Raw genomic sequence first — 137,549 nt, forward strand, 5'->3', positions numbered from 1 at the left:
ACAGTCGTGAAGTAGCTATTATTCCCTTCATTTTACAGATGACTTCATGAGGAAACTGAAGTCCAGAAGAGTCACGGAGTCTGTTAATTCCGAGACCTGGGACTGGAAATCAGATCTCGTGGCCTTTCTACTCCCCAACAGCTCCTGCCATTCTGAGAGACAAGAAATCGGGAAATTTACATAAGCGACTTGAAAACTGGGGTACTATCCCGGACCTCAGCGGGACCCTGGGAGAGGGAGACAGAGGATTTAGAATCTCTGGATAACAGTCCCTGAGAGAGGAGAAGGGTATGGAGAACAGAGGAAAGGAAAAGAAGAAGGAGCCAGAGACCACTCAGAAGGTGGAGCGTTGAGTGAGCGAGGCTCCAGCATCTCTCACGTCTCCTGCTTCTTTGGGGTCACCAAGGCAGACCAGAGCCACCTCTTGCCAGAAAGGAGAGATGAGCTTCTGAGCCCTCAGTTCCGTTATATGCACAGCCTGGCCTGGGAGGCTGGCGATTAGAGCCTGTCGGGGAGGCTCCAGCAGGAGGCGCCCTCTCCCCGCAACCCCACACACAAAATTGGCAAGCCTGGGCCTGGGCTGGCCATCCCAGGGTCACTGGACTAGGATGGGGGATGGGCCTGTGACAGGAGGTGCCCTGGGTGTCCTCTTTCGGCCCCATGGAGTCCTCTCCCATCCCCCAGTCATCGGGGAACTCTTCCACTCTGGGGAGGGTCCCTCAAACCCCGGGTCCGTCTACTGCCAGTGGGGTCCCAGAGGTGGGGCTGCGGGACGTGGCCTCGGAATCTGTGGCCCTCTTCTTCATGCTCCTGCTGGACTTGATCGCTGTGGCCGGCAATGCTGCTGTGATGGCTGTTATCGCCAAGACACCCGCCCTCCGCAAATTCGTCTTCGTCTTCCACCTCTGCCTGGTGGACCTGCTGGCCGCCCTGACCCTCATGCCCCTGGCCATGCTCTCCAGCTCCGCCCTCTTTGACCATGACCTCTTCGGGGAGGTCGCCTGCCGCCTCTACTTGTTCCTGAGCATATGCTTCGTTAGCCTGGCCATTCTCTCGGTGTCGGCCATCAACGTGGAGCGCTACTATTATGTCGTCCACCCCATGCGCTACGAGGTGCGCATGACGCTGGGGCTGGTGGCCTCGGTGTTGGTGGGCGTGTGGGTGAAAGCCTTGGCCATGGCTTCTGTGCCGGTGTTGGGAAGGGTCTCCTGGGAGGAGGGAGCTCCCAGCATCCCCCCAGGCTGCTCACTCCAATGGAGCCGCAGTGCCTACTGCCAGCTTTTCGTGGTCATCTTTGCTGTCCTTTACTTCTTGTTGCCTCTGCTCCTCATCCTTGTGGTCTACTGCAGCATGTTCCGAGTAGCCCGAGTGGCTGCCATGCAGCACGGCCCGCTGCCCACGTGGATGGAGACACCCCGGCAACGCTCTGAGTCTCTCAGCAGCCGCTCCACTATGGTCACCAGCTCGGGGGCCCCCCAGACCACCCCGCACCGGACGTTCGGGGGAGGGAAGGCTGCCGTGGTCCTCCTGGCCGTGGGGGGACAGTTCCTGCTCTGCTGGTTGCCCTACTTTTCTTTCCACCTCTACGTGGCCCTGAGTGCTCAGCCCATTTCGACCGGGCAGGTGGAGAATGTGGTGACCTGGATCGGCTACTTCTGCTTCACGTCCAACCCGTTCTTTTATGGATGCCTCAACCGGCAGATCCGGGGGGAGCTCAGCAAGCAGTTTGTCTGCTTCTTCAAGCCAGCTCCAGAGGAGGAGCTGAGGCTACCTAGCCGGGAGGGCTCCATTGAGGAGAACTTTCTGCAGTTCCTTCAGGGTACAGGATGTCCCACGGAGTCCTGGGTTTCCCGACCCCTCCCCAGCCCCAAGCAGGAGACACCTGCTGTGGACTTTCGAATTCCAGGCCAGATAGCTGAAGAGACCTCTGAGTTCCTGGAGCAACAACTCACCAGCGACATCATCATGTCGGACAGCTACCTCCATCCCGCCCCCTCAACTCGACTGGAATCATGACGGGCTTCTGGCCGCTTGGAGGGAGATGGGGCTGGGGCCACTTATGACTGAAGGAACACCTTGTGGGATCACCTATTCCCGGCTAGCAGGGGCTGGGGCTGGGGCTCTCTGCACACAGCTTTTGCTTAGTGTTTTCTGGGTCAGGAACAAGGCCAACGGGATGAACGTGTGGCAAAAGCCTTGGACATGGCTATGATCCTTGACTACTGGGGGAGGGAACCTGGTGAGATGGTACTGAGAATAAAGGGTCACGAAGGTGAGATGATGCCTTTCAACCAGCAAACTTTTCATGCCTCAGGAACCAGGGAAACTCTCTAAGGGTAGGAGTTGGTGGATATAGAGAGCAGGCCAGGTTTGGAGTTACCCTGGGGATTGTTTAGGATATTTCACTTTTCAGTGTAATTGTCCAGGGCAGTAATTGCACCCAAGCAAGGTAAGAAAATGACCAGTGTCTTCTCCTTTCCTTGCTAGGTTTAACAAGAACTAAATAAAGTACAGCTAAGTATTTCCATTTGATATTTTTCTAGTTTTAGACCTGAGGTTTCCTTAAACTGAGTGGACCAGCTGGGTATATTCCTTTCCTGAGTTTGGCAAGAAGCAAGGGGAAATAGCAGGCAGGGTACAAAGAGTAGAAGGCAGGAAAGCTGACTGCAGCTCTCTCTCACACTCTGGGAATAGCCCTTCTGTTCTATTTTGCTGTCTCTCTCCCGCACATGGGAGATCAAGCTTCCGGCTTGATCTCAGCAAAGGCAAGGATACAAGGGGGGGGGGTGGATACAAAGATTGGGGGTTGGTGGCTGAAGGTGGGGTTAGGATTTGAATTGCTAAGGTGCATGGATACAGAGAGGCCAAATAATCACCTTTACCAATAACACTGTAAATCTTTTTTTTTCTTCCTAGGATTGGCCTCCCTGATCTCTCTCCTCATGGCAGTGACCCACCTCCAGCCCCCTGGACAATCGGGTACAAGAGACTAAGGTTGGGAATGGGAAGGGTGGGGTTTCCATGGTCCATTAAATGCCTCCCTACTCCCATTCATCGCTCTCAAAATTAGCTTCAGTGACAAAGACTTAAATCTCTCTCCTATCTGCAGCCCTGGGTTGGAGAGAGGGCACGGGAGTTGGGTTCAGCTGTTCACTGATTGAGACTGTAGGAACTTTTGGTTGGTATCAGTGATGGTATTTGCAAGGGAGGGGGAATAGTTGCAAACTGGACCGGACTCCCATCTGGGACTACCTGTCCATCCACTTCCCTCAGTTGAATCAAATAACATTCAAGGGTTGAGGCAGGACCAGAGGGTGCTTTGATCTGTATTTGAACAAATTCCTGGCTCATTGAACATTAAAGGGTAAGATGGGCTGGTGGGAGTGGAATAGTTTCCCCTTTGAACGGCCAATAAATACTTTTTATTATAAAAAGTTATACTGATATCAACATTTACTATTTCAGTTCAATTCAGTGCATAAGAGTTGAATACCTAGTATTCTCTGGGACCCACAGAGAGTCACTGCCTTTGAGGAGTCCATAGTCTAATTTTATCAGGTACCTTGCATTTTTACAGAGCATTATATATCTCGTAAAGCATTAAAGAATGTTTGAGAAATATATTGGAGCATATATTGGAGCTCAGTCCACTGCAGCCAGATACCTACATGGAAGCTTCCTGTGGATTGTGGAAAGTGTGAGGGCTGTACATGAAACTCTAGTTGAGGAAAAGAATTTATTAACTGAAACTAGGCAAACAGCTTTCCCCCTTTAGATCTAAGAAAATTTATAGGTTTCTGTCTTCCTACCACCAGACTTACTTTAGTCTAGAACCTGTGACACTGAGGAAATCCCTTAGTATATCTACCAAGGATAATCTTTTGTGATTGAAAAACTTGTTCTTTTCGCTCTCCTCCCTTTTAAGATAAACTCAAAAGGGAGGCCTCTCATTCGTAGATAACGGGGAGAAAACTCTTCTTCAAACATCACCGATCAGCTAGTCGGCCCTAAGCATTGCCAGCAGGTGGCAGTGTGAGTCCAGTGGAAACAGGAAAGGTGCGTGTGCATGGGGGGAGGAGGGGGTGGGGAGAGGGCGTGAGGAGAGGGGAGGACAGGAAACGCTGCCTGGCAGCCATTTTGTTAATTTATTTTGCCTTTTCCTTTGACTTTGCCCTCCAACCCCTCCTTCACATACATCAAAAAAGAAAATTTTAAGTACAAGGATATCTCTAATTCAGGCTGAAATTTCCTGACACTGTGATCTCACTGGCGTTTATTACAGAATTTGACATAGGCTGGTTCATTTGCCATTTATTTTTCCCTGAGTGGATCATGAAGGAAATAAAATTTATCTTCTATTATGCTGAGAATTCTCCCAACAGTTTCTGCCATGACCACCTTCCAGTTGTTTTCTAGTCACCAGGATCACTTGGCAAATTTTGCTATGTAATCCTTGGCTGTGAAAGCTGTTCCTGGACAAGATTTGACCTCTCTAGTGGGCTCAAGAATCAACAGGTTGAGACAACCGACTGGTCAGTTACTTTTCCTGCACCTGGGTGGTGGTGGGGTAACTCCCCAGCCTAGACGAAAACTTTCTGTTGTCAGGTCTCCCCAGGTAACATCTTACAGTGGCATGGTAGAAGAGGGGTGAATTTGGAGGCAGACATCTACTTACTCACTGTGTGAACTTGGGAAAGATGCTTTATTTCTCTGAGCCTATTTCTTCATCTGTAAAAATGGGGGTGACATTACCTACCTCACAGGGTTGTTGTGAGGATTAAAAGAGATGACCATGTGGAAGCACCTAGCCATACCTGGCAAATAGGTAGTCAATAAATATTGGTTTTTCTTCCCTTTCCTCTTGCCCTATTCCCCCATAAGTATTGATTATGGGAAAGCCATCCTTTTTATTCTAACAGTCATTTGGGAATGAGTAGGATGCTTTTCAAACTTTCAAGAACTGGCATTACTAAGTGATAGTGGATGAAGTTGTTTAAGGTGGCTCTCAAGAAAACCCTCTAACTAATGAATCATCATCATATCGACCCTTCTGTTGGGTAAACCTTATATGCTAAGGTTTAGATTCTATTAGGGAAATAATTTTTAATCCCAGAGAACGGTTTGGGGGACACAAGAGTTCTCCTCTCTAGAATGTATGGTGAGAGTATTTGTGCAGGTATTTGATAGTAAAGGTAATTTAGGGCCACTTTCACAGTAGTACCCAGGATTATGAGTGAAAAGATTATGAGTCTGGGGTTTTCAGAGAGGTTTGTTTTCAGGTGATGCTAGAGCTGAGAGACAAATCTACTAGAACTTCCCCTTTTGGGTGGTACTACAACAGGAAATTTCAGTAGGGAGATTCACAGGATGCACTGGTTTGCTTTGGGTGCGGGCCTGAGGCTAACTGATCTTGGTAGAAGTCCGAAGCCCCTAACGCAGGATCACTTATCCGCGCTAAAACTGGCTTATGATGGAGAAAGATAGCACGGAAATCTTGTGGAAAACTACACGCTTACCTTTCAGGTAATACAGTATTTAGCGATTTCAGGTGGCCCTTTGTCAACATAGTTGCTGGGCAACTCGTAGGTAACGGCACAAGGACCTGGATACACCCTGAGAGCAGGAAGCGGTGGGACAAAGGGGAGGGCAGAAGGGGATGCTAAAGACCCAGGCATGGTCGGCCTTACAGATCTCAATATGTGAAGGGTGGCCGGCCCCAGGCTCTGCTGTTTGTTTCCATCCCGTAGATCGGGCTGAGACAACCCCAGCAGAGGGTCGTACCCTTGGGAAGGGGCTTCGGGTCTCCACAGGCAGAGATCAAGGGGCTTTCTGACCAGTAAGAAATTCCCAGCAGAAATTCCTGTGCGGGCTGTGGACTCCCTTTTTGGGAACCCCCACGCCCCCATCCAAAGCCGGCTGTGTGACCTCAGGACGGCGCCACCAACTGGGGAAGCCAGTCCCTGGTTTTTCTACGTTTACCCAAATAAGGCAGCCGAAAAGGAGAAGAAGCACTAAGATCGAGCCGCGTACCAGGTGCTCGACAAGCCATCGCTACTCCGGGAACCACCGCTCGGACTCACCGGTCCTCTCCTGTACTTCCGCTTTCCGTTGCTCCTCCTCTACCCCAGCTGGAGAATTTTGAGCAGTAACCGCCGTGGGGCGTTGCCGGAAGTGTCGTAAACGCCGGATATCCGGTTCCTTCGGGCGCTCAAGGAGCTGACGGAGAGGGCCGCCGCCCAGCAGTAGACGCTGTCTCAACCCCCCGAGCCGCAGTCTCCGCGGTGTGTGAGTGAGCCCGGGCTCGGTCCCCTCTCCCGCCGCCGCCATGGGCTGCACGTTGAGCGCCGAGGACAAGGCGGCGGTGGAGCGGAGCAAGATGATCGACCGCAACTTGCGGGAGGACGGAGAGAAAGCGGCCAAAGAAGTGAAGCTGCTGCTACTCGGTGAGGGGCTGAGGGCGGGGCTGGCGGGGCTGGCTGGGTGAACGGGAGGGCCTAGACACTTGGGAGCCTTGGAGGGGGGGTGGTCAGGCCCGGCCGGCTGAAAGGACCCCGAAGGGATCTGGAGGGGCGTGACGGCCGTAGGGCGGGGTGTTGGGTTGGTGGCTTAGGCCCAGGAGGGCGTGATGAGGGGGTGGGGTTTGGGGTTGTAGGAATTGGGCTGGACGGAGGGTGTGACTCCGTGCTGGAATTGGCGTTTAGTGAAGAGAGCTTGGGAGTGTGGGGCAGGAGGACACTGAGACTGTGTTAGGAATACGGGGAATGCTCATAAAGGAAGAGCTGATATTAGGGAAGGTTTTGCAAGGGGTTGGAGTTGACAGCAAAGACGACGGGATAGTGTGTGGGGCTTGTATAATGGCTTTTGAGTTTGGAGCGTGGTGATACTTTGATAGGATGAAGTTGGGATGCTTGAATGATGAATGTATATGGAGGGGCTGGGACAGAGTGGTCACGTAAAGACCCGGCCATTTATTACCAAGTGGACATTTTGAACTGTTGGTAAGGTGGAGGAACCCTGGATTAACCAGGAACATGAAGGTGTGTTGGGGAGATAATTGACAAGTTCTCGGATTTGAAGGAAAAGAGCTTAGGTGCAGAGGCTGTTTATACTTTTCCACCTCCTTCGATCATTTTTAACTCTCTTAAGGTTTTATAACTCCTTCCCTTGTTTTTACAAAGGGGAGGTGGTTTGAGCTGAGGAAATTTAAGGACTGGCTGGTTTGAGGTTTGTGGCAAAAGATGTAGTGGACAATAGATTACATATTGGGAGTTGCTGAATAGTTGCTAGGGATGATATGCAGTGGGAATGGAGTTACCTTGGGATAAATTATGAAATTGGATACACTGTAAAAGCTGTGACAGACTTCTGGTGAGCTGTCTCTCCAAACTAAAAACATTGGCTTCAGAAAATTACTGTTTATTTTACCCGACATTCGTTTTGAGCAGCTTTTTGGTACAGTCAGGTCCATTTTACTCAGCATGATTAGTTTAAACATTTTTGAGACTGGTTTCTAGAGGCTCAGTAAATCCTATAAAGTACCCTGGCGTCAAGTCAGCTTACCAATTAGTTAAGTCACAGTTTCTTTACTATTAGTATTTTCAACGGTTCTGTTAGAGAAGAATAAGTAGGAGTAATGGTTTCTGTAAGCAACAGAACCTCTTTTTTCCTTTTTTTTTTTTTTGCAATAGAACTTTTTAAAACAATTTTTGAGAAAAAGAAGTTGCTTTAGGAGAAGTGCCAAGTTTTCATGGTGTAAAGCTCTGGAGGACAGAATGCACCACCATAACCCAAGGCTTATTTTGTACTCCAGGATGTGCTGGGTGCCCATGCTAGTCTCTTCATGTTAACATATTCAGTGGTTTGTAGGTTGCAGAAGCCCTAGGAACAGCTCTTTGGATATAGGGGGAAAATTATATATTGGAGCTTGAGCTTTTGGTTTGAATATCTGACCTTTCATGACACATGAATTCAGATGGTAATTTTAGACTGCCACTCTGTTTAACAGGTGTCATTTGTGGGTGAGCATGGTCCATGGCACATAGTAGATGCTTCTTAAATATTTACTAGTGTGAACCACCTACTGTTGGACATTGCTCCTTGGGCTCTTTCAGATGTTTAACATAAACCATAATACTCAAGGCATTAATGTTGTCTGCTATTGATTGATTGGTTATGAAACTAAAGGTGTATTTTCATCTGTTAATGTTTTGATACACATTGGCCCATCAGAGATCCCCTTAGGACATTAGCCTGTTGTAATACAGTTGTAAACCGTAAGGCTTTCTTCTAAATGGCAGGATTTGGCAGGCAGAATTTAGGCAAGCAAATGTCTGGAAAAATCTTTATTCCAGACGTTATAAATAGTGCATTTAATTAAAAACAAGATTAAACACATGATGACTTAGCGAACTTCAAAAGCAGTAAGTAAAAATCAAAGTGCTGAAACATTTGCTTTTAATTTTTATCAGTTCATTGTTTTAAGTAAGATTTTTTAATATTCTTGAGGAAGTTAAGTCAACAGATATAAGTAGTTGCAGACACAGATGCTCTTGCTTGAACAGAAGTTAAAGTTATCCCATATTTTCTGTAAGCAGAACACACTCATCACAGTTTACGAATACCTTTCTTTTTCTTTTTTTTTTTTTTTGCTGTAGAAAACCACTTGCATGTGCATCAAAGGAGATATTTACTTCATGAAATACCTGTGAAACTGTCAAACTTAGTCTAAGTTGAGATATGTTTGGTTACCTGTGTCTCTCCTGGCACATAATAGGTATTCATTAAATATTACTGTATTTTCTTTTTTGGAGGGATGTAGTTTAGTATAGTGATTAACAACATGAGCTATGAAGTCAGACTATTTCAAATTCTAATTCCCATTCACCAGCTGTAACCTTGGGAAATTTACTTACTCAATTTTGCTCTGCTCCGTTTACTCATCTTTAAAATGGAGAAAGTAGGGGCGCCTGGGTGGCACAGCGGTTAGGCGTCTGCCTTCAGCTCAGGGCGTGATCCCGGCGATCTGGGTTCGAGCCCCACATCAGGCTCTTCCGCTGTGAGCCTGCTTCTTCCTCTCCCACTCCCCCTGCTTGTGTTCCCTCTCTCGCTGGCTGTCTCTATCTCTGTCAAATAAATAAAATCTTTAAAAAAATAAAAAATAAAAAAATAAAATGGAGAAAGTAGAGGCACTGTAGGAGTGCTGTGAGGATTAATATGATAATAATGTAAAGTGGAATATAGGATTAGCTCAGTGAATGTTAGCTATTATTGTTGTTATTAAATCAAAAAGAATGTTACAGATTATAGGTACTATAGAAATTCAAATTAAGAAGCCAGGGTGGGTCGAATTAGTTAAGGAATACTTAAGTGTTACAATTTTTTATTACCTTTGATATGAATTTTCTTTAGGTCTGTTATTGGGAAGATCTTGATAACACCACAATTAATGTTTAATCACAATATTATGTAGAAAGACAAAATTATATTATGCAAAGCTTCCCAACCGAGTGCAGTGCATAGGATGGCATACAAATGTGCTGTTTGTAAATTTTTTTATAGTTTTGAAATTTCATATATTTATGTTAATTTTAATTTTTTTAAAAGATTTTAATTTATTTGACACAGAGAGAGAGAGAGCATAAGAGAGTACAAGCAGGGGGAGCTGCAGAGGGAGAGGGAGAAGCAGGCTCCCTGCCTAGCAGGAAGCCCGATGTGGGCTCAATCCCAGGACCCTGGGATCATGACGTGAGCCGAAGGCAGACACTTAACCGACTGAGCCGCCCAGGCACCTCTATAGTTTTGAAATTTTAAATCATTTTCATAACTTTTCAAAAATTTGCAACAGTTGAAATGATAATTTGAACATTTTTAGTATGATTTCTTCTTTAAACTTTGGGAACATGGCGGTTGCAAATATTTTATTAGGAAGGTTTATGCCAATTAGTATTTAATATCATCTGTATCATTTTATTTTTCATGTCATAATTTTATGATATAAAGAAAATATATATTATTTTTACCAAGCTCCTCCAACTTACTTTAGTAAATGATAACATTATCATTTTCAGTGTGTGCCATCATGTAGCAAAAGTTGGAAAGTACTGGTATAATGAATGGATAAGAGCGCTGCTTTCAGAGTCACATTGAACTGAATTCAGTTCCCACCTTCATTTACTAGTCGTGAGGCTCAGAGCACATAACTTAGCCAGTGAATCTTATTTTTCACATATATAAGGTGGGGATGATGATGCCTATTTTATGACGTGTAAGAAGATAATATATGTAAAATGCTTAGCAAACAACTATTCAGTATTGGTAACTTCTGTTATTGTGATATGTCTCTGAAAGCTTATCATTTTAGCTACTTTTTTCAAGGGTGTTTCAGACAAAAAATTTGATTTTTTTCAAATAATACATTCTTTTCAGAGGTCTTCAAGGAATTTTAATATCACTCTTGTGATATGAAAGGGAAATAAATATTTATTAAATTTATTAGAAGGAATTGAATATTATAATTTAGTTTTGCAAGTTATTGAATGATTTACTCCTGTGCTATCTTTAGATTTTTATTTCTTCGTAATTTCCCTTAGCGGATCTTGAGAAAACATTATTATACAAAATGAGATTTATGCTTTGTTCGCTAGGATTTTTGTGGTGGTGGTATGGCAAAAATTAAGTTGCATGCAGAGAATTGGAATCCTCTAATTCACTTAAACCTTATACAGTTTATTACTCACATTTAAATGTCTGTATTTACCAGCTGAATATGCTTATTATTGAAAATAAGTATTTTTGATAATTAGAGAGTTGTAATACTGAACTTTTCCTTTAACTTAGCCCTCAGTAGCTTCTTAATTTGAATTTTTATAGTACCTATAATCTGTAGCATTCATTTTGCTTTAATAATAACAATAATACTGTTATTATATTGTTTCATTAAATTCGCATAGGATGATATTCTTTATAAGATTTGCCATTTATTTGGCATAAGATTCATAAACATTACACTTCTTATGAGGACGCATCTAGTGTCTGGGCAAAAAGAACTGGCATAAAAAGTAGAAATTTACATTTCAAAGATAGGTTTGTTTTTATATGCACTTAACTGTTCTTTGTGTCTTTTGTTTAAATGTATTATTACTTGTTCAATCTGAAAATATGGTCCTTTTCAGGAATTACAATATTGTAATATTCCCTAAGTATGCTAATTCTGAAGTAGGTACAGAGATGGCCATAGAATAGGGTTTTAGTACTTAATAGATTTGACAAGGGGTTCTTGGGTGGTTCAGTCGGTTAAGCATCTGCCTTCAGCTCAGGTCATGGTCCCAGGGTCCTAGGATCAAGCCCCGTATCAGGCTCCCTGTTCGATGGGCAGCCTGCTTCTCCCTCTCCCTCTGCTGCTCCCCTTGCTTGAGCTCTCCTGTGCTCTCTCACTCTCTCTCAAATAAATAAATAAAATCTTAAAAAAAACAGATTTGACAATCATGTGACCTTTTAATCATTCTTGCAACTGTCCATGCTTTGTCTTCTTATGTTTAGTTAGTTTAGTTTAGTTTAGTTTAGTTTAGTTTAGTTTTATTGGGGAATGGGGCTTATCGGGGAAGGTGGGGAGGAAAAGATGTTTTAAGTACTCAGGAACTAGAATATTAGCAGTAAAGACCAAAAAATTAAAATATGGGTCTCGTAAGAAGTGTTTAGAGCAGTGGATACTAAATTTGTTAAGGTAACTGAAGTTTGTTTTAAAACTTGTTTTCTAGTCAACAGATTATAGTAGACTAGCACTAATAAAAGTTCTTTGAATTAGTAACTTAATTCATAAATGGGAGATCCCGTGTAGGGTAGGGTTAAGGAGCAAAGAAACTGAAAATGGAGGGATTTGTCTTGATCTCTGAACCTCATATTCTTTTTTCTGTACGATGAGGTCTGATCTCAGGGGTCTCTTGTCTGTGATGTTAATGTTATAATGAAATATTTTAGCAGGGTTTTAAGAGGGCTATTTTTGTGTTGTTATTTCTCTTATTCTTGAGTTTGACTGAAATTAGTTTAGGTAATAAAGCTGTTTAGGAAGATAGTTAAAAACCTGAAAGACATAAATTTATAAAGTGCCCATAATGTAATTGTTTTAAGAGAATATAGAGAGAAGAAACTGTTTTAGTATTTGATTTTCTCTCCAGTTTTCGTTTTAGTGTTTAGCAAGTTAGAGTTATTGTTATGCCTCTGTCTCTGCAGGCTTACCTGCTGTTACCTGCTTAGCAGTCATCTGTATCATATCGGTAATCGAAGCTGCTTGAACTGAGTAACATTGTCTTTGGAGCACTGTTTAATTGTCCCAGTCTTAATATGGCGCTCTATGTAAATGACATAACCTATTTTTCATGTCTTGATATTAGTAAGTTGTAACAAATGAATATATCAGATACAAACCAAACAGAGAAGAACCAGAAAGACCAAATTTGTTTGACTTGTACCTGGTAATCTTAGAAACAAACTTCAGGAGGGTATAGTCTTTAGTGGATTTCCTTTGATTTTCAAGTTAGACTTGGAAGATACGTAACAGTTTAAGAGATTTATTAAGGGCTAGTGGAGACATGAGTGTGTTCATTGTTCCATTACTATTTTGCAGTTATGGGCTTCTTTTTGTCACCAAGTCTTTCACAAATGGGTAAATGTTTTTAACATTCATACAAAAAGACTTTGAGGTTTTTGGATGATTGTTAGTGTTTTACATCTCAAAAAATTTTTGTTGCTTAACTTTGAAATAGGTAGTATTCTAAATTTTTTCTAGTTGCTCATGTAAATCTATAGCTGTATAGTTAGGGATGTCTCACCATGATTGTATTTATTTACTTACTTTATTTATTTTTAAAGATTTTATTCATGTATTTGTGAAAGAGTGAGAACAAGGAGGGGGAGTGGCAGGCAGAGGGAGAAGCAGGCTCCCCGCAGAGCAAGGAGCCCAGTGTGGGACTTGATCCTGGGATCCTGGAATTATGACCTGAACCCAAGGCAGACACTTAACCAACTGAGCCACCAAGGCATTCCTACACTGTTGTTTTTATTGTGCTTGTATCTCCTGCTTTTTTTTTTTTTTTAAGATTTTTATTTATTTATTCATTTATTTGACAGAGAGAGCAAGGAGTCCAAGGCAGGGCTCAATCCCAGGATCATGTCTCCAGCCCAAGGCAGATGCTTAACCAACTGAGCCACCCAGACGCCCCTCTCTCGTGCTTTTATTTATGTGGCCTGCTGTTAATCGTTATTACTTTGGTGATATGGGGACCATTTAAATCAGACTTGTTTAATTAGCAAGGTAGCTTGACTCTTGTCATCTTGTAATTTCCTGTCATAGTTGGATTTTAAAATTGAAATAGTATTCCACTGAACTCTAAGAGCTTATTATGGAAAGGGTACACTGTATTTGGATTTCTGTTTTAGTCATGTTTTGATATCCCTAGTCTTTATACTTTTTTATTAAATGGAGACTGTTGTATGGAAATGGATTTTGCCCAGGACCTTGGAAATTCTATTTTACAGATTACTGTAAATTACAGGATTGTTTTAGAGTGACATACTTTTGATAGAACATTTCCCCTCTATTTCCTGAAGTTAGAACATCAGAATTGATAACCTCAAAACAGGGTTCTGTTTGATGTAATGATATAATCACTATCATGATTTACACAGATAAAGTAGTTCTGATGTATGTGTTAGGATAATGCAGTCTTAAACTTTCCGTGGAAGTTATTTCAATGTTGAGTTACGTATTTTTGAAAATAAACATTGAATCACTTCGGTTTAATGATATAAATCTCTTTCACCATTTTTCAGCATTAATAAATCCTAACATATTTTGGTTCATTTCAGGTTGTTAAAAATTAATTTCGGGGGCGCCTGGGTGGCACAGCCGTTAAGTGTCTGCCTTCGGCTCAGGGCGTGATCCCAGCGTTCTGGGATCGAGCCCCCCATCAGGCTCCTCTGCTAGGAGCCTGCTTCTTCCTCTCCCACTCCCCCTGCTGTGTTCCCTCTCTCGCTGGCTGTCTCTCTGTCAAATAAATAAATAATCTTTAAAAAAAAATTAATTTCGTTCCTTCCTTCCTCTGCTTTTTTTTTTTTAGAGATTTTATTTATTTATTTGGGAAAGAGCATGCATGTTAGAGCACAGGGTGGGGAGGGTGGGCTGAGGGAAAAGCAGGGACGCAGGGCAGGGAAGCCAGGTGCCTGGTGGCCCGGGGCGTTGCTTGGGGCTCTATCCCAGGACCGTGACCTGAGCCTGCAGATGCTTAACTGTCTGGGCCACCCAGCCGCCCCTCTGATCTGCGTCTAAGAGAAATAGATTTCTTACCCTTTTATTTTTGTAATTATTTTAATAACTAAAATCCACATTCACGTCCTCATGAATATTTGTAGTTTTTTGAGTTTTTCTAGACTACTTACAAGTTTTTTGTGTATGTGTCTTTTGTTTTTAAAGATTTTATTTATTTATTTGACAGAGAGCACAAGCAGGCGGAACAGCAGAGGGAGATGGAGAAGCAGGCTTCTTGTTCAGCATGAGGCTTGATCCCAGGGCTCTGGGATCATGACCTGAGCTGAAGGCAGAATCTTAACCAGCCAGGCACCCTTACAAGTTTTGTTTTTTTTTTTTTAAGATTTTATTTATTTATTCAACAGAGATAGAGACAGCCAGAGAGAGAGGGAACACAAGCAGGGGGAGTGGGAGAGGAAGAAGAGGTTCATAGCAGAGGAGCCTGATGTGGGGCTCGATCCCATAATGCCAGGATCACGCCCTGAGCCCACGGCAAACACTTAACCGCTGTGCCACCCAGGCACCCCAACCCTTACAAGTTTTTTAAATAAACTTTTTATTTTGGAATAATTTCACATTAGTAGGAAAGTTGCAGAGATAAGTACGTAGAGAACCTGTATACTCTTCACCTGGTTTCCCTTAATGTTGACATCTTACATAGCTATGGTACATTTGTCAACACTGCACAGTGTTGGTGCGTGTCAGTGCACAATATTGGTGCATTAGTGTTAACTACATACTTTACTTGGATTGCAGCAGTTTTTCCATTAACGTTCTTTTTCTGCTTCAGGATCCAGTCTAGGACACCGCATTGCATTCGGTCAACGCTACTTTTTATTGAGCTTTTTGGTTTTCAGTGTCGCGCTATCCCTAAAGAGGCTCATTTATTAACTTATTTATGATTTGGTATTTCTGATCGTCTTTTATGTGCACAGGTACTTTATTAGCCTGGAGATAAATGAGAAGTAGACAAAACTCTTGAGCAGTTAAAGTTGCGGAGATACAGGAGTAAACAATGGTTAATGTGTGTGGAATGTGGTTACAGGAGTAGCTGATTTGGGGGGGAGGAGAAAGAAACATGGAAGTCTTCCCAGAGGAGGCGACGACGTCTGAAATGGACCTTGAGGGATAAATAGGGACTCTTAAGACAGAGGCCAGAGGAAAGTGCATCCAGACAGAGGGAGTAATATGTACAAAGGCTCAGAAATATGAGTGAGCGAATAGATTTGCCTGGGATAAAGGGTTGGTATAGGAGGATCGTGGGAGATAAGGCTGGAAAGGTGTGCAGGGGATTGGAAGAGTGTTGATTTGTATTTTTAGTAGCTGTATTTTATCATAGATAGAGATAAATATAGATATAATTTGGGGAATCATTTAGGGACTTGGCCTTCTCCCTCTTATTTAACAGCTTTTTTTTTTTTTTTTTTTTTGCCATTCCACTACTAATTTGTGCTGTAGCAAAAGGTTAGTAAAAGTAAATACATCTATGAACTCCAACCCCTTACAGCATTGATGAACATTTATATGGTAAGGGAAATTGAAATTGTAGGCATCCTTAGGATCTGGCAGCTCAGTTTATAATGTTTTGCTATTTGTGAATTTTTAAAATGTGGTATTTACATTTGATTAAATAGATGTATAGAAAAGTGCTGTATGCTGCCATCAGTGTTTGGGAGACTTAGGTAGGGATATGATTCTAACATTTTTAAGCGAGAAATTTTGGGATATATGGGTTTTGGTGAATGGATGTAACATTACAGTCAACTTTGGAGGACATCTCCATTACGTATAAAATTTATTGGTATGGGTTAAAACTGAGTATTTTACATTTCTATTACGAGAAAATTTTGAGGCAGAGCTAGAAAGAAATACACCTTTGCAAAAATAGTTTTCGGTCATGTCCGATGTACATACCATATAATTTAGTGTTAGCACCAAAATGGCTGTTTGTTGCCCTGCTTTTAAAGAAATAAAAGGAAACTTACTCACCAGGGGCCAAAATTAGAACATTGAGGCAGCCAGAGGATAATCCCTCTCCTTGCTCACAAATAACTGCTCTCTTAAGCGTTCTTTTTATATTCCACAAAAGTGAAAAAGAAACCCCACTCTCCCTCTTAATTGGCCAGTTGCCCAAAGAGAACACATGATCTTTAGCAACACGCAAGTTACCTTTTTCATATTCTCAAGTGATAACATTTTGAGGAGAGCTGTGTGGCTAAGTGAGCTGCTCTTTTTTTTTTTTCCCTTTAATCTAGGATTTCACGCATTTGTGTGATCTTGCAGTTTAGGATGACTTTTTCTTTATCTTCTGGTGCAGATTCCTCAGATGATCTGATTGGTTTTACTCATCTTTTTGGAGCTGGGTCACACAGGGTGTAGGCCCTCTGTCAGCCTATGACTGGTTGATTTATGTGTCAGGTATTTACTCCTGATCCAATCAAGAGAGGGGCGTGACTCAGTCATGTAGGCAATTGCCCACTGAGGAAGCTACGTAGGGATTTCTCTAGGGGTTTTGGGCAGGCATATATTCTGAAATTATGTTCAGTTTTGTTTTTTTTTTTAAGATTTTGTTTATTAGGGAGTGAGTGAGAGAGAGAGAGAAAGATAGCCAGAGAACTAGCTGGGGGAGGGGCAGAGGAAGAAGCGGACTCCTGGCTAACCACAGAGCCCACACAGAGCTCGATCCCAAGAGCCCAAGATCATGACCTGAGCTCAAGTCAGATGCCACCCAGGCGCCTCTATGTCAGTTAAGTTTTATCAAGAACTTCTTATATGTGCTTTAAGCCTTTTTGGTTGTTGGTATGTGATTGCTTCCCAGAAGAATCTTTTTCAGGGTCGCCTGGGTGGTCAGTCTGTTAAGCATCCAACTCTTGATTTTGGCTCAGGTCATGATCTCAGGGTTGTGAGATCCAGCTCCAAGTTAGGCTCCACGCTGGGCCTGGAGCCTGCTTGAGATTCTCTCTCTTCCTCTATCCTGCTCCTCCCCTCTCCCTCTCCAAGCGAAAAAAATCTTTTCCACAGAAGAGACCCATTATCTCTGTCCCAGTCACAGCATACTGCCATCTTTTACCTTTAATATATTCATTTATTTATTCATTCACTGAACAAGTATTTGAATACTGTGTTTCATGCACTCTTTTAGGTGTTGGGATATGGGATGTTCAGGGCTGATTTGTAGCAGTTTATTTCACTGAAGTGGGTGGTGGGTGCAAGGGAGCTGGGGCAAGGTTTGAGAGTTTTAGAGGGGAATAAGGAGACTAGGAGCCTTGTGAGTGATCAAGTTTATTGTCAGGTGTAGTTGTGGGGTGAGAGTTGAGGGCCTAGCGAGGAATGGGTTGGGGCTAAGTAAAGATAGCAGAGGAATGGAAATCTTCTGTTTCTGTTAACTGCCCACATTGAAAATTCCATTCATTGCAGCTGGCATTTACAAAATGGGATTAGGCAACTACTGAATCCCATAGAAACTCAAGCCATTCATCCCACAGTTACTATGTGCCTACTCTGTCCTAGATATTGGAGGGGGGATAGTAGAAACAAAAAGAAGGGACTGTTTTGTGCTTTTGAGGAGTGTGCTTTTTTGAGTTTAGGACTAAGGGGGTCCTAAACAGGTACAAACCCAAATAATTATGATAATTTGACCAAGTATTAGTGTTATGGTATTTGACGCTAAGCTGTAGGGCCAGGTCGAGCCTTTTGTCAGGGTGCCCTTGAGGAAGAAGGACACAGATGTGGAAGGGTTTTCAGGTCATACTAAAAAGAGTTTCATTACCATTTTAATCAAAAATCAAGAAAACCAATTAGCAGTTTATGAAAAAGCAAGATTAGGATCTGGAAAGATAGTCAAATAATTTTTTTTTTTTTAGAGTAGCCAGACCTGGCTAGAGATAGAGGCTGGGAAGGACAGTTTGGGACTTAAGTTTTGGAAATTAAGCTCTTGGACTCATGCTGAAAGGGAAGAATCTGTGTCAGCCATCGGAGTGGGAGTAATGTCTCCGTTGAGAGGGAATGGAGAAGGATTCAGCAAAGAGTTGAAGTTTGAGTTGAAGAAGGTTTTCAAGGATGTTCATATGTAGCAGCTTAGTGCGCTTACAGGGACAGTGGGCTGGGTAAAGCAATTATTCTGATATTTTAGGCTATGGACACTTGCTCATTTCACACGAAAAATAGATCTAACTTCACATTCCTTAACTTACTTGTATTTGTGTCCAGCAGTTCCAGGCACATACAACAGACGTGTTTGTTTAAAAAAAAAAAAAAAGAACAATTATTTTACTTTGCTCCATAATGTTTTTCCCATCTGTACTTCTGCTAACCTTTTCTTTTGCTCAATTAGGGAGCAACTGGTTTTTGTATTAAGTATGGTACTTTGAATGAAATGTCATTTTTAACTTTAATCTGAATTTTTACTCTGTTAGTTACTTACGCCTGTCAATAAAAAGAAATCAGTGGGAGCAATAGATAAGCTTATTATTGGAAGTAGCATGGACTGTGCTGCTGTGATCTTTCATTAGAGATACTCAGATTTTTTCTTAGGAATAGCAATCTAATTTGAATGTTCTGTTAATTTGAGACTGTAATTATAGAATACACTCAAGCATGCATATAGACAGTAGGCTGCCAGACATCTCTTCCTTACGTTGCTGCACTCTTTAATCTTGGTATTCTGTGTGCCCTCTTGATCGGGAGTGCGTGATTGGAGGGCATGCTGATCCCTGAACTACGGCAGCTGTTTTGAATGATTGGGTTAATAGGACGATGTGGATCCGTGGTTTGATTTGAAGCCTCTGTGTGTCAGAAGTAGAGCTTTAATCTGCTTTTAGCATCATAATAATTGTAGTCCTGGAACGTTAGAGAGCAACCATAGGGCACATCTAGGCCAAAACGCTTCATATTTTATATATAAGGAGATAGGTATTGTGAAGTTAGGTGACTTACTCAGGATCACACAGCTAGTCGTGGTAGAATTAGGACTAAAATCTGCTCTTCCATTGAATTTATTACTGCATGGTATTATTGACTAAAAAAATCTTTTTAAGTGAAGTTAGAAAAGTCAAATACATGTGCTGATCAAGCTTTTGACCTGCTGTGGGAGGAAGGCTGTCTGTTCCTGTTCTAGTCCTGTCTTCCCATGTGTCTGGTAAGGGGTGGCGGGCATGGGTGGGCTGTAGAGAGACCAAGAAGAGCGCCTTGGTTTAGCACTGGCTAGAGTGTTATCTAAAAATAGTGCCATATTGGGACCTAGCTGTGCAGGCCTCCAGAAAGAGGGCTATGTCCTAGTTATAATGTGTGCTTTTAGCAATTTCAGGATTTCTTCACAGAAACGAGTATTTAAAAAGGAAAGGAGATGTTTCAGTTGCTCCTGGAATAACCACTAGTACACATGATAGTGGTACAAAAACCTTTGAGGAGCATTCAAGGAAAAGCCATAAGGAGTGCAGACGGGTGAGAAGTGTGGGAGAGGAGGTAGTTAGACAGGAGTATGTAGGGGCTGAAAATATATTTGAGGAAGAGAGTGTTTTTGTTCCTCATGGTGGGGTGGAGAAAATGATTAATGCTTTGACATAGTTTGCTGTGGCATTTAGGTTCTGAGTTGCTGTGTTAGCCTGTGGATCCAGACTCTGTCTAGGGTTTTATCATTGTGAACTAGCTGATAAGTAGTTACATCATTTCTGCTGGGATTTTGACCGACATCAGTATCTAAAGAGTTTTTATTAAATTAAACTTTTGGGGACTTAACTTTACTTGGTGCTCTTCTAAACAGTGAAAACATTCACGGAATAATGGCTGGTTAACATTTATTGAATACGTACTACTGCCAGGTTTTGTTCTAAGCATCTCCTATTGACCCTCGTTTTACAGATAAGGAAATTCATTGTGCCTGAAGGCACAGGAGGATAAAAGCATAATGTACTTCCGTAGACTGGCTTTAAGTTTTCTTTTAATCAAAGTGAAAGAGAAAAAAGAGAAGGGTTCGGGTGACTCGTTGTTTTTGAGTATCAGCCATCTTTTGGGGCTAATTTTTATTTATTTTATTTATTAAAGATTTTATTTGAGAGAGAAGAAAGAACAAGAGCTGGGGTGGGGGGCGCAGCAGGAGAGGGAGAAGCAGACTCCCCACTGAGCAGGGAGCCCCATGCTGGGCTCGATCCTCGGACTCCAGGATCCTGACCTGAGCCAAAGATAGGCTCCCCTTAGCGTTAATTTTTAAAATCAGTGTGTATGGGGCACCTGGGTGGCTCAGTCGGTTAAGTGTCTGCTTTCGGCTCAGGTCATGATCTCAGGGTCCTGGGATCAAGTCCTGCGTTGGGCTCCTGGCTCAGCGGGGAGTCTGCTTCTCCCTCTGCCCCTTCCACCTGGCTCGCTCGCTCTCTCTTTTGCAAAAATGAATAAATAAAATCTTAAAAAAAATAAATCAGTGTGTATGTAAGTTGAATGTGTTTACTCACGATAATGATTTATTTATATTAGCAGTTCATTAGCCTATAAAAATTTTGCAAAGACATTATCACCATCTCTTGTTTTTCATACCCGTAATGTAGTATATGTTATGGGAAGAAGTAGGGAGAACACGTGATGGTGCCTGCTCTGCAGGAGCTCCTTAAAAATGAAAGTACAGTAGTAGAGTATGTACTGGTGAATTATTTTTTTATCTGACCTTGTTGGTGATCATACTTGCCTGCACACATACTTCTTAATCATTCTGTTTGATTGTTTGCTTGTTTTTTTTTTTTTTTTTTTTTTTTAGATTTTGTTTATTTATATGGGGGAGAGAGAGAGCGAGAGAGAGAGCAAGCGAGCACAGCAGGAGGAGTGGCAGAGGGATCTCCACTGAGCAGGGAGCCTGCCTTGGCATTCCATCCCAGGGTCCTGGGATCATGACTTGAGCTGAAGGCAGACGTTTAACTGACTGAGCCTTCCAGGCGCCCCTATTTGATTGTTAATAAGAAAAATTAATTCTACCCCATCATCCTCTGCAGATTGCCTGCCTTCTTTCATTGAGAAGACCATCTAACTTGGCTCTTTCTCTCCTTTCTCTCTCTCAAAAATCTCTATACCTTCCCCCTTCATCCTTTCTTCTTCTTTATATAGGATGTCCTTTAGATATATTTTGTTTTAAGGATGAGTCTTCTAAGTTGAATTGATTCCATTCTCTCCTGTTTTGGGGACCTTTCAGACTTTTTTTCTTGTATAAATCCTATCCCCTGCCCATTTCCTTCCCTCCTTCCTAGAGTCATCATCGGTTCCTCCCTGTCCAAGCCATAGGTTGTATCTTTGCAGTTCCTTCGTATCCATGCCATTCTTTGTTTCCGTAATATTACTACCCTGGTAGATTGACGATGGTCAGATGATTCTCTCCTTAAATTTGTGATGAATTTTGAAGGAAGATAGATTAAAAGATGTAAAAAAAAATTAGGAAGTTCCAGAGATCACATAGTATGTATTGGGAGAGGGAGATGAGACGTGGGAAGCAGTTTAAAACCTAAGAGCGAGATGTTATTAGAGAGGGAACTTAGTACCAAAGCATTGGAGCACAGATTGAAGTAAAAATGGAGAGTTCAGACCTAATAAGAAAGGGTTATAGAAAATATTACAGAATTATTAGTGCCTTTTGGAAATTATAAGAAAGAAGAGGGGCTTTGAGCTGGAAGTTTGAGAAAATTACAGCAGTAACATTACAGTAGGCGCAGTGTCAGGCTCAGCCATGTGAAGAGTAGAAAGGATTAATTTGAGAAATGCATAAGAAGAGAGATTTTATTACAGCTTGATGTAAGGAGAGAAGAGTAAGTGGGTTCCAGATGATTCTTAGATTTCGTACTTAGAAGAAAGGTAAGACGGTGGCACTTTTGCAGATCTGGAAGCTGAATGGGTCAAAGACTTTTGATGTAAAGCGATTTTTTTTTTTTGGTAATTCATTCTTTTTTTTCTATAAAATGCCCTGGAACACTCAATAAGATAAATCTTATATTTAGTTCTGTGGTCAATAAGAGGTGCCTTTAAGAGGTGAAACTGGATGTCTAGTAAAAGCTTGGGTGAATATATGTGGTGTGATAGTAAAGAGAAGAACAAACTGACATTTTTTCAGGGAACCTTGAAAAAATATGAGAGAGGCAGGGCAACATACTTTGAAATCAGCACCTTCATAGGATAGAACTTAATGAGATGGGTAGAAATTGATTCTGAGGATAATAGACTCATTGATTATTTCACTCAGTGCAGCGTAAATGGTAGGAATCCTGTTTTCAATATGTAAAAGAATGATGAACATTACTTCATTAATCTCTGTTTTTCCTAGTAAATTTAGTAGTCGGTGCTAACATGGGATCATCTGGAAATTCTGTGTTTTAAACTAGTGTTTAAAATATAGCTGGTATGCTTTTGTATTCTCCAGAATTGAATCAGGTTTTTTTGTTTTGTTTTGTTTTTTGGTAGCTATGTGTGGGAGAAAGCACTTTTTTAAAAGATTTATTTGAGAGAGAAAGAAAGCAGGCACACAGGCAGGCGAGTGGGTGAGGGGCAGAGGGAGAGGGAGAGAACCCTCAAGCAGACTCCTTACTGAGCACAGAGCTGGACAGGGTGCAGGGCACAGTCCCAGGACCCTGAGATCATGACCTGAGCCAAAATTAAGAGTTGGCTGCTCAAACAACTGAACCACCCAGGTGCCCCTGGAGATAGCACTTCTTTCTAACGGTATCATTAAAAAGTTCTTTGTGTGTTACATAAATATTCAGTGCTACCTCTGATTATTATTAGATGATAAGAGCAGAGATAAAGTGAAATAGAGATTCCCTTTTTGAGTCTGTAAAAATGTAGATGCCTGGGATTTTTAAATTATTTGAATTTTATTTTAACTAACAGTTTTGGTTGATAGAGTTGAGAAATATTTAGTAAAGGATCATGCTAATTAAGCATTAGTGATGTATCTGTTCAACAGTACTTACTTGCCTAGCCTATTTATGTCACGCCCAGTTCTAGGCCCTGGGAATACAGGGATGAATAAACCTTTATGGGGTTTATATTTTAGTGAGATAGGAAATGAGCAGATTTTAACGCGAAGAAGTGATATAAGTGCTTTGAAAAAATATAACCTAGAGTGAGGAGAGAGAGTATGATGGGGTGGGGACTATTTAGATAGATTAGTCAGGGCAGGAGGGTGTTTTGAGGGAAGAAGAAAATCTTGTAAAAAGTTACTCCAGGCAGAAGGAATAGTAAATGGCAAAGAGCATGAGTCAGGATCTAGCTCATTGAGAACCAGTTTGGTATGTTGGAAGAAAGGCAAGAAAACTGGTCTGACAAGAGCAGAGAGAATGAAGTGGAGAATGATAGGAATTGAGGGTGAAGCGATAGGCAGGGGCCAGAGCATGTGTTTGACCTTATTGCCCATGGATTTAATTTTGAGTGTACAGTTGACATAAGACATGGAATTAGGGGTGCCAACGCCCCCCCCACCCCACATACTGGAAAATCTTTGTGTAACTTTTTGACTCCCTGCCCAAAATTTAACTAATAGCCTACTGTTGATTGGAAGTCTTACCATAATATAGTCAGTTAGCATATATTTTGTATATGTATCATATATTGCATTCTTATAATAAAGTGAGCTAGAGAAAAGAAACTTATGAAGAAAATATTACAATACTGTACTGTATTTATCGGAAAAAAAAAAAGTCGTGTATAAGTGGACCTGTGTAGTCCAAACCTGGAGGGAGAGTTGTGACATGATTTGATTTTTTACAAAGTTCAGTGCAGCTACTGAGTGGAAAACTAGGCATAGGAAAGGCAAGGTCCCAAGCAGCAGACCATTTAGGAAGCTTCAACAGTGATCTAGGCTTGTGCTTTCCATTGTGTTCATGATGATCCATGTGGTGCAAGAAGAAACAGTTACAACCATATTTATACTTATTTTTTAAAAAATTAAGCTTTATTAATATTTGATATTGGTACTGGCATTCCATTTGTATATTAGTTACATGTGACCTACTATTTTTGGCCTGAGCAACTGCGTGAGTGCTGGTATTTACTGAGATAAGAAAACAGGGTGGAGCAGGGCTGGTTTGGGGGTAAGGATGGGGAAACAGTAACTCAATTTTGGGCATTTAAGTTTGAGATGCCTCTTAGAAATCGAATGAGATTTATCGGGTAGGTGGTTTAGATGTATGACTCTGGAGCCAAGGTTAGAGATAGCAATTTGGAAATCATTGGCCTAGAGGCAGTATACAACAACTTTGGAGCCAAACTGTGTGAATACAGATTTCAGCTTTGCCACTTACTGACTTTAATTGTGGACAGGTTAACTTAGCATCTCTCTGCTTCATTTACCTCGCCTGTAAAATGGAGATAATAAGTGTTTGCCTCACGAGGTTATTGTGAGGATTAAATGAATTAATAAAAGCGAAGTGCTTAGAACAGAACAGGCGTGCAGTATACACTAGATACTAACTATTACTATCAGTTGATGAATGGTGTTTAAGACCAGGTTATTAGATGAGATGACCTAGGGAATGAATATAGGTAGAGAAAAGGGCCCAAGGAAGGAGTGCTCAAATAGTACAACCTTTAAGATTCAGAGACAGGAGGGAGGAGACTGAGGAGTGGGGTAGGGTTCCAACCAGGAGGATGTGGGGTCTGGAAGCCTGTCCAGTGAAGAAAACATTGCAAGGGGAGAAGTCATCATTGGACAAATTCTGTTCAGGAGTAAGCAGAGTAAGATGAGGACCTGGAATTAATCAATGGGTTTGTTAAAATGGAAGTTGTTGGAGACCATGAGAAGTGGTTTCAGTTAGAGTGGTGGATATGAGTATCTGATTGGAGAGGGTTAAGGAGAGAATTGGAGGTACAGAATTGGAGAACATGAGTATAGACAACTCAGAGGGGGTTTTTCTATAAAGAGGAAGAGAGAAAATAGAGTGGTAGTTAGAGGAGTATGTGTGGAGTCAAGGAAAGGTTGGAGTGGGTGTGTGCGTTGATTTAAAATGGAAGATAATGCAGTGAGCAAGTTTGTATACTAATGAGAGTTCCCCAGTGGGAAGTAGCCAAGATGTTGAGTAGGTAAAGTTAGGTGGTTTAGGGCACAATTGGAGGGATTAGTCTTAGACACTGGCAGGGACCCTTCATCCATTGATGAAGGTAGGGAATATTAGTGGTGGGTACAGATAGATTGGTGGATTTGGTTTTTGAGTGCTTTAATTTTTCCAGTAAAAGAGAGGCAGGATCATCAGGTGAGAATCAGAAGCGGGAAGGAGTGTGTAAGGTTTGAGAGAGAGAGGAGTGGTGTGAAATAGGCATTTTGGAAGGTGGGAGAATGAATTGACTAGGGAAATGCAGGTGAACCGTCAAGGAATTCCGAGGGCTGATCGGACATGGGTGATCATTAAAGTGGTCCCGCTGACAGATGAGGGAAATGTGGTCTTGAGAGCGTATGCAGTGAAAAAGCAGTGGGGACAACGGCTCCTCTGGTTCTATTTTGAACTCTGGTCACATGGTTGAGAGGATTGCTCTTGGAACATTCCTCAGATCCATGGATATTGACAGAGAAATTAATAAAAGCAAATAGGCCAAAAAGGAATCATTTCATTTTTGCCTATGTTCAGTTTCTATATCATGATATTTCATGTAGAGGTCGAGTTCCTAGAGGTGTTTATGTTGCCATATCTCCTTGAGCATGCCTACTTTACACAAATGATATCGAGTAGGTTCTGGGCTACTTCTAGTTAATGATATTTGTTTGCTGAATTATGTTAAAGTAAAAAAACTCTAATAGGAAAGCTTAGTAGTAGCTTAGAGTTTTCCCTAGGACCTGTGGTTTCCATTAATCTAGGATTATCGCTCATGTTGATTTCATGCTTCATGTTTGATTGCAAGGGAATTCAAAGTCTGGTTTACTTTTCTTTCAGGTGCTGGAGAATCTGGTAAAAGTACCATCGTGAAACAGATGAAGTAAGTTGGAACAACATGACCTTTTGTAAAACTACATTTCCTCGTAATGCATGAAAGTCCATAGTACCATTATTTTAGGTCCGTGGTAATGATTTGTGTGTTTTCTTTTTAAAGAATCATTCATGAGGATGGCTATTCAGAGGAAGAATGTAAACAATATAAAGTAGTTGTCTACAGCAATACTATCCAGTCCATCATTGCAATCATAAGAGCCATGGGACGGCTAAAGATTGACTTTGGGGAAGCTGCCAGAGCAGTAAGTGTTTCTCATTTCTTCTTCACTTGCTTGCTTTTAGTAGATGCAGTTAACGCAAAATTTGCTTCATGTTTTAGGGAAATGAATTTAAACAACAAGGTAAAAAGTGGCAAAGTACCGTGTGCTCATTTGAGAAGTATCAGCAATGTGCTCTAGGGGTTACTAGATTACCACCACAAAGAAGAGTCAAGGAAATGGGATTGTGTTGAATATCCTGTAGGTTTCTGTGACAGCCGTTTTTTATTCACCACTTTTATAGCGTGATCTTATTTTATGGTAGTAAATGTTAGTAAATTGAGATAATCTAAAAGAGGTAGCTCTGCTTTCTTCAGTGTAAAGATAAAAGGCAAATATCAGTCTCCCAAAATACACTTGAGAAGGACAAGAACACTAAGTCAAAATTTTAGGGACAGTTTTTAGGTATTCAAAAATACTCTATCCCTGTACTACGTTGGACTAGAACCTATACAACTGGATTATACCATGTCCTAGGGTAATTCTTGCACATGTCAGATATTCAAAAGCTGTGTTGATGAATCATAATACTTAGTGCACACGAAGTTCTCGTTTGTTAATTAGGATGTTTGATACAGTGGGAGAGGGCCAAATGAAGGCAGGAGATCTTTTATACCGCCAGCTGTACTCTAAGAGAAGGCTGGGAATGTGTAGAATGATTTCCTAGAACTAAGGGAGTTGTCAGCTGTGTTCAGAGAGTCGTTCTTAGGTGCTGTGGATAGTAAAAGGGGGTGACTTGGGGAGGCTGCCTGGAAAGGCAAAGTCTATGTGTCTGTGAAGTAGCTTAGGAACTCTGAGCTGCTCTTGGTTTATCAATTAACAAGCTATTATTAATGCACGTTAATATTCAGTAAACAAGTGGGGAAATTGTTGATGGGAAAAAAGTCACAAGAGGATGGTTATAATTGGATGGTATTCGACTGGGAATCCTAGAAGTGGAATAAGGGAAGAGGAGCCGGGGTAAGGACTGTGAAATGATTGAAGAGAAGAGCAGCAGAAGAGGGGATAAGGAAATATGGAGGCATGACTTTTATGTTTTTGTAAAAACAGGTATATCACAATTAGAGACTTTATTTTTCTAAGCCTCTGGGAGGGGGAAATAGGATAACGAATGCAAGAATAAACAACACATTTCTGTCTACATCTTTCCATCCTTTCTCTACCTCCTGCCTTTCTTTCCTTCTTTTCCTTTCTTCCCTCTGCCCTCCCCTGCCCCCAGCTCTCTCCAGTGTTCTTATTTTATTCCCTGTCCTCATCCCTCTCTGTCACCTGATTCTGTGTCTCTGTCTCGTTCGCCCAATCCAATAACTGGTCGATGCTACTGTATTTAGTCCCTTCCCTCTGTTTGTTGGCTTTTTCTCCGTCTCAGTTATTTATGCCTTCTCTTCATTTCTTCCTTTTTTATTTCTCACCATGTGTTCCCCTTTATATTTCTTGATCATCCCTCCTCCTTTCTTTTCTTTCCATTGTCAGATTGGTTATTATTAATGTTTGGGTCCTCACACTACTTTGTCACCAATACAGTTGACATTTTCTGTCTTCATCCAGTTGCGCCCTGTAACAAAATACCACAGACTTAGTAGATTATAAACAACAGACATTTATTGTGCAGACTTATTGGGGCTGGAAGTCTGAGATCAGAGGGCTACCATGGTCGGGCGAGGGCCCTGTTCAGTTGTAGGCTTCTCTCTGTGTCCTCACATGGCAGAAGGAGAAGGGAGCTCTCTAGAGTCCCTTTTATAAGGGCACTAATCCCATTCATGGGGCCTCCACCCTCATGACTGTAGTACCTCCCCAAGGCTCCATCTCCTAATACTATGACATTGGGCCTTGCGATTTCAACATACGAGTTTGGGAGGGACACAAACATTCAGACCATAGCATCCCTCCTCCTTTCATTTCTTCCCTTTATCAAATGAATGTCGTTCATCTTTGGGTCCTAACACTCCTATATCACCAGATGCAGTCACCAGCTCCTTAATTCCTGTTAGGCCTCCTGAATCACCTAGCTTTCCAGCATCCACCCATCCTAATCTACAACCCTACGTAATTTTTTGAACTTTTTTTTTTTTTTTTACCCTCCATATGTAGGGGTTTCTGTTTATAATTCCTCACTTACCCTTGTCTAGTTTCTTATGGTTGGTTAGAGAGTGAATGGACAAGAACAGAGCCAGATGAGGGGTAGGTGGTTTTTTCATGTCTGCTTAAGGGTGGAGGTGCGAATTTCATTGTAAAGAGGGGCCTCCTTAAAGGCCTATTAGAGGGTTTATTGTGGAGAAGCAGAAGTAGGTCAGTGGAAGAGATTAAGTGGTAAGGGAAAAGTGCTTCCGCTTAAAACTGTTTACAAGGCAGGACAGCAGAAATATGTAGCAATAGCTCTCTCTCCATTTTAAAGTTTCTGAAATTAGAATTGTGCTATTAAAAAAGTAATGCTTATTGAGGCTTTCGAATAGCTGTATGAGTTTAGTTCAAATTTCAGAATGGACTATAAAGTCTTCACATGTTAAAGCACTATACTACATACATAGAAGGACATGCTCAATATTGGGTATGTTTGCCAATTGATGTAATTTTTCAACTTTCCTCAGTCATTTATTCCTTTATTTAAAATTTTTATCCCTGAAAGGAGAAGAGGGGAATATAGATGTTAGATGAAGTTTCTTAGAGAGGGATGGACATAAAGTATTACTAGAAAAAATGCAGGAAAGCACCTTATAAAGGAGGGCTGTTACTTGGCTGAGACCCTGACTTTGGCAGCATTAACTAGAGTGCACAATGGTTAGTTTTGTTTGTTTTGCCTACGTGAGTGCATGAGTTTTGGGAACACATGAGTCTTAGGAGTTTTGGGTTGTGATGTCACCTGTGGTTGGAAACGCTTTTTGCTTGCTAGTTCTTCTCTTTTCTTCTCTGTTCTGTTCTTTTCTTTTCTCCCTTCTTCCCTTCCCTTCTCCCTTCCCTTTTTTCCTTTCCTTCCTTGAGACCTGGGTTTATTTTTAAACTATCTGACAAGTAAGGGTGGGTAGAATAAAGCAAAATAATCAGAGTTCTCATAGCCCTTTTCTGTCCTCTTTACATTTTAGGTTTAAAAACTAGCCACTTACAAAGCTTTTTGACCATGAATTTTGATCAAATCTTTTCTTAACTTTCTTTTCCTCTTACTGTCTACCCCCCCTCTTATTTAGAGGACTGTTATTCCTTGGGGAATCTAGAAACTGAATTTTTCTCTGAGGGATTTATTTCCCTCACTAGGCTTCCAGACTTCTTAAATAACTCAGTCTCCTCTTCTTCCTGTTCCTCTGTCTGAGCAGAAGGGGAAAGAAGAGAACACTTTTTCCTTAAACTCTATTAATATTTTACTCCCTCTGACGTGTTTAGACTTTACCTCTTACATGCTAGTTTTTTCATCTCTATTTTTATTGTAGGCTTCCTTTGTAGAATGAGAATGTGTTACATGTGCCTATCTCACAGATCAGTTTTTCTGTCAAAAAATCATGAGTAGGGGTGCCTAGATGGCTCAGTCAGTTAAGCATCTGCCTTCGGCTCAGGTCATGATCCCCCAGTCCTGGGATCCGCCCTTGTCAGCTTCTCCCTCTCCCTCTGCCTGCCCCCACCCCGTGTCAAATAAATAAAATCTTTAAAAATCATGAGTAAGCCGGGTGGAGATTTGTAGTAGGCCAGTCAAAAGAGATCTTTTTAGGAGATGGTGGTATGTGGTGGGGGACTGAAATCATTCGTCAGCTCAGCTCTGCACTTCTACCTACAGTGGAGCGAGTAGGGGGAACGACTTCATTGTAAATTCTCTCACACTGCCTTGCCCGGAAAGGTCTCTCTAATACTTCTCGTAAAATAATGAAAAGTATAAGGTGCTTGTGTTTTAGAGAGATTCTTGTCAAGTCTTTAAGAAGTGGAGAATCATTTGTCTCTCTTTCTTAACTGCTTTCTTCAGGATGACGCCCGGCAATTATTTGTTTTGGCCGGCAGTGCCGAAGAAGGGGTCATGACTCCAGAACTAGCGGGAGTGATTAAACGGTTATGGCGGGACGGTGGGGTGCAAGCTTGCTTCAGCAGATCCAGGGAGTATCAGCTCAATGATTCTGCTTCATAGTAAGTAATTTAATTTTCCCATAACAGAAAATAATTTGGTGACCCTAAGGAAGTTTAGGGTCTATCCTTAACAAAACATTTAAGTAACAGACGCTCTTAGAAGTCTGTAGCATCCCTTGTAAAGATGGTTTCAGTTTAGGTTTACATAGCCCTTGGTCATTTTGTACGACTTGGAGAAAAACATTGTATATTGGAATATAAATGGGAGAATTGGCACCATGAAAAGTAGCTCCATGGTAGTTTATAATAAGTAAGTGAAAGAGGAGAGAAATCTTTTGCAGCTGGGTCCTGGATCTCTTCCAGTGCAGTTCCCTCTGCATAAGGACTTTGCATTAATTGCCAGCTAGTGAGGGAAATTAGAATTGTGATATCCCTTTGTATGCACCCAGCTCTGTGGCTGGGCTGCACTATGGATTTCTCTGGTACCAGTCACCACTAATAAATCTTTTGCCAGATTACAATAGTAGACTTTGTACCGAAAGAGAATGTTGAGTCTTGGAAGGAAGTCAAAGCATCTGTTTGTCAAAGAAATTCTCTTAAGTGTTACATAGTTTGAGAGAATTTGTAATTAATACTTGAAAGAGGCTATTACATGCTATCCTATTTTGCTTCTTTTACAACGTGTTTATTTATAAAGACCTATATTCAGAATGTACTTTTTAATGTGCCTTTTGGGAACTTGGTGAGTTCTTCGTAGTAACTATCTCTGTACTAATTGGGGCACTTTTAAGCATTAAGGTTTTCTCCAATATTCTATTTGCCTATCCTTCATTCTTGTTTAAGTTGTTATAGGAAGGAGTTAAATTATATTTGAAAAACTTAGTTATTTTTGAAATGAATACTTAACCTTAGAAACATTTCAGGATTCTTGCCCGTTTTTTAATATTTTTAGTTGCATATGTTGGTGGTTTCAGTTAATTCTCCCAATAGTCATGAAAGCTATGTTGTTGTTGTTTTTTTTTTTTATCATACATTCATTAAGCTCTGAACCCTTTACACCAGAGAACATGTGATATATAGATAGAGGTCTTTTTTTTCCCATAATGTTTGATCAAGGCTTGACTGATTCCTTAACATTAATGGTAGTACTTAGTTTTATAGAAGCTTGTTAATGATTCACTTATTCACCCGTTCTTCAGTTTTGTATCAAAAAAATCTTTAGGAATCCTGAAATTACCAAAAATTTAGTTTAGCTTTAAAAAAATTAATTTAGCTTTGAAGCAGCCTTTTAATTATTTCACTGAATACATTAAATTTCTTTGGAAGTATTTACAATTTGTTTTTGAGTTAGATTTAAAAAACACAGTTTTTCTGTTTCATGAATGAAAACAGGAAATACTCATTCTTATTGAACATAGTTCTTGTTTTAATTTTAGTAATTCAAACACCATTCTCGAATGTCCTCTATCAAATGTCAGAACATACAAATGACCCATTAACTTTAAATGACTGAGGGCTTTTGGTGTGGTTTGGTTTTTGTACTGTGCAGTACACAGTTGATTCAGTATTTAGCATCAAGTTTCAGGAATCTTTTTTTTTTCTCTCCAAGATTTTTTATTTTTTCAAGATTTTTTATTTTTAAGTAATCTTTACACCCAACATGGGGCTTGAACTCACAACCCGAGATCAGGAGTCACATGTTCTACTGACTAAGCCAGCCAGGCGCCCCAGAAGTCTTTTTATAATAAGAATAACATTTCCATATGTGTTTGCTTTTAATTGGCCTTCACAGCTTAATTTTGGTAGAATTAAAACCACTTTTGTGTAGCGGATATAGAACCTGCTTTAATTGTCCTATGCTCGATTCACACTTTTTCTCGTTATCATTTCTGTGATACCGAAGCTCTGATTTTCTTCTGCCACATAAGTGACAGGTTCAGAATCTACTTTTGACAAGGAACTAGTTTAGGCTATTGATTTGCTGTGTACATGGTTGGCTTCACCAGGTAAAAATAAATGTGTGTTTTATTTAGTTACCTAAATGATTTGGATAGAATATCCCAAACCAACTACATTCCAACTCAGCAAGATGTCCTGCGGACAAGAGTGAAGACCACAGGCATTGTGGAAACGCATTTCACCTTCAAAGACCTATACTTCAAGTAAGTCATTAACCTTTTTGCTAGATGTGCGAAAGACAAATATCTCTTAATCAGGGTAAAATTTCTCTAGGCAATATTCTTTGGTTTGAAAACCTACCATCATATTCATCAGCCGGTATTTGAATGTTTTAACTGAATGGGGGGCCCAGACCTTTCTTCTTTCTCCAAATAGCATCAAATACTTTTGTCCATTTGGAGGAATTTGAATTCAAAATTAAATTGTAAATATCAATAAAGATAATCATATGGTTATCAATTTATTTTATTTTTAATTTTATTCTTTTCAGCTGCTTTTTTGTTGGAATCGTCAAAACAGGTATTGAATGTTTGTTGTTTAGAAGGGTAACAACAATGCTAAGGATAGATACTTAGTGATGTGGCTTCGTTCTGCCATTTTGATATTAAAATAGAAATGCTTTACTCACCAGTGTCGATCCTTACTGAAGCACACGTAGGGTTAGTGGAATGGAGCTAATACTGTCATGGCTCTTGGACTGATTTGTGCACAGTATCATGTACAACTAAGTTCTTAATGTAGTATAGAATGGAAAATTGATACGGCGATAGAGGTATTTTGGGGAAATAGGACATATAAAAAGTGGTTGTTTTAGAGAGAGAAAATTCTAGTACACGAATACAAAGGACTTTCCAGTAGCATTAGTCATTCTAAAATAGGCTTCGGCTTGTCTCTGTGTTAATGGTCTTTTGTAAATATTATAACCGTCTCTTTGGTTCCTGCTTTCTGCTTTTGTGACCTTTGAGATTAGCGGTAAACTTTTCCCCCTTTAACATGATGTTTGTCCCAGCTGCCTTATTACGCTCATGTGTGGTCTGTGATACTCAACACTGTCGCACACAAATGTAACTTCTAGCTCAGAGCTTCTCCGTGTTCTTTTCTCTGAAAACAGTTGCTTCACGGGATTTGTGAAATCCACACAGAGTTTAGGTATTACTAGATACCACTTGAGGTCTTGAAATCTTAATAAACCAAAACAGGTCTGAAACATGGTGCAGGAAAATAGTCCAGCTGAATATTTGTAGAATAGAAGAGCTGCTTATCTTTAGCGCTGATGAACTGATTTAACTAGAGTAGCAAAGGCCAAATGGATTTATTACCTGTGCAACCAAAAGAATGAGATGTTTTTTTGTGTACTATAAGATTAATAATCCATTTATAATTAAGTGTGGCGAACTTTATTTAGTGTGGGAAACATTCTTGTTGATGTTGTCATGGATTGGATTTTGGTTGGGTAAATCCTGTTGGTCTTCTTATGTCCGGATCAACAGCCAGATCTAGTTAAAGTGCTGCACCCACTTCATTGTTGGTATGTAGATATCTTGTTATGAAGTCTGTCACTTCTTCCTTTTCCTCTTCTCTCTAGGCAAAACCACTATCCATTTATTCAAACATTTATTGAGCATCTACTATATGCAAGGCATTGTGTAATTGCTTACTTGCCTCTCAGTTATGAGGTAACGTCCATAAAATGTTGATCTATTAGTGAATTATATTGCGAATGTTAATATGTGCTAAAAGCCCCCCTTGGGGATGTCACAGTATTCTACTAGTTTTATGGACTTTGTAGAAGAAAACTGAGGGGTAAACTGAAATTATTGGTGGACCAGCATGTGTCTCCCCTTGAAAGACTTCTATAGTGATACAGGTGATGTCCGCTTTCCTAAAACCTGTAATATGACCCTGTATTAAAACCAGCTCGTGGTTACATTATTCTAGGTGTCATGACCAAAGGCTGAAAAAAACCCCCGCTAGATCAACTAAAAGAAAAGGCTGGGTCATAAAGAGATAAGATGACTATTCTCTTTCAAACATACATTGAGAAATTACTCATTTATGTCTTATTTTCTCAATGTCTAGGGGAAAATTCTTTGGAAATAGAGCTCAAGTCACTTTAGATCTGATATACTAAACGAGCTTGGCAAAGTTAACCTTTTAAAATTTTGTCCTCGTCATCAGACATCTACCTACATCTCTCTTCAGAGTATCTACTCATTTGTGTGCATAATTCCTCAGCCGCTGGTAGCAGCTACAACACAAAGCATGACAGGTGTTCCTCTTACTGTAGGAAGTAGATGAGGACACTGGTGACAGAAGTACAGCAGTCGAGCAGGATACCAAGTGAGCCCCCCAGAAGGGAGTGGTGGACAAAACTAATCTGGAGTGGAACATAAAGTTTATGAACAGCTGAGGCTTTGTTGTTATTAATTAGGTTCAAATAAGACGTAGCGTTGGGAAATACTGGTTATATTTTGTTTTTAGATACTGGGTTCTTAGAGCCCTACCCTGAAATATAATTTACTTTTTCCCCATAATTAATCTCCAAAATATTTTTTCCTTAAAGTCAGGAAAACATATCCCAACCATACCTCAATTTAAAAAAAAAAGAAAGTTAAAAAGTAAGGAAAACATTTTGGAAAGCAGAACGCAAGTTGGAGATTTCTGTTTTTTCATTGTTCTTTTTAACTAAAGAGGTAAAGCATTTTGAAGGGTAGAGTGGTGTTATGGCTAAGAGCCTGGGTACTGGAGTTAGAGTGCCTGGGTCCAGAGCCCCAGTCCCCATTTGTTAGTAGTGTGCCTTTAGGCATTTAACATACCTGTGCCTCAGTTTCTTCATCTGTGACTGGAGATAGTAGTACTTACGGGAGTGTTGTAAGGGTCAGATGAGTTAGTGTACTGACGGTGTTGAGGATCGTGTCTGGCACCATGGTGAACAATAAATATTAGTTAGTATTCTTGTTATTACCTTAAGTTGTAGTATTCAGCTCTTTGTCTTTCTGGTCTTTTCTCCCCCCTCCTTCCTTTAATCCATTTCAGTGCTTATTCTGCTGACTTCTGGCGCGCCTGGTACAAGCTCTGATAGAGAGGAGGTGCAACTAGTTACTAAAATGAGAGTTTTCATTATTCTTAGATTTTATTTTCTCATGTTCTCTTTTACTTTTAACCACAGAGTATTAGTTTGACTACACTTTATCTGCTCCTTGTTTGTCTTTTCTGTTATCAGTGGGGTTTTGAATATGCAATAGCGGGCGGTTCCCTAACCATTTCAGTTTAGGGAGAGGTGTATTTGTGACCTTGCTGAATTTGTGCATTCTTTCCCTTTACTCAGGATGTTTGATGTAGGTGGCCAAAGATCAGAACGAAAAAAGTGGATTCACTGTTTTGAGGGAGTGACAGCAATTATCTTCTGTGTGGCCCTCAGTGATTATGACCTTGTTCTGGCTGAGGATGAGGAAATGGTATGTCGGATCTTCTGGTAAAAAGCCTGTTTAATGCATCTGGGAAGTGGAAAATAACTCTTAGGAAGATTTTGTGTATCCATTTGCCTTGAACCAAATCTTGATTCCTTAATTTTTTTCCCTGTGAGATTAGACTTTTAAAATATTGATCCATGCCCTACTACCTCTTAAGAGAGAGGACAGCGCATTGAGTATGTGGGCGGGATTAAGTCCTCTTTTTCCCACCTCCCAGCCTCCAAGAATTACAAAAATGAGCACTGACTTAGCTTTTGTGTTATCAGTGTCTAGCTTGTTCCCATGCGTGCCATTCAGTGCTTCTAAAACTTGTTGGTCTGTTTTTTCATTAACAGTTCATCCACTTTTACTTTTTGCTATTGACACCCTTTCTTTCCCCCCTCAGAACCGAATGCACGAAAGCATGAAACTGTTTGACAGCATTTGTAACAACAAATGGTTTACAGACACTTCAATCATTCTCTTCCTCAACAAGAAAGACCTTTTTGAGGAAAAAATAAAGAGGAGTCCACTAACTATCTGTTATCCAGAATACACGGGTAAGGGGTCATGAACGACTGTGTTGGAGGTTCAGATCTTAGATCAACACTTTAGTGACATTCCTGCACCTGCCTTTTATTTTGAACAATGCGTGTACGTCTTCATGGAGAGTGTTCACTGGTAGTGGTATTAACATTAAGACCCCTTAAGCCTAAAGTGCTATTCCAGACAAAATCGAGTTCACTGTGTTTATTTTGTATTTCTGTCCTCTTCATTTTTTGAGGAAAATAGAGAAAGATAAAAATCAAAATTTGGTGTATGTATGTTCACAAAAGTACAAGGATAAGGTGCAGTTATTGCACTTAAGACACAGTAGTTGTAGAGAGAAGAACACACACACAAAGAATTTCATTATAATAGGAAATGTTCACTAACAGAAGAAGGGGTTACTGCTGTGGGTTCAGTGTCCTCTTTTTTTCTAGAGGAAATGACACTCTTGGAGTGAGGTAATGAATGAGAGGATGAATTAGAAATCACCAGGCATGGGGCGCCTGGGTGGCACAGCGGTTGGGCGTTTGCCTTCGGCTCAGGGCGTGATCCTGGCGTTGTGGGATCGAGCCCCACATCAGGCTCCTCTGCTATGAGCCTGCTTCTTCCTCTCCCACTCCCCCTGCTTGTGTTCCCTCTCTTGCTGGCTGTCTCTATCTCTGTCGAATAAATAAAATCTTAAAAAAAAAAAAAAAAAGAAATCACCAGGCAAACAGAGGATTAAAAGCATTTTAGGAAGAAGGAATAGCATATATGAAAATATGGAGGTAAAAAAGAATGACATGAGGGGTGCCTGGGTGGCTCAGTCAGTTGAGTGTCTGACTCTTGATTTCAGCTCAGCCTGAAATCTTGATCTCAGGGTCATGAGTTTCAGGCCCCGCATTTATTAAAAAAAAAAAAAATTGTATAAAAAACCCCAACAACATGATATGTTTTAGAACCTAGAAAGAATTCAGTATTGCCAGAGCTTAACGTGATGGGAAGGGATGCTTATGGAGGGTCTTGTATCCGATGCTGAGAGAGTGGGGAGCTATTGAAGGATTTTGATTGTTGTACATGGTGTAGTGAAAACTGTGCTTTAGAAAGATATGCAGTAAACGGCAATAAAGATAGGTAGTAGGGGAGTTGAATTGGTAAAGAGTCTTTTAGGATGCAAATAAAAACTTTAGGTGAAGATACGGGGATATATCCTAGAAGCATAGGGCAAGAATGCAGACATATTTTAATTAAGAACGTATATAGAACTAGGAGATAGAAAGCTGTCAAGGACCCTGGAAGCACTTCTTTTCCCATCTCTTTTTTCTCCTTCTCTGTGTGTATCTTCTTTATTCTTCTCTCTCTGCTTAACAACTTTCTCTGCTATTCAGTTAATGTGATACAGGGTGGCCCTGCCACAGTATCTCGTCTGCATTTAAAAGATCAGGTTAGGGGCACCTGGCTGGCGTAGTCAGTAGAGCATGCGACTCTTGATCTCAGTGTTGTAAGTTTGAGCCCCACATTGGATGTAGAGATTACTTAGAAATAAAATCTTAAAAAAATAAAATTAAGACCAGGCTATACTGATATTGGTTGGCCCCAGGTTCAAATTCCTAGGAGAGAGATTCTGGCCAAGGTTAAGGCAGGCAGAAATCCTTAGCCTAGTCAGTCAAGTCAGTCAGTCAAGGTCAGGGACACAAACATGAATGCCAGGGCTGCACCGCTATAACCTTTGGATCAGAGCTGGGTATTTTCAGGGAAGGAGAACTCTTGTTAGCTGGGCAGACACTGTAAAGCTTTCTGTAATAAAGTGAAAGAGTACAGCTAGGGTAAGAAAGTGGGAAGAGTACTACCAGAGTTCTGCCTTGATTGGCTGCTGGTGCTGTGACCTGAATTGATATTTAGAAATGTTGATTTCGATGCATCTCTGGAACATCCAGTTGGAGGTATCTAATAGGCAGATATATATGTGGCCTTGGAGCTTTGTGAAAGATTGGGGGTTAGATGTGTTGATTTGAGATCATGTATAAATACAACATGGAAATGGATGAGATGATGTGCTGTGATGTTATAGAATGAGGGCAGAAAAGACCGTGGATAGAATGAGAGAGTACCAGACTCTACGGGCAGGAGAGAAAGGTTTTTATTGGATACAAAGGGAAGCACCAAAGGATCAAAAACTAAGAAATTTAGAAGTGAGGGGTGGTCAGCAGTGTTGTAAGATACACACTGAAAAATGGCCTCTGGAATTCGCAGTCCAGGGGATCATGAGGGTTATTGAGAACATTGTCAGTGAGAGCAGAGCCAGGGCGGTGAGTTACTGAGTGGGAAGTAGAGAAATGAAGACAGGTGTAGCTTACTCTTGAGCAGCTTGGATTACAGGGGAAGGGATGATTTAAAAATGTTCATTGGCTTAGTGGTAAGATTTTATAGCAAAAGAGAAGTTGTAAAAAGTGGATATAATTGATGGAGCAAGATTTGTAAGCAGCTGGCATTCCATACAATGGAATATTATTCATCTATAAAAAGGAACGAAGTACTGATAACATGCTCCTACTTGTATGAACCTCATAAATGTTATGCCAAGTGAAAGAAGGTCACACTTGTGTGATTGCTTTTAAATGATACACCCCAAAATAGGCAAATCCATAGAGACAGAAAGCAGGTTACCAGGAGAAGGGGGGGGTGGTAGAATGAGGGGAATGAGGAATGATTACTTAATGGGAATAGGGTGTTTTCCTGGGTTGGTGAAAAAGTTTTGAAACTAGAGAGAGGTGGTGGTTGCATGACATTGTGAATATACTAAATGCCACTGTATTGTACACGTTAAAATGTCTTATTGTATGTTAACGTAAATTTCACCTCAACTTAAAAGAATCTTGGTAGAGGAGTTAAATTTTGAAACTGGAAGGAAGACCTCTCTAAGACCAAAGGTACAAATATGTGGGGATATAGGTAACTTCTGAGTGAGGTGGTAGGCTCAAGAGTTGAGATGTAGTTTAAGCCCCCGGCCTTTGCTTTCTCAGGGAAGTTGGAAATGTGGTCAGGATTGAGAGGGAGGTGAGTTCATAGAAAGAAGCCAGGCTTTTTTAAAGTGGAGAGAACTCTTACTTAAGTAAAAGGATTGACAGTGTTCTAACTGGGAGTCTTCCACACAGCAAAGAGCCCTCAATGTCATATCTTTTTTTTTTTGAGGGGTGGAGGACAGCCTTCCAGGCCTGTCTTCCATTGACTTCATTCTTCTTTTAAGAAGTCTCACAGTCCTCATTGCCCAAGTATCAGTTCTGTTTCTACCAGACACAATTCTCTTTTCAGTGCTCACTCTTCCTTGAATTTACAGAAGTTCTGCAGATCTCAGAAAACCTATTTCAAGCACCTACCAAGCTGTCTTCCTTTATTACTCTAAGTATTCTGTTTAAATAACGTTCTTTTGTTTCTTAAGCTTTTCTTTGTTTAGTCTTTTTTTAAAAAAACACTTCGTTGTTGGTATTTGTTGTCATGCTTAATGTAACTTCACAGATGTTATTTGTTGAAAATAGCATCTAGTTTACAGGAATAGTCTTGTGTTTTCTTTGTTGAGGTTTCCTGGTTTTGTAGTCAATTTCTAGGGCTATTCTAAAGGCTCACAGGTAGATGAGACTGTGTAGGAAGCTTGTGGTTAAGAGTGTTAATTCAAATGTTGAAAATAAGGTTGACTTTTGAGATACCCCACCTTTAAAAAATAACAGCTTTATTGAGACGTAATTTATATGTCACAAAAACACTATTTATTTATTTATTTATTTGTTTGTTTGTTTGTTTAAAAACACATTTTAAGGTGTATAATTCAGGCCCCTTTCCTTTTACATGTACTAGTTTACCTTTCATTATATTATTGCCATAAGGCTCTGAGGCTAAGCGCCTTAAAATTGATATGCTTTTGAAAAGAAGCATGATTAACTCTTTTGAATTGTTTATTTCGAGGTCACTCCAAGGAGCGTGGGCTCTCTGACCTTTTAAACAGTTGTGTTCTAACAATGTATCTTCCTGTTTTCTCTAGTTTCCTTTTATGCATTCTAGGTTTTTTAGCTGAAAAATCTAACTGAAAGGGGAAAAAGAAAAACCTAGATCTTTTTGTGTGATGATTTTGTTTTACTTAGAGTCTGCTCTCAAGAAAAATCTAATGATTATAGAAAAACCTAATGATTATAGAAATAAATCTGTCTTCTGTTCCTTTGGGTTATATTCCCTCTCTCCATAAGTAAATGGTGATGGCCTGACTTGTTGAATTCAGGCAGCCTTTATGATTCGAACTGAGAATATTGTGTGTCTGCTTCAGGTTCCAATACATATGAAGAAGCAGCTGCTTATATTCAGTGCCAGTTTGAAGATCTGAACAGAAGAAAAGATACCAAGGAGATCTATACTCACTTCACCTGTGCCACAGACACCAAGAATGTGCAGTTTGTTTTTGACGCTGTTACAGATGTCATCATTAAAAACAACTTAAAGGAATGTGGACTTTACTGAAGAGGGTTGGATGTTAATAAAAGGTAAAACTTCAGATAATTTAGTTCTAGTGCTCTCGTGACGTCTCTTGACTTTGTAAACTTTTCTAATTAAGAATGTTCTTCTTTTCTAGTTACTACAGTGTGGAGTGTTGAGCCCAGACTTCTTTTGCTGTCTCATTGGGCAGCTACGAGCATGAACGGGACCAGGGGATGGCAGCATGCAGACTCTTAGCACTCTATAGCACAATCTTCTGTATTAGGGAACTCTTCATTGACACGAGATGCTCAAGTCAGACCTTGGACTTGGAACAACTGTAAAGTATGATTCGATCATCAAGACCTCACTTGGATTTCATAATCTCAAATGTTTAGGGCCGATGTGAAGTGGAGGTGCTGCATTCCAGAACTTTACTGTGTAGCTTACTCTTTTTTTCCTTCTTAACAAACCACCGGTAGTTCATTTTTAAAGTTTTTTTTTTTTCATCAAGAGAATAACGTGACTAAATTTTATTCCTTTGTTTGCAAAAGAATCTTTATTAAAACACAATCTTAACTATGCACATGATGTGGCCAGATCATCTTGAAAATTTTCCTCTTAGTAGGAACTCTTTGTTTTTACTTTTGGTATGGTCAGAACATAGTATTTCCATAATTACTTAATTCTTTATGGCTGTTGGGGCTATGATTATAGCTTTTTTGGATGAAGTTTTTGTTACTCTCCTGTTCAAAGTACCATTCTGGTTTCTAAATGGTAATTACACTGGAGAGTTCTGTAATAAGATTCTAGCTCTCTAACTTTTGTTTAAGCTTATGGTTTAAGGTTAACCTGGTCTATGCTGATTACCAAATTACTAGGTAAATGCTGATGTAGTATGTAAAGTTAGCTTCTTGGATACAGACACACCCAGGGCAGCTGTTGATGAGAAATGCAAATTGCTAAATTCTAAACAGAAACAGTGACTTTGCTGCTACAAATCTACTAAATTGACCACTTTGGTTCTTGCTTGTTTTGTCTGAGTCATAGGCAGTTCTGTAAAAGATGCCCCTTGTTTTCCATCTTCCATGGCCTTTTCTGTTGGGAAACATCTAAAGTGTATTAACAATGCATGCTTTTACTTTGTAAATGTGGTGCCAAATCCCTGTTTGCCATTGTTTTTATTGTAGCAATGTTAATTGTAGTAATTCGTAGTCAGTACCTTCTTTTGCCGAAACTATTGCATTTTGGGACTTTTTCCACTATGTTGTGTGTACAGATTTTAGTCTGTTATAGTTGGCAGCAGTATTAAAATGGTGAGTAAAGAGTCCAGGTTTGTTCCTGTTTGTAACCAGTCCTTTCTGGAAATATTTTCTTCTGTTTCTTTTTGTCCCTGCTGAATGTGCTTTGGCCTTTGTCTGAGAATGGGTTTAGGTAGAGGGTTCCTTGAAGGGCTAGTCTTTTGATGTAACGGTATTGTTGAATCTTGGCCTGACGGAGGGTCTTATGTCCTATCTCTGTAAGTGACATGCGGTCATAATCCATTTTCCAGGTTTACATTTTGGTTTTGTGGAGAGCTTTATTCACCTCAGCCTGCAGGTCCTTTTGTATAATGTACAGCAAATGTCCTTAAATACTGAGTGGGCCTTTGGGGGAAGGCAAATGAAGAGAATGCATTTTGAGCATTCTACATCAGCAGTCTGAGCAGTGCCTTTTGGAGTCCAGTCTTTTTGGATTGGATTCTGTGTCGTCTTTTGATATAAGCTTTTACTAGTTTAAAACAAAACACAAAGGTTGGTGGTCATCAAAGCTGGTTCAGAAAGCAAACCACAGCAGTTCAGTGCCTTTTTTGGAATTTTTTTTCTTTTTGGACAGGTATAACTATGCAGATGGTATAACTGTTATTATCTAAACAGTTTTTTTTTTTTTTAGGGTTGGGAAAACTGGATCGAAAAGAAAATAATCAGCTTCAATTGGTGATTAACTTAAGCCCACATAAGTTGATAGTTCTTGTTCATTTTGCATGTCTTTTCCTTATTGTATTCTTTGATATAGGATCATCTGGAAATGAGAACTGGTGGATTATTGTTTTAACTGTAGGCTTTCTATAGTCAGGGCTAATGGGATGGTATTGTTGATAATCCAAAATAACAGATAATCTAAGTAAGTTAATTATACTTTGAAATGCACTTTGTATTTTCATTTGAATGCGTCTGTCTCATATGTTAATTTTTTAGCTTTTCTGTTAATGAAAAAGAGTAGTTTTCCACTTTTCTGCCTTTATACCATTTACCTTTGTTCTATATTTACATGAAGATCACCCCCTACCCTACCATTCCATGTAACTTATTTAAATGCACATTCCTTGAGGACACAGGGACACAATTCGAGTCAGTGGTTTTCAGATATGCCTTAAGTCAAAATCACCAGGATCCATCTGAGCGATTAACTCTTGGCTGGTGGGCTAGTGATCTATAATTTTAAAAAGGTGATTCGGATTATCGGCTTTGCAAATCACCATTGTATTTTGAAATAAAAGATCTTTTCTAATAGCAGAGCCAGAGTGTGAGGGTGAAACATCGTGTATACTAGCCTGGAGAAAAAAAAAGACTGATATTTGTAATCAAAGAAACTAAAAGTTGCCTTGTATCCTTTCTGCAGAGAATGCTGGAGGTTTGTGATGGACCACATTTCAGTATTCACATGGCCAGGTTTTGGACCATCTAAGAAACCAGCACATATAAGAAAATTAAATTTTAATGAATAAAGAAGAGTAAATAGACCCTAGAAGGGAGGACTGCAACAGTAGCTTTATTTTGTTGACAGTCACATCTTCACCTGATTAAACCTTGGGCTGTAAAAAAAAAAAAAAAAAAAAAAAAAAAGTGCCATTCATTAGGCTCTATGTAAAGAGGAAGTATTCTCCTTAATGGTCAGTCTTCCCCAACCGTATAAATTCAGACTTGCAACAGATTTCACCTCCTGGCATGAAAATTCCAAGAACTTTTTCAGTTATTCAAAGTGGATCTTGGGATGACAGTTCATCTTGGACAGTTTGAATTCTAATCTCTAGTTCAGTGTATTGTTCTATTATTATTTCCAGTGATGGATTGTTATTTTTGACAAGGTGCTGCATTCTAAGAATAGATGGACCAAATTTTAAAAACTATCTTCTTGCCTTGTTTCTTATTCTCTTACGTGTTCTATTTGTGTTTTATTACATGCACGTTATTTAAGAGTATTTAAAAATAACTGCTGGTGCTTCTGATTCATTTGCCCACCTTATTCTTTTATCCTGGCCACCATTCTCCGATTCGTGACTATGACTTTCTTTGGACATTGCTTGCCTCGCCTGACTAGTTACTTCATGTACATATACCTTTGTGTAGCCTGGTTCTGGAGCGTCCTGTTGCAGAGCTGGTTGCTGTACTGGCAGTTCCATACAAGGTAAAGTTAGTCTTTCCCTCCAGGTAAAAACCTCCCTTTGGTTGATCTTTTTCCCCTTCCAGATGTTGAAAAAACCACAGTCCTCTACTCATTTAAACATACCTAAAACAGCACTAATTTTCTTCACTCTTACTGCTTGTGAAATCCTTTATACCCTGTACTGACTTTAAGAACAAAGTTATTTCAGTACTGCCAGGTCATTTTTGTGTTCTTCTTCAGGCTTCATAGTACAAGTCAGAGATCTGGCCTGGACCAGCCACAGCTCTGCACATAGCTTTATGGCCTTCTAAGCACAAGAGCACACCAGGCTGCTTCGAGGCCTGAAATTGAAAGTTGGTCTTGCTGTCAACTGTCAGGAAGTGAAAGGTTAGGTGAGACACTGGGAACAAACTTCCTGGGTGGTCAAGATCTTTGTTCCTTTACCTTTGTTTAGTTTTTGACTCTTCCCACCCCCCCCCCCCTTTTTCTTATAACTTGTATGAGTTACTTCTGCTAGGAGAGCATACTCCAGAACAAGTCAGGACAGGACAGTTTTTTTCTGATACTATGTCAGGCTTACATACCTGGCCTGACTCAAGTCTTCTCAGGAATGAAAGATAATACGGAGGGTTATAATAGCAGTAGATACCTGAGGTGCAAGGTTAACACCTACAGATTCCCTGGCTCAACTCTACTAAATTAAGACGTTGGAGACGGGTCCTGAGAACATGTATTTTTAAATAAAGTCCTACGTGGTTCTGAAGAAGTTAACCGGGGCCAACATTTGTCAACACCTGAATAGGACCTTATGTTAAAGATCAACACAAATAGGGGTCCCTGGGTGGCTCAGTAGTTATGCATCTGACTCTTGGTTTCGGCTCAGGTTATGGTCTCAGGGTTGAGAGATCAAGCCCTGCTCAGAGTCTGCTTGAGATTCCCTCCCCCCCTTCCTCCCTCCCCCCCCAAAATAAATAAATAAATCTTTTTTTTTTTTTTTTAAAGATCAACATAGTAGACCTATAACCTTAAAGTTACTAGTAAACGACTGAGGCATTTTTTATTTGCCAATAAATAAGCACATTTTATATGTGACTTAAGAGTGTCTTTCACCAAAAAACTTAGTAAGAGAACTGCTTAGTCAAAGAACGTTCCTACACTTTTGATACAGAGTGTTTAGTTTTTATACAAAATTAAGTCAAAACAAGAAACTTGGAGTTTCCAAACATTTGCTTCATTTGTGTTACTGCATTTATTCAGTGAAAATTGAAAGAAACATCAAAGTAAAGATAAAATCCAGTGATAGAGGGCTAGCTATGTATATATATGCATATATATATGTAATAACATGAATATTCATTTACAGTTGGTGGATAAAGAGCAAAGCTAGCTAGCTCTAAACTATAGACTGGAAAGTCTTTTTGAGACAGGGCTAGGGAAGGGGTAGGAAAGGGGAATGATTGAGGAGTCAAATAGAAAAGTCTTTGTATGCTTGCTGCTAATGTTTCCCTGAAATCTAGTGGGATTCAGCAAGGTAGCAGAAATAATCCAGTACTAATAAGTAGCTGCTGGGATACACCATCTCAGTGTATTAGCATCCAGATGTAAGATCTTTGACAGGTGGAATATTAAATTCTGTAAAATGTGGTTTATCTGTCGCCTATCCTCTATTACCCCCCTTCCTGTCCCCATATTCTTTTTGGTTAGCCAAACATTTTTACCTAGAGGCTTGTTGAAATGTAAGGTTCCCAGCAGACATAACAAATCACAAGAAATTAACTGTTCTTTTTAACTCTTCATTTTTGCTCATGGAGGATAAAGGTCCCGAGACCTCTCAGAATCTTATGGAGAGAGCCGTTTGTCACACTCGGTTCTGGTCTTTTCCCTGCTTCCAAGCGGCTATGAAAGCTTTGTCTTAAATCCTCATCTGTTACCTAAAGGTAGACTAAATTATTCCTTCCAGCTATGACGTACTATGGTTGTGATCCCGTTGAAATAACATATTTAAACGTGCTTTGTAAATATTCTTTATGATACTCAAGATGATACTGTACTGCAAAACAAGGAATCTTTTAAGGCAATACCAACAGATGTGCTCATTGTAGCTGGCTGTCTTCTCAGCATCACTCTTCCCATAGTCATTTTGAACACCTGAAATGAAGTTAACTGTAAATGGCTGTAAAATTTGTCAAGCCGGGTCAAAAGAAAGGTCTTTGCTTTGTTTTGTGTTTAAATCCAGTTCTTTATTTCTGTTCATACTAGTGCTTGCTTTTTCATGGCCAAAAGGCAGAAACGTACCCTTCTGCAGTCTGCACTGTCTGTTGGACCTCACAGGAATGTCTTCATGCTTTGACCTAGCAGGAACACCAGAGGCTGTGGCACACTCGCAGTCCCTGGGCCAACACTGAAGTCCTCCTGGAATCTGTGCTCCGGGGGCTGTGCCGGGTAGAGAGGGCAGTGGGAGGTAAGAGCTCTTCGCCCTTCACCACCTTCTCCACCCAGCATGGCCGGCACACTTTGGTCTACGGCACATCTCCAATTATAGAGTGGGTTTTGAATGCTGTTATTTCTTACCTTGGGGTTGGGGCTACCCTGATTTGAACTATTTGGGGTACATGTAAGTGAATTTTTTATCAGAGTAGGAACTGTTACAAGTAAATGTGTCTTTTATATTGCTTTAAGACTGAATTTTTGTGCTTCTTTTACCCACAGAACATAAAAGCACATTTCCAGTTATATTTTATTTTTTCCACTATTTTTTATTGTGATAAACCATATATAACATAAACTTTACCATCTTAATCATTTTTAAGTACATAGTTCAGTGGTCTGAAATACGTTCACATTGTGGCACAGCCATCACCACCATCCATCTCCAGAACTTTTTTCACCTTCGCAGACTGCAGCTCTGTACCCATTAAACACCAACTCCCCATTCCACCTCCTCCCAGCCCTGGTGACCATCACTCTACTTTGTCTTTATAAATTTGACTACTGTGATACTTCATATAAGTGGAATCATACGATATTTGTCCTTTTGTGTTAATGATACTGTATTTTTGTAGAAAAAGAAAAGCAACTGTCATCAGATTCACAAGAAGTGGAACCTAATTCACATTTGGCTTACTGTCATCAGTATCCAGTGCACTACAAGGGAACTGCATTCAGATCTCTGCCCTCTAAGGATATGAACAGAAAATTAATTACAAACAAACTTAAAGCTATTTATATTTTTGTTTTATGCTAAATTCACGGTCAAATTTGAGGCTGATTTGTATTCAGTTTGGAGATGATACTGTTAAATAGCTATGATTTAGTATGGGATAATTTAAAAATAAATTTGGTTGGGAATGGGATGAGCAGAGGTAAATGAGAAAATTGACTTTGACTTTATAATATATGGTGGGCTTTCAGTAGCATATATATATAGAACACTGGCTTGGGATTCAGAAGACCCATTTTGGAGTTCTAGTTCTACTTCCCAGCAGTTTGATCTTGAGGAAGACATTGCACGTCTCTGGGCCTCAGTTTCTTATCTATAAACTGCTAGTGAACAGTCCAGTGCCTGGACTATTTTAAAATTCCTTCTAGTTTTATCATCTTAAGAATTAAGATTGCAGTTCATGAAAATAGGGTTGAACTGGTTCTGACCTACCTTGTTACAAAAAAGAATTTCTTTCTTTTTTTTTTTTTTTTTTAAAAAGATTTTTTATTTATTTATGTGACAGAGAGACAGCCAGGGAGAGAGGGAACACAGCAGGAGAGTGAGAGAGGAAGAAGCAGGCTCCCAGCGGAGGAGCCCGATGTGGGACTCGATCCCGGAAGGCCGGGATCACGCCCTGAGCCGAAGGCAGACGCTTTAACGACTGCGCTACCCAGGCGCCCCACAAAAAAGAATTTCTGATGATACATAAGATTCAGCATTATAGTGTAAATTTAAAATGAAGCCAAAACAAAAGATAAGGATAGCACAGTGAGTAGAATACCAGAAGATGGGGCCCACTGACTCTGTTTTTACGCTGGGACTAGGGGGCTGGTTCTTTATGAACATCCATAACCAAGAAGCCTAGAGTGGGCTCTTACAGTTTGGCCTATAACCGAGTCCTGCCTGGAGTCAAAGATCAAGGAAAAGGTAATGAAAGAGGCAAACCATCTGGTACAGTTTGTGGGGACGTTGGGCTACCCTAACTGAAGATGGAATCAGTGAGATACATTAGATTTGGGGCCTGAATTTCAAGATCTTAGCCATAGTGAGGATTCTTAACCTGGGGCTTCAGCCAAAGATAGAACTGTATTCCTAGTATGGTGGTTTCCTTTGTAATTCTCTGAATTTTATTTTACACATTTTTATATATTCTGAGAAGAGGTCCATAGGTTTCATCAGACTGTTAGAGGGATCCATGATAAAAAAAAAAAAAAAAAATCATAACCCCTGTATAGTGAGTTGAAACAAACAGGTTAGTGATAGTTGGAATATGCCATCTAGAATGTAGTCCCTGAACAGCTAGCTCTTGGATGCATGAAGTCTTGCCCAGGTTTTTTCTTTGGTCAAGTTTTTTAATCAGCAATAGAGTACTTTCCCTTATTTCTCTGGTAATTCTCTCAAGTTGATTTCTTCTCATGGAATCAGAAAGACTATTAAATGAATCCAATTTTAACAGCTGCAAATTTATTCTTCAGTATATTTCAAGCTCATATGGCTCTCTAGTATCAATATTGCTAGTAGCAGCCTAAGTGTGAATATGTGTTTCTGGCAAGGAGCAGATTTTCATTTTAATTGACACTTTCTTTTATATACTAAATCTTGGATGCCAAGAGCTTTCCTCACTAGTAGTTGTAAATGCTAAATCTGTACTTGACTTCACCACCTCCTGTCAAGATAAATGCAAGCTTCGTTTCCCCTCGGAGGAGTTCAGAGAAATAATTTACTTGTTGTCCTGTATGGGGAGATGTTGTTTTCAGCCAGGCATCACGTGGATTCAACTGCAGAGACTTCCGGTGCCTAAAGCAAGATCAGCTGCCTTTTTTTGTTCTGAAACATGCAGCAGTTGAAATGGAAATTTTGGCTTGCTTACTCTAAATTCTGTGATTGGGGGGCGCCTGGCTGGCTCAGTCTGTAAAGCATGCAGCTTATGATCTTGGAGTCGTGAGTTCGATCAAGCCCCACGTTGGGTGTAGAGATTGCTTAAATAAATACACTTACGAAAAAAAATTCTTGTGATCAAGAAGTGGTAGCAATAAAATCATTAATATTCTAAGTGGGAGTGTGTTGAAGTCTTCCAAGTTTATTCAGAAAGTGTCTTGTATACCTGAGGGCCCCTGGGTGGCTCAGTCAGTTAAGCGTCTGACTCTTGATCTCAGCTCAGGTTTCGATCTCAGGGTGGTGAGTTCAAGCCCCACAATGGCCTCCACGCTGGGCATGGAGCCTACTGAAAAAGTGTCTTGTATACCTGAGACCGTTACTTACAGAGATATGGCAGTTAGGGGGTTGCAGAGGGCTAATCTGCTTAATAAAGATCAATTTTGGATGTGTGCCTTAGAAACTCACATCTCTGAACTAAGGTACATAGAGTCTGTTTGTAAAGAAATGGTAGGTTTATCGAGGTCTTGTTTTTAATTGTTTTCTTTTGCAGAACGTAGGGAAGGTTTGCTGCTTTCCTTGGGAAAGGTCGTCTGAGAACTTGGTCTTGAATTTCTTAAGTGGCTGCTTTTATATAGGATTTCTTTCTTTGACTCTAACCACACAGCTTTTATGCTCCTTCCCTTCAATTTATATCTGTGATCATTAGAATAACCCTGTGAAGCAGTAGAGAAGTTATCTTTATTTTATAGATGAGTGACTCAAGGCTCAGAGAAATGAAATGTTTATACCTTGTACTAAGTTCAAGAACCAGTACTGGCACCTGGGTCTCCTGACTCCTGGCCTTGTGCTCTTTAAACTGCACTAGCTGTCCCACTCTGAAAAGAACGTATGGACACAGTCGCGATCATGTATAAGTCCATCTCTAACGGAGAATGTATTTACTCTTCATGCCATGGTATATGGATCTATGCTTTTCTGCTTAAAATTAGCCAGATTCCAAGCCTGTTTATGGAATGTGTACATAAAGAGTGATGAGAATTAGAAGAGCCCGCAGTCCTTGAGATTTTCTTTGATGATAATATCTGTAACGGCATCAAATACAAATTTGACATTCTGCGTGTCTGTAGCACAGGTCATGTGACTGTAGATTTCTTTGACATCTTTGCGCATGTTGAGGTCAAGGAACTGACTCTTGATGTAATTCCCTGCATCTTCATAAGAGTTGTTTCCTGGTTTCCCAGAAAAAATAGTGAAGAAGTGGGATAAATTAACCCTTCTTAGCTGCTCACTTACTTTTTAGGTGACTAATTTGATCCTCAAAATACGTTGGACAGCTGCAGTCGGGGGCCTATTGTTAGAGGGAGGGTCCTCTCCTTCATTGCACTCCTGTGTTATTACTTGAGTTGAACAACGAAATCGAGAGAGACGTCTGTGTCTCCACCCTTGATTTCTGGTAGGTGTCATTTGAACAGTCAGTGGCTCTCCTGCCTCTAACGTCTGTTCTGTCCAGGGACATCTGAATTTAAACCTATGACCGAATATGCAAGTTTCTCCGATTAGACATCCAAGTATCGCTTGGACATCACAAAGCTCGTAAGAGAAACTGCGTAATAAAGGGATAAGGATCATCAACCCAGCCAAGCAAAGGAGTTAAACTTAGTACTCCTTATAGACAGGTTCCTTCGTGTCTCCTTGGTACAGGAAACGAGGCAATCACCAGGCATTACCAAGAAATCATTACCATTGTCTCCAGCCCTTGACCCTTACCGTCATACTCCGGAAAACAAATGCTGAGGTGGACTTTCTTGATTTTTTCCTCAAAGAGGTCCTTCTTGTTGAGAAAGAGGACAATGGAAGTAGCCGCAAAGAACTTGTGGTTACATATGCTGTTGAAGAGGTGCAATGACTCATGCATGCGATTCTAGTAGGAGGAAACACCATCAGAGATTTCAGATCGAGCTGGTGGTATTGTCTACTTCCTGTTCTTGTTCCCTTTGGAGAGACTAGTGCTCCGAATATAAGAGGGACATTGGGGAATAGCTTATCTCCTTTTGGTGTAGTGGGATAGAGCCGAAGCCCTTCTAATCTTCATTCTGTCCTAGCTGTATGACTTGGGGCAGATTACTGAGCTTTTCTGCGTTTCCGTTTCCCTATCTCATAGGGTTATTATGGAAGTTCGATGAGATCGTGTATGTAGTGTCCCTGATAGTGGCTGGCATGTAGCTGTACAATAAATGTTATGCTGATTTTAGGCTGCCAGGGCACTGCGAGGGACTTCGATGTCCATAAGTGCTGTTGCTACACGGTTGAAGCTAGGCCTGAGTTTTCATGTGCCCGTTTGTGTCTCCAGGATGATTTTGATAGGCTTCTGTTACAGAGTCCTGGATCTCAGTTTGGGCAGGAACATAATAGGGATTATTGCCTTGGTGTCAAATGGTGAGGCCTAGAGATTTTCTCAGTGACATACCACAAGCACTTTTACCTTATTTCATCTTCTGATTGGCCCTTTGAGTGAGTGAGAAGTGGTGCTGTGTATCTGCGGAATCTAGATGTTGCCAAGTGCCCCAGACCGGTCTGTTTTCAGGGAGTGGGCCTTTAGGATTTGAAGTATGCTAGTAGCTGACTCGGGCTCAATCTTTTCATCTAATGAAGAAAGAAAAATCTTTTTGTGGCCTTCTGTCATTGCTAATACTCCTGCAGAATCCCTTAAAACCTCATAGACTTCAGGGTTAAAGATGGAAAAGATCTTGAAAAATGAATTTGTGTAGAAGGTATTCATAGAGCTCTCATGTGAACTTGAACTACTACGGAGAAGGGAGAAGAACTGGAGCAAGGGATGGGAGTGTAGGAGCTTTGTCTGATATCAATAAGCTGTGGGCCTCCATTAGCATTTTCCACGCGGTGATATCCTCTGTCTCAAACTCCAGAGGTAACTGGCCGGGCTGACACTTGGCCTGCAGAGCTCCTGTTAAACTCTGCAGGCTCAAGAAACTCACCCTCAGCTAGCCTTCCAGCTGCCAATTTCAGTGGCGTGTGAGAAACCTGGTTTGCCAGTCTCTCCTTAGTCTGTTGACAGTACACATTTAGGCTTCCAGGTGAGGTTAGTAGTCCAACCCCTCTATCATGTTGCACAAAGATACACACCATACATTGATTTTCTGCTCTATCATTTTCATCTCCTATCCTTTATTTCCATAGGCAGCCTGGGAAAGTCTTAAGTGTAACTCCTGTGCTTTGCAAACCCAGTTGTGATCCCTTGTCTCTTTAAGACTCAATTCCTCTTGTGAGCTGTGTAATGTCCAAGTGATCCTTGGATGTGTGATCTGAGACCAAGCTCACTCCCGGCAAATCTGGAGCTCTAAAGTGCTAACCTGGAACCTGTAAAAGAGGAGGTTTTTCTAGAATTGATTTGGCTGCTCGAGGACTGCCAGACTGTCTTGAAATCACCCAAGTTGAAGAATTGGTGACACAGAGCTTAGGGGAAGGGTCACAGGGGAACTATCAAAGCTCTTGGTGCAAAGGCCACTTACCACTTCGTCATCTTCCACTAGCACCATATCATAGGCACTGAGGGCTGCACAGAAGATGATGCAGGTGACTCCCTCAAAGCAGTGGATCCACTTCTTTCTCTCTGATCTTTGCCCTCCCACATCAAACATCCTGAGGGACAAAAACAGCACATGCACTTGGTGTTTACCGCAGAGAGGTGGCCACGTTGGGGCCAGTTGGCAGTGAGATGGGAAAGGGGGAGAAATAGGGTAGTCATTCAGATGGGGCTTTAGTGAAGGCCAAGAAGTATGCCCTTGCCCTTTTTTTGGTATCTGAGGTGTACTCAGGGAACCATGTGTGTATCTGCGGAGCCCCCGGGAACCGTGTACTCACCTGAAGTTCAAGTCTTTGACAGAAAACTTGGTCTCAATGATGCCGGTGGTTTTGACTCTGGATCGAAGCACGTCTTGCTCATTAGGAAGGTAGTCAGGGGCTGTAATCCGGTCTAATTGGTTCAGGTAGCTAGAGAAAAGAGCTTGGAATTGACATTAAACTTTCCCCAGCCAAGGCCAAGAAAGATAAAGGGTCTTACCCAAAGTTATACAACTAACTTGGTGATAGAACCAGGACTAGAATCCATATTGTTAAACCTTGGGTGCTTTCCTTCAAACCTCGTGTGCCCTTACAAAAGGGAGTGTGGGATGGGATGAGAGGCATGCCCAGTTGAGGCAGGGGTTCCGTCCCGTTTAAGTCAAGTCAGATGACTTTTCCTTAAGTTTTGCCTGACTGCAAGGTTTTCTAGACCCTTCAGTGAGATTTGGTGATTTAAGTGGGTGCCAAAAGTTCCAGCAAGATGCAGGAGTAGACTAAAATTAGAGACTTCAGAGACATGAAGAGATGTGAATCGGTGCATTGCGTGGGACCTTACTTATATCCTGACTCAAGTTGGGGAGCAAACATTTGAGATAACTGGGGAAACTTAAATGAGCACTGGTGTGGATATTGGACGACGTGAAGGAATTATTAAATATTTAGGTGTGATGATTATGTTACTTCTTTTTTTAAAAAAAGAGCCTTTTTTTGAGATTAATAATGAAATTTTTAGGGTGTAATGATAGACTATGTGGGACTGCCTTCAAAGTAAGTAGGAGATGGAGGTACAATGAAACCAGAGTGACTGTGAGTTGTTAACAGTTGAAGCCAGGTGATTCACTATATTATTCTGCTTTTGTATATGTTTGACAGTTATGAAAAATTTAAAGAGACAGGAGGAAGGCAGATACGAAGTGAGATGACAGAAGAAGGGAAGGAAAATGAACAAGTGCTTATGTATGCCGGGCATTCGCACATTTAAATTCTCATTTTACCTCACTTACCTTCAAGTTTCATATCCCATTTTACAGACGAAAGAAAAATTCAGAAGAGTTAAATGACTGGGTCCGAGGTCAAGAGACATTGTTGTATATTGTAAAAATCCTTCAACTTTGTGGTCAAATAAACCTGGATTCAAATCCAGCTTTTGCCATTTATCTTTATGACTTAGGGTCAGTTAATTACTTCTCTGAACCTGTTTTTCACCTATAAGTGGGACTAATACAAAGCACTCTCTATCTCGAAGGCTTACTGTGCAGATCAAATGAGACGGTGTACGTCATGCACCCGGCAGTGCCTGGGCCTTGGTGAGTCAGTGTTCTGAGGATGGCAAATGAGAACCGTGTTAGAGAACTAGGTGACAGAACAGGGATTAAATCCAGGTCAGTTTGACTGCAAAGTCCAGGCCCATCTGTGATAGATGCCATGCCGTTAGAGGTATGATTGATATGTACCTTATCATTTTGGAACCAGCTTTGCAAAGTTCGTTGTTTTTAATCCCTGAACAACTTCCTTTGGTTTGCCCTGGAAGTTTCTGTGTCCCATGCCCTGGCACCCCGACATAAGACGCTGTGTATGGGTGAAGGAGGCATTCACTTCTGGTTAGTGGCCTAAGTAGAGCCTAGGTGACATTAATGTTACCAGCTAGAAAATTCCACCCTGGAAAGGCCATGGTGAATCCAGTGCCTCTTGGGCGAGCATGTGGCAGAACTGCAGGTCTGTCTTCACGTTCATGGTTCTGAAAGGAGAGGCTATGTGTATGAATTGATGAAGAGGACAGCGGTCTGAGGGCTCCTAAACAGAGCACCTTTGTTTCAAATTCTGGGGGTCTTCAGCTGTGTAGGCTGCCCTGAGCTGGTGTAAAGCAATACAGAGTGGTGACAACTGTGGCGGCAGTGTCTATCAAAGGGTGTCACATTCAAAGCATAGTAGAACACTGCTCAAGCCTAAACAGAACAGATATCCAGGCTGAATTCAGTCCTTGGGACTCCAGCTTTCAGTGCCCAAAATTTTAGGCTGGGTGTGATCTCTCCTGGAGATCCTGGTTGCTTATGCCTCCTCCCACCCCTTCCCCAGTCGGAGTCTTACTAAGATGCCGAATCATTGAGCTGGTACTCTGCAGCTCGGTCGAAGCAGGCTTGCACCCCGCCATCCTTCCACAACTTCCTGATGACCTCCACCAGCTCGGGAGGCATGGTGCCCTCCTCAGTGGAGTCAGCCAGGTTGTTGAGCTGTCGCCCAGTATCCTGTAAGGCAGAGACCTGGCTGAGAACTGCACACGAGTAATGGCTTTCCAGGAGGCTCCTGGGAATATTGCTGAAAGTAAAAGCATTTTGCATTGCTACCAAAGCCCAAGATGGAGACAGCAGCCAGTGAAGATACTAAGAGAACACTGATTAATTTTGAGTGTGCTTTGGAGATAAGAGAGGGTGGCAATTTATCCCTTCCTGGGAAGCCTAGGGGGAAAACAGAGGTTCCAGGGGCATCCTCTGTGGTGTTTCTATTTTCCAGCCTTTGTCCAAAAGGGTACCTCCACAAAATGTGGGTCCTCTGCCACAGGGAAGTTGGAAGTTTAAAGACCAGATTGACCATGAAATAGACAACATGGGAGACAGGAAAACCATCACCTTTGTTCTTTCAGTGATTCAAATTGTGGAAAAGGCCAATCCTGGAACTGGGGATTTAGCTTACAAAAGTTCCATGGTCAGGGCAAGGCGCCCAAGAGAACAATTTAAATGGTAAAATAAGACAAAAAGGCAGAGGAAGCTGAGAGCAAATTTCTGTAATTTTAAAGGTAGGGATTGCATACTTCTCCAGAACTGAAGTAAAAAGACTGGAAGCTCAGTAGGTGGGATTTAGTTACACGAAACTCTTTTTTGACTCGTGTTTCCTCATAGCTTGTTGGCTGCTGTTAGCAGCCTTTCCTCCCACCCTTAACCACGTACCGCACAGCTTGGTTCGGCATAGTCAATACCCAGTGTGGACATGGCCCGGATGATAGCCAGGATGGACTGCAGCACGTTCCCATAGATGATGGACTTATACTCCAGGCATTCCTCCGGCGTATAGCCATCCTGATGGATGATCCTGCGAGGAGTAGACACCCAGCTCTCAGTTGGACCTCAGTAACCAGACCTAAGGGATTGGGAATCTGGAAGGACGTAAAGGGTCACAGAACCCGATCTCTATGCCTATTGCTGTCCCAAAGTGGAGAGTGAGGGGGAGAAGGGCATGCAGATGAGGGGCATTGGGAATCAGGTTCTTTATGTCCTTTACATCTGGGTTCCTTAGGCTGAGGAGCCCTTCATCCTTCATGCCTCTGTGGGCTCTGCTGCCTTCTTCACCCTACCTCAGTCCTCTGGGGCTCTGTTCCTACTCACTTCATCTGTTTGACGATAGTGCTCTTTCCTGACTCCCCAGCACCTGCAGGGAGAAATGCTTATGCTTCAGGTTTCCACCGGTTCTCCCCAACCCTCCAGTAGCTGGCCTGTGAGAAGTCCAAGCTAGGACTTGCTTGGGGAGCCTTGTTAGGGGAGAACACACACGGGTGATTGCTGCCCTCAATTTTTGCCAGCCTTGAGCTCGGGCCATTCAGTCTGGATTTAGAGCAGTATTTCTCAGCCTCTGCACTGCTGATGTTTTGGGCTGGACGATTCTTTTTTGTGGGGGGCTGTCCTATGCATTGTGCGGTGGTTAGCAGCATTCCCGGCCTCTACCCGCGAGAGGCCAGTAGCACTCTTTTCTTCCACTGTGACAACTAAAAATGTCTCTAGACATTTCCCGGTGTCTGGGGGAGGTGGAGGGAGTGGTGGCAAAATCTCATTGAGAACCACTGATAGACGCAGGGGAATTCCTTTAACACATTTCTCCTCTGCCTATTTTTACTCAGGAGAGTGATCTTGGGGCAGAATTGCAGAGAGCTGGGTCACTTCACTGAAATACCGTTTTTTCTTCATCTTGCTTTTTCCTCTATTGGCTAAAATGTCCCACTGTCCTCTCATTTGCACTCCATTCCCCCACCATATACCCTTCAACCCTCTCCCCCAGTCTGCACTGCCCTGATAATGTTAACCCCCTCCCACGTAGCCTGCGCCTGTTCCCTCTAAGCTGCTTATTCTGAATGTGGAAGAAAGCCGCTTAGGCTTAAAAGATCTCTCAGTGGCCTTGCCATCTCTTTCCCCTTCGGTAGCTTCTTGGGCTCCATGGAATCTGGCTCCAGCTTACAGCGGTATGCTCACAGATCAGCTGGGGAAGAGGAGGTGCCAGGGCCTGGGTTCTCCAGTTCCCAGGCTCCTCGTGGGCTTCAGATCATAACCCAGCCGGCTAACCTGCTGTTGCACAGATGCCGCCTACTCCCAGCTAGCTTACCTCTGTACTGCCATTGGAGGTGGTTCCCCTAAGCCAGGTGTCCCAAACTCTTCATTGTCTTGGTTCTATTGACGGCTCTGACCAATTTCTCTGATCAACAGGAGTGCTTTTCTTTTTTCAGCACAGCCCTGTGATCTGCTTAGGAGTTCATCACACTGATAAACCTCCCATCTGGCAGGGGCTCTCAAGGCAGCTACTGAACAGAAAGCCAGGAAAGGACTGCCATAGATAAAGACTCTGTTCCTCCTCCCTCAGGGCTCCCTAGTTCTAAGACTTACACAAATTCTATGCTGGAAGCAAGGAGAAGGAACCAGTTTACTTGGCAAGCGCCAGTGGGCCTATCCCTGGGACTACATGGCACTGATGATATGGTAGGACTTCTGAGTCCACTGTCCTCTCCTGAGTCCTCGACTCAGAGCTCTCTGACTGCAGATTGGGTAACTGTCTGCAAGCCCAGGGTGCACGGTGTTTGCCAAGCTGTGAGGTATTACGTTTGGTTAGATTTGGAGATAGATGGGTCTGTCCTGGCCCTTGCACTAATCCTGGTTCAGGAAGAGCAGAACAATTCCAGGGTAGCTTTGGTCCTCTGATCTCCGTGGGGTAGCTGTGCTCAATCAGCCCTAGAGCCCCGATCCCCTAGCCTGAGAGTGGCTGGGGAGAAGAAGAATGACCTGCTGTCCCTCCTCCCCATGGGGTGAGCTAGAACCCACCTACCATCCAGGATAAGCAGGAAGGAGCAGTACCTTCTCCTTCTCTGGCTCATCTTCCCATCTCGCTCACCCAGCAATAGCAGCTTGACAGTCTTGGCTTCCTTGTCAGCATCCTCCTGCAGCTTCTTTTCTAGCTCCTTGGACCTCTTGGCCAGTTCTTTGTCCTCAGCACTGACTCCACTCCCCATCTTTCTGCCGTCTCCTCCTCGTCTGCTACTTCCGGCCCTTAAGCTTCTTCTCTAGAGTTTCCTATGTGAGATGGAAGATAAGGAAAAAGTAAGTTGGGATTGAGTATCCGTTTGGTTGTAGTTCTCCTAAAAAGCTGGTCTGTAGGGGGCTGGGTGAGGGAGCAGGCTCTAGGTTCTTGTACCCTTGCCGGTCTTGGCTGAGACTCCCCACCCAGCTGGAGATGTACTTAGTCTAGGGATTGTAGCCTTTATATCTAGCAATGGGATGGGTCAAAGCCAATTAAGAGCTCAGTATGACAAAGGGCAAAGACTCGTGTTTCTGTAATTAGGAAAATGATCTACGGGATTCCGACCCAGGAGGATAGGATGCGGGTACTGAAGCTCTCTGGAATGAGCTCATGGCTGCCCCATTGTTTGGAGGGGCTGATCCCCTAAAAGTCTCTTCCTTCCTTGGATTCACTTGCATCTTAGTGCTAGAGATTAGAGGTATAAATGCAGGAAGCTCTGCCCATGCTGAGGCTCTAGATTGTAGAGTCTTGGTTTTAAGGGATTCAGGGCATCAAAGCACCCTCTCCATCATACCGGGCTGGTCCTGGCAAGGAGTTTTTGTTTAGGGTGGTGCCCTTCCTGGAAAGATTAGAAATGTTTCCTCCAGCTCCTCCAGTGGCTGCTGCACCAGGAAGCTATTAGCGTTGTTCCTTTATGTTGGCTCAGCTCTTCTTACGCGCTTCTGCTAATAGCACTTATCACTTCATACTGTACTTTGCCTTACACATGGGTTTCCCCCAGGCTGAATTCGTTCCCCTGGAGGTCAGACCAAATGTGATTCACCTTTGAATCCTTCAGACCTTGTGGTTTATCAGTGGACCCTCAGTAAAGGTTTAGTGACTGAAGGAAGGAAGGAAAAAGGGTATGTGTAGACAGAAGGGAGCTGCTTCCCCTCAACCCACTAAAGCCCCGGAGGCCCAGCTTCACTTGGTGAGCGAACTTCTGCTGGTATTTAGAGTGGGGGGGGAGGGGAGTCTGTGCTGCCTCATACAGCAGCCTGCTTCCTTGGGAAATTGGACTCTAGCCTCTGGCTTTGCATAAGTTGGGACGGCCCTCCCTCTTGCCTGCGTCCTTGCAGCCCTTTCCTGGGGAGAAATGCTAGCGTGTAGTCCGGCAGTTGCCTCTCAGACCTAGCGAAGATTCTATCCATTGGTCAAAGTTCTTTATGCCTGTTATTTCAGTTTAGTTAAATGAGTTGCTGATGGAGCCTTCTCAGAAGGAGATACTTCAAAATTTTGCCACTCAAAAGGTGGCGCAAGGCCTAGCACAGTTCACCTGGGAGCGTCTTAGAAATGTAGGGTCTCAGGCCTTAACCTAGACCTTCTGATTGAGAACGTGCGTTGTAACAGAATTGCAGGGGACTCTAACGCTGTCAGAATTCGGGAAGTGCTGCCCTAGAAAGTATTAGGGAACTGTTTTTTCCTCAAACCTGCCTAAGTATGAGGATCACCGGAGATGCGGGTTTCTGAGCGTCATCAAATCTTAGATATCACCCATTGGAAGATCACGCAGACATCTTAACGTACCCTGTATGTTTTTAAAAGGGTGTGTTTTAGAATCATTATGTTCTGGTAATGGTGCTAATTCCTGAGCCTGAGAAACTGTTTTAAGCTATATAGGTGATTATCATCATGTGGCAAGTTTGAAAAAACCTGATTTAATTGGTGTGGAATGCAGTCCAGGTATGAAGATTTCTGTATTTCCCCAGGTGATTCTAATGTGCAGGCAAGGACTTGAGGATTTAACTTGCGTTCGAAGGGTTTAACGTGCTCTTTCCTTTCAGTGTGGAAATGTGCGGCAGTGGCCTGTCCACTGGGCCGGAGAAAGTGGGAGGTAGCACCTGGGTCTCCTGCCTACTAGGTGCCCTGAGCCACCGCTGAGCATCTTCCTCCTTCCACCACCTCTCAGCTGCCATCTGAGTATCTGGCTGAGAAGCTCTGGGCCTGGAGCACAGACTCTCAGGGCCGATGGAGAAATAGGTGGCCGCCAAGGTGCCTTCCATAGTGATCATGGTTTCCCAATCAAAACTTGGCAAATGCTTCTTGACTTAAGACAGGAGAGTATCTTTGAAATTGTGACTGTCTTGGAATCTTGGCTATAAAGTGTCAGTAATTATACCTAGCCTACCCACAATATTGGTAACCTACACCCAGGCCAGAGCTGTGCTGAAACCTTTTCTGTTCAGAGCAGGGGACTGCCAGGAACTGTGCTAGACAAGTTATGTGGCTCCTATCGGTTCATTCTCACACTAACTTCAAGGTAAGTGCTCTGTCCCCGGTTTGCAGACCAGATAACTGAGGCTTGAGGGTTAAGTAACTTGTTCAAGGTCATGTAAGCGTAATAAACAGATAAATCAGGTGATCTCTCTACTACCCCCACATCAGCAGCCAGTGAAAGAACACTTGGACAAAAAAGGCAAATGCTCGAGCTTCGAACGGTAGCACTTGCATTGCGAAAGGAACCACGAACTTGTTTCACGCATGGGGAAAATGTTCGAGCTGTGCCTTTTTCAGCTACCACCTCTGCAAACTTCTGTGCTGCTTCTGCTTGTTTCCTAGTTTGCCAGGTTCCCATTCCCACTACCGGGCTGAGTAAGGGAGCTCCTGACCCTCGCCTGGCCTCGAATTGTGCCGACCCACCCTGGCGCCAGTGGCCTCCTGCCTCCCATCAGCTCCCGTGCCTTTCCTGTGGCTGTTCAAATGTGATTACCACATTTGAGTTCAGCGTCGTGGTGGACTAGGTAAAGCACGTAGGTGCTATTCCCATTTAGAAGCAGAGAAGGATGATAATAAACAAGTTCGTATCAGAATCAGAGCTCAGGAGTCCTATCACAGCCTGACAACCAGAGCATTTTGAGTGAAAAAAGACTCACCATTTCCCAACAAGTTTGGTCCTGTTTCCTGAGCTAAGGGGAGATCTCAGGATCTGTCTTACCCTCAGTGGTGGGGACTGTGGGTAAAGCCTTGTCCCGGCTGGAGTTGGGGGAATATGAATGAGGAACTGCCTTCAGGACCTTCCAGTCCAAAGGAAGAGGAGGGGTAAATTCACAGAGAAACAGTTTAATTAAAGGAACACTGTGCTGGAGAATTCAGAGCTGTTTAAAACCTAGCCTCCACGCCTGGTAGGAAAGACATTTATAAACACATTTAACTGTCAGACTGAAAAATTCTGTAGAAGAAAGGAGGGAGCGACTAAAATGAACAGACTTTGATCAGAGAAGCAGAACAACAATAGACACGGGGGTAAGGCATTTTGGGGAGAGGAAAGCGTGAGAGAAGACGTGGAGGCCTGAGGTGCAAACTGCTCAGGGAAGACTGGGAAATGGGGTATGTGCGGCCAGTTAAGGACGGCAAAGGGGCGGCATTGGGGCTAGCCAGGGAGGGCTTTGAGTGACAGGGCAGGGCGTGGCTAAGACCGTTGGAAAGCTTAAGTACAGCTGGGTACAGCTGCATGGTGCTATAAACAGTGTTGGGGGACGGGTCAGGGGTGACAGGGCTGGCTGGACGAGCTGAGAAACAAGAGCTGAGCAGCTTGGTTCGAGAAGGATCTAGGCATAGGGGGTGCTTTGGGAAAACTTCTGGCCAAGGATCTGTGTGAGGCTGCAGGCGTTCCCTCCCAAATCCAATGTCGGCAGAGTGGTCTGGCCTAGGGGGGAGGCTGACGTCACAGTGGGCTGCAGGCCAGAGGCTGAGAGAAGCGTTCTTCAGAGAATTAAGGAGCACACTTGAGTGGGGGCCTAGAGTTCAGGGAGGGCTCTTTAAGGAACCATCTGGTGAATAGGGTAGGAGGGGAGGAAGCTGTGTTTAGAGCTAGAGAAGATCCCAGAGGCTCAAAGACAACAGTAAGAAGCTGGAGGCCAAGGGGGATGACTCACTCCTTCATTTCCCAAACTGTTCTACGTAGACCGTAGACCGTGAACCCCACTGAGATTTTTGCTGGTGTTGTGTAGGTGGGGAGATCGATGCTTAGCTGTAATCACTACACACTTCCTAGCAGGGATGGCGTATCAAATGGCCTGGAAATAGGGGAAGGTTACCAGGGGAAGGGTGTGTTGCAGATGGCACTAGGGAGGAGCATTTAGGGACCAGTGAACCGGTTTGCCTGGGTGAGGTGGAGGGCAGGGATTGCCAGCTCTGGGCTGGTTAGGTAGGTAATGGGTAGGTAGGTCTGAATCAAGGGGGAATCCTAATCAGACCTAGCCCAATGCAAGATACCACCCCTTAATACTATGTCAAAATTTGCATTTTGTCACATTGTAGGTGACATTCTACATGGTTACCTGCTGCTTGATTTTTTAATTTCGAGATTTATTTTGTTACTAATTGCTGAGAGCCCAGTAGTTTCAAAAGTCCTAAGATCCCAAGACCAATTTAGTCTGGAGTTAAACTCAGGAGGGTCTTTTGGAGGTGGGGTGTAGAGCCTATTACAGATTTGTTTTTTTCTGTTCCCTTGATTATAAAAGTAATGGATATGCATTGTAGACAATTTTTTTAAATGCAGATGAGTATAAAGAAGGAAATAAAATCCCCAGTTCTACTACCCATGGATAACCATTTTGTAAATGTTTTGGTGTGTTTGTTTTCTATGCATATATGTCACATATTTAGGGCCATACTGTATGTACAGATTTTTACATTCATTTTTTTTAAACCAAACCTTACATTGTAAACATTGCCACCTCATTAAGAAGTTCTCCAAGAACAATTTTTAATGGTTGTATTTCATTGCATGCATCTGACAAAATTTAAACATCCCCCTATTGTTGGACCTTACTGTTTCCAGCCTTTCTATGTGATAAACATTGCAGTGATGAACAAAGTCGTGGATATTTTTCTGGCAGCTCCTTTTAGCAGAACAATTTCCTGAAAGTGGAATTCCAGGGTCAAGTAATATGACCTTTTTAAAGACTCTTGATTATGTATTACCAACGGCCTTCAGACAGTTTATGTCGCTGCTGGTGTCCACTAGTGGTATTTGTGTGTCCCATCTCACTACCCCCTTGCCTGCATTAGGATTTTTTTTCCCCTGAATCTCTGTTAATTTGATGGATAAACTTGGAATTCCCCTTGTTTTATTGGTTTTATTGCTCCTTTGTGAAGTGAACTGCCCCACCCCCATGTCTATGGAGGCCATTGCCCACGGTGAGGAGCAGTAGGCAGAGATCAATAGAGGTGACACGAGATACACAGGGATAATAGGGTTCAGGGTCCAGAATCCAGCTTGGGGAGAGGGCGTGGAGGCAGAGTTTGGGAAGGAATCTGGCTGTGGGGGTGGTGAGAACTGGGAGGAGCTAGACAGCATTAGTACAACTGGGTGTGGGGGACAAAGGGCTCCCACAAGGTGGAGAAATAGGAAAAAGATTAATTGCTGCTAATACACTTAAGTATGTGCAGTGAAGTCTTAGGCACCCCCCCCCCCAGGTTCCCTTTTGGTAGATTCTCTGTCACTTGGCAGTGAGGGTGCTGGCTGAGTGGGGTGTCTGCAGTCCCCCCAAAAAGCCCAACTCCACTTCTTTACAGGCTGCGAGGAGAATCATTACAGTGTGAGGTTGTCAACAGGGAACCAAGGCCAAGGACATAGCAAGGATGACACAGACATTAATTGAGTAGTAACTACAGGCCAGACACTGTTCTAAGCACTTGACTTACATTAACTCATTTATCTTAACCACCACCAAAAAAGCAGGGTCTCTTATAGTCATTTGCCAGACGAAATAGAGCACAGAGTGCAGTGACTTTCCCAACGTCAATCACAAAGTACGTGGGGGAGTATGGAATTGAACCCACACATTCTGGCTACAGAGCCTAAGCTTTTAGCCAATAAATATAGAAGTAAACGCGGGAAGAGGAGCCAGAATTGCAGGGCACACCCTGTTTATCTACGCCTGCCAGAAGAAAACGGATGACCTGAAGTGAGAATGCCGGGTAGGACTTCTCAAAGTGAATTAATCTTGAGACACTACTAGTTAATCTTTTATTGGCCACCGACTTTGTGCCAGGCATCCTGGAAAGGTGCTTAACATTTAATGCTCACAGTAACTCCCTTGAGTGCGATCACACCACCCCATTTCACGGATGAGGAAGCTGACGCACAGGACTTGCCCAAGACCCGGCCGGGCCAACTGCGGAGTGGCGGCTGCCCACGTGGCGCGGGGAAGCGGAACACGGCGGGGGCGGGGCCTGCCCGGAGGGGGCGGGGCCTCGGATCTGCCGGGGCCTTGGGCGTCAGAGGAGCTCGGTGGCGCTGGCGAGGCTTTGGTGGGGTCGTACCTGTTGCGTGACTCCCCCACAGTCCAGCTACGGTAGTCCGATCCCGAACACCCAGAGCGTGTGGAGAGAAGCTCAGACGAGTTGCGGGTCCTGCTCTCTGGGAAGCACGTGGCCTGCTCGCCTCTTGGGCAGAGAGCTGGGGGTCGGGACTCTGGGGTCTTCGAGGCCAGTGCAGCGGCCGAGGTCTGCTGGGGTCCACCTCCCGCCTCCGGGCAATTTTGAAAGACTGCCTTACTACTTCCGTCTCAGTGCCAGGGCAGGGGTCCTCGGAGCGACTTGGCCAGGGCCTGGGTCTCAGCCCTCCTCCCCTCCCTTGCGACCCCGGCTTCCCGGCCGGGCAGACCTTGGCGGGCAGCCTCCCTGGTACCCCTGCGGGCTCGGGCAGCATGACCTCAGGTGAGTGTATGTGCGCGTCTGTTGGGGGGAGGGTCTCTGGGACAGAAAAGTGCATGGCCAGGGTGACAAGGGGGTGGGGGTCTCAGCACAGCCTGCAGACCTAGGGAAGGTGGCCGTCTCCTCCTGAGGCCGGCCTAGGAGAGCAGAGCCTGAGTGCGAAAAGACAGAAAAGTCAGAAGTTGCTGGGGTCTCTTTCCTAGCCACCCCCCGCCAGAGAAGCCCCTGCCTCCTGGCTTCCTGCCTTCCTAGAAGGTGGCTTCTGCCGGCCAGTGGAATTTTCCCAAGACAGGCTCCTCCCTACTGGGCCGGAATTCTCAGTTCTACCCCCATCTTCCCAGAGCTGGACTACCCCTGGGGCTGGGAATCTGATAAGAAGAGAAAAGGGGACTCTGCCCCAGAGGGGCTGGGTTTTCACGGAGTACGCCTGCTCTGAGACAATGTGTTCTGAGCTTGGGGGAGCTCGCGCTGGATTCCCGTTTATTATTATTTTTTTCTCTCATGCCGTCTGGACCAGCCAGCCTGGACTTTGACTCCTGTGCCCCAGAGCCCTGGCCAGGGGCAAGGGCTCCTGAAGGGGTCAGTGGAGTGCTAGGGGCTGGCCCCTCCCCATCTTGTTTGCTCACCTTCCCCCCACCCCCGCCCCCCCAGGCCCAGCTAGCAGCAGTCGCGTCACTCCAGGGTCTGAGGAGGGAAGGGAGGGGATGAGAGGCGGGGATGGAGGCCCCCCTCCCCGAGGTTGCCTAGACAACATCAGAAATCGTGGCCAGGGCCTCTTCCGCCTGCGGGGCTTCTGCTTCCTGCATCAGTCACTCCCGCTGGGGGCGGGGCGGAGGAAGGGGTTGGATGTGGCAGAGCCAGGCCCAGCTGGTGCGGCTCAGACTCCCCCCGCCGTGTCCGCCGCTCGAGCCATGGCATCCAACCCATCCGGCCCCGGCAATCCCAAGGCCAAATATCCCTTTAAGAAGCGGGTCAGCTTGCAGGCGTCCTCTGCAGTACCAGGTGAGTGTGTGCTCCCCAGCCTCAGACGCTGGTTCTGCCCCACCAGCGCTGGCCCAGGCCACTGGTCCTGTGTGTGGGGGGTGCCCCTGCGCCTGCACCCCTCTGGGGTGATGCCCCTCCTTGTCCTCGGGCCCAGGGACAGCTGGCTTAGGAGGTGGTGTGGAGAGGGAGGTGGGGTGGAAGGTGACCGGGTCCGTGTGGGGGGTGCTGCCCTCCGTAACAAGGAGTGGGCGCAGGTGTGGGTGCAGCAAGAGGTGTGTTTGCACACGTGTCAGCGTGTGGAGGTGCTAAGACCGTGTGCATGTGGAGTGTGTGTGAATGGAGAGGGAGATGTGTGGGACTGGCTGGTTTGTGGGCTGGCCACGCTGCTGGCGGCTTGTCTTTACCAGGCAGGCTCAGGCGTCCTCCTGTGGTTAGTTCTTCTTTCTAGGACCCCAGATCTCGAATCCCTTTCCTGGGGGAGGTGTCTGACGTTAGGGCACCCTCGCTGCTACCGGGCATCCCAGGGGTTGGGGACTCAACCGTAGCCATCATTTGCTGTTTGCACGTCCCTGGTTTTTCTTGTGGGCTTCCTCGGAAGTATGGGGTGTCCTTGGGCCCGGCCTGTTTTGGGGGCTCGGGCTGGGGGCGCTGCCTGCTTGGGTGCTCTTGCACGCTTTGGTCTGACTCCCACTCGTAGGCATGTCTGCATCGCTGGGAGCCGGCGGCATGGGGTGGCTGTGTCCCTCTCCCTGAGGGCTAGGCTACCTGCCGTCTGCCGTGCCTCGGCCTCGTGGCTACGGAAGGACCCCCCACCCCCCATTTTGGGGACCAGGGCAAGCCAGTGTCTTCTCCCCCTCCCCTCAGCGGCTGTCTGTACCTAGAGCCTGACCACCCACCTCCTGTATTTTCTTAGGCCATTGAAAACACTGCCTGGGGGTCAGTGCTGTCCCGAGGGTCTGTGTGTTCTGTGCTCAGGGCTGGGCCCTCCAGAGAGTGTGTCCCCTGGGGCTAGCTCTGTACATCTTTGGGTGGTCACTCGGTGGGAGCATCTGAGACTTAGCGGTCAAAGCTTTGGGCATGTCTCTGCCTCCTGCCTGAGGCAGTCCTGGCAGTGGGTGAGGGGACCCCTGGGCAAAGGGTAGATGAGGTGGGAAGATCTTGGTTGGCCGGAGCAGTCCCCTCTGGCTTTTGGTGGATTGCGTGTGTGTGTGTGTGTGTGTGTGTGTGTGTGTGTGTGTCAGTGCACAGACTCTGGGGAAGGGACTAACAGGCAGGAAGCTGGATCTTCTAGGCCTGGCCTCAGGGAGTGTGGAGGCTACTGCCTGTCACCTGTCATGAACCCCTGCAGCCCCGTGCAGGGGTCTGCAGCCTGGAGGCATGGCTCTGGCTGCTGGAACCTGTCCTGGTCACCCCAGTGTTTCTGTGGAGATCCTGGGCCACCCTGCTAAGATGGGGGGTTGAGATTAGGACCTTCAATTCAGCTCCTGCTGACCTGATAGAGACCAGCCCTGGAGGTCTGTGGGCAGCCTCCCCTGCCGGGGTCTAGAAGGGAGGAGTTGTATAGGATCAGGGTTCTTGGACGGGCAAGGACCTTGGGCTCTGTCTTACACCCTGGGTGTGGAGCAGGTGCCCATCCTCCTCTCCTCTTCCTGATCTGCCCTCTTCCAAGTGTGAGATAGTGTCACCCCCATCTCTGTCTGTGTCAAGTTCTGTTCTCTTTGCTGCCCTTTACTGCGTGGTTGTGCTGGCCTGCACTGGGCCTCCCGAGTAGGTAGGACTATATGTCATAAGTGTTCGGAAGGTCCCAGGAGTTGATAATCGCAAATAATGATGTTTTATGCAACACTTGCAGAGCCGTATCTCTTCTAGCCTTAAGGAAGTTGGTGGCTAGATAGGGCAGGACCGGCTTATCACCCCATTATGGACAGGACTTGAAGCCTCCGGGAGGCAGAGACATGCTAGTAAGTGGGAATAGAGTCAGACTCAAGTCCTCCAAATTCTAGTCCCTTATCTCCCACACTTCTCCCTCCTGGACAGTTTGTTCCCGACGAGAGGCTTCGAGAGGAGGCTGGAGGTCTGGGGGGCCATGAATCAGGCCCCTTGGGCAGCGTAGAAGCTCAGTACCTGGTCCCTACCTGGACTGAGTCACTTCCCTCACTGCCAGCCAACTTCTCTCGCTGGAAGAGGCTTTGTCCCAAGGGATCCCACAGTCAGGGACCCAGGGGACAGTGGTGAGCAAAACAAGCCACTGGGCAGGGGAAGCTGGCCTGGGGCTGTTGTGTACGGAGATGAGGGCTGCTCCTCCCCTCCTCTCCCCCCCACCCTTGGTCTACCCTGGCCCTGCTCACTCACTATTCCTAGGGTAGTGCGTTTTAAGGAGGCTCAGCCCCTGCCAGCCAGACTGCCCTGCCCTTGTCAGCCTACCCTGCTCCGCCCCCTCGGGGGCTCCACTTTAGGCTGGACCCTGGTACGGTAGAGGTTAAAGCTGTTCCCTTCTGAGGTTCCTCTTATTTCCCAACTCTGATGCTCCTTCCCTTGATTTCTGGCTCCCCTGGGCCTCCCTAGCCCCCTGCTCGCTGTCATCCTAGGGTCTCCCCTGCACGCAGCTGCACTTGGTACGGCCCGTGCCGGCCCCTGAGCTGTCCTGAGGGACTGGCTACAGCTCCACTCAGCAAACCAGCGGGCAAGGGGCACGGGGGTACTGGCTGGAGCTGCCCGAACTCTGTCGGTAGGATCAGGCCAGCACCAGGGAGGGGGGGCTGGGTCCTGGATCTGGGGCAGGCACCTCCTCTTCCCTTTGTCCAACCTTGGGACCCAACTCTGGGGGATTGGGAAGTGAGCCCACAGACTTTAAGGCACGCTACCTGGGCAGAGCCTCCAGTCCATCCCTAAGACCCAGTGCAAAGGGGAAAGGAGGGTGCTAGAAGGGAGTACCCTTCAGAGCCGGCTGGGAGAGCCCCCGTTTGGTGGAGAGCTTCCTGGTGGGGAGGGTGGCGCTGGTAGCCCAGGGAGGGTCTGAGCTGGCTGGGGGCTCAGGCAGCCCCCTAGACTAGCAGCTTCAAGGCCTTCAGTGCTAGCCTCCTGGTGGTGCCCCTGAGGAGTTCTGGCCTGCATGTGGAGAGGCCCTGGCTTCTGATACTCCCTTCCCCAGGCCCTCCCTGGGGCCTCCGGCCCAGATCCTGGGGCCTCTGAGTGGCGCAGGCTGCTTGTGGCAGCTCCCTTTGGAGGGGCAGCCAGCAGTGGGAGGGGCAGGCTGGAGCCAGGCCCCATCTTGGCAGCCCTGGGGTCCTGGGGGAGAGGGCACGCCGCTGGGGAGGAGGTAGGGTTCCTGCTATCAACCAGGCCCTCCACTTCCTCTCCTCCTCTTCCCCGGGGGTCTGGTCCCCAGGTCAGAGCTAAGTGGCAGCTGTGACTTGCCTGCACTCTGTAGGTCTGGGATATCAGCAAAGGCCCTGGGTTTCCGAAAGGAGGGTTGCTGGGTCCAGAAGCAGGACTGATCCGGGCCTGCCTACCCTGGAAGCTGTGGGCTGGGGATTGCTGGCTCGGCCACCAGGTCCTTAATGAGCACCCAGGGTTTGTGTGTGTGTATCTGTGTGTGTCTGTGCGTACATGTGTGCCTGCCCGGAGGTCTCCTGCTCACTGAGGCAGCGGGTCCTAGTCCAGGATTCAGGTTCTTACTCCTGGAGTGAGCGAATCCGCTTGCTCTAGAGGCAGCCTCAGACCCCCGACTCCTGTGCCTGGAATGGGTGAGGGGCCCGGTGTTAGACTGTGAGGGCGACATCCGTTGGGAGCCCCATGCAGGCCCAGTCCTCAGCCTTTGAGGAGGGACTGCCCACTTTCCAGACCCTGGCCTCTCTCTGGGACAGGCCTGCGGCGTGCAGGGGCCCAGGGCTTCTAGTGCACGCAGGCCCTGCCCTCCACCCTTTGACCCTGGCATCGCTGTTTCCACAGAGGCTCGGGGTGGGCTGGGGGCCCCTCCGCTGCAGGCTGCCCGATCCCTGCCAGGCCCTGCCCCCTGCCTCAAGCACTTCCCGCTCGACCTGCGCACGTCCATGGACGGCAAATGCAAGGAGATCGCCGAGGTACCGCCCGGCACCTCACCCCACGCCCCTGCACCGCCGTCCCCATGCCCTGTCTCTGTTCCCCACACCCCTCCATCTCAGCCACCCCTTACTCCACGCTTGGCTGTGCCCTGATCCCTAGCCTTTCCCAGGTACCTCCAGCTCCTGCTGCCCTCCCCCCATCCCGACACCCTGTAAGGGAGGGCCTGGCACACTGACCCTTCCTTCCCTCCCACCAGGAGCTGTTCAGCCGCTCCCTGGCTGAGAGCGAGCTCCGCAGTGCCCCGTACGAGTTCCCCGAGGAGAGCCCCATTGAGCAGCTGGAGGAGCGGCGGCAGCGCCTGGAAAGGCAGATCAGCCAGGATGTCAAGTAAGGCCCCAGCCCCAGAGTCCAGCAGGCAGCCATGGGACGGGGGTGGGGCACAGCCGGACAGCTGTGGGGTCGGGGGCACGGGGTGGGCTGCCCGGTATCCCTCTGTCTCTGCTGGGACACTTTCAGAGCCCCATCTTGGTCCCTCTCCCATCCTGTCCTCCCTCTGCGACCCACTAGGGAGGGAGCCTAGAGTGTCGTATGAAGCCCAGGCTTTAGAGTCAGGCTGCTGGGTTCTGGTTCTGTCTCGTACCCACCCGTGGGGCCTAGCTGTGTCGCTCAGCTTCTGAGTGTGCCTTCTCATTGGTAACTTGGGGCCGGACAGCAGCCACAGTGCAGGCTTCCATGGCCCCATGAGGCCACGAGGAACAACACGTGCACAGCAGCCAGCACGGGGCAGGGACCTGAGAACCAGGGCCATCCCTTGTCAGCAGCCTGACCTCTTGTTCCTCTCCCTTCTAGGCTGGAGCCGGACATCCTGCTTCGGGCCAAGCAAGATTTCCTGAAGACAGACAGTGCCTTGGACCTCCAGTGAGGAGGGCAAAGGGGCACGGAGAGATGTGGGGGCATGGGGCTGGGGCCTGTCCTGCTACTGGCTCCAGCCCCCTCCCTTGTGCTCTCCCCTCGTAGGCTCTACAAGGAGCAGGGCGAAGGGCAAGGCGACCGGGGCCTGCGGGAGCGGGACGTGGTGCTAGAGCGGGAATTTCAGCGGGTCACCATCTCCGGCGAGGAGAAGTGTGGGGTCAGTGCAGGGGCAGGGCCTTGGCTCTCTACCCCTCTCGACTGCACAGTATCCCAGTGTTGTTCCCCAGCCTGGAGGCTGAGTGCGTCTTAGAGAGAGCATTTCTCTTTCCAAAAGCCGGAGCGGCAAAGGGTCTGTGGCTGGGAGCTAGTAGACGTGCTGTTTCCAGGGCCCAGACCTCGGGGAAGACGCGAGGGCAAGCCTCACCTGGGTCTGAGACGAAGGAGAGTGACCTCATGTCCTTGTCGCCAGGTGCCATTCACAGACCTGCTGGATGCAGCCAAGAGTGTGGTGCGGGCACTCTTCATCCGGGAGAAGTACATGGCCCTGTCGCTGCAGAGCTTCTGTCCCACCACCCGCCGGTACCTGCAGCAGCTGGCTGAGAAGCCTCTGGAGACACGGACCTACGAGCAGGGCCCCGACACCCCTGTGTCCGCTGGTGGGACCCCCCATCCCTGCTCTACTTCAAGCACCCTGGTGTCCCCGACTCCCCTGAGCTTTGGTGCCCGGGAACCTCCACCCTGCCTGCTTCTCCCCCCTCCCCAGGCTCATCCCAGCCTCTTAGCCCATGGTGGGTGGAGGCAGGGGCAGGAACTCTCCCACTCTGCGGGGCCTCTGGGCTGGGCAGCAGGCGGCCCGGAAGAGCCCTGGCCCTGACTCCACCCTCCCCACCCCGCAGATGCCCCGGTGCACCCCCCTGCGCTGGAGCAACACCCCTATGAGTACTGTGAGCCAAGCACCATGCCTGGGGACCTGGGCTTGGGTCTGCGCATGGTGCAGGGCGTGGTGCATGTCTACACCCGCAGGGAACCCGATGAGCAGTAAGCGGGTGTGGGGAGTGGGGGGCGGGAGGGGAGCTTTGTGGGGGCTGTCCTGACTTGGGAGGGCCCACGGGCATGGCTTGCTCCCCTCACCCGAGCTCCCCTTACCTGCCAGTTGCCCAGAAGTGGAGCTGCCGTACCCTGACCTGCAGGAATTTGTGGCGGATGTCAATGTGCTGATGGCCCTGATAATCAACGGCCCCATGTGAGTCCCTGCCTGTCCCAGACACTTGGCTCCCTTCTAGCCCGGACTGTCCAGCCCCAGCCCTGCCGCAGACACCTGCCGCCACCTCTCACCCCTTCACAGTCACCGAGACCTAGACTTTTCCTCCATCTGTTGCTGCCCTGCGCAGCCTCAGTCCTGTCCCCTCCCCCCTCGCAGCTGCCCCGTCTGCTTGTGGCCCAGAGCCCCTGCCTTGTTCTCCCCCTGCCCAGAAAGTCCTTCTGCTACCGGCGGCTACAGTACCTGAGCTCCAAGTTCCAGATGCACGTGCTGCTCAACGAGATGAAGGAGCTGGCCGCCCAGAAGAAGGTGCCGCACCGAGATTTCTACAACATCCGGAAGGTGGGGCCTCCCCCCGTGTCCGGCCCTGCACCCCTGCCCGGCCTCCCTCGCGGACAGTCCCGTCCCATCCCACTGCCCAGGCCCCAGACCCTCCTGGCCTCCAGGGAACCCAGCGGCCCCCCGTTGCACCCCAGGTGGACACGCACATCCATGCCTCGTCCTGCATGAACCAGAAGCACTTGCTGCGCTTCATCAAACGGGCGATGAAGCGACACCTGGAGGAGATCGTGCACGTGGAGCAGGGCCGCGAGCAGACGCTACGGGAGGTCTTCGAGAGCATGAACCTCACTGCTTACGACCTGAGTGTGGACACGCTGGACATGCATGCGGTCTGTCCCGGTGGCACAGGGGCTGAGGGGCTGGGTCAGCGCGTGGCCCAGGGGCAGGGGTGACCTGGGCCTGGCCATCTTCCCCAGGACAGGAACACCTTCCATCGCTTTGACAAGTTCAATGCCAAATACAACCCCATTGGGGAGTCTGTCCTCCGAGAGATCTTCATCAAGACTGACAACAGGGTTTCTGGAAAGTACTTTGCCCACATTATCAAGGTGAGGAGGAGGGACCGCCCAGGCCCAGGTGCAGGGGCAGCGTGAGCCTTGAGTGGCGCCTCCCCCAATCGCATGGGAGCCTGGTGTCATGGGTGGGTGAGTGTGACGGTTGCCCTGCTGTGTGTCTTTCAGGAGGTGATGTCAGACCTGGAGGAGAGCAAATACCAGAACGCGGAGCTGCGGCTCTCCATCTATGGGCGCTCGAGGGACGAGTGGGACAAGCTGGCGTGCTGGGCCGTGAAGCACCGAGTACACTCTCCCAACGTGCGCTGGCTCGTGCAAGTGCCCCGCCTCTTGTGAGTGTCCCTCGGAGCCGGAGGGAACGTGGGGGCAGGGTTCAAGGGGACAGCGCCTGCCTCTTGCCCGCCCGGGATGGTGGGTCCTCCCCCGCCCCAGCCAAGCCCTCTGAGTAGAAGCGGAAGGGGAAGCCCCTGGTTCCACTCGTGGTCTGCCCAGCCTGGCCCACCCAGTGTCGTGCGGAAGCGCTTCTGTGAGTGCGGGCCAGGCTCCGCTGCTTACTGACCCGCACGTCCCGCGTGCGGACGTCTTGCCCGCAGCGATGTGTACCGTACCAAGGGCCAGCTGGCCAACTTCCAGGAGATGCTGGAGAACATCTTCCTGCCACTGTTTGAGGCCACCGTGCACCCTGCCAGCCACCCGGAGCTGCACCTGTTCTTGGAGCACGTGAGGGGGCCGCACGGGGGAGGGGCGGGGTGGGGGGGTGGCCTGCCCCAGGGGCCGCTGCAGCTCCCGGCCTGACCCCGGGGTCCCGTGCCAGGTGGATGGCTTTGACAGCGTGGATGATGAGTCTAAGCCCGAGAATCACGTCTTCAACCTGGAGAGCCCCCTCCCCGAGGCTTGGGTGGAGGAGGACAACCCGCCCTACGCCTACTACCTGTACTACACCTTCGCCAACATGGCCATGCTGAACCACCTGCGCCGGTGCGTGCCCGCCCGCCCTGCCCTGGGGCCGCCAGAGCCCCGACCGCCCGGGCCCCCGCTCCGGACCCAGTGCGTTCTGTCTGGGCCCACCCCTCACAGCCACGCATGTGCCCCTGGCGCTTGTCCCGGTCCGCACAGTCACCGCACAGTCACCGGGTGGGGCCTCGGGGCCCGCGCTGGGGAGCTGACGCTGTCTTTACGCCCCCAGGCAGAGGGGCTTCCACACGTTTGTGCTGAGGCCACACTGTGGGGAAGCCGGGCCCATCCACCACCTGGTGTCGGCCTTCATGCTGGCCGAGAACATTTCGCACGGGCTGCTTCTGCGCAAGGTCAGGGTCTGCACCCCCAGCCTCCCCTCCCGATCGCTCACCTTCCTTTCCACCCTTCGAGCCTCTTCGGTGACCGAGCTTCCTCCCAGCAAAGCCCCAGTTGGGACCCCTGCACGCCGCAGCCTCCACTGTGCGGCCCTCGCTTGGGTCTTGGCTGTAGATGACCCTCGTTACCTGGGGCCGAGCCTGGGCTCCCCGCCCCCCCCTGCCGGGGCCTGCCCCCTCCTCCAGAGCCGGGTGTGCTCCTGACGGACCCCCTGCTGTTGCCGCCCAGGCCCCGGTCCTGCAGTACCTGTACTACCTGGCCCAGATCGGCATCGCCATGTCGCCGCTCAGCAACAACAGCCTCTTCCTCAGCTACCACCGGAACCCGCTACCCGAGTACCTGTCCCGCGGGCTCATGGTCTCGCTGTCCACTGATGATCCCCTGCAGTTCCACTTCACCAAGGTCAGAACCCGGAGGGCGCCCGGCCCCTGGGCCTCAGGCCTGGTGCTGCCCCCTGCTGGTGGAGCGCAGCGCGCCCTGTGCAACTCCGGGGGTGGGGGAAGGGGGCACAAGGACGGGCGGGGACGGGGTGGCAGGCCCGCGCGCACCCCTCTGAGGGCCCCTGGCCTGTGCAGGAGCCACTGATGGAGGAGTACAGCATCGCCACGCAGGTGTGGAAGCTCAGCTCCTGCGACATGTGCGAGCTGGCGCGCAACAGCGTGCTCATGAGCGGCTTCTCCCACAAGGTACTGCTCCCGCCTGCCTGGGGCTGCGGGCCACCCTCGTCTCCTCTGCGCTTGGGATGGCCCCAGGGCTGCTGGTTCAGGGCTGCGGCGTGGCCCCTCAAAGCCAGCTGCGGCCCTGTCTGATGGCCCTGCCCCCTGCAGGTGAAGAGCCACTGGCTGGGACCCAACTACACCAAGGAGGGCCCCGAGGGCAATGATATCCGCCGCACGAACGTGCCGGACATCCGTGTGGGCTACCGCTATGAGACTCTGTGCCAGGAGCTGGCGCTCATCACGCAGGCTGTCCAGAGTGAGATGCTGGAGACCATCCCCGAGGAGAGCGGGCTCACGACAAGCCCGGGGCCTCAGTGAGCCCGCCCACCGCGTGCCCCGCCTCTTGGCCCCTTGACCACCTTTTATCCTCCGACCCCTCCCACCCTGTCGTGTCTGCATGTGTCTGTTCTTCTGTGTTCTGTCCTGCATGTCTCCAACCTGTGTCTGTCCCTGTACCGCTTCCGGGAAAGTGGTGCCCAGAATCTGCTTCGCCCTTGTCCTGGCTCCGATGGTACCGGATGGCCCAGGTTTGCTGGCTGCCCTGCCCATGGCCCTGTCCCAGCAACCTCTGAAGTCTGGCTGTCCTGTGGGCGTCGAAGTGCCCGCAGGGGCTGGGGATGGTTGAGGAGGGCTGGCCCCTCTAGCCTTCGGGGTCCCGCCTGTGCGGACGTTGTGTTGTGTGCGTGGCTGGGGAGCGGGGAGGTGGGGCCTGTGCCTGTCTGCCGGGGGTGCGTGGAGCTCCAGCAGCTCCGTAGTGAGCACCGTCGGGCGGAGAGCTCAGGCTCAGCCCTGGCTGCCCAGACTTGCCCTCGGAGGCGCTGGACCACCACCTCCACCATGTCACTCCCTAGCGGCCTCCTCCATCCTTTCTGCGGTCCACACGCTCTGCCGGCGTCGCCTTCCTGTGCCTCTGTAGGAGGGGGCAGCTGCCCTGTGTTGTGTCTGGGGCGCTGCAGCTGGAGGGTCCTGAATCTGTCACCAGCCCTGGGGGCGGGGTCCCCACGATGGTCCCCAGAGTTCTGACCAGACCTGAATCTACCTGGTCCCCTGCGTTGTGTTTTGCACTGAGGCCTTTGCTGTGAAATGCAGTGTTTCATACAATCCCATCTTTCCTAGTGCATGAGAAATAAAGATTATTTAAGTAATGGGGCAGGTGGGATCTCTGTTGGGAGAGGGAGAGCCATGGGAGCCGTGGCGGAGGGTGAATCTGGGAGTACTGGATAGACGTACTGCAGATCCTGAGGGGAGAGGCTGGGCTTGGCTGATACGTGTGCGCGCCGAAACAGACTAAGGAAGCTGGGTGGGAGGAGAGGCCCACCGGGGACGCATCTGCTGCCCCAGGCCCTTATCCAGCCTGCCCCCTCTGAAGGGCACACTTGGCCCCAGGTCTGGGGCACATTCCTGTCATACCAGTTTGAGGACTAGCAACCCCTTCCGTCTCTTCCTCACCGCCAGCCTCTCGGGACAGCTGGGTGGATGTGGGAATCCGCACTTACAAGCAGACCTGAGGCCATTGGTTCTCCAACTTGGGACATCAGGCTTTTCTGGGGGACTTGTTTAAAATGCCATTTCCAGTTCTTACCCTCAGAGGTTCTGATTCTGTAGGGGGAAGATGCGGTGTGGACATCTGCCCGCCCCCCAGCACATTCTCTTACAAGGGTGGGAGAAAGCCTGTGCCGTTGGAATCCAGGCTTAAACAGCTTGGCTTCGGTCCACCTCCCTGGGCATTGAGGTTGCTGGAGTGCGCTGCCCGAGTAAAGGAGAAAAGTGGCGTGTGACCTTTGCTGTGCAGAAAAGGCTGTCGAAGCTGTGGCTGCTGAGTGGGGAGATAGATGGGCTGGTGCTTCAGAAACAATGAGCCCTGGGACAGCAGGAGCGTGAGTAATTGAGGGCCTGGTGAGGAAGCGGGAGGCTGGCTTCCTCCCCTCCCATCTGCTTGCTCTGCCCCAGCCCCCCTCTCCCTGGCAGACCGCGCATCTGCACCTGGCCAGGTGCCTCTGGGCAGAAGCTCTCCTGATGCCACTGCCTCCTGCGGCCGCTGACCACCAGGCTCCTCCCTGGCCAAGACCAGGGCTCCCTCTGCCTCCAGAAGGCATCATCCACGAATTCGTTCGAGCCATTTTCAGACACTAAAACCGCACGTTAGAGCAGACTGCTGAGCAAGAACTTGTACCGCGCTGGCTGGTTTCTGGCTCAGGAAACAGCCCCAGGAGGAGCAAGTGGCAGAACCTGGATTGGAAGGCAAGGGGGCTCACGGCCCAGGGCTCCCCACCCCCACCCCAGGTCTCCTCTGCCCAAGGAACTCTGCTTTTCCGTATAACAGGATCCATTCCACGTTCTCATCCTTCGTAACATTGTCAGTGTGTGCCGAGGCCTAGCCCTCAGAACATGACCAATTTAAAGAGTTTCTTAGCAACCTCTCCCTCTTTTTGAAAAAATGACTTGCTTCTGGTTTTTTAGTGTCTCAGAAATTTCTCTTTTAAACATTGACTGAGAGCAAATAATTTTACAACGGTAAGGCCGTAATAGTTCTTCCTGTCTGAAAAGAATTTTCATTTAGAGAAATTTGGAAACTACAGAAAAATGGGAAGAAGAAAAAAGCCCACTCACAATCCACCAGTTTCAACAACTATTTGCTGATCACCTGCATGTCTGAGATATGTTTATATAATTTGTTTTATTTGTATTTATATATTTTTTCTTTAGAGAAAGAGCACGTGTGCAGGGGCAGGGATGGGGCAGAGAGGGAAGGGGGGAGAGAATCTTAAGCAGGTTCCATGCCTGGTGTGGAGCCCGACTCGGGGCTCAATCTCACGACCCTGAGATCATGACCTGAGCTGAAATCAAGAGCCTCCTGACTGAGCCACCCAGGTGCCCCTTTATATATCTTAAATACGTATGTATATATTCCTTTCAGCTCTTTTCTAAGAGACATCTTTGAGTTGAGATCATATATGTATAATTTTGTGTTCCTAAGATATTTTAACGTAAGTCCTTCCACATTTCATTAAAATGTCCTTTACAAATACAGGCATACCTCAGGGAGATCGCAGGGTCGGTTCCAGACCACTGCAAGAAAGCGAATATCACGATAAAGTGAGTCGAATTAATTTTTGGTTTCCCAGTGCGTGTAAAGCTTATGTTTACACTATACTGCAGTCTGTTAAGTGTGCAATAGCATTCTCTCTAAAATGTAGCATATGTGTAAAAGACGTACAAAATGAAATGGCATATATATAAAAAACAATGCATACCTTAGTTTCAAAAAGCGTTATTGCTAAAAAATGCTTACCATCACCGGAACTCAGCAAGTCGTAATCTTTTTGCTGGGGGAAGGTCTTGCCTGGACATTGGTGGCTGCTGACTGATCAGGGTGGTGGCTGCTGTAGCCTCGGGTGGCTGTGGCCATTTCTTCAACGAAGACAGCAATGAAGTTTGCCACCTCAATGGACTCTCCCTTCCACAATTTCTCCCATTTCTGTGTAGCAAGCAGTGCTGTTTGATAGCATTTTACCCACAATTGAACTTCTTTCAAAATTGGGAGTCAATCCTCTCAAACCCTGCTGCTTTATTAAAAAAGATTTTATTTATTAAATTTTAAAGATTTTATTTATTTATTTGACAGAGAGAGAGCGCGAGCATAAGCAGGGGGAGCCGCAGGTGGAGGGAGAGGGAGAAGCAGGTCAGCAGGGAGTCTGACGTGGGGCTCAATCCCAGGAACCTGGGACACTTAACCCACTGAGCCACCCAGGCGCCCCTAAAAAAGATTTTATTTATTTATTTATTGAGAGAGAGAGTGCGAGCAGGGGAAGGGGCGGAGAGGGAGAGGATCTCAAGCAGACTCCACACGGAGCATGGAACCCGATGCAGGGCTTTGTCCCACGACCCCGAGATCGTGACCTGAGCTGAGATCAAGAGTCCGTCGCTTAACTGAGCCACCCAGGCGCACCCCCCCCCCCGTGGCTTTATCAACAAAGTTTTTGTGCTAGTCTACACCCTCTGTTGTCAGTTCAACAATCTTCACCAGGAGTAGATTCCATCTCAAGAAACCACTTGCTTTTCTCATGTATTCGTGTTTGATCATGAGATTGCAACAATTCAATCTCATCTTCTGGCTTTCTCTCTTGCTATTTCCACCCTATCTGCAGTTCCTTCCTCCACTGAAGTCTGGAACCCCCCAAAGTCAGCTGTGAGAGCTGGATTCAACTTCTTCCAAACTCCTGTTCGTGTTGATACGTGACCTCTTCCCATGAATCACAAATAGTCTTCATGGCATCTAGGAGAGTGAATCCTTTCCAGAAGCTTCTCCGTTTACTTTGCTCAGGTCCATCAGAGGAATCGCTAGCTGCGGCAGCTACAACCTTATGAAATGCAATTCTTAAATAATAAGATTTGACAATTGAAGTGACTGCTAGGTCCGTGGGCTGCTACGTAGATGCTGGGTCAGCGGGCATGAAGACCACACGACCTCACGCACACGTCCGGCAGGGCTCCTGGGTGAGCAGATGCAGTGCCAACGAGCAGTCGTATTACGAAAGGAATCTCATTTTCTGAGCAGGTCTCAATAGTGGGCTTAAAATATTCAGTAAACCATGTTGTAAACAGATGTGCTGTCATCCAGGCTTTATTGTGCCCCTGATCCAGCACAGAGTAGATTTAAGCTAATTCTCAAGGGCCCTCGGGCCTTTGCAATGATAGATGAGCCCTGGCTTCCCCTTAAAGTCACCAGCTGCATTAACCCCTAACCGGAGGCTTTGGCTTAAGGGAATGTTGTGGCCGGTTTGATCTTCTATCCAGGTCACTTAAACGTTCTCCACATCAGCAATAAGGCTGTTCGCTTGCTTGCTTGCTTTTTTTAAAAGGCTGTTTTGCTTATCATTCAAGTGCTCAGGAACTTTTCCTTTGCACACACAACTTGCTAATTGGCGAAAGAGGCCTAGCTTTCTGCCTCTCTTGGCTTTCGACACGCCTCCTTCACTAGGCTTAATCATTTCTAGCTTTTGATTTAAAGTGTGAGACGTGCAACTCTTCCTTTCACTCGAACACTCAGAGGCCCTTGCTGGTGGTTACTGATTTCAATATTGTTGCGTCTCAGGGAGAAGGAGGGCCCAGGGAGAGGGAGCGCGGTGGGAAAGGCTGGTGGGTGGGGTAGTCAGAACTCACACGTCTATTAAGTTTGCCATCTTACATGGCCGTGGTTTGTGATGTCCCCAAGCAATTACAATAGTGACAGGAACGACCACAGATCACCGTGACAAATAATAACGAAGAAATTGAGGGGCGCAGTCGGTTAGGCGTCCGACTCTTGGGTTCCACTCAGGTCATGATCTCGGGGTAGTGAGATGGAGCACCGAGTTGGGCTCCGTGGTGAGCGTAGAGCCTGCTTAAAATCCTCTCTCCCTCCCCCTCTGCCCCTCCCCATCTGCTTGTGCATTTTGGCTTCACTACTATCTGGCTGTGTGACGTGAGGCCAGCTACTTCCCCTCTCTGTGCCTCTAGGTCCTCACCCATTTCATGGGGATAATAATAGCACTGTCCTCACGGGGTGATTTCGGATTCATTCAGTCAATCCCATCTCTGGATATAAAATATTAAGTCCTCATTAAGTAGTAGCTAGTATTATCTTTACAGGCTTTACGGATATTCCCCCAGTCTGGATGCCCATGAGTGAAATGACCAGGTCCAAGATTATATATATGATAAAATGTATTATATATATATATATTATTGCTTATCAATAGAAATGAATGTGCTTGAAGTCCTTTCCCTGCCCTCTCCCTCCCCGAATGCCCCGGGTCCAAGATTATATATATGATAAAATGTATTATATATATATATTATTGCTTATCAATAGAAATGAATGAGCTTGAAGTCCTTTCCCTGCCCTCTCCCTCCCCGAATGCCCCGGGTCCAAGATTATATATATGATAAAATGTATTATATATATATATTATTGCTTATCAATAGAAATGAATGAGCTTGAAGTCCTTTCCCTGCCCTCTCCCTCCCCGAATGCCCCGGGTCCAAGATTATATATATGATAAAATGTATTATATATATATATTATTGCTTATCAATAGAAATGAATGAGCTTGAAGTCCTTTCCCTGCCCTCTCCCTCCCCGAATGCCTCCCGTGCGGTCCTGCCACCTGCTTCCCTTTCCTTGACGTCACGTCCTGCCCATCCTCGTGGCCTGCTTTGCGGGTGTGTGTGCTCGTCTCTGTGAGGGAGGCACCCACGCGCCTCCGTAGCGGTCGGGAGCCAGGCCTTCTGCCTCTCTGTGGAGCTGGAGGGGAGTACGGTGGGCAGCAGAGGGAATTTAAAAAACTGGTCTGCGGGGCGCCTGGGTGGCTCAACTGATCAGCATCCAGCTCTTGATTTCGGTGCTGGTCATGGTCTCAGGGTCGTGGGATTGAGCCCCACGTCAGGCTCCACACTCGGCACGGAGTCTGCTTGAGACTCTCTCTCCCTCTCCCTCTGCCCCTCCCCCCACTTGCGCATGCACAGGTGTGCACGCATACTCGCTCTCCCTCAAATCAATAAATCAATCTTCAAACAAACAAACAGTTGGTCTGCTTTAGGTGCCCCTGGCTGGCTCAGTTGGTAGAGCATGCAACTCTTGATCTCAGGGTCTTGAGTTCGAGCCCCATGATGGGCATATAAAAAACAAAAGCAAAAACAAACTGGTCTGCTTTAAAAGGCCCCCACCAAAACAACAACAACAATAATAATAATAAAATAAAAGGCCCAGAGTGCAATACCCACGTTGTCCAGTCTGCCCTGCAGGGCCGGCCCTCAATGAAGTCTACGCCTGGCCAGTCACAAAACTTTCACCTTCCCAGTGGCCCTTCCTGGGGGAGTCTGAGGGAGGGGAGGTGGGTCCTGGCTATGCTCCCCACATGGGAGAGGGGTGGTAGGGTTTGGTTAGGATGACAATCATCCTGATTTCCAAACCCTACGTCAGAACATTCGCCCCATCCAAGTATTGCCTCCTTTGTAAATTCATTTTCTCTGAAACTCCAATGAAGGTTTAATAAGTATTAAACCACATTTAACCCAACATTTGGCAAATCATTTTGTTTTCAAGTTGAGAATAAAGGTGCCCAGTGCCCTGGACGGTCGGGGCTGGGTATTTCTGCAGCAGGAGATCCCAGGGCGGCCTGCTGGTCCGGAGATCGGGAGTCCCCATGTGTCCTGGCTCGGAGGGAGGGATGTAAGGCCCAGGAAATGTCAGAACCCTAAAAGAAAAGCTTTGGGGGCTACAAAATATGAAATAGACCGCATCAAAATGGTGCATGTTTAATCAAATGCTTTCGGAAAGCAGTATGTCAACTTTAATATCCCTTAAGTTTGGTACCCTTACATATGTCATTATATTTGAAAACAATCTGCAAGTTGGATTTTTGGCAAGAGTTCCAGGATACGCAGAATGATTGAAGAGAAATCATAGCCAAGAGTAAATTAAATGACTTACTCATAGTCAAGTAATTTCAAAAGCAAATTTACAAAAGCCCTTTTACATTTAAGGCAAAGAAGTGTTACATCTGATGAGGGATGTGGGTGCGTTTGAGTTTGTTGTCATGCGGGGCGGGGGGGCTCTGAGAATCAGATGCAGGGTCTGTAAAGGGCTGAAAATGGCCCTGCCCTGCAGGCCTGCTTGGGGTCTGGGGACGAGCTCAGCTTCCGCTCTAGCTGGCCCTTTGGCCCTCCTGCCTCCCTAAATAGGCCTCACAGTTTCAGAGCCCTGCTCCTGCCACACGCGAGGCGTCTCCTCCAGGTGGACGCCAGACCGGGTGTAGCTGGCATTTCGGTCTCCATCTTGCAGATGAGATTCGGTCTCCATCTTGCCCTGGATTTGGAACCTGAATGTTCCATTTATTAGCTGGGCAAGTCCACAATCGTCCCTGGCTTGCCAGGTTTGGCAGTGACACGCGAAGGGGAGAGCGTACCAACCCCTCCGCCGCTTTGTGTGTCTGCCGGCAGGGTAAACACATCCTGGGCTGGCACTGGGCTGAGCTGTTACAACTACAAATGCATTTAGTGCGCCTAAGGCCCGCGTGCTGGCTGTCGTCCTAGAGAAAACCGAGGGCCGAGGAGGTGAAGAAACTTACCCAAGGCGACGCAGCTAGCAAATAGCCGAGCTGATATTAGAACCCAGGACTGTCTGGCTGCAAGGTCCTTGTTCCTGCCACTCGATGATGGTCCCTGGGGTGGGCCTGCGAGGGCTGAGTGTCTGCGGGGCAGGGTCTCTGTCGGACTGGGTGCTCAGGGAAAGGACGGTGTCTGGCTCCGGAGAGCAGAGGCTGGAGGCAGAAAGGCCATGGAGGAGGCTCCCGCAGCATCCCAGCTGTGAGTGGTGAGGCCCCGGGTGGTGGCAGGGGGCATGGAGAGCAGCTTTTGCGGGGAGGCAGTTAGGACTAGAGCTTGATCCAAGGGTGGCAGAAGTGGCCACTGTGTCATGGCTAGGACGGCCGGGTAAAAGACTGGGAACGTGAAAGCCCCCAGGTGGCTGTGTGGTCCGATTGCCACAAGCCACCCCCCATCCCCTCTTGCCTTACACCTGACCCTATCCACGCACTGCAGGGAGGCCTCTGAGTCCGTGTTCCCTGGGGTACAATCACCGTTTCAGGGCACAGCTCTTTCACTTGTTACCTGTGAGATCTTGGGTAAATTATATGAATTCTGAGCTTCAGTTCTCTTACCTATAAAATGGGGGTGGGGCGCCTGGGTGGCTCAGGTTATGATCTAGGGGTCCTGGGATGGAGCCCCCTGCTTAGCGGGGAGTCTGCTCTCTCCCTCCGCCCTTCCCCCACAACGTGCGCTTGCTTGCTCTTTCTCAAGCAAATAAATAAAATCTTAAAAAAAAAATGGGGACACGAGAGTCTACTGAGTTCATATTCAATACTGCATTTAAAGCTCTTAGCAGACTGACCAGCAAACAGAAAACCCACGGTGCATCCGTGGAACTTATGAAGCCATAGCGGAAGCCAGTGGGACAGGAGACAATCATACATCACGCCTGAGTTTAGCCCAGAGGACTTGGAAAGTTCTGGAGTTACCATCGGCAACTCCACTGGGGCGCCAGAGAAGGGTGGGCTAAGTCCTTTTGGAGAAAAACAGCAAAACATCACACCTGTATTGTGTTTGATAATTTTCCACATTTAATTTTTACAACAGTCTTATGAGTTAGACAGGGGTGTGCTTACTCCTACCAGCCGCCTAAAGTTATTTTGAAATAAGGTGGGATCCAAACAGAAATTTAAAAAAATGCTAGATATCCATGGTGGATAATGGATATGATCCATTACGCTCACATCCCAGAGTCCGGAAAGACATGTGCTTGGGAGGGAGGCTGGTGCTGGGCAGGGTGGGGAGAGGGGAGGAGAAGGGAGGGGAGACTCCTTTGTGGTCCTCACTGGGGGCCTCGGGAGGATAAATATACTAGCAGAGGTCGAGATGTCTCTAGATGAAGATGGAGATAGGGTTCAAGAGGCTGCTGGGGGCAGGGGTGGTCCTGCAGGTCAGACGCTGAATCTGTCGCAACGCCCAGAGATGACCAGTCCACGGGAACCGACTCCCACTAACTCAGCTCACAGGAAATGTACCCCAGACCAGGCGAGCTACTCTCCAGCTTATAATAGGAGACTCAGAGCACCAAGAAAAGGATTTTTTCAGAAGTCCTATGACTTGGAGCAGTGACTTGGATCGAGGGTTTTGAACAGCCTCGTTGGCTCTGGGCCTCCTTCTCTGCGCCCATGTGCCCCAGGGAGAGACAGGTTAGCTTACAGAACAAGATGCCCCTTCCTTGGGTCGACACGGCCTCATGCTGGGGAGCACAGCTCAAGGAGCAGAGAACAGGGTACTTTGGCTCCCTGATCACCCAGGGGCTCTTATCAGTGCATGTCCTGCCTGACAGAGGGGGCAGCCTAGCCCTGAAGTGCATGGGCACCAGCAGCCTAAGACCTTTGCGTGCTCTGTATTCCCCCTGAGGCCACTGGCTCTTGCACCCGCTGCTAGAGGATGTCCCCCCGTTGGGCCTGCGAGTCCCAGCAGCATCCTGCAGAAGCTTATACGTTCGGAGAAGCTACAGCCCCCTCTGCTCCACCCCCAATCCTGTTCTGTAGCCGAACCAGGCTCAGTGCCCACCGAGTTGTCTGGGGAATGGAGTGCGGCTGTGGGAGTGCACAGACCGTGCCAAGTTTCCCTGGGGCAGCCTGCCGGCGTTGGGGCTCCTCTGTGAATAATCACATGGTTCTCTCGTGCCCCCTCGGCCACATCCTGTCCCTGTGCACCAGGCAGCTTGTGCGGCTGCTTGGGCACCTGGGTCACGCTCAAACCCAGGGCGGATGCTCACCCTGAGGTCACCTTTGCGTGAGTTAGGGAACGGTGGGCCCTCTGGGCAGACGTAACCCTGACAGCTCACACACCTGCTGGTATCTTTGGATAGGGAAAAGGGCATCCTTTCCTCTAGGTGGTTGTAGCCGTGCCAGGGCCACTTCCTTGGTGAGCAGAATATAGGCTGGATTTTAGCTTCTTGCTGAACTTGCTCCTGACCATTGCAGTATCCAATTTGTCCACGGGGTGGCGGTACTGAGACCCTCGTGAGGCCTCTTTGGCTTCAGTCTGCAGTTTCTGGCTCTGGGGCTGGGCTCTGGGGCTGGGCTGGGGCACCCTTTCCAGGTACCCATACCCACTAACATGTAGTGGGCACCTGTGAGGCCCCACTCCGCCAACCCAGTAGACAGGCTGGCTCACGTATGAATCCTCCCAGGGAGAGCTAAGGCTTAGGCTAAGCCAGGGCTCCTGCAGAAGGAGAGCTGCTCGGGGGCCAGCTGAAGTGCACACACTTTCTCCTGGACACGGCTGGAGACGTCCATTCTGGCCCTTTGGTTGTGCTATTCAAGATCCCAGCTCCATTTTGCTCCCCGTGGGTGCTCAGGGAATAGCACTGGCAGGGAGTTTGGGGCCCTGAATTTAGCCATCAAGGGTAATAACAATGGCTAACATTTATTGAGCACTTACATATGCAGGTTAAGACCTGATTGAATCCTCCGATCAGTCCTGTGAAGTAGGCACTATTGTTACTGCCATTTACAGAGAATGAAATAAAGGCACAGAGAGGTTTAGTAATCTTCCCACTGTCACACAGCTAGTAAGTGCTGGATCCAGGATGTCAACCCAGGAGGTCTGGCTCCAGAGGCAACGCTCTAGCTGTTGGGCCCCACCCTTCTTCCTTTGGGTTCTGTGAACGAGGTAGCCAAGGGGCCCATCATGGCTGGGCAGGTTGGGGGGCTGATCCCTCAGACTGTAAGGGAAGGCTGGCCTCTGTCCTGGGCCTTACCAGCTCCTCTGAGTAGATTTCCATATGTGGGACATCCTGATGGATGATATTAAGATTAAATTCTATTTCTCAAAAACCGAATGAGAGCAGGTAATGAAGGGCTTGTAGGCAGAATAAAGAAAGAGACAAGACAACCAACAGAAAATAAACAGAGGGCTCAGCCAGGCCTCACACAGAAGAGGGTATCTGAATGGCCAATACACACACGAATAGAGGCTCATCCGTATTTGGCATCGGGGAAACGTGCATGAAGACCTCAGAGAGCGAGGGCCCCACGCCCACCAAAATGGCCAAAAGGCAAAAGCTTGCTAACCCCCAGTGCTGGTGAGGACGTGCCGCTGGGGTTCTCCCGAGTTCTGGTGAGGGCGGAAGTTGGTGTGGCTATGGGACCCTGTCTGGTCGCGTCTGTCAAAGCAGAACACGGGTGGCCGGTGCCCCGCGCCCCCCAGGTCCTAGGCACAATGTCACAGCCGCACCAGTCACGGTGCTCACAGCGGTGGCCGGCTTGCTGCCCATCCCCCATAGCCGCCCAAGAGGACGTCGGCCGCCGAGGGACATGAACAAAGTGCTGTCACGCACACCAGCGTGAAGGAGGGTCACCCAGACACTGCTGATGGAAGAAGCCAGACACCAAAGGGTGTATGCTCTGTGAGCGCATTCATGTAAGGGCCCAGCAGCGCTCGGTGGTGCTGAACAGGAAGACTAGTGCTTACCCCTGGGCTAGGACAGACCTCTGCGGAAGGTTGGGTGGTATTGCTAATGTTCTGTTTCTCTCTGGGTGCTGGCTCTCCAGAGCGTAGAATTTGTGAAAATGTATCAAACCGCAGACTTCAAACTTCTGTACTCTCTGCTCTAGTAAGAAGTTAAAAACCGAAGTCTAAGGGAGAGGCCAGGGTGGGGCTGGCCCGGGCAGACCTGACCTGGGAGCCCTGGTGATCCGTAGCTGGGCGACCTTGTGCGCAGGACCACAGTAGGGCCTGCAGAGGCGGTCTGGGCTCGGCAGTCTTAGGATGGGAGACACGAGGAAGGCCATCTGACCTGGAAGAGATTTGCCTCGACCTGGAGCTCACGTTGGGGCAGGAGACAGAAGAAGTTTGCCAGCCTCTTGCAGAATCAGGGTTGGGTTTGGCTTGAGTTGCTGGAAGGGAGGCAGTGTGGGCCCCAGGAGAGTGACACACTGGCCTGCATCTGTTTTTCTACCTCCAGACCACAGGCTGTGGGTTTGCCCGTCTCAGCTGCCCTATCCGTGTATGCCATGCTATTATTTTCTTTTCTTTTCTTTTCTTTTTAAAGATTTTATTTATTTATTCGACAGAGATAGAGACAGCCAGCGAGAGAGGGAACACAAGCAGGGGGAGTGGGAGAGGAAGAAGCAGGCTCCCAGCAGAGGAGCCTGATGTGGGGCTCGATCCCAGAACGCCGGGATCACGCCCTGAGCCGAAGGCAGACGCTTAACCACTGTGCCACCCAGGCGCCCCCATGCTATTATTTTCTTAATAGTTTTCTTTCTTTTCTTTTTTTAAAGGATCTTTTAAAAAATTTATTTATTTATTTATTTATTTATTTATTTATTTATTTATTTGAGAGAAAGAGAGAGAGAGAGACAGCACACAAGACAGGGGAGAGGGCCAGAGGGAGAAGCAGACTCCCCGCTGAGCAGAGAGCCCAACATGGGGCTCGATCCCAGGACTCGGGGACCATGACCTGAGCCAAAGGCAGACACTTAACCAACTGAGCCACCCAGGCGCCCCAATAGTTATCTTTAAATATTAAGTTAACTCACTTTAAAAAATCAGCCTCAGGATAACTTCACACGCAATCAGGTGGCTATAGTTTAAAATAAAAGATACAGAACAAAATAACAAGTGTCGGGAAGGACATGGAGAAATCGCAACCCTTATTACCACTGTCGGTGGGAAGGTGAATGGTGCAGCCACTGTGGGAAATGGTGTGATGGTTTCTTAAGAAGTGAGACATAGAATTACCACCTGACCCCGCAACTCCACTCCTAAGATACGCCCCAAAGAATTGAGAATTGTTACTCAAATACATAGATGAGCATGCGTGTTCATAGCAGCACTGTTTACAATAACCTAGAAGTGAAAAGGGCCCACATGCCCATCAACAGGGGAATGGGTAAACAAAATGCAGTATACCCACACGACAGAACACGATTCGGCCACAAAAAGGAAGGAACACTGACCCAGACCACTCCCTGGAGGAACCTCGAAGCATTATGCTAAGAGCAAGGAGCCAGACACAAAAGGTCGGCTATGACTCCATTGATATGAAATACCCAGAATATGTAAATTCGAAGAGACAGAGTGCAGGTTGGTGGTTGCCAGGGTCGGAGGAAGGGGGCTGATGGGGGACAACGCACTGCTTAATGGGTGTGGGGTTCCTTCCGGGGCGATAAAAATGTTTTGGAACTAGTTAGAGGTGGTGGTCGCACAACACTGTGAATGCACCGACTGCCACTGAGCTGCTTGCTTTAAAACATCTAATGTGATGTTATGGGCATTTCACCTCGATAGAAAAAACCAAGGGAGGAGAAACAAGCAGTAAAAGAGGCTAGTACTACTCTCCACCTCATGGGAGATGGGAGGGAGTGAAACAGCCTGTGCAGAGGGGCTTGCCTTCAGCTGATCAATAAAGGACAGTGCCACTTACTAGGGTCGCACCAAGGAGGCCGCGTCTCCCTGCCAACCCTGGAGTGCGGGGTGGGGGGGGGGCGGTGGTGAGGCTTATGTACCTGGCCAGAGAACCCGAAAAACCCAAAGAGCGGCAGTTTCGAGGTGGCGCCTAAAGGGCTGTCCCCGTCGTGCGGCCCCAGGCACGCCCCTCCCCGGAGCCCGCAGGGCTGCCGCGGGGCCTTTCCCCGCCGGGGAGCTGCACGTTCGGCCACCAGGGGGCGCTGCTGGAGCTGTCCTGCCCAGACGACGACTTAGGCCCTGCAGAGGACTGGTGACTTCAACTTGCCATTTCCTGGTAACCGCGCAGCCTACGACACATGGAATGTGTCGGGATTCCCCAGCCTTCTCGCGTCGCTGGACCGAAGCCAGACGATCCCTCCTGGCCTGTCCTTCTCTAGCCGGCACCCCCTCCAGAGTAAAGGGGTTACTGCACCTTCTGTGGCGAAGGGGGTGAGCTCCGAGGGGAGAGCAGACATTTCTGGGCCCAGCCACCCCCAACTGCTGCACCAATAGCCTTGCCTCCGCCTTCAGGGCCCGGCCAGTGCGAGATGCCCGCCCAGCCTGAGAAGGCTCCGACCCCGCAGCTGGTGGGTGGGGAGTGGTCTCCTAGCTGAAGGTTCAGGGACTTGGGGATCGGAGGTGTGTCCTGACCCCTCCATGCTACGAAGCCACAGCTTTTCCTTCCCTCCCAACCCCTTGGGCTTGAGCCCGCATGACCTCTGCTTCATGTTTAATGGGGCACGTCTCAGCCAGGCTGCGGTCAGTCTGGAGTCTCAGATCGCCCAGTGAGACCCCAGCGCTCCTGGCCCCTCCTCTGGGGCGTCCTGGCCCCTCCTCTGGGGCCTCCCGACCCCTGATGCTCCCCCAGAAACAGAGCCTCCTGAACCACGCCACCAGCACCACCACCACCCCTGCCGCCTGGAGATCCTGTTTCTCCCCTGCTCCAGGTCAGACCTCCTGAATGCTCCCCAGGCCTGGCCAGTGTCCTGGGGCCCAGCCTATACCCTGCTTTGTGCTCCTGCCAGATCCAGCTCACTGCCTTGCCCACCTGGCCCCACCCTTTCTCTGCATACTTTCTTTGTTATTTCTTTGTCTTCAGAACGCCACTAATCTTCTTCTCAAGTTATCCCAAAGCCCAGAAGTTTAATACAAGGGGCCTCTTGCAACTCAATGATGTTTTTGACCTCTGGTGCACTGTTCTGAAGCTTTCCAGCACATTCTTTCCGGCTTATGGTCTCTCTCTGGCATATCTGTTGCTGTGTTTACACCTCTTGAAGTGTTTATAAGATCTACATTACATTGGAATATTCTGGACTTGGGAAGTTGAGTTTCTTTCTTGCCGGTAACGAACACAAAGAACACGAAGCCATCTAAGAAACATCCGCTGTGCTTGGCTCGTGAGGGCCTCTGAGTGGACTTGCCAAGTCTGTCTAGTGTCAGCTCCCACGGGGTTTGGAAACAGGCTTGGATTGTTGCTGGATCCTTCCTGTCCTGTGGTTTCACTCTACAGCCTTTTGTAGGCAGTGTGGTGCCCTGGGTAGAGCCAGTCCAAAAGTTCCTTGGTGACTTACTGTGTGTCCTCAGGCAGCTTACTTCATTTCTCTGGGCCTCAGCTTCATCGTCAATAAAATGGGGGAAAAATGCGTAATTCAAAGAGCTGTTTTGAGAATTCAGTGAGAAAGCCTGTGCAGTAGACATGTAACGAGCACTCAGTAATCACTGGCGGGGATTTTTAGTAAATGCAAGCGGGCCCCTTCTTTCAAGAGGAACAGTGTCCTTTCCTAAACAACTTGGCCACACTTAAAGTGGCTGCCAGGAGCAGGGGGGTCCAGGAGCAGGGGCCAGGGGAAGGGGATACCCCAGGGTGCTGGGGAGAGGGGGTGGCCCCTTGGTGCTAGGTTTCCACACCGTCAGGCAGAGAGCAGGAGCAAGCCCATTTCCAACCTCTGCCCATTTGAAGAGAGGAGTTCTCTGTCTGGGCAGAGGCAGTGCTGTTCTCAGAGGTATTAGGTGTAAGGCCCACAGCCAAATGTGGGATCTAATCTCAGAGAACAACAGAGCCTCGAGGGACCTTGGATGAGAGCCCCTACGCCCCGATACGCTCACAGCTCCTGGGCGTCCTGCAGCCGGAGGGCCCAGAGCCAGGCGGGCGAAAGAGGGCGCACATTTATTGAACATTTACTGTGACAAGGGGCTGCTTCTAAGTGCTTCTTAGCAGATTTAATCCCCCAAACAACTCCCACTGAATGAAAGCTCCGTAAAGGTTGAACTTTGTCTATTTTGGTCACTGCTGAGTTTTACAAGTTTTCAGGTGCACAGAGTTTCAGTAACTCACCCCAGATGGCCCGGATGGTAAAGGGCAAAGTCAGGATTCGAACTCAGGTCACGGCGAGAAGCTGCCTCCACATTCCCCCTCTTCCTCCTGCCTGTTTTCACCAAGGTCTGACCAGTTTCTTCTCCTTCTTGTGATCTGCTTGCTTGGAGCTCTTCCTACCTGGGCTGTCTGTTGATGTTTGTAGAACTCAGACAAAGTAGCTTTGGGGCACTTAGAGCCACCCGCTCTCAATTTCCCAGTTTCACAAAGAGCGTAGCAAGAAAGGGTCTGGTTCACAAGTACTGCAGACTCTGGTTTTTCCAGGACAACAGGGTGCTGAAGGGAACTTGACTTCCTGGGTGGCAGCCTTTACACACAGTCGGAAGTCCTTCTGGACTATTCTGCATGTTTAGTGCGGATGTGAGAAATGGAGGTGATGGAGTCTGAACAGGCTCTTCCCAAGAGGTCAATGGTTCTGACGCACACAGCCTCGGTTGACAGGCTGGCCTTCCACGTTGCTGGGTTTCTTTACTTGGGGCTGTATGAAGAAGAAAGAAAAGGATGTTTCTAGAATCACAGTGCCGATACTGTGGAGAGAACTAACGCACTCAGGAGGCCTACCTGGGATTCTTCCCTGCAGCTTCGCTGAGACATAACTGATGGAGAACATTGTGGAATTTTAAGCTGTACAATGTGGTGACTCGTTACGGATATATATTGTGAAATGGTTGCCACAATAGGGTGAATTAACACCTCCATCGTCTCACATAGTTACCATTTTTTCTGTGTGTGCTGAGAACATTTTTTTTTTTTTAATTTGAGAGAGAGAGAGAGAGAGAAGGGGAGGAGCAGACGGAGAAGGAGAAGCAGACTTCATGCTGAGTGAGGAGCCTGACGTGGGGCTCCATCTCATGACCCTGAGATCGTGACCTGAGCCAAAATCAAGAGTCAGGCACTTAACTGATTGACACACTTAAGTGTCTCCTGGTGACATTTAAGATCCACTCTCTTAGCAATTTTTAAAAAATATATTTATTTATTTATTTATTCAAGTAGGTTCCACACCCAGTGTGGAACCCAATGTGGGGCTTGAACTCATGACCCTGAAGACCTGAACTGAGATCAAGAGTCAGATGCTTCACCCACTGAGCCACCCAGGCGCCCCAACAAAGAGGCTGTTTTTTTTTTTTTAAGATTTTATTTATTTATTCGACAGAGACAGCCAGCGAGAGAGGGAACACAAGCAGGGGGAGTGGGAGAGGGAGAAGCAGGCTCATAGCGGAGGAGCCTGATGTGGGGCTCGATCCCATGACGCCGGGATCACGCCCTGAGCCGAAGGCAGACGCTTAACCGCTGTGCCACCCAGGCGCCCCTATTGGAAATCTTAAACTGAGATTTGCAGGCATCTTCTAGAAGATGCTACTTCAGAAGTGAACAGCTTCTGCTCAAGACTTTGGATCAAGATTAACATTCTGATTCAATTTATGTCCATTCAAAAACAAATCACATCAATCCTATTAAAAAGAGGATGACTTAATTATTTTGCTTCCATGAAAAGGAAGTCAGCACTTCACCTTTTGGCTTGGAGCCCTGTTACCAGGACTAATAGTCATTTTGTTTTTGTTTATTGCCTATTTTACAATTGGCCAATGTTTCATGCCCTTAAATGTTACTGCCACATTGATAGTTCAATGACTCATCCTATAATTGAGGGAGAAGAAAAGATGGGCTCTGGTTTAACTATAAATTATGCTCCATGCACACTCTTCTGACCTTAGGAAAATGTCAGCATTGGGAGAAATCTGGATTTCATGAATTAATGTCTTGGGGTCTGACTTTGTCATTGGCGCAAAGGTGGAGGGGGAGACTAAGAAAGAAAAAAAGTAGCCCCTGATGTCTCAGAAGAGTGTGCATGGAGTGTAGACCTCAGTGTTGTTGCAAGCTGCTCAGATCCAGTAGGACCCTGTTCTCCTCTTGTTTGTTTATTTATTTTTAAAAATTAAAGTATAGTCGGGGCGCCTGGGTGGCACAGCGGTTAAGCGTCTGCCTTCGGCTCAGGGTGTGATCCTGGCGTTATGGGATCGAGCCCCACATCAGGCTCCTCCACTAGGAGCCTGCTTCTTCCTCTCCCACTCCCCCTGCTTGTGTTCCCTCTCTTGCTGGCTGTCTCTATCTCTGTCGAATAAAATAAAATAAAATCTTTAAAAAAAAATTAAAGTATAGTCAACATACAAGATTACATTAGTCTCAGCGTACAACACAGTGATCTGACATTTAATACACAGCAGGAAATGCTCACCAGGAGAAGCATACGTACCAGCTGTCACCATACATTGCTACAATGTTACTGACCCTGTTCCCTATGCTGTACTTTTCATCCTCGGGACATAGTTATTTGATAACTGGAATTTGTACCGTGACTCTGAGACCACAATAAAACAAAACAAGACCACTTTATGATTTTACCTAATCACAAACAAAATGGCACTGTGACAAAATATCCAAGCACAGAATTCTCTCCAACTTTCTGACAGCATCCAATCTAGAGTGAGCCCCCCCCCACCTCGGTCCCCACTTCACCCAAGCAGAACCGGGATCCTCTGAGGAGGTGTTTCCCACACTCTCTGCCTGAGACACTCTGGCTCTCTGTGTGTTCTCCCTGGCTTCAAGGACCGATGAACCCAACTTCCTGCTCCCCCGTGTTCCTGGTGGTCTTTGGCTGGAGGGCAGTGACAGTGTCCATCATGGTCATTTAAAATTCTCGGTCCAGATATTAAAGCAATGCTGTGTCTGACGGTGAATGTTGTTCAGGTTGTTGCTTTCTTTTACAATAATTGTACTTCTCAGATGCCCTGACTGTCTCTCTCCTACTCTGGTCTCTCTCTCTCTCTTGTTTTTCCGCAAGAGTCTTATAAAAAATACACAAATTGTAGAAAGTGAGTTAATCAGGAGAAAAATGAAATAAAAAGACGAGAAACAGCACTGAGAGGCCCGATTTACACAGAATGAACATCATGAGATCCTGTATTCTTTCCAGATGTCAGAATTTGGCTGTGACTTGCCTAGAACTCAAGGTGAGAATGAAGTACAATTTGCTAGGCAATTCTGTGCCTATAAAAAATAAAAATAAAAAAAGCAAACCAGTGGCTTGGGGAAAGCCACCCTGTTCCAGGAATGACCCCTTAGAAGAATGTTTCCTGCAGGACCCCATTGAACATAGTGAATACCAAACATATTATCCACAAGGGAAAATCCGATGACAGGTTTCAAGGGACTGTCTTTTACGACAGCCTTCTAAGAAAGTGTTTTAGGATCCAGCATAATAAGGACAGTCCCCTTTCCTGGCTGTAGACATCACAGGGCTCCCTGCCACAAAGGGCTCTGCCCCCCTTCACTGCCCGCCCTGCCCTGCCGACCCCGCCCTCCCTGAAGGAGCCGTTCGTCCCCTGCGTGGGTGATCCCCTGTCTGGCCCCATCCACCCATGGGGCTTTGAGGAATGCCTGTTATCTGTTTCTGGGCCTCCCTGGAACCCCATGGGCAGCTTGCTGAGGCGGAGGACCTAGCGCCTTCCTCAGGAAAGGCCCCGTGTCACCCCCAGGTGACAGCCCGTCAAGATTCCCTCCCTTCTTCCTGGCCTCAGAGCCCCAGCTTTCTCCCGCTTCTCTGATGGGAACCCCAAGAAAAGCAAGGGGTTCTTAAAATACTTGAGGTTCTCTCTTTGTCAAGGATCAATAATAAACAATCTGGGAAGGGACGCACAGGTATCAGAGTATCTTTTGTAAGAGCCACTCGCGGTAGCCAGGGGCCGTTAGTCCCTTCCGCTGGCGAGATGTCGGAGAGGCTCGAGGCTCAGGTCCCATAACAGGGATTCTCCCCAGGGTCTCCCAACACGGCAGGCAGGTGTCAAAATGCCAAAGCGCTGCTCGGTGAAAGCCATCCCCTGAGTTGCCCCCAAAGTGTGGTCTCGGTTGAGATGGAGACTTTTGTGTTATGGGTTATCTTAGCACAATTTATTTTTTTTTAGGTGTGGCCTAAAGACTCACTTTCGGAGAATCTGTTTTAACCCAGGCTTACAAGTTCATGTATCTCAAGGATCGAACGGGCTGCAGAAACCAGTCATTTCAGGAACAGCACTCCTTGACGCTGAGCGTTTGCGAAGTGCCAAGCGGCAGAGTGTAGACTTCTGTCTTCTGACAAAACCCTGGCGGCCGCTACTCTGTTTCTGCTAAGGAGGCGGCACCTACAGCATCGCCTGGCCCACAAGGGGCCCCCCCGGTGACCTTTAGAGACAGCAGAGGCCCCCGCGCTTCGGGCTCCGGCTCATTGGTCTGTGACAGGCTTCTGGCATCCGGAAGGTTGAAAACGTTCTCCAGCCGATTCTAATGTGCAGAACAGGTTGAAAGTTACTGCTTTGAAGTCACCAGAGCTGGGGAAAGACTGATGATTTAAAAAAAAAAAAAAAAAAAAAAAAAGAGTTAAGCAACCTCCCCAGGGCGCATGCCTGAAGAGCCAGCCAGGGATTGTCCGTGTCTTCCTGATATAGTTTCCATCTTCTTGTTCTTCGTCTAACCCATTTAAACAGCAGCTTTCTGTCTGTGTTTATGGTGTAATCGGGTATTAACTGTTTAGGGCTTGTAGATCTGTCACTTGATCTGAATAGCCACCTTGGGAAATATGGTAGGTAGTAGAATCCTTATTTTCCAAGGGGAACGAAGTCCCCTTTGTTTGGTGTGAAGGGATTGAGCAAGTAGCCACCAGGTATGGGCGAGGGACGGGGCACAGCTACCTTCCTGACGGTACATGGGACAAAGCCTGCTGTCGCTACCCTGGATTGGTGTCCCTGAGACCATGGTGGCCCTGTGGTTCACGAAAGGAACCAGGGCTGTCCTGTGGCTGCACTGGAATGTTCTTCTAGACCTTCCTTACACTTTGCATAACAAAATATTAACGTGTAGCAAGTCTGCTCTGAGAAACAGACTGAGACAAGAAAGCCGTCTCCGAGGACGAGAGCATACAGACTCTAGTCCATCAGCTGCAAGATGCGCGATTGTTTTAGGCACAATAAGAAATGTAAAGAACCCTACAGTGTAACTACAACGCACTGTGCGTTGTAAGACATCCTGATCCTGAAATCACGTGATTGGATGATGTTAGTGTTAGAATGTGGGGGGACAGTGCCTCTTAGAGTTGATGTGCTATGTCCTCTTTTTATACTCCATAAAGGATCCGTATTTTCCCAGGGCCCAATAGCCCGGACTTAAACTCCAAGGAGCTGCATTTTATGAGCCCTGTCCCTCATCTCTGTTATTGCTGGAGTTTCCACAACACCCCAGGCTTCCTCCCAGCACCACCATACCAGGTGACTCCATGCTGATCTCCTGATACCCTAGACCAACACCACGTAGTGGAAATACGCTGGCTACCTGTCTAACTTTAAGTGTTCTAGTAGCCACGTTAACAAGGACTAAGGGAAAATAAAAAGAAAGTAATTTTAATAATATATTTTATTTAATCCAATATATCCAAAATATTATAATTTCTACCTGTAAATCAATGGAAAAATTATTAACGAAATATTTTACAAGCTCCCCCCCTCCCTTCACCCTTAAGTCTTTGAAATGCGATGTCTATTTTATACTTAGGGCATATCTCAATTTGGACCCTACATGGTCACTGGAGAGATTTCACCTGTTTCTGGATTTCAAAACATTTACAGGTAAAAAAATTGATTCACATACGCAGCGTGTCCCAAACACACCTAAATGTTTTTCGATAACCAAAGTGATATCAGTTTTAAAAATTAAACTCATTACAATGCAATGAAACGAAGAGTTGAGTTCGTCAGTTGCACCAGCCACATCTCAAGCTCTCAGTTGTCCACACATGGCTGGCGGCTGCCACCTTGCAGAGCACAGTTCGAAAGCACAGGTTTCTCGAGGGTTGGGATGTTTTCTTTGCATGCTGAGAGTCAAACACAGAGCCCAGCACATAGACGTACCGAAATGTTTGTTGAATGAATGGCTAACAGAGTTGGGACTTTCAACAAAGGGACAATCAAGAGCATAGCCACATGTTTACAGAACACAGGGGGGCATGGATCAGTATAGCCCAACTGGTCTGGCATAGACCTCCCTCACCTAAATCCTTTTAAGATTCTACAGAACCCTCCCTTCTTCTGTGTTCACACATCCATGAAGCCTGGCAATACCCTTTATACAAAGGGAACCAAGCCACAGGCCAAGCTCTGTCTCACTCGCTTAGTTTGAAATAGTCTCCTGGTTTCAAAGAAGAAAGTTGGCAGGTAGGACGTTGTTGTTGTCACAGATCACAGGTCACAGAAGAACCTGAGAGGCCACCTGAGCCTCCCTGAGCTACAGAAAAGCCCATGTGAGTGGGAAGCCAGCGTCAGGCTGGAAGGCAAGGACTAGACAGCCGAGGGTCTGCTGGGGGCCAGCCTGACCGTGGTCCTGGCCACGTGGGGACATCTAGGTGACTGGCAGGACATCTCTGGGACTGCACTTCATAACCCTGCCCTTTGCTGGGACTGGTTCTGGATTTAGATTCACCACTTAGTCATTGATTCATTTCCACTTGAGCTAAGGGGTCTCAGCCACGTGACCGAAGGGCTGAGGCCTCCACAGGCCATGACGGAAACAGGTGTCCTTTTCTCTGGCCCTTGTCCTGGGCGGGAGTTCCCACCCACCGATGGTCTGTTCTCCAAGGCTGTCCTGGGAGGAATTTTCAGACTGGCCTGAGTCCTGGGCTCCCCTGGGACAGGCGCTGCTTTAAACTCCCGATTTAGGGACAAGGCTCTTTGGCTCTAGCTTGGAGCCAGAAGCTCTCTGGTTCCTGGGATCTGGGCAGCGCAGGGGCTCGGCGGAGCGATGCTCAGGGAGAAGAGGAGGGAGAAGGGTGCCCGCTCTCTGTGATTCAGGCTCGTCTCTGAGCGCCCCGCCGGCTCCCAGACCTGGAGAGAGAGCTCTGGACGGGACCGGGAGCCGCGGGCTGGCGGGGAACCAGGGGCGCCCGAAGCCAGGAGGCCCTCCCCCAGGACGCTCCTCCTGCAGCCCGCGGATGCGGGGCAGACCGCGTCTTCGGGCGCGTAGCTCCCCCGCGGAGCCTCCGGTGGCGGAGGCTGGCAGGGGCGAGGCACAAGCTGGCAGGGGCGGGGCACAGGCGGGGTCTGGGGCGCAATCAGGCCCCGCCCCGGGCCGGCCCACACCCGGACGAACTTGCAGCCCAGTTCGGTCTAGGCCTCACCGTAAGACCGCGAAACGCTCGCTGACCATGGCCATGATCTTGGGTTACTGGGATATCCGCGGGGTGAGCGAGGGGGCCGCCGGGCTCGGTGGGAAGGAGACACACGGGGGGAGGGAATGCGCCGCGGTAGGCACCAATACTACCAGAATGTTCCTGCTCAGGGCTGGCTGCAGTTCAGCCCTTTACAGCGGTCTTTTCCTTCTCAGGTGGGCGTGTTTCTGACTCCGTGTGTGTGTGTGTGTGTGTGTGTGTGTGTGTGTGTGTGTGTGTGTGCCCGCGGGTGGGGGTCCTGGGGTCTGTGCGGTTACCTGCTGCAGAGAAAGGCACCAGGCAGGACTTCATCTCTGACCCCCGGCTTGGGCGTCTTCCCAGCTGGCTCACGCCATCCGCCTGCTCCTGGAGTACACGGACTCACACTATGAGGAAAAGAAGTACACGATGGGGGACGGTAATGGCATCCACGTCGCATTCTGACTTTTACCCTCTTGGTACTGAGCAACCCTTGCTCTGGCCCCATGCTGCTCACTCTGCCGCCCTCCACTGGTCGGAGCAGGGCCTGCGCTTCCCTGACTCCTTTGAGGTGCCGCTGGCCTTAGGAGGCAGGACATGAGAGGGGGGTTGCTGGAGCCCCTGTATCAGTCATTGGGATGGGCTTCCCTTAGGGCTTGCAGAAACGGTTTGTAAGCTTATTCACACACGTTCCAGAGCCTTCCAAGCGTTCTTTGCCCCCAGACCTGGAATGTGAGACTTAGTGTTCCAGATTCCAGATCCCCCTTTTGGGGAGCTTTACCACTGATCCTTGGTGGGTGCCCCACCCTGCCCCTCCCTAGGCCCAGTGACAGTGGGCTGTGGGGAGGTTTGTTTCACTCCATCTTCTCCACCACAGCTCCCGACTATGACAGAAGCCAGTGGCTGAATGAAAAATTCAAGCTGGGCCTGGACTTCCCCAATGTAGGTGCAGGGGGTGGGGGGATCCGGGGACAAGCGAGAGGGGTGTCTACTCCCCCTGCTTTCCCAGCTCAGAGGTTTCAGGATTTGCTGCCTCTGCTAACTTCTCTGCTTCCTGGTTCTTGTCCCTGCCTGTCCCCCATGCTCTATGTTCCAGCTCATTCATCCATTTTACAGTGGATTGATTTAGTGCCGACCATGAGCCAGGCACGGGGAACGCCCTTGTTCAAGGGAGGGGTGTCGGGGGCCTGTGGCCAACCCACTTGCCCTTTTGCCTTACAGTTGCCCTACTTAATTGACGGGGCTCACAAGGTCACGCAGAGCAACGCCATCCTTCGCTACATTGCTCGCAAACACAACCTATGTGAGTGGGGCAGGGTGGGATGCAGGGAACAGTGGTGGGTCCCTGGGCTTGCCTGCGGTGGGATGCTGAGGGCGAGTCTCTGTTGTGTGGGCCGTAGGTGGGGAGACAGAAGAGGAGAAGATTCGCGTGGACATTTTGGAGAACCAAGCTATGGACACCTCTAATGAGCTGGCTAGGGTCTGCTACAGCCCCGACTTTGTGAGTCCCCTCCCGGGGGACGGGATGGACAGGCTTTGGACAGGACACTGGAGTCTTGTGTCCCCTCTACTTTGTATTTACTTGCCATTTGAACCCAGTGGAGATGATGACCCCCCGACCCTGAACCGTCACCAGAGTGAGAATGCATGGGGTGAAAACTCTGCTTCGGTTCCTACTAAACTTAAGTCAGAGTTCGCCTGTACATATGGAGCCCAAGTCTCCGGAGCATTACAACTTTGTTGGAAATTCAGTTCCTGGACAGTGTGTTTGCCTTGTGCGCTCAGCACGGTCTTCCTGACACCCCCAGGCCCGAGCACATCTGCCCAGCAGAGCGCGCGGGGCCGACTAAGGGATTTGTACCACCTCCTTCCTCTCCGTCTCGCAAATTCTACATTTTTCCAGATACTACTCAAGTGTCCACTCCTATCTGTGCCCCACTAGGTAGAACTTAGGATTTCTTTCCCCTTGCCATGTCACTTGTGTGCTTCTTGCCTCCTAGAGATGAGTGGTGACAGATTCAGGGCCAGCGAGGCGGTGTTCTCGGCTTCCACAGCCTCTGACAGATGGACTGTGTGATGGGCTGAACAGAGCTTGGATAAATCATCGCCTGGGCAATGACCCCATCCGTGGGGCACATGGCTGCTGACCCCTGGCAGCTGGGGGTCATGCAGAGCCCGGGGGAGACCTGCCTCTCTGCCCAGGGAGTCCGAGTCTGCGGGTGGTGACGGCTGTTCTGTGTCTCAGGAGAAACTGAGGCCCGGGTACCTGGAGGGACTCCCTGACAAGCTGAAGCTCTACTCACAGTTTCTGGGGAAGAGGCCTTGGTTTGCAGGGGAGAAGGTAAGGGGAAGGCTTTGGGGGTGGGAAGCTCTCATTTTCCCCACGTTCAGACTTAAGTGCTCACTCCTTCTTTGCTTTTCCTTAGCTGACCTACGTGGATTTCCTGGTTTATGACATCCTTGACCTGCATCGCATATTTGAGCCGAAGTCTCTGGAAGCCTTCCCAAACCTGAAGGAGTTCATGGCCCGCGTTGAGGTGATTCCCCTGAAGCTCTGTACTCCTTATAGGTCTTCTGTATGGTCTCCTTTCTCTAATACTTTCCTAGCCTTACAGCCACAACAAAGACTAAGTAGCATTTATCCAGGGTTTGCGTAATGCCAGGATCTGTGCGCACATCTGACATACAGTGTGTGAAATGAAATCTTGACAGCATTCCTGCACAGCAGACGAGTGATCGCCTGCATATTACAGATTAGAGCAATGAGGCAGAAAGGGTCAGTCATTTGTGTTGGTCACAGGGGCAGTGCCGGTTGTCCTGGGCTCACAGGCAGCGGCTGGTTGCTGTGGACACCAGGGAGCGGCTCTCCCTTTCCTGGACCAGAAGGTGCACCTTGGATCCATTTCTGTCTGGGTCACACAGCTCAGGACCCCAAGGACGTAGCGGGGTTCAGGAATGTGTGTGCAGCTGGCATTAGGAGAGCAGAGCCATGGTAGGGATGACAGTCCCTAAGAAGAGCACAGACAGCATTTCCTGGGGATCCCCGGGCAGCTTGGCAGCAATCCGATTCCCATCTGGGGCCACCCTGAGGTCCCCAGGAATGTCGTTGGTCCTGGGCTGTGAGCACATAGGTGGGGCCCCTGTGGAGCGAGTCTGTCTTGAGGCTTCTGTGGTGGGCTCCTTCCCTGCCTCCCTGTCTCCCTGCCCTTCTTCTTTCCCATCACCCGAGATTCTGTGTCAGAGATGGGGCAGCCCATCTATTTTCAGTCCTATTGGCCGAGGGATCTTCTCCCGGGTGTGAGGCACTGTGTCGGGCACCGTGGGGATGCCAGGGTGACCGGCCCTGGAGCCGCCGTCCTGGGGCTCAGAGCCCTTGGAGAGCGAGAGGAACACCAGCCGTGTGGTGTGTGTGGGGCCAGGTGGGTGCTGGAGGAGCCCAGGCTGGACGTCACCTGATGTCACCGGTCCCCCTCAGTCCCTCGCTGGAGAGCACCCCGCTGTGAGCTTTGTGAGCGATGTGGGGCTTGAGGCCCTTGTGCTACAGGATTCCAGCCTGCAGTCTGTGTCTCTTTCCATTCGTCATCAAGAGATGCGCTTTTGGAGCTGGTTCTTATCAGCCCTGGTGGTGGGTCTGGGTGACTGGCCTTGGGGTTGCTGCCAGAGCTCCCGGGACTGGCTGGCAGGAGAGCAGAGGACAGCTGTGGGCTGCAGTGTGTGGCCCACTGGGTACAGGCAGTTCCAGGATCTTTGAAGTCTTTAGAACTCACTGGGCCTTTCCGTGTGTTGGGAAGATGGTGCTCAGATACCCCTGAGAGCCATATGCCCCCTTGGCTGCGGCAGGACTCGGCAGGAGGAAGTTGGTGTCCATGACATCGGCCCCAGGCGCCAGGACAAACAGTGGACCTTCTCCTTTAAGAGGAGTAATTAGGGTCTGGCCTGGCCTGGCTTTCATGCTCCCCAGCCTCTCCCCCTTCATGCAGGTTTTGCTGAGTCACTGGGTGAGGTCTGGCCTCTCCTGCAAGCTGTGTGGGCATATTCTGAACCCCTGTTCTGCTGGGGTTCCCTCTGTGGCAAATGCTGAGAAGTCAGGATGTTCCTTCTGTGAAAGGGGGATTCTGTAAAGAGGGAGGGACCGGGCCTCCTGGAGGGTGTGGGAGGAGGGAGGCCAGCACGGAGAGCACAGCCCTGGCAAGAGAGCCAGCTGCCCTCCAGCCCTTCCCACCTGCCAGCCCTGGGAGCCTGAGGGGGCTGCTGAAGCCCGTTGGGCCTCTGCTCCCTTCTGCTGAATGGTGATGGTAGGGCTTGTGCTGTAGGGTGGTTGGTGGGGTTCCCCAGCTGTATGAGCATCTCTGGGGGAGCTCAAGCGCCTGTACCGGTAGTCTTTGTATCTTAGTCAGATGTGCCCTTAGTTACTGGAAGCGGGAAGAAGCAACGTTCCAGAGCGGGGGACCCCAGGGAGACGGTGCCATGTCTCAACACTGACCTCACAAGAAGGCTCCCGACCTTGGTGCACCTCGGTGGGGCTGCATGAATCCCAGTGAGGCAGCAAACCCTGATGTTGGACCTTCTTTTTCCACCCTCAGGGCCTGAAGAAGATCTCTGCCTACATGAAGTCCGGCCGCTTCCTCCCACAGCCGGTGTACACAAAGATGGCTGTATGGGGCAACAAGTAGGCCTGCGTGAGGGGAAATGTGGGCAAGGAGCCAGTGCTGTGTTTTGTGCAGGGGTCCTGGAGAATAGCTGGACCTCCCTGTTCCCTGGAACCAGCTGCTTTCTCCTCCTTTTCTCTCTGGAAACTCCCACCCAGCCTCATTGGGCCCCTTTACCTTGTCCAGTGACATTCATCCAGGACCTTTCCAGGTGTCCAACGCCCCACTTTTCTTCACCCATGTGCCCCCCCCCCCGACATTATCCTTCCTGCACTCAAGGCAACCAGACCTTTCTTCTCTGACCGGCGGTTGGACACTGTGGAGCCCGACCGTCTCCCTGGCCCTTGGGCTCTGCCTGAGTTCCTCCAGCGCTGCGTGAGGACGGGAGTGCAGGCCTGGCTCCCCCAGTGGGGTCCCTCCCCAGCCCTGCCTGACCCCTAGTAAAGCCTTCATCCTGACCGCTGTGTCCTGTCTTCTTCCCTCCAGGGCACCTGTCTCTCTGCCGGCCCTGCGGCCCCAGGGCTGACGGGGACCCTCGGTGGCTGCTCCGTGGGGGCCTGTGTGGGAGGTGGGTGTTTGCAGACTTCTTCTTCCTCTTTCTTTTTTTTTTTTTTTTTAAGAATTTATTTATTTATTCAACAGAGATAGAGACAGCCAGCGAGAGAGGGAACACAAGCAGGGGGAGCGGGAGAGGAAGAAGCAGGCTCATAGCGGAGGAGCCTGATGTGGGGCTCGATCCCATAACGCTGGGATCACGCCCTGAGCCGAAGGCAGATGCTTAACCGCTGTGCCACCCAGGCGCCCCCTTCTTCCTCTTTCTGACAGCTTCAGAGCAGGAAGCCTGTGGCCTGTTCTGAATTTTTGCATTTCTTTTTTTTTTTTTTTAAGATTTTATTTATTTATTCGACAGAGATAGAGATAGCCAGCGAGAGAGGGAACACAAGAAGGGGGAGTGGGAGAGGAAGAAGCAGGCTCATAGCGGAGGAGCCTGATGTGGGGCTCGATCCCATAACGCCGGGATCACGCCCTGAGCCGAAGGCAGACGCTTAACCACTGTGCCACCCAGGCGCCCCTGAATTTTTGCATTTCTTGATACTGTCTGATGCTCTGGAAGGTACCGTATTCCTCTGGCTTGTTGACGTTACTGGGGTAGGTCCCCCAGCAGACACTAGCCGGCAACAGGCAAGGGCAGTGTTATGCTTCCGTCAGATTCTTCTGTTGTTCACAGGGAGAGTGTTTGATTGTGTGGCCCCGTCGGGAGTCGAGTGGGTCTGTGTCCAATACCTTGGGCGCCTGGGCTCCGCGAGGTCATCTCAGGCGAGCATCACATGATCCTACTAATCCCTTGAGGGGCACCTGGGTGCCTCAGTTGGTTAAGCTTCTGTCTTCGGTTCGGGTCATGATTGCAGGGTCCTGGGATTGAGCTGCGAGTCAGGCTGCCTGCTCAGTGGGGAGTCTGCTTCTCCCTCTCCCTCTGCCTGCTTGTGCTCTCTCTCTGTGTCTCTGACAAATAAATAAATAAAGTAAAATAAATAATCCCGTGAGGTCCTCCATCTTTACGTTTTGCTAATCTCTTATTGGCTCTGCATGTTTCTGCCTGATGAGCCCCTTCCATGGGTCTCCCTGTGGAGAGTTCTCTGTGACCATCTTTTTTTTTTTTTAATCGACAGAGATAGAGACAGCCGGCGAGAGATGGAACACAAGCAGGGGGAGTGGGAGAGGAAGAAGCAGGCTCATAGAGGAGGAGCCTGATGTGGGGCTCGATCCCATAACGTCGGGATCACGCCCTGAGCCGAAGGCACACGCTTAACCGCTGTGCCACCCAGGCGCCCCTCTCTGTGACCATTTTGACCCACGACTGATTCCATTCCTGGATCACGGTGAACACTGAGGGGGTGGCCGTCCGCACCTTTGTTAATGCACAGAATTATTTAATTGTGGTTCTGTTACAGACTTCTTATCATATAACAAGAAAATACACAATGTCATCACGATTCTCAATGAAGGTGCTGGTCACACCAAATAGACATAAAAGGTAGAAGCACAGCTGAGTTAGACTGGACAGGCTGGCAGAAGAGTTGGAGTGAAGATACCATCCTTTCTCAGTGGTAGTCTCCTTGACCACTGCCACCTTCTTATGATTTTAAAGCGGCACCATCTGCCTGCACATTTTGCGAACCTGAGGTGTGTGAGTGTCCCTGGGAGGCCTGGCGTGGCAGGGAACCTGTAGCACTGGGGACCGACAGGGGTGAAGCGTGGGGACCACACACAGCAGGGACTGAGCTCTACTGGGCTCGGGTGACATGCCCTCCCTGCTCCCCAGCTGGGCACAGATGGACAGACCCCTGACTTCTGAGATTGATGAGCGATTGGCTACAGACTCTTTCCCCACTGCACACTCCATTCCAGTGCTCGGAAATCCTCACGCAAGACTGGGCTCACTCTTTGCTGTCCTAACACAGTGTCAGCTAATTTGAAGCTTATTTATCTGTGTCGTAACTTGTAAGAACGTTTGTTTTTCAAAGTTCCCTTCTTCTGTGTTCACACATCCACGAAGCCTGGCAATACCCTTTATACGAAGGGAAATGAGCCACAGGCCAAGCTCTGTCCCACTCGCCTAGCTTGAAATAGTCTCCTGGCTTCAAAGAAGAAAGTTGGCAGGTAGGACATTGTTGTTGTCACAGATCACAGATCACAGATATCAGGAGAACCTGAGAGGCCACCTGAGTCTCCCTGAGCTACAGAAAAGCCCACGTGGGTGGGAAGCCAGCGTCAGGCTGGAATGCATGGACTAGACAGCCGAGGGTCTGCTGGGGGCCAGACTGACTGTGGTCCTGGGGGTGGTCCTCCACCCTCCTGCTGACCATCCCTCTGGCTGCCCTCTGGCAGGACAGGTGCCTGGCCAGTCAGAGGACTCCCCTTCTCTCTTCTTCTTCTTCTTTTTTTAAAATTTATTATTTATTTGACAACAAGAGAGAGAGAGAGAGAGAGAGAGAACAAGCAGGGAGGAAGGGCAGAGAGAGAGGGAGAAGCAGACTCCCTGCCGAGCAGGCAGCCCGATGTGGGACTTGATCCCAGGACCCTGGGATCATGACCTGAGTCGAAGGCAGCCACTTTACCGAGTGAGCCACCCAGGCACCCCTCACCTTCCCTCTTCTGTCACATTCTGTGTGTGACATCACCACACTCCCAGTCACTGTCCTGGCCACATGGGGACATGTAGCTGACTGGCAGGACATCTCTGGGACTGTACTTCAGTACTTCGTAACCCTGCCCTAGCTGGGACTGGTTCTGGATTTAGATTCACCACTTAGGTCCTAAGGGTCATTGATTCATTTCCATGTGAGTTTCGGGGTCTCAGCCACGTGACTGCAGGGCTGGGGCCACCACAGGCCATGAAGGAATCACTGAGACCACGTTTCCTTTTCTCTGGCCCTTGTCCTGGGCAGGAGTTCCCACTCACCGATGATCTGTTCTCCAAGGCTGTACTGGGAGGAATTTTCAGACTGGCCTGAGTCCTGGGATTCCTGGTACAGGCGCTGCTTTAAACTCCAGATTTGAGGGATAGGGCTCTTTGGGCATAACTTTGCCCGAAGCTCCTACAGTTGGTGTGATCTGGGCAGTGCAGGGCTAAGCAGAGTGATGTCTAGCAGGAGAGAGGGCGAAGTGTGTGCTCTTTTTGTCATTTAGGCCTATCTCCAAGAGCCCTGTCTGGTCCTAGATCTAGAAAGAGAGAACTGGATTGCACGGTGAGCCAGGGGGCGGCGGAGAACCAGGAGCGCCAGAGGACCTAGGACCTTCTGCATACAGAGGCGGCCCCCGCCCCCAGAGGATGGGGGAGAGATAGGGGAGTCTTAGGGCTGTGCCTTCGCCCGGTGGCTCCGCCTCTAAGCGGTCACGGGGGCGGGGCCGAGACTGCAGAGCTTACCTTCGCCCCGCCCACCACTCCTCCGCCTATGAACTGCAAGCAGAGCTCTGGGAAGTCCTTCTGCTCACTGCAAAAGCCAGCACCATGGTCATGATCTTGGGTTACTGGGACATTCGCGGGGTGAGCGAAGGGTCTGCCGCGCTGGGTGGGATAGAGGCGCACGGGGTAAAAAATGCTGCGCCCTGGGGACCGTTTGTACTAGAAGGTCCCCTTCAGGGGTGTCTGCAGCTCAGTCCTTTCTAGCAGTTTGTCCTCACGTGGGTGCGTTCCTGACTCCGTGTGTGTGTGTGTGTGTGTGTGTGTGTGTGTGTGTGTGTGTGTGTGTGTGTTTGTGCCCGCGGGTGGGGGTCCTGGGGTCTGTGCGGTTACCTGCTACAGAGAAAGGCAACAGGCAGGACTTCATCTCTGACCTCCGGCTTGGGCGTCTTCCCAGCTGGCTCACGCCATCCGCCTGCTCCTGGAGTACACGGACTCACACTATGAGGAAAAGAAGTACACGATGGGGGACGGTAATGGCATCCACGTCGCATTCTGACTTTTGCCCTATTCCTGTTGATCTGGTACCAGGCAACCCTTGCCCTGGCCAAGTGCTGCTCACGGAGGTGCCCTCCACCAGCTGGAGCAGGGCCTGAGCTTCCCTAACTCCTTTGAGGTGCAGCTGGCCTCAGGAGGCAGGACATGAGAAGGGAGTTGCTGGAGCCCCTGTATCAGTCATTGGGATGGGCTTCCCTTAGGGCTTGCAGAAACGGTTTGTAAGCTTATTCACACACGTTCCAGAGCCTTCCAAGCGTTCTTTGCCCCCAGACCTGGAATGTGAGACTTAGTGTTCCAGATTCCAGATCCCCCTTTTGGGGAGCTTTACCACTGATCCTTGGTGGGTGCCCCACCCTGCCCCTCCCCAGGCCCAGTGACAGTGGGCTGTGGGGAGGTTTGTTTCACTCCATCTTCTCCACCACAGCTCCCGACTATGACAGAAGCCAGTGGCTGAATGAAAAATTCAAGCTGGGCCTGGACTTCCCCAATGTAGGTGCAGGGGGTGGGGGGATCCGGGGACAAGCGAGAGGGGTGTCTACTCCCCCTGCTTTCCCAGCTCAGAGGTTTCAGGATTTGCTGCCTCCTGCTAGCTTCTCTGCTTTCTGGTTCTTGTCCCTGCCTGTCCCCCATGCTCTGTGTTCCAGCTCATTCATCCATTTTACAGTGGTTTGATTTAGTGCCGACCATGAGCCAGGTACAGGGAACGCCCTTGTTCAAGGGAGGGGTGTCGGGGGCCTGTGGCCCACCCACCTGCCCTTTTGCCTTACAGCTGCCCTACTTAATTGACGGGGCTCACAAGGTCACCCAGAGCAACGCCATCCTTCGCTACATTGCTCGCAAACACAACCTATGTGAGTGGGGCAGGGTGGGATGCGGGGAACAGTGGTGGGTCCCTGGGCTTGCCTGCGGTGGGATGCTGAGGGCGAGTCTCTGTTGTGTGGGCTGTAGGTGGGGAGACAGAAGAGGAGAAGATTCGCGTGGACATTTTGGAGAATGAGGTTACTGACACCCGAATGGCCTTGGCCATGCTCTGCTACAACCCCGACTTTGTGAGTCCCCTCCCTGGGGGTGGGATGGACAGGGTTTTGAGGGCGGACTGGACTCTTGTGTGCCATCTACGCTGGATCTCCTTTGTCGTTTGAACCCCAAGGAGCGACTGATTATCCAAGCCACTCCCTATACTTTCACCAAAGTGACCCTCATAATTCCTGGACCGGATGAGTACTCTGGCTCAGTTCCTTCTAACCGTCGGGGATAGTCTGGTCCCCAGGGTGGAAATTCAGTTCCTGGACAGTGTGTTTGCCTTGTTCGCTCAGCACGGTCTTCCTGACACCCCGAGGCCTGAGCACATCTGCCCATTAGAGCGTGCGGGCCGACCCAGGGCTCAGAACCTCCCTCTCCTTCCTTCTGTCTCTCCCATTGTGCACCGTCCAGGAACAGCTGGAGGGCCGCTCCTACCTGTCCCCACCAGGTAGTACTTAAGACTTCCTTCTGATGATAAATCCTTGCCTGGGCAATGACCCCATCCGTGGGGCACATGGCTGCTGACCCCTGGCAGCTGGGGGTCATGCAGAGCCCGGGGAGGACCTGCCTCTCTGCCCAGGGAGTCCGAGTTGAGGGTGGTGACAGCTGTTCTGTGTCTCAGGAGAAACTGAGGCCCGAGTACCTGGAGGGACTCCCTGACAAGCTGAAGCTCTACTCACAGTTTCTGGGGAAGAGGCCTTGGTTTGCAGGGGAGAAGGTAAGGGGAAGGCTTTGGGGGGTGGGAAGCTCTCATTTTCCCCACGTTCAGAGTTAAGTGCTCACTCCTTCTTTGCTTTTCCTTAGCTGACCTACGTGGATTTCCTGGCTTATGACCTCCTTGACCGGCATCGCATATTTGAGCCGAAGTCTCTGGAAGCCTTCCCAAACCTGAAGGAGTTCATGACCCGCTTTGAGGTGATTCTCCTGAGGCTGCTTAATCGTTATAGGTCTTCTGTCTAGTCTCCTTTCTCTAGTACTTTCCTAGCCTTACAGCCACAACAAAGAATAAGTAGGCTTTTTAAAAAAAAGATGATTTAAGGAGGGGTGGATGGGCCAAGGGAGAGGAGAGTCTCAAGCAGACTCCCCACTGAACAGTGCCTGGGGGGCTGGATCCCAGGACCCTATGATAATGACCTGAGCTGAGACCAGGAGCTGGACGCTTAACACACGGAGCCTCCCGGGCGTCCCAGACTAAGTAGAGTTTATGGAAGGTTTCTTAATGCCAGGATCTGTGCTCACATCTGACATACAGTGGGTGAAATGAAATCTTGACAATATTCCTGCACGGCAGACGAGTGATCGCCTGCATATTACAGATTAGAGCAATGAGGCAGAAAGGGTCAGTCATTTGTGTTGGTCACAGGGGCAGTGCCGGCTGTCCTGCGCTCACAGGCAGCGGCTGGTTGCCGTGGGCACCAGGGAGCAGCTCTCCCTTTCCTGGACCAGAAGGTGCACCTTGGATCCATTTCTGTCTGGGTCACACAGCTCAGGACCCCAAGGACGTAGCAGGGTTCAGGAATGTGTGTGCAGCTGGCGTTAGGAGAGCAGAGCCATGGTAGGGATGACAGTCCCTAAAAAGGGCACAGACAGCATTTCCTGGGGATCCCCGGGCAGCTTGGCAGCAATCAGATCCCCATCTGGGGCTGCCCTGAGGTCCCCAGGAATGTTGTTGGTCCTGGGTTGTGAGCACATAGGTGGGGCCCCTGTGGAGCGAGTCTGTCTTGAGGCTTCTGTGGTGGGCTCCTTCCCTGCCTCCCTGTCTCCCTGCCCTTCTTCTTTCCCATCACCCGAGATTCTGTGTCAGAGATGGGGCAGCCCGTCTATTTTCAGTCCTATTGGCCGAGGGATCTTCTCCCGGGTGTGAGGCACTGTGTCGGGCACCGTGGGGATGCCAGGGTGACCGGCCCTGGAGCCGCCGTCCTGGGGCTCAGAGCCCTTGGAGAGCGAGAGGAACACCAGCCGTGTGGTGTGGGTGGGGCCAGGTGGGTGCTGGAGGAGCCCAGGCTGGACGTCACCTGATGTCACCGGTCCCCCTCAGTCCCTCGCTGGAGGGCACCACGCTGTGAGCTTTGTGAGCGATGTGGGGCTTGAGGCCCTTGTGCTACAGGATTCCAGCCTGCAGTCTGTGTCTCTTTCCATTCGTCATCAAGAGATGCGCTTTTGGAGCTGGTTCTTATCAGCCCTGGTGGTGGGTCTGGGTGACTGGCCTTGGGGTTGCTGCCAGAGCTCCCGGGACTGGCTGGCAGGAGAGCAGAGGACAGCTGTGTGCTGCAGTGTGTGGCCCGCTGGGTACAGGCAGTTCCAGGATCTTTGAAGTCTTTAGAACTCACTGGGCCTTTCTGTGTGTTGGGAAGATGGTGCTCAGACACCCCTGAGAGCCATATGCCCCCTTGGCTGCGGCAGGACTCGGCAGGAGGAAGTTGGTGTCCATGACATCGGCCCCAGGCGCCAGGCCAAACAGTTGGACCTTCTCCTTTAAGAGGAGTAATTAGAGTCTGGCCTGGCCTGGCTTTCATGCTCCCCAGCCTCTCCCCCTTCATGCAGGTTTTGCTGAGTCACTGGGTGAGGTCTGGCCTCTCCTGCAAGCTGTGTGGGCATATTCTGAACCCCTGTTCTGCTGGGGTTCCCTCTGTGGCAAACCCTGTGAAGCCAGGGTGTTCCTTCTGCGAAAGGGGGATTTTGTAAAGAGGGAGGGACCGGGCCTCCTGGAGGGTGTGGGAGGAGGGGGGCAGCAGGGAGAGCACAGTCCTGACAAGAGAGCCAGCTGCCCTTCAGCCCTTCCCACCTGCCAGCCCTGGGAGCCTGAGGGGGCCGCTGAAGCCCGTTGGGCCTCTGCTCCCTTCTGCTGAATGGTGGTGGTAGGGCCTGTGTTGTAGGGTGGTTGGTGGGGTTCCCCAGCTGTATGAGCATCTCTGGGGGAGCTCAAGCGCCTGTACCGGTAGTCTTTGTATCTTAGTCAGATGTGCCCTTAGTTACTGGAAGCAGGAAGAGGCAACGTTCCAGAGCGGGGGACCCCAGGGAGACGGTGACATGTCTCAACACTGACCTCACAAGAAGGCTCCCGACCTTGGTGCACCTCGGTGGGGCTGCATGAATCCCAGTGAGGCAGCAAACCCTGATGTTGGACCTTCTTTTTCCACCCTCAGGGCCTGAAGAAGATCTCTGCCTACATGAAGTCCGGCCGCTTCCTCCCACAGCCGGTGTATTTAAAAAGTGCTTTTTGGGGCAATAAATAGGCCTGCGTGAGGGGAAATGTGGGCAAGGAGCCAGTGCTGTGTTTTGTGCAGGGGTCCTGGAGAATAGCTGGACCTCCCTGTTCCCTGGAACCAGCTGCTTTCTCCTCTTTTCTCTCTGGAAACTCCCACCCAGCCTCATTGGGCCCCTTTACCTTGTCCAGTGACATTCATCCAGGACCTTTCCAGGTGTCCAACGCCCCACTTTTCTTCACCCATGTGCCCCCCCCCCGACATTATCCTTCCTGCACTCAAGGCAACCAGACCTTTCTTCTCTGACCGGCGGTTGGACACTGTGGAGCCCGACCGTCTCCCTGGCCCTTGGGCTCTGCCTGAGTTCCTCCAGCGCTGCGTGAGGACGGGAGTGCAGGCCTGGCTCCCCCAGCGGGGTCCCTCCCTGGCCCTGCCTGACCCTCAGTAAAGCCTTCATCCTGACCGCTGTGTCCTGTCTTCTTCCCTCCAGGGCACCTGTCTCTCTGCCGGCCCTGCGGCCCCAGGACTGACTGGGGACCCTCGGTGGCTGCTCCGTGGGGGCCTGTGTGGGAGGTGGGTGTTTGCAGACTTCTTCCTCTTTCTGACAGCTTCAGAGCAGGAAGCCTGTGGCCTGTTCTGAATTTTTGCATTTCTTAACACTGTCTGATGCTCTGGAAGGTACTGTATTCCTCAGGCTTGTTGACGTTACTGGGGTGGGTCCCCCAGCAGACACTAGCCGGCAACAGGCAAGGGCAGTGTTATGCTTCCGTCAGATTCTTCTGTTGTTCCACGGGGAGAGTGTCTGATTGTGCGGCCCCGTCGGGAGGCGAGTGGGACGGTGTCCAATCCCGCGGACGTGGGGCTCCACGAGGTCATCTCAGGCGAGCGTCCCATGATCCTAGTAATCCCGTGAGGTCCTCCATCTTTACATTTTGCTAATGGCTCATTGGCTCTGCGTGTTTCTGCCTGATGAGCCCCGGTCCGTGGGTCTCCCTGTGGAGCGCTCTCTGTGACCATCTTGACCCACGACTGATTCCATTCCTGGATCACGGTGAACACTGAGGGGGTGGCCGTCCGCACCGTTTTTAATGCACAGAATTACTTAATGGTGGTTCTGTTACAGACTTCTTATCGTATAACAAGGAAATACACAATGTCATCATAATCGTCCCGAAGGTGCTGGTCACACCGAAGGAACACAAAAAGCTACAGCCTAGTCCTATTCGGAGGGCTGTTCTGTTAGAGTGGACAGGCTGAGAGGGCGCTGGAGTGAAGACACCATCCTTTCTCACTCTTACATCTCCCAGACCGTTGTCACCATTTTACGGCTTTAAAGGGGCACCATGTGCCTGCACATTTTGCCAACCTGAGGGGCGTGAGTGTCCCTGGGAGCCCTGGTGTGGCAGGGAACCTGGAGGAACAGCTGTGTGTATGAGGACTGCTTCCCGCATGTCCATGTCTGCGGCAGTCAGGGTGCTTCTGCACTCAACGTTTGGCCAAGCCATCAGGGTGTCAATCAGACAGGTTGCCAGTGTAGATATTGTGAGCTGGCTGTTACTTGTAAGAACTGTGTGTACAGCCTTCTCAGTCACAGTAAATGCAGTTAAAATATAAATTCAGGTTCATGTCCCACCATGTCCCCAAAGGATCTGAGGAATTACTGTCCTGGCCCAGGACTCAGAGCTGTCTGACCCCGAACAATGTGCAGAGAGCTCGGAGGTGCTCGCTGTCCGACAGCCAGAGCTACGCCCTGCATACCCTGCGTCCAGACTACCCAGCGCAGTCCCCGTCTTCCCTGGGCACCTGTCACCCTCCTGTCCCCGATCCGCAGCCTGGGGCCTGCCACCCCAGCGCCCAGGCCAAGATTGTTTGCATGTCCTCCTTGCAGAAGGCCCTCGCTGCCAGCTGGGCTCCTTTCTTTTGCTGGCGTTGCTGGGGCACTGTTTGTGCAATTGCAGCTTTCGACCCAGGATCAGCAAGCCAGGGTTTCTTTGCCCCCACACTGCTGACTCGTTGGAGTGCAGAATTCCTGATGCCGGTGTCCTGTGCACAGCACGGAGTTTAGCAGCGTCCCCAACCCCTAACCCGCCAGAGCTCATCCTGGTCGTGACAATCAACAGTGTCTACAGACCTTGCCAAATGTCTCCCGAGGGGCCAAATCCTCCTAGGTTGAACACAAGTCATTAGGGGATGGAGACTGGCATTCCAAAAAAATCGAAGTTTAAGCCATCAGAGTGCTGCAAGTAGATAGGGTACGTCTTCCTTGATGAGACTTCCATTTCAATTAACAATATATGTAGGTCCAGGGGCGCCTGGGTGGCTCAGGTGGTTAAAAGTCTGCCTTCAGCTCAGGTCATGATCCCGGGGTCCTGGGATCGAGTCCCGCCTCCTCCAGCTTCTGGCTCAGCGGGGTGTCTGTTTCTCCCTCTCCCTCTGTCTCTTCTCCTGCTCCTGCTCTCTCTCTTTCTCTATCTCTCTGTCTCAAATAAACGAATAAAATCTTAAAAGAAAGAAATAAAAGAATATATGTAGTTCTGTATGTCCTGGATCATGCGGTCAATGTATTGTTTTTAAATATGGATACATCAGACTTTTAGAAAACGGAAAAAATAGTGCAAAGGAGTCCTGTGTACCCCAGATCTTAACTTTTCCACGTTTGCTTCCTCATCCCTCTCCCCGCACCTCCCTCCCCCTCTCCCTCCCCTTTCCTCTTCTCAGTCAGCTCTGCAGGAGCTCGAAGGCCTTTGTAACAGAAACTCCATACTCTGTTCTCTAAGCTGTGATCACTGGGGTTAGAATGTAGGCGCCAAGTGACTGTGACTCAGAAGCTTCTTCACCTGTGTGCTTTCCAGGTGAGGGTGTTCATGCCATACCTGAGTGTAGCTTATGACTAGTTCTGGAACGCGTGTTCTCGGTGAAAGTTTGAAAAGTTCTCCAGAAAATTCCTGAGGACCACGTGTCCTCTGTGTTATTAGTTTTCTTCCTTAAGCTCTTACTACTTGAGTCAGAATTTTTCTTCCTTTTTACATGTCTGATGTATTTGGGTTTGTCCCACAGTTTCAGAGAATTAACGAAAGATGTCATGAGCGAAATGATTTCTACCCCAGTGTTTTTCTTCTGGGTCTCGTTCTAAATGTTTCACCTTGAATGCTGCTCCTTTCCTAAATTTTGGAGACCCTACGTGTCTTTCCTTATACAAAACAAGATAAGCTTGTGGAATATTTTCTATCTAAGTTCCAATGTGACAGCATCTTGTAAATGGTTCTATTTATTACCTCATTTTCAGGTTAAGTAATATTCTTGTATCCTGGATTGCAGGATACAAGACTTATGACTTAACAATATTACCATGACGTAGGGTATTTTCACTCTACTTTGGTACTTCTTTCTACGTTTTTTTTCTTCTGGATTTTTTTCCTTTTTCTTCCAAATTTTTATTTAAATTCTAGTTAACTTGGCATTTATTTCTAATATGTAGTTTTGAATTCTGAGGCTATTTTATATAGGACTTTTGCTCATTTACCTTGAGAGGACAAAATGTCAACAGTGGAGCTGGAAGGAATTGTGGAGTGCTGTTCAGAAGTCATACCAGAGACCAGACTTCCAGACTGGACGTGTTCTTAAACATATTCGAATTGTCAATACTTTAAAATCAGGAAAGAACACATACATGTCCAGAAGACCTGGCAACACTGGGACTGACTTTTGCCAGGCGACCACTGGCCACATTCCCTCCCTTCAGGTCACTCTCCAGCTTCCCTGCTCCCCACCGCTCCCTATTGTCTTGTACCACCCACAGCATCCACTGCTCTGATTCTCTGGGCCCTATGTACCCAGGCAAGCCCACCTCCTCCTCCTTTTGCAGAACTGTCCTCTTCCTTCTGAAGGGGACATGGGAGCTCTGCGCCCATCTCCTGTCTCCTCAGTGTCCTTCACCGCCAGACATCGCCTCTTCCCCCTGTATTCCTCCTCCCTGCCTCTCACTGCCTCTCAGTGTTTCCAGGGGAAATGTGTCCCACAGTTGAAAGCATCTTTCCCTGGCACTTCCCCTGGGCCTTCCAGTCGTTCACGGCCAGGACTGTCTTCTCCACAGTGCCTACTGTACGACAGCATCTCAGTGACTCTTTGTCAATCCAGGAACGACCACATGGCTGAGTGCCAGCGGAACAATGTCTATTCCACTATTTCAAATATTCTTATCCTGCTTATGGTTTAGCTTCAAAAATATAATTTCTCAGGGAAATCTAGTAATGTTGCTGTTCTAGCCTCAAGATGTATAAAAGTCAAAGTGACAACTCCTCAATGTATTATGAAAATGGAATCACATAGAGTTCGGCTCATGTGTGTTTGCATTTGGCCCCCATCTCCTTTCTGTGGCCAAACGTACCTGGAATTCACCTTGACCACAAAGTCTTGAGCCTGGACCCAGACCTGGAGCACTGGGGACTGGCAGGGGTGAAGCGTGGGGACCACAGGCAGCAGGGACAGAGCTCTGCTGGGCTCGGGTGACACGCCCTCCCTGCTCCCCAGCGGGGCCCAGATGGACAGACCTCTGACTTCTGAGATTGACAAGCGATCGGCTGCAGCCTCTTTCCCCACTGCACACTCCATTCCAGTGCTCGGAAATCCTCACGCAAGACTGGGCTCACTCTTTGCTGTCCTAACACAGTGTCAGCTAATTTGAAGCTTATTTATCTGTGTCGCAACTTGTAAGAATGTTTGTTTTTCAAAGTTCCCTTCTTCTGTGTTCACACATCCACGAAGCCTGGCAATACACTTTATACGAAGGGAAATGAGCCACAGGCCAAGCTCTGTCCCACTCGCCTAGTTTGAAATAGTCTCCTGGCTGCAAGAAGAAAGTTGGCAGGCAGGACGTTGTTGTTGTCACAGATCACAGATCGCAGGAGAACCTGAGAGGCCACCTGAGTCTCCCTGAGCTACAGAAAAGCCCACGTGGGTGGGAAGCCAGCGTCAGGCTGGAATGCAAGGACTAGACAGCCGAGGGTCTGCTGGGGGCCAGACTGACTGTGGTCCCGGGGGTGGTCCTCCACCCTCCTGCTGACCATCCCTCTGGCTGCCCTCTGGCAGGACAGGTGCCTGGCCAGTCAGAGGACTCCCCTCTCTCTCCTTCTTCTTCTTTTTTAAAAATTTATTATTTATTTGACAGCAAGAGAGAGAGAGAGAAGAAGCAAGGAGGAAGGGTAGAGAGAGAGGGAGAAGCAGACTCCCTGCCGAGCAGGCAGCCCGATGTGGGACTTGATCCCAGGACCCTGGGATCATGACCTGAGTCGAAGGCAGCCACTTTACCGAGTGAGCCACCCAGGCACCCCTCACCTTCCCTCTTCTGTCACATTCTGTGTGTGACATCACCACACTCCCAGTCACTGTCCTGGCCACATGGGGACATGTAGCTGACTGGCAGGACATCTCTGGGACTGTACTTCAGTACTTCGTAACCCTGCCCTAGCTGGGACTGGTTCTGGATTTAGATTCACCACTTAGGTCCTAAGGGTCATTGACTCATTTCCATGTGAGTTTCGGGGTCTCAGCCACGTGACTGCAGGGCTGGGGCCTCCACAGGCCATGAAGGAATCACTGAGACCATGTTTCTTTTCCTCTGGCCCTTGTTGTGCGGGAGTTCCTACCCACCTACAGTCTGCTCTCCCGAGCTCGTCCTGGGAGGAATTTTCAGACTGGCCTGAGTCCTGGGCTTTCCGGGACAGGCGCTGCTTGAAACTCCAGATTTGAGGGATAGGGCTCTTTGGGCATAACTTTGCCCGAGGCTCGTAGAGTTGGTGTGATCTGGGCAGTGCAGGGCTAAGCAGAGTGATGTCTAGCGGAAGAGAGGGCGAAGTGTGTGCTCTTTTTTCATTTAGGCCTATCTCCAAGAGCCCTGTCTGGTCCTAGATCTAGAAAGAGAGATCTGGATTGCACGGTGAGCCAGGGGGCGGCGGGGAACCAGGAGCGCCAGAGGACCTAGGACCTTCTGCATACAGAGGCGGCCCCAGCCACCAGAGGCTGGCAGACAGATCTGGGAGTCTTCCTAGGGCTATGCCCTCGCCTGGGTGGCTCCGCCTCTGGCGGTCATGGGGGCGGGGCCGAGAGAGCAGAGCTCACCTTCCCTTGCCCACCCCTCTTCAGCCTATAAATTGCAAGCACAGGTCTGGGAAGCCCTTCTGCTCAGCACAAAAGCCAGCAGGATGGTCATGATCCTGGGTTACTGGGACATTCGCGGGGTGAGCGAAGGGGCTGCCGCGCTGGGTGGGATGGAGGCGCACGGGGTAAAAAATGCTGCGTCCTGGGGACCATTTGTACTAGAAGGTCCCCTTCAGGGGTGTCTGCAGCTCAGTCCTTTCTAGCAGTTTGTCCTCACGTGGGTGCGTTCCTGACTCTGTGTTTCCGTGTGTGTGTGTGTGTGTGTGTGTGTGTGCGCGCGCGCGCGCGCGCGTGTCCGCGGGTGGGGGTCCTGGGGTCTGTGCGGTTACCTGCTGCAGAGAAAGGCACGAGGCAGGACTTCATCTCTGACCTCCGGCTTGGGCGTCTTCCCAGCTGGCTCACACCATCCGCCTGCTCCTGGAGTACACGGACTCACACTATGAGGAAAAGAAGTACACGATGGGGGACGGTAATGGCATCCACGTCGCATTCTGACTTTTGCCCTATTCCTGTTGATCTGGTACCAGGCAACCCTTTCCCTGGCCAAGTGCTGCTCACGGAGGTGCCCTCCACCAGCTGGAGCAGGGCCTGAGCTTCCCTAACTCCTTTGAGGTGCAGCTGGCCTTAGGAGGCAGGACATGAGAGGGGGTTGCTGGAGCCCCTGTATCAGTCATTGGGGTGGGCTTCCCTTAGGGCTTGCAGAAACGGTTTGTAAGCTTATTCACACACGTTCCAGAGCCTTCCAAGCGTTCTTTGTCCCCAGACCTGGAATGTGAGACTTAGTGTTCCAGATTCCAGATCCCCCTTTTGGGGAGCTTTACCACTGATCCTTGGTGGGTGCCCCACCCTGCCCCTCCCCAGGCCCAGTGACAGTGGGCTGTGGGGAGGTTTGTTTCACTCCATCTTCTCCACCACAGCTCCCGACTATGACAGAAGCCAGTGGCTGAATGAAAAATTCAAGCTGGGCCTGGACTTCCCCAATGTAGGTGCAGGGGGTGGGGGGATCCGGGGACAAGCGAGAGGGGTGTCTACTCCCCCTGCTTTCCCAGCTCAGAGGTTTCAGGATTTGCTGCCTCCTGCTAGCTTCTCTGCTTTCTGGTTCTTGTCCCTGCCTGTCCCCCACGCTCTATGTTCCAGCTCATTCATCCATTGTTGATTGGATTGATTTAGTGCCGACCATGAGCCGGGCACTGGGAACGCCCTTGTTCAAGGGAGGGGTGTCGGGGGCCTGTGGCCCACCCACCTGCCCTTTTGCCTTGCAGCTGCCCTACTTAATTGACGGGGCTCACAAGGTCACCCAGAGCAACGCCATCCTTCGCTACATTGCTCGCAAACACAACCTATGTGAGTGGGGCAGGGTGGGATGCGGGGAACAGTGGTGGGCCCCTGGGCTTGCCTGCGGTGGGATGCTGAGGGCGAGTCTCTGTTGTGTGGGCCGTAGGTGGGGAGACAGAAGAGGAGAAGATTCGCGTGGACATTTTGGAGAATGAGGTTACTGACACCCGAATGGCCTTCGCCATGCTCTGCTACAACCCCGACTTTGTGAGTCCCCTCCCCGGGGGTGGGATGGACAGGGTTTTGAGGGCGGACTGGACTCTTGTGTGCCATCTACGCTGGATCTCCTCTGTTGTTTGAACCCGAAGGAGTGACTATTCTCCAAGCCACTCCCTATACTTTCACCAGATTGACCCTCATAATTCCCTGGACTGGATGAGTACTCTGACTCAGTTCCTTCTAACCCTCGGGGAGAGGCTGGTCCCCAGGTGGAAATTCAGTTCCTGGACAGCGTGTTTGCCTTGTTTGCTCAGCACGGTCTTCCTGACACCCCGAGGCCTGAGCACATCTGCCCAGCAGAGCGCGCAGGGCCGACCCAGGGCTCTGAACCTGCCTCTCCTTCCCTCAGTCTCTCTGATTCTACACCTTCCCAAGAACTGCTCGAGGGCCGCTCCTACCTGTCCCCACCAGGTAGAACTTAGGACTTCTTCCCCCAGGCCATGTCACTTGTGTGCTTCTTTGCTTCTGCCTGACATCTGCATCCAGAACTCTGCCGGGTCCTCAGCACTCCTGGGTCTGACCTCTGGGAGGCCGTTTGGTGATGTGTGATGACAGATTCAGGGCCAGCGAGGCGGTGTTCTCTGCTTCCACAGCCTCTGACAGATGGACTGTGTGATGGGCTGAACAGAGCTTGGATAAATCATCGCCTAGGCAATGACCCCATCCGTGGGGCACATGGCTGCTGACCCCTGGCAGCTGGGGGTCATGCAGAGCCCGGGGGAGACCTGCCTCTCTGTCCAGGAGGTCCGATTCTGCGGGTGGTGACGGCTGTTCTGTGTCTCAGGAGAAACTGAGGCCCGGGTACCTGGAGGGACTCCCTGACAAGCTGAAGCTTTACTCACAGTTTCTGGGGAAGAGGCCTTGGTTTGCAGGGGAGAAGGTAAGGGGAAGGCTTTGGGGGTGGGAAGCTCTCATTTCCCCCACGTTCAGACTTAAGCTCTCATTCCTTCTTTGCTTTTCCTTAGCTGACCTACGTGGATTTCCTGGTTTATGACCTCCTTGACCTGCATCGCATATTTGAGCCAAAGTCTCTGGAAGCCTTCCCAAACCTGAAGGAGTTCATGACCCGCTTTGAGGTGATTCCCCTGAGGCTGCTTAATTGTTATAGGTCTTCTGTCTAGTCTCCTTTCTCTAGTACTTTCCTAGCCTTACAGCCACAACAAAGAATAAGTAGGCTTTTTAAAAAAAGATGATTTAAGGAGGGGTGGATGGGCCAAGGGAGAGGAGAGTCTCAAGCAGACTCCCCACTGAACAGTACCTGGGGGGCTGGATCCCAGGACCCTATGATAATGACCTGAGCTGAGACCAGGAGCTGGACGCTTAACACACGGAGCCTCCCGGGCGTCCCAGACTAAGTAGAGTTTATGGAAGGTTTCTTAATGCCAGGATCTGTGTGCACATCTGACATACAGTGTGTGAAATGAAATCTTGACAGCATTCCTGCACAGCAGACGAGTGATCGCCTGCATATTACAGATTAGAGCAATGAGGCAGAAAGGGTCAGTCATTTGTGTTGGTCACAGGGGCAGTGCCGGCTGTCCTGGGCTCACAGGCAGCGGCTGGTTGCCGTGGGCACCAGGGAGCGGCTCTCCCTTTCCTGGACCAGAAGGTGCACCTTGGATCCATTTCTGTCTGGGTCACACAGCTCAGGACCCCAAGGACGTAGCGGGGTTCAGGAATGTGTGTGGAGCTGGCGTTAGGAGAGCAGAGCCATGGTAGGGATGACAGTCCCTAAGAAGACAGCATTTCCTGGGGATCCCCGGGCAGCTTGGCAGCAATCCGATTCCCATCTGGGGCCGCCCTGAGGTCCCCAGGAAGGTCGTTGGTCCTGGGCTGTGAGCACATAGGTGGGGCCCCTGTGGAGCGAGTCTGTCTTGAGGCTTCTGTGGTGGGCTCCTTCCCTGCCTCCCTGTCTCCCAGCCCTTCTTCTTTCCCATCACTGGAGATTCTGAGTCAGAGATGGGGCAGCCCATCTATTTTCAGTCCTATTGGCCGAGGGATCTTCTCCCGGGTGTGAGGCACTGTGTCGGGCACCGTGTGGATGCCAGAGTGACCGGCCCTGGAGCCGCCGTCCTGGGGCTCAGAGCCCTTGGAGAGCGAGAGGAACACCAGCCGTGTGGTGTGGGTGGGGCCAGGTGGGTGCTGGAGGAGCCCAGGCTGGACGTCACCTGATGTCACCGGTCCCCCTCAGTCCCTCGCTGGAGGGCACCACGCTGTGAGCTTTGCGAGCGATGTGGGGCTTGAGGCCCTTGTGCTACAGGATTCCAGCCTGCAGTCTGTGTCTCTTTCCATTCGTCATCAAGAGATGCGCTTTTGGAGCTGGTTCTTATCAGCCCTGGTGGTGGGTCTGGGTGACTGGCCTTGGGGTTGCTGCCAGAGCTCCCGGGACTGGCTGGCAGGAGAGCAGAGGACAGCTGTGGGCTGCAGTGTGTGCGCGCTGGGTACAGGCAGTTCCAGGATCTTTGAAGTCTTTAGAACTCACTGGGCCTTTCCGTGTGTTGGGAAGATGGTGCTCAGACACCCCTGAGAGCCACATGCCCCCTTGGCTGCGGCAGGACTCGGCAGGAGGAAGTTGGTGTCCATGACATCGGCCCCAGGCGCCAGGCCAAACAGTTGGACCTTCTCCTTTAAGAGGAGTAATTAGAGTCTGGCCTGGCCTGGCTTTCATGCTCCCCAGCCTCTCCCCCTTCATGCAGGTTTTGCTGAGTCACTGGGTGCGGTGTGGCCTCTCCTGCAAGCTGTGTGGGCATATTCTGAACCCCTGTTCTGCTGGGGTTCCCTCTGTGGCAAACCCTGTGAAGCCAGGGTGTTTCTTCTGCGAAAGGGGGATGTTTGTAAAGAGGGAGGTACAGGGCCTCCTGGAGGGTGTGGGAGGAGGGAGGGCAGCAGGGAGAGCACAGCCCTGACAAGAGAGCCAGCTGCCCTCCAGCCCTTCCCACCTGCCAGCCCTGGGAGCCTGAGGGGGCCGCTGAAGCCCGTTGGGCCTCTGCTTCCCTTCTGCTGAATGGTGATGGTAGGGCCTGTGTTGTAGGGTGGTTGGTGGGGTTCCCCAGCTGTATGAGCATCTCTGGGGGAGCTCAAGCGCCTGTACTGGTAGTCTCCATAGCAGTCAGATATGCCATTAGTTACAGGAAACGGGAAGAAGCAACGTCCCAGAGCGGGGGACCCCGGGGAGACGGTGCCATGTCTCAACACTGACCTTACCAGAGGGCTCCTGACCTTGGTGCACCTCGGTGGGGCTGCATGAATCCCAGTGAGGCAGCAAACCCTGATGTTGGACCTTCTTTTTCCACCCTCAGGGCCTGAAGAAGATCTCTGCCTACATGAAGTCCGGCCGCTTCCTCCCACAGCCAGTGTATTCAAAGATGGCTGTATGGGGCAATAAATAGGCCCGCGTGAGGGGAAATGTGGGCAAGGAGCCAGTGCTGTGTTTTGTGCAGGGGTCCTGGAGAATAGCTGGACCTCCCTGTTCCCTGGAACCAGCTGCTTTCTCCTCTTTTCTCTCTGGAAACTCCCACCCAGCCTCATTGGGCCCCTTTACCTTGTCCAGTGACATTCATCCAGGACCTTTCCAGGTTTCCAACGCCCCACTTTTCTTCACCCATGTGCCCCCCCCCCCGACATTATCCTTCCTGCACTCAAGGCAACCAGACCTTTCTTCTCTGACCGGCGGTTGGACACTGCGGAGCCCGACTGTCTCCCTGGCCCTTGGGCTCTGCCTGAGTTCCTCCAGCGCTGCGTGAGGACGGGAGTGCAGGCCTGGCTCCCCCAGCGGGGTCCCTCCCCAGCCCTGCCTGACCCTCAGTAAAGCCTTCATCCTGACCGCTGTGTCCTTCTTCTTCCCTCCCGGGCACCTGTCTCTCTGCCGGCCCTGCGGCCCCAGGGCTGACTGGGGACCCTCGGTGGCTGCTCCGTGGGGGCCTGTGTGGGAGGTGGGTGTTTGCAGACTTCTTCCTCTGACAGCTTCAGAGCAGGATGCCTGTGGCCTGTTCTGAATTTTTGCATTTCTTAACACTGTCTGATGCTCTGGAAGGTACTGTATTCCTCTGGTTAGTTGACGTTACTGGGGTGGGTCCCCCAGCAGACACTAGCCGGCAACAGGCAAGGGCAGTGTTATGCTTCCGTCAGATTCTTCTGTTGTTCCACGGGGAGAGTGTCTGATTGTGCGGCCACACCGGGAGGCGAGTGGGACGGTGTCCAATCCCGCGGGCGTGGGGCTCCACGAGGTCATCTCAGGCGAGCGTCCCATGATCCTAGTAATCCCGTGAGGTCCTCCATCTTTACGTTTTGCTAATGGCTCATTGGCTCTGCGTGTTTCTGCCTGATGAGCCCCGGTCCGTGGGTCTCCCTGTGGAGCGCTCTCTGTGACCATCTTGACCCACGACTGATTCCATTCCTGGATCACGGTGAACACTGAGGGGGTGGCCGTCCGCACCGTTTTTTTTTTTTAATTTTAAATTTAAATTTAAATTTTTTTAATGTAAAGTTTGATGATTCATCAGTTGGGTATAACACCCAGTGCACCATGCGATACATCAGCACCGTTTTTAATGCACAGAATTATTTAATTGTGGTTCTGTTACAGACTTCTTATCGTATAACAAGAAAATACACAATGTCATCACGATTCTCAATGAAGGTGCTGGTTACACCAAACAGACATAAAAGGTAGAAGCATAGCTGAATTAGACTGGACAGGCTGGCAGAAGAGTTGGAGTGAAGATACCATCCTTTCTCAGTGGTAGTCTCCTTGACCACTGCCACCTTCTTATGATTTTAAAGCGGCACCATCTGCCTGCACATTTTGCGAACCTGAGGTGTGTGAGTGTCCCTGGGAGCCCTGGCATGGCAGGGAACCCAGAGCACTGAGGATTGGCAGGGGTGACGTGTGGGGACCACAGGCAGCAGGGACAGAGCTCTGCTGGGTTCGGGTGACACGCCCTCCCTGCTCCCCAGCAGGGCCCAGATGGACAGACCTCTGACTTCTGAGATTGACGAGCGATCGGCTGCAGCCTCTTTCCCCACTGCATACTCCATTCCAGTTCTCGGAAATCCTCACGCAAGACTGGGCTCACTCTTTGCTGTCCTAACACAGTGTCAGCTAATTTGAAGCTTATTTATCTGTGTCGCAACTTGTAAGAACGTTTGTTTTTCAAAGTTCCCTTCTTCTGTGTTCACACATCCACGAAGCCTGGCAATACACTTTATACGAAGGGAAATGAGCCACAGGCCAAGCTCTGTCCCACTCGCCTAGTTTGAAATAGTCTCCTGGCTTCAAAGAAGAAAGTTGGCAGGTAGGACGTTGTTGTTGTCACAGATCACAGATCGCAGGAGAACCTGAGAGGCCACCTGAGTCTCCCTGAGCTACAGAAAAGCCCATGTGAGTGGGAAGCCAGTGTCAGGCTGGAATGCATGGACTAGACAGCCGAGGGTCTGCTGGGGGCCAGCCTGACTGTGGTCCTGGCGGGGGACCTCCACCCTCCTGCTGACCATCCCTCTGGCTGCCCTCTGTGGCAGAACTGGTGCCTGGCCAGTCAGAGGACTCCCCTTCTCTCTTCTGTCACATTCTGTGTGTGACATCACCACACTCCTGGTCACTGTCCTGGCCACGTGGGGACATGTAGCTGACTGGCAGGACATCTCTGGGACCGTACGTCGTAACCCTGCCCTTTGCTGGGACTGGTTCTGGATTTAGATTCACAACTTAGGTGCTAAGGGTCATTGATTCATTTCCAGTTGAACTAAGGAATCTCAGCCCTGTGACCAAAAGGCTGGGGCCTCCACAGGCCATGAAGGAATCAGTGAGTCCACGTTTCCTTTTTCTGGCCCTTGTTGCGCAGGAGTTCCCACCCACCGATGATCTGTTCTCCAAGGCTGTCCTGGGAGGAATTTTCAGACTGGCCTGAGTCCTGGGCTCCCTGGACAGGCGCTGCTTGAAACTCCTGATTTGAGGGACAGGGCTCTTTGGGCATAACTTTGCCAGAGGCTCCTACAGTTGGTGTGATCAGGGCAGTGCAGGGGCAAAGGGGAGCGATGTCTAGTGATGAGGAGATGTGCCTTCTTACTTTGTGATTTAGGTTCATCTCCAAGGGTCCTGTCTGATTCTCATCTAGAAAGAGCTCTCTATTGCATGGTGAGTCAGGGGGCGGAGGGGAACCAGGACCCCTAGAGGCCAAGGAGCCTTCTGCATACAAGGCAGGCCCCGCCCCCAGAGGCTGGGGGACAGATGGGGGAGTCTTGTTAGGGCTGTGCCTTAGCCAGGGTTGCTGGGCTTCTTGGAATTCGTGGGGGCGGGTCTAAGATAAGCTGTGCTCTCTGGGCCCCTCCTACCCGTTCTCCGAATAAATTGCCAGCACTGCTCTTGGAAGCCCTTCTGCTCAGCGCAAAAGCCATCACCATGGTCATGATCCTGGGTTATTGGGACATTCGCGGGGTGAGCGAAGGGGCTGCCGGCTGGGGGGGATGGAGGCGCACGGGGGCAGGAAATGCTGCGCCCTGGGGACCGTTCGTACTAGAAGTTCCCCTTTAGGGCTGTCTGCAGCTCAGTCCTTTCTAGCAGTTTGTCCTCACGTGGGTGCGTTCCTGACTCCGTGTGTGTGTGTGTGTGTGTGTGTGTGTGTGTGTGTGTGTGTGTGTGTGTGCCCGCGGGTGGGGGTCCTGGGGTCTGTGCGGTTACCTGCTGCAGAGAAAGGCACGAGGCAGGACTTCATCTCTGACCCCCGGCTTGGGCGTCTTCCCAGCTGGCTCACGCCATCCGCCTGCTCCTGGAGTACACGGACTCACACTATGAGGAAAAGAAGTACATGATGGGGGACGGTAATGGCATCCACGTCGCATTCTGACTTTTACCCTCTTGGTACTGAGCAACCCTTGCTCTGGCCCCATGCTGCTCACTCTGCCGCCCTCCACTGGTCGGAGCAGGGCCTGCGCTTCCCTGACTCCTTTGAGGTGCAGCTGGCCTTAGGAGGCAGGACATGAGAGGGGGTTGCTGGAGCCCCTGTATCAGTCATTGGGATGGGCTTCCCTTAGGGCTTGCAGAAACGGTTTGTAAGCTTATTCACACACGTTCCAGAGCCTTCCAAGCGTTCTTTGCCCCCAGACCTGGAATGTGAGACTTAGTGTTCCAGATTCCAGATCCCCCTTTTGGGGAGCTTTACCACTGATCCTTGGTGGGTGCCCCACCCTGCCCCTCCCCAGGCCCAGTGACAGTGGGCTGTGGGGAGGTTTGTTTCACTCCATCTTCTCCACCACAGCTCCCGACTATGACAGAAGCCAGTGGCTGAATGAAAAATTCAAGCTGGGCCTGGACTTCCCCAATGTAGGTGCAGGGGGTGGGGGGATCCGGGGACAAGCGAGAGGGGTGTCTACTCCCCCTGCTTTCCCAGCTCAGAGGTTTCAGGATTTGCTGCCTCCTGCTAGCTTCTCTGCTTTCTGGTTCTTGTCCCTGCCTGTCCCCCATGCTCTGTGTTCCAGCTCATTCATCCATTTTACAGTGGTTTGATTTAGTGCCGACCATGAGCCAGGTACAGGGAACGCCCTTGTTCAAGGGAGGGGGTGCCAGGAGCCTGTGGCCCACCCACCTGCCCTTTTGCCTTACAGCTGCCCTACTTAATTGACGGGGCTCACAAGGTCACCCAGAGCAACGCCATCCTTCGCTACATTGCTCGCAAACACAACCTATGTGAGTGGGGCAGGGTGGGATGCAGGGAACAGTGGTGGGTCCCTGGGCTTGCCTGCGGTGGGATGCTGAGGGCGAGTCTCTGTTGTGTGGGCCGTAGGTGGGGAGACAGAAGAGGAGAAGATTCGCGTGGACATTTTGGAGAATGAGGTTATGGACACCCGCCTGTACTTTGCCAGAATGTGCTACAACCCCGACTTTGTGAGTCCCCCACTGGGAGTGGACTGGACTCTGTGTGCCATCTACAGTGACTTAATCATGCCATTTGCTTTAGTATTTTCTTCTCTGGGTCTCCTCTGTCATTTGAACCCCAAGGAGTGACTGATTCTCCAAGCCATTGTCTATACTGTCACCAACGTGACCCTCATAATTCCCTGGACCGGATGAGTACTCTGATTCATTTCCTTCTAACCCTCGGGGAGAGGCTGGTCCCCAGGTGGAAATTCAGTTCCTGGACAGCGTGTTTGCCTTGTTTGCTCAGCAGGGTCTTCCTGACACCCCCGAGGCCTGAGCACATCTGCCCAGCAGAGCGCTCGGGGCCGACCCAGGGCTCTGAACCTGCCTCTCCTTCCCTCAGTCTCTCTGATTCTACACCTTTCCAGGAACTGCTCGAGGGCCGCTCCTACCTGTCCCCACCAGGTAGAACTTAGGACTTCTTCCCTCAGGCCATGTCACTTGTGTGCTTCTTTGCTTCTGCCTGACATCTGCATCCAGAACTCTGCCGGGTCCTCAGCACTCCTGGGTCTGACCTCTGGGAGGCCGTTTGGTGATGTGTGGTGACAGATTCAGGGCCAGCGAGGCGGTGTTCTCTGCTTCCACAGCCTCTGACAGATGGACTGTGTGATGGGCTGAACAGAGCTTGGATAAATCATCGCCTAGGCAATGACCCCATCCGTGGGGCACATGGCTGCTGACCCCTGGCAGCTGGGGGCCATGCAGAGCCCGGGGGAGATCTGCCTCTCTGCCCAGGGAGTCCGAGTCTGAGGGTGGTGACGGCTGTTCTGTGTCTCAGGAGAAACTGAGGCCCGGACTCCTGGAGGAACTCCCTGACAAGCTGAAGCTTTACTCACAGTTTCTGGGGAAGAGGCCTTGGTTTGCAGGGGAGAAGGTAAGGGGAAGGCTTTGGGGGTGGGAAGCTCTCATTTCCCCAGGTTCAGAGTTAGGTGCTCACTCCTCTGTTGTCTCTCCTTAGCTGACCTACGTGGATTTCCTGGCCTATGACCTCCTTGACCTACTGCATATATTCGAGCCCAGGTGCCTGGAGGTCTTCCCAAACCTGAAGGAGTTCATGGCCCGCTTTGAGGTGATTTCCTCCTACTCCTTACTGTTTGTATCTCTTTTGTGTTCCCTCCTTTTGCTTGATGTTTCCTTTTCATTCACGTGAAGTGAAGAATAAGTAGCATTGACTGAGGTCATCTATGTCATGACATGTGCTGTGGATCGTAGATATTTGTGTCAAATTAAGTCTTTACAACATTTCTACACGGTAGAAGAATGATCACCTATTTTTCCTGGTAGGGAAACTGAGTCTGAAAGGGTAAGTCATTTGCTGAAGGTCACGGAGCCAATATAGTGTGTGTTGGGCTCCCATTCAGCCTATGGCTTCTGAGGGCAGTAGTCCTTGGCTCTCCTTTTCCTGTGCCTGAAGGAAGGTTAGATTCTTTACTAGTCTGGGACACGCAGCTCCGTACCCCAAGGACGTAGCGGGGTTCAGGAATGTGTGTGCAGCTGGCGTTAGGAGAGCAGAGCCATGGTAGGGATGACAGTCCCTAAGAAGAGCACAGACAGCATTTCCTGGGGATCCCCGGGCAGCTTGGCAGCAATCCGATTCCCATCTGGGGCCGCCCTGAGGTCCCCAGGAAGGTCGTTGGTCCTGGGCTGTGAGCACATAGGTGGGGCCCCTGTGGAGTGAGTCTGTCTTGAGGCTTCTGTGGTGGGCTCCTTCCCTGCCTCCCTGTCTCCCTGCCCTTCTTCTTTCCCATCACTGGAGATTCTGAGTCAGAGATGGGGCAGCCCATCTATTTTCAGTCCTATTGGCCGAGGGATCTTCTCCTGGGTGTGAGGCACTGTGTCGGGCACCGTGGGGATGCCAGGGTGACCGGCCCTGGAGCCGCCGTCCTGGGGCTCAGAGCCCTTGGAGAGCGAGAGGAACACCAGCCGTGTGGTGTGGGTGGGGCCAGGTGGGTGCTGGAGGAGCCCAGGCTGGATGTCACCTGATGTCACGGGTCCCCTTCAGTCCCTCGCTGGAGGGCACCCCGCTGTGAGCTTTGCGAGCGATGTGGGGCTTGAGGCCCTTGTGCTACAGGATTCCAGCCTGCAGTCTGTGTCTCTTTCCATTCGTCATCAAGAGATGCGCTTTTGGAGCTGGTTCTTATCAGCCCTGGTGGTGGGTCTGGGTGACTGGCCTTGGGGTTGCTGCCAGAGCTCCCGGGACTGGCTGGCAGGAGAGCAGAGGACAGCTGTGGGCTGCAGTGTGTGGCCCGCTGGGTACAGGCAGTTCCAGGATCTTTGAAGTCTTTAGAACTCACTGGGCCTTTCCGTGTGTTGGGAATTCGGTGCTCAGATACCCCTGAGAGCCATATGCCCCCTTGGCTGCGGCAGGACCGGACAGGAGGAAGTTGGTGTCCATGACATCGCCCTCAGGTACCAGGCCAAGCAGTTGGACCTTGTCCTTTAAGAGGAGTAATTAGAGTCTGGCCTGGCCTGGCTTTCATGTTCCCCAGCCTCTCCCCCTTCATGCAGGTCTTGCTGAGTCATGGGTGAGGTCTGGCCTCTCCTGCTAGCTGTGTGGGCATATTCTGAACCCCTGTTCTGCTGGGGTTCCCTCTGTGGCAAACCCTGAGAAGCTAGGATGTTCCCTCTGGGAAAGGGGGGATTCTGTAAAGAGGGAGGGACCGGGCCTCCTGGAGGGTGTGGGAGGAGGGAGGGCAGCAGGGAGAGCACAGCCCTGGCACGAGAGCCAGCTGCCCTCCAGCCCTTCCCACCTGCCAGCCCTGGGAGCCTGAGGGGGCCGCTGAAGCCCGTTGGGCCTCTGCTTCCCTTCTGCTGAATGGTGATGGTAGGGCCTGTGTTGTAGGGTGGTTGGTGGGGTTCCCCAGCTGTATGAGCATCTCTGGGGGAGCTCAAGCGCCTGTACCGGTAGTCTTTGTATCTTAGTCAGATGTGCCCTTAGTTACTGGAAGTGGGAAGAGGCAACGTTCCAGAGCAGGGGACCCCGGGGAGACGGTCCTGTGTCTCAACATTGACCTCACAAGCAAGGCTCCGGACCTCAGGTTGCCTCCCGGGGGCAGCTGACCGGAGATCTGATCTTTTTCCCCACCCTCAGGGCCTGAAGAAGATCTCGGCCTACATGAAGTCCGGTCGCTTCCTCCCCGGCCCTCTGTTTCTAAAGATCGCCGTGTGGGGCAACAAGTAGGGCTGTGTCGGAGCAGATGCCAGCCAGGAGCCAGAGCTGGGCTTCCTGTGTGTCCTCGAACAGCTGTCTTGCTTCTTTGTCCTTTGTGACGTTCCTTTGTCCCCATGAAACCCCTATGGGCCACTCTTTCTCCCTCCCAACCCTGTCTTCATCCTGACCCTTTGTCGTCAGCACCGGTGTTATCCCTCCTGCCCTAAATCCACCCGGACCATTCTGCTCTCCGTCGTTGCTCTACCTGCAGGAGCTGGGCTGGACTCCCGGCCTCAGCCCCGAGCGCCCCCGCGCTGCCCCGAAGCCCCATATGGCCTGGAGTGCCGGCCCGGCTCCCCCAGGGTGGTCCCTGCGCAGCCCTGCCTGATCCCCAGTAAAGCCTTTACTTACCCTGACCGGCTTGTGTGTTTTCCCTTCTGTCCGTTGGATTCGGGACCGAGCGTGTCTGGGGACATGGGAGTTCCCTTTTCTGGTGTCTGTTGTGCCAGCTCATTGGATCAGGATGTCTGTATGGCGCCAAGAAAAGGGACACGTAGGATTATAAGGATTCTTGCTTATTTCTATTTACTTCCTACACTTCCGTGCCTCAGCATGGGGTCTCTACAGACAGAGAGAGGCCCTTCTGTGCCTGGGTCCCTCCTTAACGCAGCATTCCTGGAGTGCCTTCTGGAAGCTCGCAGTAAGTACTGTGTTGCGGTCCGGGGGCTCTCAGGGCTTGGGCAGTGCACTGATAGTGTGGGGTCCTGGCAGCCTACACAGGGTCACCCTTCCCTGGGTGCTCTCCCTGCTTGGGAAACCCTTCCTCCGTGCCGTCACAACTGTGGAAGGTGAAAGGACATGGAATCGCTTACGTTAAGGGGTTTTCAGAAGTGGCCAGGAGGCTATTAAGGAGATGGACCTTATGTGCATCCTCATGAATGAAACCTTGAACTTTGAACTGGGCCACAATGCAAATATTCCAAGGACCCCGCCCAAATGCCTGCAACTTTCTTTGGAAATTCATATAGATAACACTTCAAGGGGGATACCCTGCTGGTTTTGAGTGGATATATGAACTTTTTAAAGAGATGAGTGATAGAGCTAATCCTTATCCGTAAGTTTTGAATTTATGTTGTTTCTTCCCATGTACAAAACCATTGTTTTCCTACAAATAGTTTTGGTTTTGTTTTTTTTGTGTTGGGGGATGTAAAAGAAAGCAGAATGTTTTATCATGATTTTTGCTTCAGCAACTTGGGACAAGTTAAAAGTCCTAAACTCTGGTGCCAGAGGGGGGAAAAAAAAGAGAGAAATTGAGAGAGAGAGAGAGAGAGAGAGACCTTGCTCAGTAATGGCCTTAGCAAACCAATTACATTCGGCCAAGATTAGTTTTCTGCCACCGACACCAATCACAATTCTTTGTAAACAACACATACAAATATCTTCTTTTTGAAAGATTTATTTATTTATTTGAGAGAGAGAGAGAGAGTGTGTGTGTGTGTGTGCAAGTGGGGGAAGGGGCAGAGGGGGAGGGAGAGGGGAAGCAGACTCCCCACTGAGCATGCGAGGCAGCCGTGACCACACTGGGCTCCATCTCACCACTCTGAGATCATGACCTGAGCAGCAGCCAGCCCGATGCTTAACCGACTGAGCCATCCAGGCGCCCCCCTACAAATGTCTTTTAAAACCTTTGAATTTTGTCCCCCAGGGGAATACAATTGGGGTTGCTACCCACATCTGTGCTCCCCCAATTAAACTCTGAGACCCCAAACACATGCTTTTGTCTTATTTCAGCTCTGCCTCTTGGTCAACATACATATCTCAATAGAATGAGAAGGGATACGAATAAAAATGAAAGAAGTAATAGAAATTAGAAGTGGGGCGCCTGGGTAGCGCAATCGTTAAAGCGTCTGCCTTCAGCTCAGGGCGTGGTCCCGGCGTTCCGGCGTTCCTCTGCTGGGAGCCTGTTTCTTCCTCTCTCACTCCCCTGCTGTGTTCCCGCTCTCGCTGGCTGTCTCTCTGTCACATAAATAAATAAAATCTTAAAAAAAAAAAAAAGAAAAAGAAATTAGAAGTGACATGGGGCGCCTGGGTGGCACAGCAGTTAAGCGTCTGCCTTCGGCTCAGGGCGTGATCCCGGCGTTATGGGATCGAGCCCCACATCAGGCTCCTCCGCTATGAGCCTGCTTCTTCCTCTCCCACTCCCCCTGCTTGTGTTCCCTCTCTCGCTGGCTGTCTCTCTGTTGAATAAATAAATAAATAAAAAATCTTAAAAAAAAAAAAAGAAATTAGGAGTGACATTAAGTTAAAAGATAAGCAGAGAGAACAAAACTATTAAAACAGAGTAAAATAGATTCAGACCTAGAACAGGAGTTGGCCGGCGTTTTCTGTAAAGGGCTAGATCATGCATGTTTTTGGCTTTGTGGGCCATGTGGTCTCGGTTACAGTTACCTCTAGCACTGTGGTCTTTCAGTTTGCAAGCTCCTTGGGAACTTCCCAGATGTAATTTGAGACGGCCCCCAGTACTAGGAGGGCAAGCACGGACAGAAGAAGCAGGTCATTCCAGTTTGGTAGGTGGCAGATTTACTAAGCATGGGAACTTATCATGTGACCAGGAGATCTCCACACCCAGCTATCAGACCTTAAAAAAGTTGATACAGAGGCCTTAACTGGGTTCAGTCTTGTGTACCATCCAGATGGTCTCAACATCACATCACTATCTGAAGACTATGTCCTTGGGGCAGCCTTTGGGAGCAGGGAAGGCAATGGGAGGCACCTTCCAGGGATGGGGACTGAGGAGTTTCTGATTGCTGGGGTCCAGCTCATGAGTCAACTAGAGGTTACCTCCCCTGGATGACCACCCCCAACTTAGGGGGAAGGCAGCCATGGATAATACATCAATGAATGGTAGGGATGTAATCCAACACAAATTCAAAAACAGGTGGCTGTAGTTTCCCGACTCCTGATCCAGAAACTCAGATTAAAAGGGCATAGCTATATGAAAGCTTAAATGTTAACATTTGAAATAAAAAAGGTGGTTATCTGGGCACCTGGCTGGCTCAGTCGGTAGAGAATGTGACTCTTGATCTCAGGGTCATGAGTCCAAGACCCATTTGGGGGTAGACTTTACTTAAAAAGAAAGAAAGAAAGAAAGAAAGAAAGAAAGAAAGAAAGAAAGAAAGAAAGAAAGAAAGAAAGAAAAAGAAAGAGGCAGAAGGAAGAAAAGAAGGAAGGAAGGAAGGAAGGGAGAAAGAAAGAAAGAAAGAAAGAAAGAAAGAAAGAAAGAAAGAAAGAAAGAAAGAAAGAAAGAGAAAAAGAAAGAAAAAGGTGATTATTGAAGAAAAGAACAGAATAACTCAGTCCTTTAAAAAGAGGGAAGATGTGATAACAAAGAGAGTTGCAAATGAAAGCAATTTTCTAAACATGGTCAAAATCATAAAAGGTAAAACAGTACATTTTCTTTTTTTTTCTTTTATTTTTTTAAAGATTTTATTTATTTATTTGACAGAGAGAGACAGCCAGCGAGAGAGGGAACACAGGCAGGGGGAGTGGGGGAGGAAGAAGCAGGCTCCCAGCGGAGGAGCCTAATGTGGGGCTCGATCCCAGAACGCCGGGATCATGCCCTGAACTGAAGGCAGACGCTTAATGACTGAGCCACCCAGGTGCTCCAAAACAGTGCATTTTAAAGTGGTAGAATGTATATACTGCAAACTGAGGTAACCAAAAAAGATTATTTTATTGTGGCTAGGATCTAGCAGAGGCCCCAAGACTTGGGATTCCTTGGCATTTCCCATTCTAGAATGGGGAACCCAGACACACTCTGAGCCCATGGCTGCCTGCATGGGTGGCTCAGCGTGGATCTGTAATCACTTGCTGTTAATTACAAGTTCCCTGCTTAGTATTTCTCCATTATCATTTTGGCAGCAGAGAAAGATAAAGCTGGTAGAGACCCCAAGACAGCAGCTTCTAGAACATGGAAGTTGATTCTCATTTCACGTTTCATGGGGAATGGGCCAGGCTGGTGAGGTAACACAGCTCTGTGAAATTATCCAGGGACTCAGGCACCTTTCATTTTGTGGCCCTGCCTTCCCTGACGGTGTGGCGTAGCTGTATCATGGACAGGGGAAGGAAAAGAGAAAACCCAGGGAAGCAAGTTCCCATTACGCAAGGGAGACAGAAATCGCACGCGGTACAACCATGCACATTCCACTCATGAGCTTCAGCTGCGTGGCTATGCCTGGTCGTGAGGGTAGACCCCGATTTTGACAGAAGAATGGATTTTGTTGGCCAACTATAGTCACTCCCACACCCAGAAAAGTGAGGATAAAGGTTAAATTCAAATCCAGGAGAAATCTTGGGTTTCTGCCAGTGGTTTAAAACAGGTAGGATAGAGTTTAAGATATGAAACACAAGATCTTGATTTTTGATTAAACCTAAGGGGAGTGCCATGTCCCTTAGGGTTCCTTGTTGCTGAAACAGGAAAATGATTTATTAGAGGTATCAGGTTGCTCACTGACTCCCTGAGAGGGCCAGTGAGTTGGCCTTGGAAGCTGGGTAGCCGGGAAATGTGCCTAACCACATGTGAGATTGTTCTAGAGAAAGCCTCACAGCCATTGCTGGGTGCAGACACAGGAGCTCCTACCCCCTGACATGCAGCCAATGTCTCACCACTGCTGCCTCTAAAACCCTGACCCCTCCACGCCTATCCTTGCCAGAAAATAAATTCTCAGGACCTGCTTCTTTAGAACTGAAACCCTGCACCCCTGTGGGCAGTTAACAGAACCTGGGTCTACAGCTACAAGGAGGGGCTGGAAAAGCAATCGGATTAATTAGGATTAAGTTCTGCTGTATATAACTAGATAATAACAGTGGCTTAAATGGTTTACTTCTCATGCAAAAAATAAAAAAAGGTCTGGAGGTAGCCAGGTGAACACTGGTGATGTTGGCTTCATCGTAGCCTTGATGACCTAGCTTAACTTTATCCTCCATCATTCTCAGCATAGGGTGTCCATTCTTTATGTCACCTCATGGCCCCTAATGGCTGCTAGAGCCCCCACCACATCTGCATTCCAAACAGCAGGGGGAAGGAAGAGGAATGGGGGTTGCTCTTGAGCAACCTCTTGAGGAAACTTTCTGGAAGTAAAGTATAACACTTCCATTTATACTTCACTGGCCAGAACTTAATCAGGTTGGAAATGACATCTTTCGCCTAAGAAGTAACGTGCCGGCAGAAATGGAGGGTCTGAGAACAGAAGCTGGGGAGACGGATCTCAAGAGTCAATTGGCAGTCTTCTACCGTGAGGAGATGGGACTTAAAACATGAGAAATTCCCCACCTGTAGGAAGGACGTTTCAAAGATACAGAAGACAGGGGCTCCTGGGTGGCTCACTCGGTTATGCGTCTGCCTTCGGCTCAGGTTATGGTCCCAGGGTCCTGAGATCGAGCCCCACATTGGGCCCCTTGCTCAGCGGGGAGCGTGCTTCTCCCTCTGCCTTATTTCCCGCGTGCTTCTCCCTTTGCCTTATTTACTTGAAATTCAAATATACACATATCCATTTAATCTTTTCTTCTGGATTAAATCCCACATGCGCCACTGTAATTATTTCCATTGAAAATGCCGAAAGAACACTGACAGCCTATCCCTGCTGGCTTTCAGAAATGTTCCATTCCACGCATGCCCAGGTGGCTCCGTTGGTTGAGCGTCCGCTTTTGGCTCAGATCGTGAGCCCAGGGTCTTGGGATGGAGCCCTGTATTAAGCTCCACAGCAGGGAGCCTGCTTCTCCCTCCCCCTGCCGCTTGTGCGCTCTCTCTCTCTCTCTCAAACAAATAAATAAAAATCTTAAAAAAAAAAAAAAGAAAGAAAGAATTGTTCCGTTCCAATTTGGCCTAAGCAAGGAACAAGCTGGACTCTGAAATCATAAAACCCACTCTCCATGCTTGGAGCTCTTTGCTGATCCTTGGGATCTCCTTGAACCTGAACTTTTGTCCTGACTTTAAGCACTTCTACCCAGACAATATCTCCCTTTTTTTACGAACAGGCCATTCCATGTTTCCAGAAGAGAAGAGAATGTGAAAAAGTTTTTTGAGAGCATTAAGCACTTACTTGAAACAAACTCCCTTTCTCCTTCCGATTCTCATTAAGACAGAGTGGAATGAAGGCATTGTGAGCGCCTGCTTTGTGTTGGGCTCCATACAAGCCCTAAATATAAAAATTTGCTTAAGACACAGTCCCTGCTCTCGGGCAACTTATCGTTTAGGGGCAGAGACAGACATTTGAACAAGCAATTAGAGTTCAGTGTGGTAAGTTGATGGAAGAAAACATCAAATCCTAAGGGAAGAGATATTTAAAATAAGTGCATTTAGGGGGCGCCTGGGTGGCACAGCGGTTAAGTGTCTGCC

General features: G+C 48.7%; 8 protein-coding genes and 1 long non-coding RNA gene across 12 annotated transcripts; 7 read left to right on the forward strand and 2 right to left on the reverse strand.

Annotated features, from left to right (window-relative positions):
• The first annotated feature begins 539 nt into the window (after nt 1-539).
• GPR61 (G protein-coupled receptor 61) lies at nt 540-2,182 on the forward strand. The gene has a single exon (XM_045801572.2). It carries the CDS (start codon nt 661-663, stop codon nt 2,014-2,016), a length of 1,356 nt encoding a protein of 451 aa, XP_045657528.1. The 5' UTR covers nt 540-660; the 3' UTR covers nt 2,017-2,182.
• A 4,008-nt stretch (nt 2,183-6,190) lies between these two features.
• On the forward strand, nt 6,191-42,281 carry GNAI3 (G protein subunit alpha i3). The gene is made up of 9 exons (XM_045801571.2): nt 6,191-6,443; nt 26,194-26,236; nt 26,351-26,492; nt 30,454-30,611; nt 32,585-32,713; nt 35,839-35,968; nt 36,369-36,522; nt 40,806-41,019; nt 41,109-42,281. The coding sequence occupies exons 1-8, from the start codon at nt 6,326-6,328 to the stop codon at nt 40,994-40,996; spliced, it is 1,065 nt and encodes a 354-aa protein (XP_045657527.1). The 5' UTR covers nt 6,191-6,325; the 3' UTR covers nt 40,997-41,019; nt 41,109-42,281.
• Nucleotides 42,282-50,309: 8,028 nt separating this feature from the next.
• On the reverse strand, nt 50,310-58,614 carry GNAT2 (G protein subunit alpha transducin 2). The gene is made up of 8 exons (XM_087866156.1): nt 58,467-58,614; nt 56,699-56,741; nt 56,264-56,405; nt 55,407-55,564; nt 53,340-53,468; nt 52,988-53,117; nt 51,225-51,378; nt 50,310-50,686 (listed from the first exon to the last, which is right to left on the reverse strand). The coding sequence occupies exons 1-8, from the start codon at nt 58,582-58,584 to the stop codon at nt 50,496-50,498; spliced, it is 1,065 nt and encodes a 354-aa protein (XP_087722282.1). The 5' UTR covers nt 58,585-58,614; the 3' UTR covers nt 50,310-50,495.
• Nucleotides 58,615-64,817: 6,203 nt separating this feature from the next.
• Nucleotides 64,818-76,566, forward strand: AMPD2 (adenosine monophosphate deaminase 2). Of its 4 annotated transcripts, none has more exons than XM_045801567.2 (18): nt 64,818-65,297; nt 70,230-70,360; nt 70,579-70,709; nt 71,172-71,240; nt 71,340-71,451; nt 71,704-71,890; nt 72,131-72,272; nt 72,388-72,477; nt 72,708-72,837; nt 72,972-73,166; nt 73,254-73,385; nt 73,518-73,681; nt 73,943-74,069; nt 74,164-74,327; nt 74,536-74,656; nt 74,931-75,104; nt 75,278-75,388; nt 75,530-76,566. In XM_045801567.2, exons 1-18 carry the CDS (start codon nt 65,288-65,290, stop codon nt 75,737-75,739), a joined length of 2,400 nt encoding a protein of 799 aa, XP_045657523.1. In that variant the 5' UTR covers nt 64,818-65,287; the 3' UTR covers nt 75,740-76,566. The 4 variants fall into 4 exon arrangements, with proteins under 4 accessions (XP_045657523.1, XP_045657522.1, XP_045657525.1 ...); XM_045801566.2 differs by lacking the exon at nt 64,818-65,297 and adding an exon at nt 65,353-66,296; XM_045801568.2 differs by lacking the exon at nt 64,818-65,297 and adding an exon at nt 68,983-69,006.
• Nucleotides 76,567-98,934: 22,368 nt separating this feature from the next.
• LOC123795098 (glutathione S-transferase Mu 1) lies at nt 98,935-104,146 on the forward strand. Its single transcript, XM_045801563.2, has 8 exons — nt 98,935-99,093; nt 99,403-99,478; nt 99,917-99,981; nt 100,261-100,342; nt 100,440-100,540; nt 101,285-101,380; nt 101,466-101,576; nt 103,623-104,146. The coding sequence occupies exons 1-8, from the start codon at nt 99,058-99,060 to the stop codon at nt 103,710-103,712; spliced, it is 657 nt and encodes a 218-aa protein (XP_045657519.2). The 5' UTR covers nt 98,935-99,057; the 3' UTR covers nt 103,713-104,146.
• Nucleotides 104,147-104,284: 138 nt separating this feature from the next.
• On the reverse strand, nt 104,285-108,080 carry LOC148109198 (uncharacterized). Its single transcript, XR_015726387.1, has 2 exons — nt 107,986-108,080; nt 104,285-105,191 (listed from the first exon to the last, which is right to left on the reverse strand). It is a non-coding gene; the product is annotated as an uncharacterized LOC148109198 (long non-coding RNA).
• On the forward strand, nt 107,602-112,841 carry LOC123795097 (glutathione S-transferase Mu 1-like). Its single transcript, XM_045801562.2, has 8 exons — nt 107,602-107,736; nt 108,050-108,125; nt 108,575-108,639; nt 108,920-109,001; nt 109,099-109,199; nt 109,796-109,891; nt 109,978-110,088; nt 112,320-112,841. The coding sequence occupies exons 1-8, from the start codon at nt 107,701-107,703 to the stop codon at nt 112,407-112,409; spliced, it is 657 nt and encodes a 218-aa protein (XP_045657518.2). The 5' UTR covers nt 107,602-107,700; the 3' UTR covers nt 112,410-112,841.
• Nucleotides 112,842-118,492: 5,651 nt separating this feature from the next.
• Nucleotides 118,493-123,911, forward strand: LOC123795096 (glutathione S-transferase Mu 1). Its single transcript, XM_045801561.2, has 8 exons — nt 118,493-118,615; nt 118,929-119,004; nt 119,453-119,517; nt 119,798-119,879; nt 119,977-120,077; nt 120,874-120,969; nt 121,055-121,165; nt 123,389-123,911. Exons 1-8 carry the CDS (start codon nt 118,580-118,582, stop codon nt 123,476-123,478), a joined length of 657 nt encoding a protein of 218 aa, XP_045657517.2. The 5' UTR covers nt 118,493-118,579; the 3' UTR covers nt 123,479-123,911.
• A 2,473-nt stretch (nt 123,912-126,384) lies between these two features.
• On the forward strand, nt 126,385-131,568 carry LOC123795099 (glutathione S-transferase Mu 1). Its single transcript, XM_045801564.2, has 8 exons — nt 126,385-126,522; nt 126,830-126,905; nt 127,343-127,407; nt 127,689-127,770; nt 127,868-127,968; nt 128,780-128,875; nt 128,960-129,070; nt 131,093-131,568. Exons 1-8 carry the CDS (start codon nt 126,487-126,489, stop codon nt 131,180-131,182), a joined length of 657 nt encoding a protein of 218 aa, XP_045657520.2. The 5' UTR covers nt 126,385-126,486; the 3' UTR covers nt 131,183-131,568.
• Nucleotides 131,569-137,549: the final 5,981 nt, after the last annotated feature.

Source organism: Ursus americanus, chromosome 12 (genome assembly GCF_024610735.1).
Source record: "Ursus americanus isolate L20-20 chromosome 12, mUrsAme1.1.p, whole genome shotgun sequence".
Taxonomy (NCBI): Eukaryota; Metazoa; Chordata; class Mammalia; order Carnivora; family Ursidae; genus Ursus; species Ursus americanus.

Coding starts and splice junctions, on each gene's coding strand:
- AMPD2 (XM_045801566.2), top strand. CDS start 65,999: ATGAGAGGCGGGGATGGAGGCCCCCCTCCCCGAGGTTGCCTAGACAAC. Junction 72,478..72,707: donor CTGATAATCAACGGCCCCAT/GTGAGTCCCTGC, acceptor CCCCCTGCCCAG/AAAGTCCTTCTGCTACCGGC. Junction 72,838..72,971: donor ATTTCTACAACATCCGGAAG/GTGGGGCCTCCC, acceptor GTTGCACCCCAG/GTGGACACGCACATCCATGC.
- LOC123795099 (XM_045801564.2), top strand. CDS start 126,487: ATGGTCATGATCCTGGGTTATTGGGACATTCGCGGG. Junction 126,523..126,829: donor GTTATTGGGACATTCGCGGG/GTGAGCGAAGGG, acceptor GCGTCTTCCCAG/CTGGCTCACGCCATCCGCCT. Junction 127,408..127,688: donor TGGGCCTGGACTTCCCCAAT/GTAGGTGCAGGG, acceptor TTTGCCTTACAG/CTGCCCTACTTAATTGACGG.
- GNAT2 (XM_087866156.1), bottom strand. CDS start 58,584: ATGGGGAGTGGAGTCAGTGCTGAGGACAAAGAACTGGCCAAGAGGTCC. Junction 56,406..56,698: donor ACTATCGTCAAACAGATGAA/GTGAGTAGGAAC, acceptor TACTCCTCGCAG/GATCATCCATCAGGATGGCT. Junction 55,565..56,263: donor ATGCCGAACCAAGCTGTGCG/GTACGTGGTTAA, acceptor TCTGCCTTACAG/GATACTGGGCGACAGCTCAA.
- LOC123795097 (XM_045801562.2), top strand. CDS start 107,701: ATGGTCATGATCTTGGGTTACTGGGACATTCGCGGG. Junction 109,002..109,098: donor TGCTCGCAAACACAACCTAT/GTGAGTGGGGCA, acceptor TGTGGGCTGTAG/GTGGGGAGACAGAAGAGGAG. Junction 109,200..109,795: donor TCTGCTACAACCCCGACTTT/GTGAGTCCCCTC, acceptor TCTGTGTCTCAG/GAGAAACTGAGGCCCGAGTA.
- LOC123795096 (XM_045801561.2), top strand. CDS start 118,580: ATGGTCATGATCCTGGGTTACTGGGACATTCGCGGG. Junction 118,616..118,928: donor GTTACTGGGACATTCGCGGG/GTGAGCGAAGGG, acceptor GCGTCTTCCCAG/CTGGCTCACACCATCCGCCT. Junction 119,005..119,452: donor GAAGTACACGATGGGGGACG/GTAATGGCATCC, acceptor TCTCCACCACAG/CTCCCGACTATGACAGAAGC.
- GNAI3 (XM_045801571.2), top strand. CDS start 6,326: ATGGGCTGCACGTTGAGCGCCGAGGACAAGGCGGCGGTGGAGCGGAGC. Junction 6,444..26,193: donor AGTGAAGCTGCTGCTACTCG/GTGAGGGGCTGA, acceptor CTTTTCTTTCAG/GTGCTGGAGAATCTGGTAAA. Junction 26,493..30,453: donor TTGGGGAAGCTGCCAGAGCA/GTAAGTGTTTCT, acceptor TGCTTTCTTCAG/GATGACGCCCGGCAATTATT.
- LOC123795098 (XM_045801563.2), top strand. CDS start 99,058: ATGGCCATGATCTTGGGTTACTGGGATATCCGCGGG. Junction 100,343..100,439: donor TGCTCGCAAACACAACCTAT/GTGAGTGGGGCA, acceptor TGTGGGCCGTAG/GTGGGGAGACAGAAGAGGAG. Junction 101,577..103,622: donor AGTTCATGGCCCGCGTTGAG/GTGATTCCCCTG, acceptor TTCCACCCTCAG/GGCCTGAAGAAGATCTCTGC.
- GPR61 (XM_045801572.2), top strand. CDS start 661: ATGGAGTCCTCTCCCATCCCCCAGTCATCGGGGAACTCTTCCACTCTG.